Genomic DNA, 144,179 nt, shown 5'->3' on the forward strand with positions numbered 1-144,179 from the left:
AATGCAGCCGCATACCATGACAGAGCCTCCACCGTGTTCAGCAAGTACACTTTCTGTTGTACCTCACTCCTGATGACCTCTGTGCATATTGGTGACAATTTAAACCAGAGTTCACATTTAGATTCATATAACATATATGAATGTCATATAATGTTGTAGAACCACTGATTTCGATTCTTGTGTAGTTTGTCATACTTTAGCCTTCTCTCTGTTTCCCTTCCTTAAGAACGGCTTCTTGACAGCCTCACTTCCACTGAGACCGTTTTTGATAAGGCTTCAGTGAACAGTAGGATGGATAAAGTGAAGGGCCAGATGTATCTCACATGTCGTGTGTCAGGTTTTTCTACTCTTCATCGAATGTAGATATTTTTTAGTCCAGTGGCTTCTATTATCCTCCACTTGTTCCGTTCCTTCAGCTCTTTTATTAAGAAAACCGAGTACAACATGCTGACATGTGCTAAGTTTTCAGTTAATAGCTCTTTGGGAATCACCTTGTACTGACACATGACAAACAATCCACTAATGACACTTAACACGTAAAACCGAAAGCCTAACACACCATCACAGGCATGGTGGGAAATAATCACCATATTTAGAGCCTACATTAATCACACTACAGTGTCAAAGTGCGCCCACTAACAAGCATCTGTCGGTTTAGGAAGGTCTGCAGGTTCTCCTGTGCTGCAAAACACAGAAAGAGTTGTTATGTACATTAAATGATTGGTGGTTGACTTTGAACTTTTCCTTACAGGGTACGCAGCTAGCCCGCCTAGATTTATACTCATAAAAATGTTGAAAATCCATCCTCCAGGAGTTAATAGTGTTTTCAAAGAATTTATTTATCAATAATCTGTCTATTTATACTTTGCAATATTTATATTCTAAATATTGGTTATACATTTATATTTAAACTTTGACCTCTGTATATATTAAACAGAAATGTGTTTAAAGTGCTGATAACATTTTCCCAAAATGTGAACAAAGCCCAATAAATGTACTTCTGCAGGCTAAAAATACTAAGTCATGCTGGGGTTTAAACAGCAGTATTTCCATTCAGTGCTTAATCTGTGTCATCATATCAGCAGATTGTACTGTGAAACAGAAAATGAATGAGCTCCAAAAACCTCATACAAAATTGTATGAATGTCCATATAGTTCTCTCACTTCTCAGAAATCTGTGCAATTATGAAATTAAACTGACTGAATAAAGCTAATGCTACAACTGTTTACCAATTACCTAATGACCTCTCACGATAATGTTAATGCCAAATTGCTTTTACACTTGTGCACATTGAAATCAGTGCATCTTGCTCCAAAGAATGTTTACTTACTGTTTCCACCTATTATACAGTTCTGAAAATAATAGACCAGTCTCCTGGAACACAGCTGGATTCATCAACTGCTTTCTCTATGATATTGTGTGACTCAGCCAAAGCTGCTGCACAGACAGGTTGACTACAACTGGGTAACAGCTGGCACAGCCAGAAAATAAACATTTAGTTGCTTCATCCCTTTGGGACAGCAATGGCTGATTAAAGTGCTGCTGTGCTAAAATCACCTACAAAAAGAGAAACAGGATGACAGCAATTTGTGTTAACAAAAAGGCTAATTCACTTTCAACCAAAGTTATTTATTATTTATTATTACATGTGATTCATTTAAGTTGCATAATATTCTACAGTACATTTGTTATGTTCAACTTCTAACAGAAAATAAATGACATTCAAACTAAAATTCAACCTCATAACATCTTATTTAGGAGCAAGAAGGACACTTTAAGCTTGACAGATTCTGTTGTTCTCTGATACATATCGATATCAACTCATATGAATAAAATTAATGTCATCACTCAGCCCTGGGACACAGGGGTCTTTCTTTATTCAACATCCATTTGGACATTTCTGCCATGTTCATTTTGTGTCTCACGTTATTTTATTTTTTTTGTTTTTTAAAGGTAAACCTGTGACCATGGCGATTAAATAATTCTGCACCCTGTGAAAGAACTAAAATAATTGACTGCTACTCCAGCCACAATAAATATATTATTTAATATATCTACCAAGACGCTAAAGTTAACCCTCTCAGGCTCAAATTAAACTTTTTGTTGCTAATGCACAACCAAGTCCTGCAGTGGTACTTCTGAGTAAAAAAAAAAATCATAAAACATGTATGTGGGGTAATCAGGTTGTTAGTTTTTAATTGTTGCAAATCGGCAACGCCTGCCTGGAGAGGGTTAAAGTGTTTCTAATCCACCATAAAAAATGTCTAACCCTTCCTTCATCATACACATTATGTTTGCAGCAGGAACATACTCGTGTCCTTTAAAACCTTCGTAAAAAGTGAAATCCCATGTGAATGCCAGTCACACAATTCTAACCTTATCTTCTAAGCACATGAAAACCAGCTTACTTGGGGAACTGTATTCAGTGGGTTTGCAGTAAAAGAAACGTCTGTTTCTGGAAAGTCAAACCGTGTTCCCTGTGTGAGAGCTTCATGGTGTGTCAATGCTTTAATGTGTTTTAAGTTGATGAAAAAAGAGAAACTTCAGTCCAGACAAGAGGAAGCAGATTAAGTAAGAAAACTAAGTTCTTTATGAAAAGCAAAGATTAAATTTAAATGGGAACTGAGTCGATGCAGGCTTCTCTGTTCTTCTGTAATGGAAATTGATTGCTGTGTCTTTTAGGATGACTCTCACGCTGTACTAAACCACAAATTATCAGAATGAAAACATTATTTGGATTGACTGATAGATTTGCCTGGTGCACTCACCTGTAAAAGAGTCCATCCTTTATCCTCAAGCCTCAGACCATTCTTTCGGGTGCAGAAGAGGGCAATTGAATTAGCCCCACCCTCTACGGCCCACAGCGAGTGATATGGGACTGGATTCCATTACACAAACTCTATCTAACCCAGACTGCGGCCTATCTAAAACTCATATCCCTGACAACACTCCATACATCAGCCAGAGGCTAATACACTCTAATAGGCAGGCGGCTCACCCATAGAGATAGGATATGACCCGTCTCTCTTTCTCACTCGCACTGGCTACCATTTATTTTGTCTTTTGTCACAAACTTACCATCTTCACTTGCACTTCTTGCACAAATTGTCTCTCGTTTTTCTTACGTTTTAACTCCACGCTTTGTCTCCATTTATTCGGCTTGCTCGCTTCTTATCTCTGCTACTTCAGTTCACTCTCATTTGCTCCTTTTCACCCATTCCTCATTGCTGTCGGGCTATCATTCACTGCATTGCCATTTCCATTGTAGTGTGTAATTGTAAATTATAGCGGACGAGTGATTAGTGAATGTGAGGTGGAGGCTCATCACAAGGAGCTTCTCTTTCATCTGCATGCCCTCTTTGTTCCTCTCATATGCATTTACATCATTCAAACAATGTCCTTTTTGCCATTTTTGACCAGATCTAATTAGGGACTGGAATTACATATGATTATTATTATTATTATTTCTGACACCACATAAAGTCATTCTGTAGCACACAATTTTTTAAATTGTTAGCCAGAAAACATCTTTGGTTAGGTTTGAATTGACATCTTAACCTTTTGTTTTACATAAAATGTGCCTTATCAAAGGTTGAAATTGAACTGTATATTTTTGAAAGTTTAGCAAAGTGTAGCATTTGGATAAAATGACTAAAGTTAATCACTATAGTTAAATCAGCCACACAGTGTCTGAGTGGTCTCTAGCCCTATCTGACAACCACCAGTTATAAGTGTATTCCTCTAACTGGTTGTGAGTGGTCACTGGAGGTTGCCAGCAGTCACTAACATGTAATTGGTGACAAAGAACTGCAACTAAAATCTCCCTGTGATTGCTTTGGTTGTTAGTAGGTCAATATTTTGCATTGAACGCATCAGAACACGCCATCAAACACTCTCAAACTGCTCACCAAACAGTAGTGACCATCCATGCCAATTATGGGTGACTGCAACAATCTACTAGCCACCAAAGCATTTGCAAGGATTGTTTTTTGCACAAGACCGTTTTTTCAACCAGCTTCACCACACAGCTGGCCAGTTTCACCAACTTCATTTGACAGCAACCATTCGTCAGCTGTCAGGGACTACACATTATTTTTTCCTAGAGACTGCCAGGAGTTTTCCGACCTGCCTGTAGGTCTCTTTGTGACCGAGACCTTGACCGTTGAGATGTGTGACTAACAGGTAAATAGCACTAACTGTCTTTTCATAATCCCCCTTCATTTATGCTGGCCAAACAACCAGAAAAGAACATGTAAAGCCCATCTGCAGGGATGCTAACAAGCATATGGAGAGAAAAAAGAAGAGTGAAAATTGAGACAATGCATCATCCAGAGAAGTGGGTGCAGACACACACCTCAAAAATGAGTTTGCAATATATGAAAAGATGCCTGACCTCAGTGCAGAAGAAGACCCACTCACATGGTGGAGTTTAAATGAGAAAACTTTACCTCACTAAGTATTTGTGTGTCTTGAAGCTCAGCTTGAGAGCGTGCATTTAGTATGTCAAGGCTCATTTGCAGTCCAAGAAGGGTACTCCTCACAGAGTCGCACACTGTCACTCCCATCTCTAACGTCTGCATGTATAAAAACAGTTATTACATTCATTTGATTTTTTTGTTTGTTTTGTGTTTTGTTTCTTTTTCTTCTTTGTTACTTGAGAATGACCCAAACTGCACTATTATCAGACTGAACTTTTCATCACTTTCATTTAAACACAAATCCTTAACACATACGTAGCTGAACGTCAAGCTTCTCCCATTCCCAAGATATCTCTTATTCTTCTGTTTCTTCTTAATGTTACTGTACGTGACTTCTTCCTCTCTGTTTCTCTTTTTGCTACATCTCTAAGAACATCAAAGGAATGCGTACCAAGGCTAAGCTCAGCAGTGAAGTGGCTGACCTCGGATGCTCAGTAACAAATCAAACGGACGATGAGCAATTGATAGAAACTGTAGCGATGATGACGATGACAAAGAGGAAGATGAAGAGAGTGGTGGTGGTGGGGGGTGTACACATGTAAAGGCAACAAATAAGCACTCAGTATCTGCAAGTTCACCCGAGGAGTTGATTGTAAAGTGTGACAAACTGCAGTGAAGCCCTACCTACAGTCGTTTTTCGCATTTAACTTTCAATCAGCATTAAACTCTAAATTGTTCTGTTGATAACGGAAAAAAAATCGGTATAATAATCAATTCCAATGTTTGTTTTCTTTGTTTTCTTTGTTTGATTTTTGGGGGGTTTTGGTACTTAGATGGTAGACAGTACAGGTGTGTAGCAGTCAGACTGAAAAATAATGAAGAAAATATTAAATAAAAAACAAAAAGACATGCAGGAGTAAATACAGTCAGCTCCCAATGAGCCTGTGTTTGACAAAAAGCCTCTTTCTACTGAAAAGATTATCCACAAGTACTACATGATAAAACAGGAATTTGTGTTCAGTGTCTGGTAAAATGTATTACTGTGAGTTTTATACATGATTTCTGGTGTAAAAATAAATTATTGTATGTGTGCATATAGAGATGTTATGATGAAGGATACACACATTCATTTCAAAGAGTGTAGAGGCCCATCCATCAGCTTATATGTGTATGCGCCACCCCATGTGTGCAACCAGACAACATCTGTTCAGTTACAGGCGAACATGTTGAACTGGAACTACAGAGAGGCAGAATTTCAAATTTAACATTAACCCAATTTTCCTGTGGGAAAGTTGATCCTGATCGTCATTAGGCCAGGGGTGGGGTACAAACTGCACAGGTCATCAGCCCATCACCAGGCTAAGGCCTCCATGCCTGCAGCGAATTAAGAATCACCCATGCACCTAAGATACATGTCTTTGAACGTGGGACATCCTGGAGGTTTACCTGGAGAGAACTCATGCAGGCACCTACAGAACATGCAAATTCCATATAAAAAGGCCCCACCCAGCTGGTGGATTTAAAGACAGGACCCTCTCACTGGAAGCTAAGCCAAAACATGAAAACAAACATCTCCTGTTATTATCTCATATTATTAGTTTCATACATGCACTGGAACATGACCAAAAATCACCTTGATGGCAAACTATCACTCGTCAACCCCTGGGATCATCCTCAGTCAGGATAGCCCTTTTTATGGCTGGAAGTATAGTTCTGCTTCCTAATTTTATCAAAAATACAAACAGGTGGCACAGAGTACTTTTCTGCCTGGAATAAACATACAGTTACCCTCATTGATTGACTGAAGTGTCTCAGGCAAATTATTACTGTACCAAATAAATTACTTCAAAGGTTTCAGACCCTGCTTTACAGGTCAAGTCAAGGCAGAATAGAAAAACAGGAAAAGCTTATTCTTTTCTTGATAACCAGCTCAAGACCTTAGCTGAAAATGTCAATTGGCAGTCAGAAATATCTCTGGAGAGACAGCTGACCCTTGAGAAGTCAGAAGGAAAATATTCAGCCAGTTCAATCTTCAGGGTTCAGAAGTACAGACCAGATCTTTCAATGTCACATGTTAAACACCTGTGCTCGTCGAAGTATCTGCACGGATGAAGCCGACTGACTTGCTCGTCGCAAAAACAGACCGCTACATACTTTAAAACCATCACTCTCAATGGAAAATACACTTACCAGCCAATTTATTAGATACACCTTAGTGGTACCGGTTTAGCTCATAGTTCATCTCTAGTCACCTCAGGTATTTCATGTATACTAGATGCTTAAAGTCCACACACAAAGCTAACTTAATTATACACTCACCGTCCACTTTGTTACGACTTGCCAGTACTGGGTTGGACCTTCTCTCGTCCTCAGAAGTGCCTTAATTCTTTACAACATTGATTCAACAAGTTGCTTGAAACAGTCCTCAGAGATTTTGGTAAATATTGACGTGATAGTATCACACAGCTGCTGCAGGTTTTAACAGCTGGACAACTATGACATGCATCTCTTGTTCCACCACATTCCAAAGGAGGTTCAGTGGATTAAGATCTAGTGACTGTTGAGACCATTTGAGTGAATTCACTGTTGTGTTCAAGAGATCTTTGAAGCTTAGAAACATGATGTAATATGCTGATAAAAGCAGCCATCAGAGGATGGGTACACTGCGTTCATAAAGGGAAGACATAGTCAGCAACAATACTCGGGTAGGCTGTGGAATAGATCAATGCTTTTATGTTATTTAAGCCAAATTGTGATCTTACCGATGCTCAATGTTGCTTCTATTCAGTTTCTTCCATTGTCAAATTTTGATGAGTCTGAGCAAATTGTAGACTCAGTTTCCTGTTCTTATCTAACATAATTGGAACCTGGTTTGCTGCTGTAGCCCGTTTGCTTCAAGATTTGACTTGTCTTGCGGTCAGAGATACAACATACCATGGTTGTAACAAATGGTTATTTGATTTAGTGTTGGTTTCCTGTCAGCTTGAAGCAAACTGGCCAAAGCAGTTTATTCTTTCCCCGCTGACCTCTGGGATCAACGAGACATTTTGGATGTTTTTTTTTCTTTTTCGTATGGTCCTCTGTAATGTAGAGAAGGCTGTGTGGAAAATTCCCAGTAGATCAGCAGTTTTGGAAATACTCAGAACAGCACATCTGGCGCCAGGAATCTAGACATTCAGAACCGCTTAAATGAACTTTCTTCTTTCTTGACCAGCTCTACACACCTAAAGTCACTGAGTTGCAGTCATGTGATTGGCTGATTAAATATTTATAGCAACATAGCAGTTGATGCATTAATTGCTATATAATATCTCAACTGCTCATTAACAGTTGAACAGATATAGTTAATGGCGTAGCCTCCAAACGCAATCAAATAACACAAGTATTCTTTTTTAAAGATATTGAGTGACACTACAGCCAGGTATCATATTGTAAGCTATAAAAGCTGCACAATTTAGATGGTTTATAAATATATATGTGTTTCTGTAGACAACTGCAACAAAACGCCCAAAAAGATAGGCCCTGCCCACCACACAGTGGTTGTGCTTAATAAGAGAAAGATTTATGGTTTCCAGACAAAAGCTACTTTGTATTTGAGGAACATCATTTGAAAGTGGGCTATCTGCAGTTGTTTTCCTTCAGAAAATTTCTCTGTGTAGCAAAAAGGATTGTTGTCAAGAAGGTCACCTATCTTTAAGAGGAGCACCTGTGTTTTGTTTAATGCGTCGACATTTTCAGGTACTTTAGCATGTCGAAAACAGGTGAAAACAGCTTGTTTTTCCACTCAGTCCTATTCCTCCATGTGAATGTCTGCAGCTCTCAGACTCCGGACCTGCACATTTCTGATCTGAGCTGCCTGACCAATTTGCTTGATGTTTATTGTTCAGTGTTTCTTAATGTTCTTCTTTTATCTCTCTGCTATCCACTCACCCAAATCGCATTGGAAGACATTATACAACATTATAATTTAATGATCACTTTGAGAACAAGGGAGACGGGGGGGACTGAAAGTCTGCTCACTAATTTGTCCGTACAGTTTGTGTTGACAAAACATCAGCCTAATATCTGCAGGCAGCTGGCTAGCAAGCATTAGCTGTTTGGCAGGGAGAAATTGAACGAAGTAGAATCTACATACTGTGAAGTCAGCGTTGATGGCTTCAGATAAGTAGTGCAGTGCTGTGAGAAAGTATTTGCCCCCTTCCTGTTTTCTTATTTTTTCCCATTACCGGTATTTACTGGTTTCAGATCACCAAACAAATGTTTACTATTAGACAAAGATAACCCAAGTTAATATAAAATGCAGTTTTTAAATGATGATTTCATTTATTAAGGGAAGAAAAGCTACCCAAACCTACTTGTCCTAGTGTGAAAAGTTTACCCCTGAACCCAATAACTGGCTGTGCCACCCTCGGCAGCAAGAACTGCAATTAAAAACTGCTGGTAGATTTGGTTAGCTGTTCCCTTCAAACTACATTTTGTATTTACTCAGGCTAGCTCGGTCCAATATTAAAATTTGCTTGATGATCTGACAAATAAGTGTAACAAAATAATAAATCAGAAAGGAGCCAAATGATTTTTCACAGCACTGGATCTCAAAAGGAAACACAAACACAGATCCAGTGGGTGTATAGACTCTGAGTCACCCCAGTGCCATATGGTGGGTATGGAGGGTAACCTCCTCTCAGAGTTCAGCTTTCATCTATACTACTTACTGACTTAAATTAATATTTTTGCTGCAAGCTTTTAAAACTTGATGTTTGCAAAGTGAACATCTAGCTATAACTGAAGCACTTAAAGGAACAACTTCATATTCTGAAAGTTTACATGAACTATGGATCAGAAATATGACTAAATTCTTCTTCAATTCTTCATCCACCTTCAATGTGCTTGATCCCCAGTTTACTTTGCATTGAAGTGGAAAGTTTTTCCATCTCACCCTCTCCTTCCTTCCTCTTTTCTCCTCCCCCTGATGTCAGTGACTCTTCATCAGGGACCACATTAAAACTCAATCAATTACACACACACACACCTCCCAACAACTGTCTCTATGTCATCTCTGGGCTTAATGCCAGCATTTCTCCCCGAGTCTCTCTCTGTGCAGTGTTGTCCTCATCTCTCTCATTGTGATCCGGTGGCCTTGCTGGCCCTGGCATTCAATTTAGCTGTCATCCAGATGCATCCGTCTCTGCACAGACAGACACACACACACACAAATGGATTTCCTGTCATGACAGTTTGAGACCAATCAGACTGTAGTATGGGAGCGTGGCCAGATGAGGGCTAAAGGCCATCAAGGGACACCCCAGCACAATAGAGTACAGGCTTTAGACACACACACCCACACACATTTAAGGACAAACTTACAAGACGCACACCACTGTTACAGACACATCTGAGGTAAAATCACGTGTTGTATACATTTACAGTGACATATATTCTATAACTTGGATAACATCAGTTTTACTTTGCTCAGTTTTTGTCTGTATTTATGAAGAGCGCCTCCATTCTGTCATGTTTCCTGTCATTTCTTGTTTTATTTTGTAATCCCAGTTTTTTGTCTGCCCCCTTGCAAAATGCGCAGCTCTGTGACTTTATTGATGATTGTCAAGAGTGACAATGCCCAGATGAAAAATTTTAACATTACTAGAAAAGCATAGTGACAGAGAAGACTTCTTATGTGTTCGTGTGTGAGTGCAAAGTTGCCTTTAGGCGCCATCAGGGTGTCACACAATATGGCTCAGCCCACATCCCAGAGGAACTGCTCAGTTTCTAAGAGCAGAGCCAGCAGTGAGAGACAGAGGAGAAGTGACAGACATGCAAAGACTGATGGGGACAAAAGAGTGGCACAGAAAAAGAAGGAGGGACAGACACAAAAATGTGAAAGCCCTTGATGGAAACAGAGAAACAGCAGGGAGGTTAGGATACAGAGCTGGACAGGAGACAATGCAGCACTTAATGGAGGAGGATATCCTGCAAGAAGGAAGAGCATTTTAAATAAGCGAGTCAAGCAGATTTCTTCATCTTTGCCACAGAAAATGTTATTTTAATGTGGCCCAACATCAGCAGCAGAAAATTCAAGAGAATCATAGCAAAGACAGTGAACCTGTTATCTAGCAAATCACAAAGAAACTGCTTCGACTTTTGTGTCCATTTATTACTGATTCACTATTAGTGATTCAGTTTACAGTTGTATGTTTTTAGTAATGGTGTTGACGCATAAAAACCAGTCACTACTCAACCAGACCCAGACTGAAACTGCTTCTTCAGAACAAATCTTTACAAATTACATTATAAACCACTGGAAGAAAGGAGGAAAGAAAAGAAAATCAGATGGACTGAAGTTTTAAGAAGTGCAGTAAACCTGTATTACTGAAATTGTTTTTCAACAAATCAGTCTCACATCAGTTGCCAGCAAGTGAGCTGTCAGTTTAGATATCATTAATTGAGGATGCTTGCTGCTATTTACTTGTTTATGCTGCTTCACAGTTCACTGCCTCTGAATGCAGTGCATTAGAAAATAGTTCCAGTGATGCAACACTGTGCAATGGAGCGTTTTTACAGCAAACCTGAAAACAAACTGGTTACTGTAAAGTACAGAAATGGTTCTGACTTTCTATATTGTAGTATGCCAATAGTGTAGTAACTGTAGTATAACTTCACATGATAGCTGCATGATATTTAAATTGTGAGTATTCTTTTTCTTTCTTCTTTCAGCTGCTCACTTGAGTGGCCACCACAGAGGATCATCTGGCTTCATCTCATCTCTAGCATCCTCTTCTGTCACTCCAACCCTCTGCGTGTCCTCCTTCACTGTGGTCTTCTTCTTTTCCTGCTGCCCGGCAGCTCCATCTTCAACATCCTTTGTCCATTATAGCCATTATCCCTTCTCCATGCATGCCTTGCCACTCTGATTCTATCAAAATGTGTTCTACCTGAGCTGTCCCTCTGATATCTTCATTTCTAATCATGTCCATCCTGGTCACTCCTCTTAAAAATCTTAACACCTTCAACTCTGCCACCTCCAGCTCGGCCTCCTGTATTTTAATCAGGGCGTCCATCTCCAAACTGCACACCATAGCAATGCAGGGATATTTTAAATCTACAATTCATCCCAGGTTTTGACTTTTCTCAAACATGGACGGATCTGGAGCCGCACATTTCTTACACCTTAAAACAAGCTGTTGAGTAGATCTAAGAGTAAATGCAACTGCACACTGGTGTGAAAAAGTGTTTCCCCCTTCCCAGTTTCCCCTTTTTTATGTATGTTTGTCACACTTAAATGTTTCAGATCATTAAACAAATTTAAATATTAGACAAAGATAACACAAGTAAACATAAAATACAGTGTCTAAATGAAGATGTTAATTATTAGGGGGGAAAAAATCCAAACCTGCATGGCTCTGTGTGAAAAACCCTGGTTAGGCTATCTTCAGCAGCAACAACTGCAATCGAACATTTGCACTGAATGGCAATGCATCTTTGGCCCAATCTTTCCAAGATTGTTCTAATTCAGACACACTGGAAAGTTTGAGCAGTAACTGAATTTTTCAAGGTCATGCCAAAGCATCTCACCACATTCAGGTCAGGACTTTGACTCGGCCACTCCAAGGTCTTCATTTTGTTTTTTTAAGCCATTCAGAGGTGGACTTGCTGGTGTGTTTTGGATCACTGTCCTGCTGCAGAATCCAAGTGCGCTTCAGCTTGAGGTCACAAACAGATGGCCGGACATTCTCCTGCAGGATGTTTTGGTAGATGGCAGAATTCATGGTTCAACTTACCACAGCAACTCTTCCAGGTTCTGAGGCAGCAGAACAGCCCCAGACTGTAACACTACCACCACCAAATTTGTCTGTTGGTATGATGTTCTGTTACTGTTCTCTGTTACTTTTACACAAGATGCAATGGAGGGCAGACCCAGCCCTCAGGTTTTATTCCCTCTTCAAAAAACAACATTTCTCAGCTTCCCAAATGTTTCCATGGTTTTTCCCAGACTTATTTTCTTAATCTACTTTCCCTACCTTCCTCTTTCTCCCCTAATTAAAGTGTGCTATCTAGATGACATATGCTACTAAAATTAATATTTTCTCTCTGTATAAATAATTAATATGTATGCTTAATTTTTTATGTTTATGTATAGCTAAATGCATGTGTACTATGAATAAATAAGTGTGCATATTCGTTTCCAGTCATTGGACCTGCCCTGGGTGCAGGCCAGAGGCGCTGATTACTAGTTGACCATGGGGCTATTTTAAGGCCCAGTTTAATTTGTGGTGATTGATTGTGATAATTAATTTTCCGTAGGTAGATGATTGTGGTAATTAATTTGCTGCTGCTTGATGATTAAGGGTTGCTGGTATCCCGTTGTGACCAGTACTGTTTGGCCGATTAGCTCCTTCCCTGCCACATTCATTTACTGTTAGACTGCACCTCTGTTCACAGCTGTACCTCGGGCCCACAGTACTCCGGACCACGTGAGAAAGAAAAACTTTGAACCAACTGTAGTTGGACTTAAATACAAACTATAAAAGTAGTAAATTTAAACCTAAAGAAAGTTCGATCAAAAATCTTTCGTTTGCCTTCTTTGCTCTCGTTTTTTTTAGCTCTCGCTCCGCCCCAGCTCTTACTTTCAGCTTTTCTTCCTTTCAATCTGACAAACAATCTACACAATCGAGTTTGACCTGGCATCTATAAGTCAATGATTTTACTGATGTCAAATTTCACTGCTAAATCAATGCAGCTGTCCTCGACCCAAATCCCCTTTCGAGCTCGAGACTCCCTCTGAGGAATTACTGTTCAGCGAATGATATTCATTTCAATTTCTATTAAGTTTAATTTACATAATCCCAAAACACAGCAACAGTTGCCTCAGTGCACTTTATAATATTAGAAAGCAAACTCCAACAATCAGAACATTTCCTGTGAGTAAGCACTAGGTGATGGTGGAAAGGAGAAACTCGCTTTTGACAGGAAAGAAACCACCAGCAGAACTAGTTTAAGGGAGAGAGAAGAGAAAACGAAAGCGTAGGTAGACAGGACGGATACAAACTATACGAGAGAAGGCCAAATTTTATATCATGCAGCAGTAAGGTGTTTAAAGAGCTGAAGCCTGAAAAGCAGTGAGTGGAAAAGATGTACTCAGTGCTTCAATCCTCCAGCAGCCTGAGCCTAAAGGGATGCAACTAAGGGATGCTTTAGGATCACCTGATCCAGCCCTAAGTTTGAGCTTAAACAAAAGAGAAAGTTTTAAGTCTAATCTTAACCTCCTAAGGCCCGAACTCGTCCACATTTTTAATTTCTTTTTGATATTTGGGCTGATTGGGGCCTGATAAATGTAAAAACAAAGAATTACCAGATTTTTTTTATTTTTTTTACCTAATTTTAGTTTCTAAGAAAAATGAGAGCCACATATGAGGATATACATTTAAAATTTCGATAGAACAGTAGCAGGATAATGTCCTCATAAGTGCATATCAGGCCCTTGTAGAGCGAAATTGAATATTTTGGTCTAAATAACCCAAAATGTGATGTCCATATGTGGACGCCAGGTCCTAGGAGGTTAAAGGATACATGGGGTTAGTCTCTCAAATTCAAACTGGGAGATGACAGGAGAGGGCCTGATAGCTGAAGACTGCCTCCTATTCTGCTCCAGAAACCACAGGTTAGACTCCAGTCTGAGAGTGAAGAGCTCTGATAGGATGATATGAGACTACAGAGGTTTTAAGAGAAGACATGGCGTGATTATTCAAGATTTTGCAATTACGGACCTGGACTGCTCAGCCCATGTTTTGGAGTTTTTGCATTTTAGATAAGTTATGTTATCATTCATTTCATTTAGATTCATTCATAGTCTTCTTGTAGTGTAGTTTTGAACCTTTGTGTGTTTCCTTTGTATTTATGTCGTGTCAAGGATGTGCTGCAGTTTGTTGTTTATTACCTTGTATCTCCTGAGCATTTTGAGGCCATGATTATTGGTTTACTTTATCTTTCTTCGAGTTTGGTGTTTTGAGTTATGCGTTATTTTCATGTAGTAGTATTTCCTCAATTAATACTCTCTTAAGTTTGGTCTTTAGGTTTTCTCGCTTTAGTTTCCAGCCCTCATGTTTCTTGTGTCTTGTCTCTGTGTGGTATTTCCATTGTGTTACTTCAGATTTTGTTTTGTTCGTTTTTGTCGCTTGCATCAGTTTCCCTGTTGTTGCACCTGTAAGGCTGTAGTCACCTTCCCTGAACAGCTGTGTGTCTTTATACTTTCTGTTCAATGTTGCATTATACTATGTTTACCTACTGTTACCCATGTCTTCCCACCCTTTTCAGTTTATTCGGTTTGTCTCCCGGGTTTCCATTTAGGTTCCTCACTCCACACTACATGACATTTGTATGTGAGGAGAAGGATTTTCAAGTTAGTAATAACTCGCCTAACAATGACATTAAACACAATCAGACTAACATCCTGCTCTTTTGCAGCTGTTAAAATTCACCAAATTCAGATCGCCACTGGTTTATTCTAAAAACTACAGAATAACTGAAGCTAATCGAAACTGTAATACAAACTCACAGCTGCATGTGCACACATTTGTTGGAAGCTTGCAGACATGGATAAATAGTGCACACTGAAAGCCAAATTTGTCCTAATTTGTTTCCCATAAAGTCTTCAATATATTCTCTCAATACATTCTAATACCTATATTACAAAATGAACTCTTAGAGATCTGCAAAATGAGATGGTAGAAATATTGTTATTTCTACCCTCCATTTGCCTGCTATTCCCCGTAGTGTCAGGAGGATTGGTGAGGTGGAGTGCTACTCCATCCAACCAAATGAGACTTGCTGTTCAAATGAGAACAAATGGCTTTTCTAACAGCAATATTATTAAACACACAGCACTGGTGTTTCAAACGCATTAGTAGGACTGATATGAAGTTGTTCGGCTGACTGGCGGAAACAATGAACTCTGGCTAACACTATTAATCAGAATCATAAAGCTATTTTTCATCTGGTGTATCAAATAATGAGGTAGTGGGAACCAAGCAAGGTTTTCCATTAAAGCGTGAAAGCCACACAATACCGTCAATGTTCACACAGACACAAAACAAAATGGGAAACAAAACATGAAAATATCATTTTTGACACCTTTATGTAAGAAATTGGTGTAAATATGGCTGAAATGCAATGTAATGCAGAGCAGAATGACGAGAGTGCATATTTATGATGCGGTAAAGAAACTAAAGAGAGGTTTTGATTATTCATCGTTTTGGGCTGCAAGGAAAACATCTATTACAACAAATGAATCATTAGCAAGACAAACAATTTACTAGACTAACAAGCGTTGCAACAGTCCATGACAAAGAGTGCATTCACAAGCACTCACTCCTGTTTGCTCGGGGTTTGTATTGCTGTCTAACTAGCCCCAATCTGTGAAAGCTTTCATGGTGAAACAGTCCAGTGCATATTAAAATTAGACTTACGTGGTGTGTGTGCGCGCGTGCGCATGCGTGTGTGTTTCTACAAAGACAAGACACAGAGCATAAGACAGATACTGCATAAATCTGTGTAACAGTAAATATCTGCTATTTAAAATGATCAAATATTGTATAAGAACTCAATGAAAATCCATCTTTACTCAGAAATAACTGTAAACCTGTAAGAGCTACACAAAATAAATGAAATACTAATATCACATTGACTGTATTTTAATATCAAATGTTTATACAACTTATCTAGTGTGTTTACTTATTCTATTATATAAAGAGTTCATAAAGTATGGAGTTATCCCGTTTTAGACCTTTTCGAAGTTCTTTTCTACGTTGAGTAGTTATGGTCATTTTTGTTGTTCAGTTATTGCTTTAAGAGTAATGAGTACTGATGCCCATTATTGATTTCGTGGCACAGACTCATCATCGTCCATGAATTTTGAATGGGGTTGAGGTCGGATATTCCAGAGGATTAATGTTAGCCTGCTTTATCGATTCTAAGACCCGTTTTGATTTGTCTTTGGGATCATTGTCCTGTTTGAACATCCAATTGTTTCTAAGTTTTAGTGGTTTAGTTGTTGATTTGAGGTGATCTTGAAGACTTTGGAGGTAGTCAAGGCCCCAGAGCAAAATGCTAACTCAACCATGCTCGAAAGCTGTTAGTGTTCCCTTTAAAAGTCTTATCGTTACTCCTCCAAACATACCGTTTGTCATTGTCACCAACTAGCTCAATCTTTGTTTCGTCTGAGCATAAAGTTTTCATCAAAAGACATTTGGCTTGTCCATGTGGACAGCTACAAATTCAGTCGAGCTTGAAGGTGTCAATTTTGTAGCAGGGACTTCTTTCTTGGTTCGACGCCCTCTTAATGCATGGAGATGTGAAAGTCGCTTCACTTTGAACAATACAGTTGGTGCTCCAGCAACTTCCAGTTGATGGCAGGGTTGAGTCTGTGTGGTTCCTGTGTTGTTCTTGAACATTATAATCAATTTCCATTCATCTGAGGGTGAAAGTTTGGGGAGGAGACCCAAACTTTTGGGTGACACATCCAAATAACTTCTGTTTATGTACACTTGTTTGAACTGATGGACCTAAAATCTGCAGTTGTTTATAAATGGCTCCAAGAGACCTTCCCAACATGTGCATATCTTTAAACAATTCTTTGATACAATCCCAATAGTAGTGGGGAAATTTCACAACTGGACTTTTTGCACCAGTGGCACCTTATCACGGTCCCATGTTGGAATTCACTGAGAGTGACCCATTTCTTTCACAAATGTTTGTAGAAACAATCTGCATGCCTAGGTCCTCGATTTTATCCACCTGTTGCCATTGAAGCGACTGGAACATCTTAATTCAATGCTTTGGGTGGGTGAGTGAATACTTTTGGCAATATAGTGTAGCTGTACAATCCTTCCACCCTGGAAAAAAAAAACAGTTAAAATAAATAATTAAAAGCCCAAAATTGCCATGTCATTCATGAATGTATGTAAACGTCTCACCAGGACTGTACATTTCACAACAAATATCTCACTTAGAGCATTGGTGGCAAAGAAAGGAGGATTAAATGTTCAAATAGAGGCAGAGAGACAAGCAATCTCTCAAAACATCAAGCAAAGGTTCATCACTCACAGTCTGAGAAATGAACAGTTTTCAGTTTTCATATTTCATCTCCAGTTACCTCAGCTGTGTCATTTATACTATAAGGTTACAATTTGCTCCATTATTCAGTTGTTCTGTCTTCCTCCTACTGACGTTTGCAAATCACGAATGTTAATTTAGATACATTACATATGGGAAATAAATCAATGTTAAAATTTGTTCAGATTTTTCTTATTAGTATTAGTACAGTAATGCTCCTGAGAAGCAAACAGGTGAAGATGGATGGAAAGAGCAGAATTGGTGAACAAAAAATGCAACCTCTGCGGTCTTCTAGACACATTCTTCACAGAAGCAACTGATATTTATAGTTTGTGAATATGACAAATTATTTGGGTGCACCAGTGCGAGTGACTCCTGGGTTCTGACATTCTTGCTAGCAGCACTCAGTGTACAAAGCATCTAAGTAGCTGCATCCCATTTTAATCCACTAATAACATTAATTCCATTAACTTTTTGATGCACAGAAATAAAAGTGTGCTGTAAGGTTTGTGTATTTCTGTGAATCTGTGAGAAAACAGATTTTAACAGCAACACTGTACTCAGAGCGAATGTAACAGCGCATGCATTCATGTATTTATCTCAAATTATGTGGTGGTTCACATTTAGTTTGGTATGAAATTTCTTTGGTTTTTAGTTTAAGTTCCTGAATTTGTGATGTTTTAATTTTCTTTGGAAGTACACTTTACTGAGAACACATGAATTCATAAACAATGTAAACTGAGCTTAACAGCTTCAGTTCTGTGGCTGTTAAAAATTTGTTCATGTTTCATGACCAACCTGCAGAAAATATGCACAGACATAGCAGATACAAGTAGGGATGGGTATCGTTTAGGTTTTATCCGATACCAGTACCAAACCGGTACTTTTGAAACGGTGCCGGTGCTCAAATGGTGCTCAAACCGGTGCTTAAAGAATGGAGAACACAAAATTAGTCCAAAAACCTCTCATGTTCAGCTGTTTTTTGTAAAAAGATAACAATGTTAGCCTTTTCTGCAGCTATGGAGCATATATGGTATCACTCTTGGCTGGAAGCAGTGTTTAAACAATGGAAAAAACACAAACTTTGTCCAAAAACCTCTCATGTTTAACTGTTTTCCACTTTTTCTTTGGTCATTTTAGCCTTTTTGTCCAGGGTGAAGGGAGCATCTGCCATCAAACAAGAAGACAGCCACATGTAGCTATGATGGTGTTTGCTAGTTCACCTTACATGCATTAATGTAATAACGTGGTTAGCCTACTCAACGTAAATTACACACGAACAACATTAAGCTACTCACGCAGAGAAGAACGGCTGCTGCTGCATCATCATCCTCATCATTTCTGCTACACTGGCAGGGCTAGGGGCCAGGACTCTCCTCTTCGGGTTTGTGGGGGATGTTGCTAACTCCGGGTCCGATAACAGGCACCGCACCCGCAGTAGATGTGCTCGGTGTGAGGTCTCGCAGCAAGCTATCAAATACGACGCATTTCTCGGCTTTTAAAAAAACCGCTATGCGTCGCCAGGTGTTTCATCGGATTTGAGGTGTTACCTCCTTTGACAGTATCACAGTATCACCTTAAAGCACTTGTTGCAGGCTGCTGAGTTTGCATCTTTTGCTGTGAAGTACAGCCAGACTTTTGACTTCGCCTTGGGCATTTTTAATCTGTAGCTCTGCTCTAAAAGAACGTACGTACCTGGGCCCACCTACTATCCTCGGAAACGTAAAATGATTGGCTAGAATCTAAAGTGTGTCACAGCTCAGGAAAAAAAAGCACCGAAATGTGCGCTGCTTTTCGGTCTGGTTACTACCGTTTATGTCAGAACCGGTGCCATCATGGCACCGGATACCGGTACCCATCCCTAGATACAAGTAATATACAATGTATATATAAATATACAAGTAATAACCAAGTTATTTCAACAAAGTTTGTAAGAGTGATTCCATTTATAGATAAACTACAAAGCTTTTTTCCTAAACCCAAACCTGTCACGATGTAAATGTTTTTATTGCCCTTTTTCTGATAAGAAATTTAGAAATCTCAATAATTTTGAGAAACCCTAACAGGAGTCCATACAGGTGCCATTTCAACTGGTTACCATTGTCATGTCTCGTTAAGTTTTCCAGAGATAGATAAGGTTTGCAAATGATATCACTTTGAATATAACGTGTCTCACTTTTTTCATCATGAGTCAATATTTGCCATCTTTATAAAGTTTCTCTGAATAATTTTGCCCAAGTTGGGCCTGCATATAAAAATGACTCCGGATCCCGGATTAGCATTTCATATGAGTGAACTTTAAAATGTGCAAATGCCATTTGCCTTTGGTTCATAGCAGAGGTTTGACTGATTCAAGTGAAAAATGTCAAATTCCTCTGACTTGCATGTGTGAAATACCATTCTTGCAGTCTACATGAAAAACTCCAAATTAAATTAAATGTGTTGAAAAATTAAAATCAGCAGATACAGATGCATGAACACACTTGCATAGGCGGATGGAGAAGCCTCACACGCTTACACAAACCTCCCGTGACTTGATGAGGTTGTTGTGATTAATAGGGGCGAAAATCACTTGCAATCTAAGAGAACCATTTGACTCTCCTAACGCCTTCAACACACACACACACATCACATCACATGCCGAGTGCTCAGCCTTTGGTGCTTAATGGAGCCCTCATATGGGTTATTGATCGGGCGGACCACGGTGAGATTAATTTATTCTTCCAATCAAGCTTTAATTAATAGCAGGACACTGGTAAGACCCCCATTAAGACTCATGGTCATTACTCACAGCAGGAACATAGAGGAAACCAATAATCAAAAAATGCCTGATGTTCCCTTGTCCCACATTCAGGATTTCTTCTAGCGGAACCAAGAACACGAATATTTTGTAACAGAATTTTATGTAAAAGAAAAAAATCCACCAAAGCAGCTACTACACATGTGAGAGTTTTGAGCACACATAAGTTATATTCTCTGTGCACAAATCAGTCTTTTGCCAGTTTTGTGAAACCAAGTGCAAGTACCGATCCTCCTGTGATTACTAACATTTAATCCAATTACATGAGCATGACCTCACTAATAAAGAGCTTTAATTAACCATGTTCCAGTCTACTGCACTATATCAGCTTCATACAGATTTATTTACATTTTGGAAAGTTTCTGAAATCGGGGTTGTATTATACTGTTATACAAGTATATCAGGGAATAAATGCAAATAAATATTCTGTATTTACATTGATCTGTATTATGACTACCTATACAAACCTTCTGCAAATCTAAGGTTTGTGGAATTAAATATAAAAAAAAAAAATTAAAGTGGATACAGATATTTATTAAAACCATGTTAGTTTTTCTCTTCAGTCTGAATTCTGACTGTTTGTCACTGTTTGTAAAACAGAAGAGGAGGAGCAGAGTGGAGCACAAAGCACTGTAGAAGAAGAGAAGCAGTTCTCCACTGAGTGCTAATTAGCCTAGAGCGATCAACCTTTGTCCAACCAAAGATGGACAGATGGCAACAGATCCCAAAGGCTGAAAGCACTAGCGGTTCTTCTGCTAGTCCCAGCTGAACTACCAGCTAACCCAGGAAGACTGTCATAAAGATCAAAAATGAGAACCCAAATTCAGTAGGCATGAATCAGATTGAGTTCACAAAAAGTGAGCTGTTTATGGCTGAAAAAAGTAAAACGCAGTACGCTTACCAGGCAGAACATGATGTGAAAAAAGCACAGACAGAAGACACTATACATACAAAGAGAAGGCTAATCAGGAAGATAATGAAGATGAGAAAAGAGGAAGGAAATAAAAGAACCCACCCCAACACCTGTCATGTGTTTTTGCAGCTAAGATGGCGATGGTGGAAATACGCAAGGTGCAAAACAAGCCTTTAGATACGTCCATTTGTTATACTTCCTGTGCTTAATCTTAAACCTAAACCTTTATCGGACATCCAAACCAAGGGTATGCAGGCAGAGTGCAAAAAACAATTGGTGCGGTTTTATAGGCTGAAACTTGAAATATATTTTCTGGAAACATATGAGACTACCATTACCGTTAACATGACTTAAACTGGTAGGATGTAGGACCTCTTAACAGTCCTTTTTTGCTATGTATCCCTGGATGTACTGACAGTGCAATCCTTTTAAAACCTGTGGATTCTTTGGCAGGCTTTGCCGCTTCTGCCCCATTAGTCTGCTGTAAGATGTGATTATGAAAACAAATCTCATGATCAGGATTATTGCAAGTGGTTTTATATTAACAGGCTACAAAACAAGGTTCAGTTTGTAGCACAGTGTGTAACTCTGCATATAGTTGGACCAGAATGTGAATTTGTATTTGTGTGTATTCTGCAGCAGCTAATATGCATGTGAAATAATATTACTTACTTGTGTACATGGTTTATTTCGATCACGACTTATGACAACATTACACACACACAGATACAAAAATCGGCATGAAAATAACTAAATAAATGATACACGTGCAATTACATTTTTGAACAAACATGCAAGAACGGGAGGAAAACAGAACGGGAGTTGAGATGCAGATGGTTGCATGTGAAAGCTGGAAGATTTGCCAGACTGCATTCAACGCATCATCAATCTCTTGTAATGCTACCCATGCTCAGAATGATTATGCTAAAAGTGGATATTGGAACTGAAGTTGGTGCCATTAGCAGGCAGGAAGTAAATACTCAGACACAAGCTTCCTCTCACTGAGATGGGCATTTAGTCCTGAACATGCGTATGCTGAGGAAGCGAGGAAGAGAGCAGGGGGAACTTAACAATTAGCGTTCATAATGAGATCAGGGTTATCAGACGACTCGCTGGTCACGATGATGAAAAGAACACTAATTCAGTTTGTCTCTTCCTTTCTTCCGTTGGCCCTGGTTACTTGCTGAGGGATGGAGAGAAAGAGAGGGGAAGGGTGGGGAAATGTCCATATTATGAATAACTCCTATCTGACATGTGCTAAATTATCGCGGCAAAGTAATTTCATTGCTTGCATTAGTTACAATAACTGCAGGCTAAAAATGAGCACAAACCATGATGGCAATCTCATTCTCGCCTATCTGCAGATCTTGGACATGTTCTTTCCAGTTTTAGTCTTCTGCATCCTGTTTACACTCCTTTTCTTTCTTTAGATATAAATACCAAACAGGCTGGTCTGCTGCACCTCAGTTGGAGCTAAATGAGTGTAAACAGCCTGACTGGGCCCGAGACGGATGAGTGGCATCGCAAAGGGAGGAGGGGGAGAGATGGATAGAGACACAGACAGAGGAGGAGAAGACAGGAGAAGGGAAGTCCACACACACCTCTCTATAGAGTTGCTCGTGAAAACTTCTTCAGCCCTGCCATCTGCTAGCTAAAGAAAGCTGACACATAGGAGAGCACCGGCAGTAATCAGTAGCACCCATGCAAACACACACACACGTATAGGGATTTATTGTTTACTGTTATAATTTCTTCAAATCCTGAAGTAGAGAGGATATCAGCTGGGTGTTTCTTGTTTCAGAGAGTTTTGCCGCCATGCCCGGGACCTACAATCCCATTCTCATCGATGCCCCTCATCAATGAAGTCCAATCATTAAGACTGATTAGAAGACATCTCACTGTGAAAGGACCCCCGCACAAGCCATCTATCACCGACGCACACAGCCACTCACTCACACACACATGCATGGAGACAAGCACACACCAACACAAACATACACACACAGGGGCGTCATCCATCACCCCCCGTGGCTGGTCTATCTGAGGTCTCAGTGATTAGTTGTCCTGCCTGGCTGAATTATGATGTTAATAAGTCACCATTAGTTCCCCTGTCCTCACCCACTTCACACATGTAAGTAAGAGTGCACGCACACACACAACATGCCACTTTCATATTGTATGGAGAAGCAATAGAGTGAGTCTAAAAAAGAAAAATAAACGATTCCATGCTGTGTTTTCATCATCCTATCTGCACAAAGATCTTTTGAATACTAACTAAGCCTAATTTTAGCAACAGCATTTAAATAAATGACATCATTCTGTAGTAATATTTTATATCTGCACAGACCTTTTCCACAGAACACATTTTTGCCAAACCAGGGAAAACACAGGTGCTGCTGATAACGTTTGTCCTTTTTTTTACTATACTAATATATTTATATATATGATTTCTTATACAACCTGCATGCACAGAAGCTGCATGACATTAATAACACATATGGTTTTCCTTATATGACAATCAAATTTGCATATGTGCTTAGATCCATATGCAGAGGTTATCAGTATGCTAGCGATGCACCAATTGATCAGCAAGTGGCTGGAATCAGACTGGTAACCAGTCGATGAGCTTCAGATTAATCTGTTTCTGTGCTGATCTGTCACAGCCTACATTCATCTGGCCACAAATGTAACTATCCCAGGATGCAGGATCAATCAGAGTGATAGTTTAGCATTTTAGCAATATACCCTAGAAACGCAGAGGTCAATATAAATACAGAATATTGATTTGCGCAAGATATTCCTTCCCTGAAACCAAATGTAACATGCATTGGCATGTGACTGTGTATATAATAATATAATACAGCCTCAAATAAATTTCCACAATCAGTGCTGAAAGGAATCTGCAGGTTTTAGGGCAGCATGTGCTCCCATCCGTACAATGCATTTTTCAGGGACGACCTTGCATATATCAGCAAGATAATGCTCGACCACAAACTGCATCTAACAGTGTTAGCTTTGTAGCAGAAGAGTGAGGGTACTGAACTGTACTTTTTAATATGGGTTTATGTGATTTGAATATCATTTTTTCTGGTTTAATTTACATTTTACATGGCATCCCAAATTCTTTGGAATTGAGGTTATAATATACAATGCTAATGTTACAGCCACTAATCTCCAGTTTGGCATTCCCCATTTCCTTTCTTCAACATTCATTCTCTCAAACACAAATATAAAATATTCAGTTGAAACACCTGCTCAGCTCAGTCTTCATTATTTAAGGTGCTTAAAGAAATTCAACACATGAGCACAGTAACATCACCATTTAGTATTTTAGACATGCAATTACAGAGCCACGCACACATGTAAAACATTTTAGACAAAGTGAAACACACTGCAATGCATCAATAGGCGGGTTTTATATGTACAAAAAAATAGCTCTGTCCAGTAACCTTTTTACTAGATCTGTGAGAGCAACCTAGTGTATGTCTGGAAAAAATGTAAATGGTTTTTAACTGTCTGTTTTTTATAGAAGACATCAAGTAAATGATGGTGCCAATTAAAGTTCTTAAGGTTATTACACACCGAGGAAAAAAACAACATGAAATTCAACATTTTTTCGAATGTGAATTTGTCATGTAGTGTATTTACACACACACACGTTTTGTGAACGATTCATCCCCAAATAATGCACCGTGAAACTCATTCAGTTCTCAACAGAAGGCAGAAGCAGCTCCTGCAAACAGAGTTGGGACCCCATCTGAGGAGGCAGACCGCTGCCAAATGCAGTGATCTGATTGGTCAGATCTGTTTATTCGCATTTGAAAATCAGAAAAATTGAACATGATGTAAAGAAACAAATGCTGCAGATTTGTCAGTGTGAACGGCCACATTAAGAATAGGTGAGTCCAAAAAATATTTTTAAGGCACAAAACTTTTACACAGTTTCCAGAAAACTGGAATAATGTCCGACTTTTTTCATCGGAAAGAAAATTGCATATTCATAATTAACCTATGAGCTTTGTTACTTCTTCATTTGTTTCTTGTTTGTTATGTTTTTGCAAATTAATCTTTAAAAATAATTAAGGAAACAAATTCACATAATATGTCAAACACACATGCAAACATCATTTTTACAGACGATTAAGTAACTTTCTAGAATACACAGACGTCATTATAGCAACAAATAAAGGTCTGTGGTTCTAAAACTGCACAAAAATGCTTGGAGTTTGAACCAAATGCAAATACTGAAACCAAAAGAAAAAAATTAGGACAAAATGTTATGAAACAGAAAATCACAAGCACCAAGGTGTGCTGGTGAGTCAACACAAGTCTTTTTGTATGAACCACTCTCTCAACAAGAACACCGTGGAGCTGTGGTGCTAATATCGAACCACAAAAACTCATCACTAGCTAAAATAGAGCTCAAAGAGGAAAGCACTCAACAACACAGTAAGAACAGAGTTATGAGAAATAAGAAAAGCAGCAAATATTAATCTGACCAAACGTCCAAGGACAAATAAGGCAACTATCTAAAATCGCTACACACAAAACCCACAAAACATGATAAACAACTCAGTTTGCTGTCAAAACGACCAACAGGTTACTTTGATATTACTAACAGCTCAGTGCATAAAGGTGAATGAGGTGATCCATTGATAAAGATATAATGTCTGCAGCCACACACAGCCTATAGCCAAATAGAGTATAACACTTTTTCCTTCTCTTCTTGTGTCAACACAATACCTCATAATATTTCACATAACAGACTTTCACTCACAGCTACTAGGCTGGATCCATCCACACATATTTATGGCTTCGTTGAAGTCTCCCATCTTGGTTTCAGCTGCACTGGTCTGACTTTGAATCAATAGTTATCAAGATTATGGCGAGGATGTCCAAAACCTGTTTTGGCTTCATCCAGCGTTTGAATATCTTCTTACAGCTTGACAACATTATTGGTAACAGAACTAAGCTGTTCTCAGCTCTCTGCTAGCTCTCTTGATATGTTTATAGCACAGATATGAGACACATGTCATAACTATTCAAACAGTTGTTCTTTGTCTGGCCCACACTTGTGTTTCCTCTCAGATTCTCCAGTTATTTTCTTTTCCTAAGACAATTTAAAATGTTAAGTTTGTTCTTTTCAGCATTACCACCATGATTTTAGCGTGATGGTTCTTTTTCACTAACATTCACCTAAAAATATATTTTTGGTCTTTATGTACACTAGCAAAGAAGGAACTCAGGTTACACTCTTCCTCTCATTGCTAATTTTATGTATGTTTTAATATGCAAAATTAGCTTTGCTGCTATCAGTATTGCTTTTCCATTGATTTCAACCCCACAAAATACATTTCATGAACTATAACCGCAGGCATAACGATACAGGTTTCATTACACAAAGACTAACCTGCATGTATCTTGTAACCATGCATTCTTACCTATGGAAAATTGACACCATGCGCACGCTCAAGCAGACACGTGTGTCCAAATCAATGGGATTTTAGTCAGACATTATTCTTCTCAGTATGAACATACCGATATTGGAGAGGGAACGAGAAAAGCAGGAGTAGACAGATAAACCCATTAGGCCCTGTAAAATATGAATATATGGCTTATGACTTAGAACTGAGTCATTGATTAGGATAAGTCAATAGATATATGCATCATTGTTGTTTTATGAGGTGTCGTACTATTTTAATATAGCCCTAGAGAAAATCTATGGGTAAGGGTAAACTATTGGTCAGCAAATAAGGCTGCAGGGATCAATAAAATGTGCACCAGTGAAATGTTCAGAAGAATGTACATCATCAAAATAGATCAAGAGCTAATCCTCATATACCCCATTCAATTTGATTTAACTCATAATCACCTACCTGTAAGGTGTGAGCCCTCTTTGAGCTTTTCTGAGTCGTATACATATTCGGGAGCTGATCCTGTTTTATTTCTACTCCTAATACTTTCTGTTTCCTTTTAGGGAGCAATACAAAAGTAGTTGAGCTGCAGTACCTGTCACACGTAGTATGCTCTGACTATACCCCGTCTCTTTTTGTTCCAAGTCAGTGTTTCAAATTTGTCCTCTATTGCATAAAAGTAGTGCGTCATTCAAGCCTGTGTTTCTAATTATGTCAATATTCAAATCCTCAAAGCATCGAAACTTTTCTTTCAGGTTTTTGTTGACAAGTACAGAGGTCCTTTTCAGCAGATTGCTAGGATAACACACTATGATCCAATCGCCGTCAACAAACACTATTTGAATTAATTGCAACATATTGCTTTTTATGTGACGATTCAAATCAGCTCTTTTATTTCTGTTAATACCCAAGGGTCATGCCATAGCAAAGTAATGCCTGAGAAATATTACAGACAATATGTCCTCGTGGTGTTTGTAGGAAGCAAATTCCAGGCAGGGCTTTGGAGGCCATCTGCTCTTGTGTCTCAACATAATGGCTGGCTTATGAAAGCTACATCCCCAAATTTGGCTCCATGTATATGCAGCAGACAATGGGTCGCTTGCCATTTGAATCAGAACAAGTCCAGAAAGATCAGATCATTTCCAACATGCACAGTTATTGGAAATGTTCTGAAGAGGTTCTTCAAACAGCATACTGGTGAAATCTATCAGTCCATCTAATTCCTTAAATGCTTATCCAATTTAGGGTCACAGGGAGCGGTTGGAGCTCACACCAGCTGTCACAGAGCAAGAGATGGGGTACATACTGGAGAGATCGACAGCCTGTCACTAAGACTGGCTAATTTAGAATCACCAATTACCCTAGCATGCATGTCCTTGAACTGTGGGGGGAAGCCAGAGGGAACCCGCACGGGCAAAAGGATGACATGCAAACTCCGCACAGAAAGGCCCCAGCTGGTAGATTCAAACCCAGATCCTCTCACTGTGATGCCACATTGCTAACCACTACACCAATGTGCTGTGTTGATAACAATCTATTACCTAACAAAAATAGCAACCAGGATTTATCGTTCCACTCAAGACTCAGCAGCGCTGCGATATCTGCATATGTGCTTAGTTTCTCTCATCTGACATTACATAAGCCCCCCTTTTTCTTTTTTTCCCTGCCCCTGTGCCTCTCTCTTACACTTTCTCTCCTTCACGGGGAGGTTTCAACTCAACGTAGCGTGAATATGTTTGAATTTTAGCAAGGTACTGAAATCTCACCAAAGCTGTGAAGCCTGGGTGAAATGGGATTGTCATTTAAAAAAAGCTGGGATCACATTATTATGCTTTGATACAGCATTGGTAAGTTCAGCTGACATAGTCATGCACAGAGATACACAGAGAGAAAACACACGCACACAGAAGCAAATTTTCCTGTGTGCTGAAGTGTGAGAAGATAAGCATTATGCAGCTTCAGTTTCTCTCTGGTAACAGAATTAGCTGAGGTTAATGCCTGTACTGCCGTTTAGGAAGAAAATGGAGAGTGCTGTGCATGTGTAGAGGAGCTTGGCAGGGTTGACCATTTTCTCCTCTTCTGTAACTTCATTAAAGAAATATAAAAAGGCAGGCCATTAGGGCAAACGCATTCACCAGCCTCTTATTGAGAGATGCTTTTAGAACAATCTAATTCACCACAAATTGTATGGCTCTCCAACAACACACGCGCACACTTCTCTAATCTTCCAAATATGACTGTAGCTTTGTGAGCTCAGCGAGTGCTGTAGGAGGTGGAAATGGGTGGCACCGCTTTTCCACAGTGATGAAGTGGCATCTCAAACATGGCTGTCTGCCCGCCCTGCCTGTTTATTAAACAGTTGGGGGAGAGGCTGAGAAAGCAAGAGACCAACGGAGAGAGCAAAAGCAGACAAATTTGAACTTTACACCCATATTTCCTTTCTCCGCCTCCCCTTTAACAGCCTCCGTGTTCTAGCCTCTCTCTTCGCCGTGTGTGCTTCTCTCCGCCATATGAGTTATTAGAGATGAGAGGAGTCATACACTGTGTGTGGTTATTAGTATTGATCTGAGAGCCGTTCAGCAACCGTTTCCTGCTGATTTTCTTGGAGTTTGCCTTCCCTCCTATTCTTACTTTATATCAGTTAATAGTCTCATCCATCTTAGCTCACTACCTCTATAGTGACTTTTTAACATTTTGTCTGCTGTATCTGTTTGATTTACTGGTTACTGTGGTCTTAACGCTGGTTCACACGCGCACACGTACACAGCTAACGGACCATGGAAACAATAAATTTACACTAACTGTAAGTGCACAGCTGTGTATGTTATTGACCACACTTCATTTATGTAGTTTGTTGAACATGCAGTGATGCACGCTCACAAGCTCTGTCACACACACACACACACACACACATGCTCAGGAACACACATACATCGATTAATTAAACTATTACTGGTTACCACTGAGTCCTTGATTCTTCTCAATGGTGCGTGTAATACTGCCTGGTTTCATTTGCAGGACCTGCACATGTAAGAGGCATCCAAAGCAGTGTTGCCAACTTAGCGACTTTGTCGCTATATTTAGCGAGTTTTCAGACCCCCTTAGCGACTTTTCTCTTACTCAGTCAGTTCTTTTACTGTTATGCTGTTTTGTCGATCACAAGGTTTAAAACTACTAATAAACAAACACACACAAAGTAACTACCCCAGAGCGCCTATTTCGGGTCACTTTTGCTGGTCTAAGCCAAAGGAGCAGGGTTGGAATTGTGACATTAAAAAACAATAATTGCTAAAAGAAATTTAGTTTGTAGTTCTAAATAAATTCTAACTGCATTTAATACGTTTTTTGCTCACTTTACGTCTCTTCCACGATGTTATTTCTCTCTCCAACAACGTAGGTTACAAATACATTAGCATGTCCAATTATGCAAATTAGGCGATGACGTCATTTAGCGACTTCTAGCGACTTTTAGGACAGCCAATAGCGATTTTCCTTACTGAGGAGTTGGCAACACTGATCCAAAGCCACACTAGCGCAGCATATGTGTGCAATATGAAAATCAGTGGTGTGTTGCTTTATTATGAATATTATTGATGGTATTAAGATAAATGTTATTAACTCAGTTTTATATTTTTCATGGTGTTTGTTTCTTATAATATATGCAGATACACACAAAGACACAAACCTGAAACATGTCAAAATAACACACACTGAGCATAGATTAAAAGGACTACCGCTTATATGGCACTTTTTCACTCAATTTGAACACTCAAAGTACTTTCTTACATGCCTCATTCAACCATACAAGTGCTTTTTTCCTAAGCCTAAGCACTCATCGCCTTACGTTCTCATAGATCGAACCACCAACCTTCCAGTTAACAGACAACCCACTTTACCCCCTGAGACACAACCACCCAAACCAATGAACATCCAGCCTTTTTGAAACATAGGGTCACTGGATCGTTGGCTGGCTGACAGCTTATTGGGAAAAAGTCAAGTAAACCTCACCAAATTCTAACTCTACCCTCAGTCTTTAGCTATAACCTTAACTCCAGCCCCCAATCCACTAGATAATTAGCTTTAGCGTTTTTAGTGCTATTGGCATGTCCGTCCTCTGTGACCATGTCTATTAGTCTTGGTTAATAGAGCAGCCATCAGTAATGAAGACACTCTATATAGTTCCTAATGACTTGTTGGAGAGATGTAAACAAGGTCAAAGTAAAATCAAAACAGCTAATCACGATGAGAAGTTAATGAAAGACAACCAAGACCGTGTAAAACAGTAACTCAGCTCAGAGTAACAGCAATAAACGAAGGTATTTGTAGGCAGAAAAACGAAGGAGCAAAAGGTATTTTCTTGGGGGAAATCATTCTGCCGTGCACGGTTATTTACAGTTCAACCTGACCTGTCCTCTGCTGTCTGTGAATCTCTCCCAAGCTTTGTGCTACTTAGGAAGACCATGAGGACAGTTTTCTAAAAAGAACAACTTATAAATGGAGGCCATCTTCTGAGGGAGAAACAAGGGCAGTTGACACAGCCAAGCAGGGAACTGATTTTCTTTTCATGCAACATACAATACAAATAAAGCAAAAGGTTTCAAGTAGCCTATATATGGCACTAATTACATTTTTTAAAATTGTGCTCTCAGTGCTTACAGTTGCTTACGTAAAGCACAAAAACTCAAATCGTCAAAAAGATAATTTCATACTAATTGAAATAAATTATTGCTAAAAGAAAACATTTCTGTAACAAAAAGACCGATGTTGCTGACTACTGTGATACTAATTACATTTCAAACATATCTTTTTGAAAAGGCAGTGGGTGGTGTTTAACACTGTTACCTCACAGCAAGAAGGTTCTGCGTTCTGGTCACATGTATATAAAATCAAGCACCTTGGCATGCAGAGCGTTTCTGCAAACATTTGTGAAACAACGGGTCGCTCTCAGGAGTTCAGTGAATTCTAGTGAAGTACCGTGATAGGATGCCACCTGTGCACCTTGGTACTAAATATTCCACAATCAGCCTTTAGTGGTATTACAACAAAATGCACTAGTCTAGGTTTGGCAGTTGCTGGAAGGACAGCACTTGTTTGACTGCATTGTGCGAACTGTAAAGTTTACTAGAGGGGAGATTATGGTGTGGGATTTTTTCAAGAGTTGGGCTCGGACCTTGAGTTCCAGTGAAAGGAATTCTTAATGTTTACCATTAAGACATTTTGACAGTTTCATGCTCCCAGTTTTGTGGGAATAGTTTGGGGTTGCCCCCTTCCTGTTCTAAAAAGACTGTGAACCAGTGGACAAAGCAAGGTCCATAAAGGCATGGATGAGGACGTTAAGTGTGGAGGAACTTGACTGGTGCCCACAGAGTCAGAGACAGAACATATTTGGGATGAATTAAAGTGGAGACTGTTAGCCAGGCTTTCTCATGCAACATCAGTGTGTGACCTCACAAACGCACTTCTGATTAGAAATTGCCATAAACACACTCACTTGTGGAGCCTTCCCATATTAAACTCTGTGTACTAAGAATGGCACTCGAGTTCATATGTGTGTGAAGGCAAACAAACACATAGTTTTGGCAATATTATGTGTCATGTATTACACCAAATTTTGGAATTTGAATTCTAATTTCTATATGAGCCACATGCAAAAATGTCTGTAAAGTATATATATATATATACACACACACACACACATACACACACATATATATATCAGGATGAAATCTTTGAACCCATTATCAGACTAACCATTATCAGACTACCTACCCTGGTGTAGTGGGTGTGGGATGATACTGGTGCACAACAATGTAAGCAGACTCTCCAGGAGTTCAGTGATGCCCTGGATGGACCAGATTCGTGATCTCATCTGGAGTGTTCCTTTTTTTGACCAGTGTAGCAACAATGAAATCAGAATTTCAAAATAAAACAGGAAATTAAACAAGTAATCACAATTAACTGAATTCAGAAGGAGCAGCCAAAAAAAATAAAGCTCATGTAAACACGATCACTCACTCACACACACACACACACACACACACACACACACACACACACCCTTTGTAGTCAGATGGCCCATTAGCATGGATAGAAATATACAGAGGCACAAGTACCCAGTTATCAGGCTCTAACTGGCTTCTATATTTAGAAAATGGAAAACGAGAGCTGCAACAAGGAATTTAATATTTCTGTGACTTTTTTTCTGTATCTGTTTTAAAAAAAAAACTTTATGCTTCATGGTGGGAATGCTCCCGATGAATGGCACATCTGCATGAGAGATGTTTTTTTTACAAATGCAGAATATTAGGTTACATATCGTTCTCTCATTTGTACTTGTTCTCTTTCTCTCGAACTCGTCACCCCCTCTCCCGTCCTCTGTGTGAATGTGAATGATATTCAGTTGCGCATTAATCCACCCTGGATATTAATTACAGTCTCCATTAACATTTAATAAATACTTCCCAGGTGGGCTTGCTGCTGAGTGAGCTGAGAGTCTTATCAAATATTAGGCCTTTAATTGGCCTTTCACTCCAATGAATGGCTTTTTAATTAGCGTGCAGTTATCATTCCTCCACCAACCACAGGGCCAGGCTGATCAGCACACTCAGATGTGCCAGTTTTGCTGACTGAGGGCATCTTAATGACCTGAGGTAGGCCACCCATTGCATAATATACCATTTATGTGGCCGAGTGAGGAATAGTGCAGTGTGTGGGTTGCAGGCCACAGCCAGACACTAAGTGATTGTCTGGTTATAGGATAGAAATCTATGGGGACAGAAGGGGTATAGCTTCAGTTTTTCAGTAAGACAGAGGTATGTGAGGATGTGGGTGCAGCCAGTAGCACACATAGGAACCACATGTAGAGCCCTGTAATCCACTCATGGACTGCTTAAAACACACAAAGGCGTGCAGCACAGAGTAAATGTGCTCAATGAAACATCTTAAAATCTGTTTACATTGAATAATTGCAGCGAGTCTGTGCATCTATGTTTTTATGACCACAGCTTGTATGGAGAGTTTCAGTTTCTAGAATTTTTAAGCAGAAAAAGGGTGGAAGCAGGAAAACAAGGTGGGCAGAGATTCAGCAGTGAGGCAAGAAAATAGACAGTCTGTCTGACTTGCATGAATTCGCAATGTGGAATGAAACTTGAGTGAACATACGGAGAACAAAAACAGTGTAAAAGATGGATGCAGCTTCAGGATGTGCACGCCTCAATCCTGCATTCTGTTTAATGGCCACTGGGAGGGGGGGGGCTTGCTCTGTGACCTCAGTAAACACTTCGCTGATGACTTTATGGGCTCGATCACTAGCTTCAGGTCATATTGAATCGAACATTAAGTCAATTTTATAAATTATGAGTGTTCTACTCAGACAGAAGGATTATCCTTGAAATGCTCATTGGCTAATGAGTGGTGATTGATAAGTAATTAATTAGTGAGAGTCCGGTTTCACAGTCAGCTCCGCCTCATATCCAGTTTTAACCCCATAAAGACGACATTTGACAACCTCCTCTGTACCCTTAATGTTGAGTTTTGACGCCTCAGCATATATCAGAAGACAGGACTGGTTAGAAGAGGTTCTGGGTTTTTTCCAGGGGTAAGCTATATATGCAGAGATTACTCTCATTGTTACCTGATGCACAGTCAATCATTTTGACTGTCCATAGTTCTCAGCTGATAACTATGGACACACACACACATACATATACTGATACTGATAAGCACTCACTGACGCATCACCCTCCCTATCCAACGCTACCTCCAACGCTTACCTCCCCCATGATGTGGACATCGGGTCAGCTGGAGGCGCAGTCGAAGATTGCAGCGGTCCCAGATCAGATGTACACACTGGAACACTTTCCCATGTTGCTGTCTGTGTTTATTGTGTTATGGTGTGTTGATACCTGTGCATTCCTGTATTATCCTTCTGTGTTACACATTTCGATGTTTTTTTCCTCGCTACCTGGCCTGACCTGTCTCCCCAATGTGATGTTTGTATTGTATGTACGGTCGGCAAGGTCTGTCATCTCGGTTGTGGGCAAAAGACCTGCAACTGACAAATAAAGGCTATCTCATCATCTCTCTTCTCATTTTGTTCTCGAAGCAGGACTGAAATATGACAGAAATCGCTCAGTTTATGAAAGGAAAACTAGGGTTACGCCTATTACGCATTCAAGGGGAAAAGAGTTAGCGGATCAAGATGACTTGGTGAAAAATGTCTGTGATTTCATATCTTAATTTCACTAACAAGTAGGTGACGTCATGTTGGTATGTCCATCTTTTATACTAGGGGAGAATCATCACTTAATTTTCTCATTTTGAATTAAGTCATTCATATATTCATTAGCTTTCTTAACACTAGGTTGTAATGGGCGCCATTGGGAGTTGTGGTGCATATAACATAACAGCAACATTCGCTTACAGATCCTAGCAGAAGAGACATGTTTGGCATGTTGTTCCCATGTTGTGTTTCTTCCCCGGTGACATTTAACTGTCCTATGCAATTATGCCTAATGCAAGACCTCCAAATCCAAGACCAACTTTATTATTTACCTCAAGAGTTTATGCTTCTCCTATAATTTCTCATAAAGTATTTGAACTCATCACAAAATTCTAGCAAATAATTATTTGGTCAGTAAGTTGTCAGTTGTTGGTTTTTTTTTTTTACTTTACTCCTCAAGCAGGGAAGTAAACATAGAAGCATATTCCATCCATCCATCTTCTTCCGCTTTATCCGGGGCCGGGTCGCGGGGGCAGCAGCCTAAGCAGCCTAGAAGCACATTTGAGTAGTTATATGTCACAGCTCTTTTATGTTTTAATTCTTCATCCTGTTAAAGGTTCTGAAGTAGAGATGTTTTTGCAGTTGAATCAGTTAAGATACTTCCTCCCTCTGGGGATGCTGGGTGTGATGCAACACACAAGTATGAATCACTGGCATATCTGGTCTACCAAAAAATGATTATACACACACGCAGGCGCAAATACACATATTCACACCAATGTGGAGTGGAAACACAGCAGGAGAGAGTGACGGCTGTCACAAGCACTTAAAATCACAGAGACATAGACGCCACCTCACAGCTCTGGCTGCACAAACACACAAACACACGGGAAAATCACTCAAGTCATTAGTTTGTGTTCTGTTTCCTGGAGTTTAATTAGCCTACGTAGCTCAGGGTGATGTGGGGAAAAAAAACATAAGAGGGAAACATTATATGCAGTGTTGGGTTTTTACCCAGTCATTGATTTTGCTGTTTTCCCAACACTTACGCTGTTATTTGAAAGTGGTGACTTGAACAGAAATGAGCATATAGAAGCAGCATTGATGGTTGGAGGCTGACTGAAAAGAATGAAAGCCATCTGGCTCAGTCATATCATTTTCCTAATGAAAGCACACGCGTTGAATTTAATTCTGTCTCAATCAGCGCCAGTATTGATCAGATCAGTGAAGTTCCAAAGATTCTTTCAGTTGATGATGAGCACAGAGGATCATTTAAGCCTTCAAAACTATTGGTCTTCACTTGATGGAACAAGAGGAAAACAGTTCAATAATAAGCCCTTTGTACTGTTCGGATTTCCTTTTTCTTTTGCCTCCAAATGCTTTTTATCTGTGCTTCATTCACAAATAAAATGAATACTTCTTTCAGTGTTTTCACTGGAGCCTGAAAAACATCAATAGTTCAATAAATATGTATATGAAAATGGAGAAATGGAGGGGTGTGTGTGTGCCCGCTGTACACATAATGGTGTATGCCTGCAATAACTAGTGTGTAACTGCAAAAACAGAATCTTATTAGTTTTAGTTTTCTGTATTATATCATTAATCATAAAGAAACTAAACAGCATGCAGGCAAGTTTGGCTCAAGAAAAACACACACACAAATTTATGTTCACACTTTCAAAGCAATCAGCAGAAACAGCATCAAAGTTCAGAAATGTATCATAATTCTAATATCATCAGACTTTAAACATAAGTGTACAGACAGGTAGCAATTATTTTCCAAATATGGTGATTATGTAAAATCCTGGAACCTCATTCTCACACATTAACAACATGTAATACAGATTTATGTGGCGTAATTAGCAGTGAACTTACTAAGGAATCAAAGGGATGAGCCATGTGTTTTTCTTTTGCCTCAAATATCTCATTAAAAAGAGTGTATACTTGCCAGGTTACACAGCAAGCTTAAAATACTTCAGTGTTAAGTCCCAGCATTTAATGTTTACTCAGTGTTCCAGTCAATGATGGTTAAAAAAAGTCAGGCATCAAGTCTTCTCACAGTCTCTCCGATTCTTACACTGGTCACTGAGTTTAGGACAGACCAAACTCCAAAGCCAGCAGGATGTGGGTTTCTTTCTTGCCACTGATCTTTTGGGAGCTCCAGAAACCTGGCTCGCCCTCTTTTGCCAGAGGGACTTTGTGTCGTCTCATGGCCCAAAACAAAGAGTCTTAGGGATTGAGGAAAGCCTGAGCTTTATGGCTCAAATCACACAAAAGCTATGGTTAAATTATGAGCTGAGTGCATCACCCAGCTAAAAGCGTTTTGATACTTTAGAATGATAAGAGCTCCCTCTAGAGGTCAGCTCACACTGCAGTAGAGCCACAACAAAGCAAAATGTTCCCTCTCCTCTTTCACTTTGTGCCTTTGTCTTTAATATAATGAGGCAGATTACCTTATCCGCAGACTTCGCTTAATGAATCCTGCAAACAAGGTCTCGACAAGTCGCTGACTTCACTGAATTACAGCAAATATTAAACGCTGACATCAGCCGACACCTGCCTCTCTGGGTGACTTTAGCTGGATGATCTCATGCGATAAGAGCTTTTTCTTTCTTTCTTTTTTTCTTTTTCAGAGCAGTGACTATTTTTTGCTCCTTTGAACTCTTCAACTCTGTCCTCCTCCTTTATTTAAGCTCCCCTTTGACCTCCTTCAAAAACTCTTTCTCAGCCTCCTGCTACATCACACTCACAAACACACACACACACACACATTCAGAAACACATACACATCCATTTCCTCCAGGAGCTCCTTCGTGGCTTTAATGCTCTCTGAAAATGTGTCTGCTCTGTCTGTCAGACTCACTGTCTTCTCCCTTCGTTATACTTAAAGGAGGGAAAATGCCTTTGTGTTTGCTGTTTTTCAGTAACTCTAAGTAGGGGTGCTGAGGAGAACACACACACACACACGAACACACACTTACACACAGGTAAATTATTTACACTTCTATCAGCCTTAATGGATCTGTCAATTACATTACAGGCTCAATCTATAAGTCCTCTGCAAACGGTCTTCCTCCCATAATGAACAACAGCTTCATATATATTTGATCTGAGAGAATATATATGACATGATGAATGGTAATGGATGGTCATCCTGCTGTTATCCAGCATTAAACCCTTCTTCCCTCTAAAAGAAGGCATGATAACATCTCAGATAGAGTTACCTAACAGTCTGAGTTGAGCCTGTGATACTAAATCTAGTGTGTTTGTGCTGAAAACTGAAGCTTTCCACCTACAGTTTGTCTACCCAGCTGTAAACAGCAGCATTGCTTTGCCCTCTTTCACTTTCTATCTCTTGCATTGCGTGTTTGCTCTGTTTGGCTGCCCTGCTGCCATGGTCTTTCCTCCCTCACTCTGGTCTTTCATATATAATGCACGTTAAACAAACAGACATGTCAGAGCCACTCAAATATATGTCCATCCCTCCACCCTCTCTACCCCCTCCACCCCCATCCTGGGAGCGGGGGTGTGTATGTGTGTGTGTGTGTGTGTGTGTCAGTGGGAAGGGATGGGGGAACCACATATCAAAGGCCTCCCTGTGCAGAGGTCCATCTGTACTACAGTCGGCTGCAAAAAATATATAAACAGTGGATTATACAAGGGGAAGAAAAAAACAGTGAACCTACTTCATCACATCCAGTCATACTAGTGAATAGCAGTTTGGTGCAGAACCCTTAAAATTGCAGGCTCATATCTGAGTCATAACAAAAGAGTGCCATTTCTTTTATCAACAACTTTATCTGTGAAGGAGCTTTGTGTGCATGTTAGTGTCTAAACATAAAAGTCCCAGCTTGTGTACTGTCAGCAAGTGTACAAAGCAGTGTTTGATCCACACAAATGCAGACCCAACTCCGTCTTGTCCCTTGTGGCTCGGAGCGCTAAAGTCTGTCAGTAAGATTGATTTCCCTCATCACTTACTTTACATGTAAATTTAAATTTCTCTGTTAAGGCATGGAGAGGATAAGCTGCTGCGCTGGCTCCCTCTTCAATTGTATACATGCATAAATAAACACACACGCACGCATACACACACTCATCTACAAAAATCCCAATTTTCCAGGTGCAGAGGTCTGTAGAATAGAGCCAGAGCCACTCATACAGAAACTGCATTATTCTCCATCAGCAGTGTGGAGAGTTGGAGCTATTATACCATCCACCACTAGCATGCACATACAAGTGGAGTTTGCCACTTGACAGAGAGCGCGATGGGGCCTGAAAAGAACCAGGGTGTGAGCGGGATCGTGCTTGATCAGCGGCAAACTAAGTTCATTGTCATTTTCAAACAGAGTATGCTCCACTTGTGCTGCAGTAATGTGATGCAAAATGAATAACTGCACACTTTGCAGGCACATTGTACAGCATTTCAAGTTGAAAGCTCCCTGAGTGTCGGTGTATGTATTCTCTTAGATCAGCAGATCGCTGCCTTTTAGCTTTGCTACGCTGAAGCTCAAGATTGAATATAATTCAAATTTATAACATAATAAAGTCATTAGTAGTACATAAAGGAAGATGAATTTCTCTCTAATACAGAAGCCTCACCTGAGTGGTAAGAATAAATAAGGAATAAGTGATTTGCTCTAGTCTTTCCACCTACTGTAGGCGAAGCAAAAGCTGGTTTTATTCAGACAACCAATACACACAGTGACTCAGAGTGTATACTGTGTATGGATGAAATGGGCTCGAGAGGCTTTTCCACTCACACAAAGCAAATATCTGTCCAGGAATAAGATATTGATTTGTCATTTCCCAGAGCTGGAGCTTTGTAAATAGGCTGAGCAGATGTGTGACTGGTGATTCCCGATAATTGTTGTCCAATAACAGTCAGGTGCCTTTTGATACATTAAACTTGGATGTACTGTAATGTAGATCATCATTCATGATACCTGGCAAGTGCGCACATCCAATAAACACACACAGGCACACGTTCTATTTGGTATGCACGCAACGAGCCGACTCTGCTCAACCAAAAACAATCAAATATTTATTCCCATGTTTACAGCGTTCCATTTTCACAATATTACCAGTAACACATTTCTCCGTGTCGACGTGAGAGTTAGAGATTCTTGCTCTGAGGAGGCGCCCAGGTGGAGAAGCTATTTAGTTTACAGTTTAGCTGCAGTGAGTGTATTTTGTTTTTCTGGCCACAGAATTTGAGCTAATTTTAAAGAAACAAAATAAACTAAACATACATATTTTGTCCTCCCCTGCTGCTTTTCATTTTTGTACTAAAGAAATTATCATTAGACACTGCTGCATTATTTGTATCCACTTTAAGTTCTGTTGCTTTGTGTTGCATTGTGCATATGCAGTGGCTGTGTATATGGCACACACTGCATGTTTTTATAGCCATTATTCTTTATATCATAGAAAATCTAGAGCTTTTAAAGCAGTTTTTTTGTGCAAATTTTGCCTTATTCTCCTTAATAACCTGAGGTATTTCTTTTTTTATGCCTCCCATATAATTCTTTTAGTCACTTCTTTTTGTATTTATTGAAATGTCTCTGTTTCACAATAAAGTCTTATATACTTTTTTTTAATTAAGTATAATTTAAGATTATAGAACACTTCTGTCACTGCAGTGCAATGTGTAAGCATCTCCACCAGGTGACGCTAAATGCTCAGAGCTGGGGCGGTTTCCTGCAGTTAAATCATCCAACCACTGGATGGAAGCAAACAGAAATAAAATGCTAGTGAAAGGAATAACCGGAAATGATTTGACCGGATAAAATAAGGAAGGAAAAGCAGCGGGAGAAAAGAAGCGATGGTGAACTTGTGACGCGTCTCCTGTTTGTCGGCTAAAAGCTGCGTTTGTTCACCATTTGTGTTATTGGGGCTGTTGCATTAAATGGTAAGAGAAAAGCACAAATACGTTCCGCCTGTAGCCTGCTTGGGGCATGAAAGCGAGTCTGTAAAGCGCATCTGGAAGTGATCGACCACAGATGCCACACAAACCCAGGAAGTGCAGAGATTAAAGGGGTTTCGAATTGAAGTGCTGGATGTAGAACAAAGGCTTTGCGTCCTTCACGCACTGAAAGTAATAAACTCTGTAAGCACGTGGTCGTGTCACGTAGGCAAAGAAAAAAAGTTGATAAAGTGATTGTGCACATGCTGTGATTTCTGATCTGTGTACATCAGTATTTACGCTTATTTGAACAATGCTACAGTTACAGTTACTGGTCTATGCTTGAACGGAAAAAAAATATTAATGCCACTTAATTTTCTTCATGTCCGAAGCTACAGATAAGATAAGATAAGCACTATTCAACTCCCGTGTATCACAGTGTGAAATACTCACCACTCACTTCATTGGCAGTGGGTGGGATCCCCTCGTATCATTGATTCAACAAAGTGCTGAAACATTCCTCAGAGATTTTGGTCCATAATGACGTGATGGCGTCACACAGTTGCCGCGTATCCATGATGCATCTCTCCTATTCTGCCACGTCCCAAAGGGATCGTGTGATAGATAAAGATACCTTAGTCCACACGGGGAATTTGTTGCACGCAGAGTCCATGCAAAATCATGAGGCTCTAAATATTCTGCACACGTACAAAGGATAAATAGATACTATATACAGTAGAATAAAATAAAATAAATATACAATAAGATAAAAATAGAATACAAATACAAATACTATATACAACTGAGTAAAAATACAACGATGACAGAAAGGATTATTGCACTTAGTATTATTGCATATGTATGGATGTGTGTGCTTGATCAGTTAAAGTCTTTATTATGGAGATTGAGATCTGGTGACTGTGGCGGCCGTTTGAGTACTGTGAACTCATTGACATGATCAACTAACCAGTTTGAGATGAGTTGTATAGGTAGGCTCTCCACCACTACAAGGTGCCTAAATTCATAATTTATTGTCTTTTTGCCAAATTCTCAACCTACCATCCAAATGTCGCAGCAGAAATTGAGACTCATCAGATCAGGCAATGTTTTATAGTCTTCTATTAAATCATTTCAATGACCCGATGCAAATGGTGGTTGTAATGAGTGGTTATTTGAGCTACTATTGCCTTCCTCACAGCTATTTTAATATCTGAGAACTGCCACTCACTCGATACTTTCTCTGTTTCTGATCTTTCTCTGTAAATTCTAAAGATGGCTTGTTAGGGCCATGGCTGGGCATGACTTGCTCTCTTTCCAGCCGTAGATGCTGCCCTTTCTCTGCTGTCCTTTCTATTCAACAATTAGGCTTTGAGTACTTAAGATCAGGGATCAGGTGAACTCCAGTCCTGGAGAGCCTTTGTAGAGAGCTGAGTTGCATATGGCTTAACTGCTTATGCCTGCTCTGTGGAGCAGAGGGCATTTTTAACCATTTAACCTTTTTGACGTGCTCTTATGCATTAAATCTTTTGATGCTTATAGTGACTTGTCTGTCTTTTTTAGTATAGTTATTAATTTTTAAAAAAAAAAACTTTATTTCATCTATATTTTTGCCTCCTTGTCTCTTTTTTGCCCCAACCTAGATACTTTTCGTTACTTCCCTGCATCCCCTCGACTTTTAGAGGAATGTAACATGGATTTGTGTGAAAATCCCAAACTTTCTTCCCTGTTCTGAGGTTGAATTTGACTGTATCTACATACCTAAATACACTGAGTTTCTACCACATCATTGGCTAATTAAATATTTGAGTTAAGGATCAGTCACACCAGTATACCCAGTGAAGTGGCCGGTGAGTTTATTTTGTCAGAGGTTGTCATCAGAGATTGTGGTTTTCAACACGTTATAACATATTATGTTACATATTACATGTTAACCATGGCTCAGGGGGTTGGGAATCGCATCTGTAACCGGAAGGTCGCCGGTTCAATCCCCGGGCTCTCTGTCCTGGTCGTTGTGTCCTTGGGCAAGACACTTTACCCTACTTGCCTACTGGTGTTGGCCAGAGGGGCCGATGGCGCGATATGGCAGCCTCGCTTCTGTCAGTCTGCCCCAGGGCAGCTGTGGCTACAACTGTAGCTTGCCTCCACCAGTGTATGAATGTGAGAGTGAATGAATAGTGGTATTGTAAAGCGCTTTGGGTGCCTAGAAAAGCGCTATATAAATCCAATCCATTATTATTATTATTAAATTATGTTAAATGTTACAGTTTTATATACTAAAAAAAAGTAGCTGCAAAATTGAAACATTTATTCATTAGATATCTTAAACAGTCTTGAATATTTCCCATTGTACATTCTTCATCCACTGGATTATTGGCGAGACTTGAATGAGTCATTAAAATAAATGTGAGAATATCACATTTTTCCATAGCCACGTAAATTAAAAGGCAGCCAGGAATATGTTTAGCAGTGATTATGCAGGCATGTGCAGGACAATTAAGTGTTGCATTAGAGCCTGATAGATATATATCAAGTGAGCAATGTAATTGGCTAGTATTGGCTTAGAACAGATATATAAGCATTGATGCACATGTTATCGGTCATGCAGCAACTTGAAAACTCTTTGTTTTTGTTTTTAAAATAATGAGAAGGCAATGAATGCTTGTGGGAATGTAGACATGCTGTCATGGCCTATTTGACCAGCAGAGGGACCCTGACTCTGGTTCCAATACACTCCCTGCTGTCTGCAGCACATTTAGCAGAATAGCGTCACAGCTACAATTATTACCACTAGAAATGTTGGAGAATGGATGGATATTGGAGCTGTTTACTTTTTTGAAAGTTTAATTTAGTCAAAAGGTTTTTGGTTGAGTTCGTTGGACATGTCACATATACTTTTATTAAAAGAGGTCTTCATCAACTTGTTTTGCCAGGAGTTGATTTAAATCAGTCATGGCTGAGGAATCAGGAGAGGAAATCCAGCTACTCAGAAGTCAGAAGCCAAAGCTTATAGAAATCCTAAGTGCCGATCCTGACTTTGTACTCCAGCATGCAGATGCTCGCCGTCTGCTGCCTCTTCACGCCTACCAGCACGTGAAATCTTGCCGCACTCCTAGTGAAAAAGTGACAGAGCTTTTGGATCACGTCATACAGAGAGGTCCCGAAGCAGCAAAAGAACTACTGGAGCTTTTCAAGGATAACGCCTTGCAAGAAACCTTCCCAAGGCTTGACTTTATTAACAAACTGAAAGTCAACACACGGTCCTCGGGTAGGTTAAAATTTGCTCATTTTCAGCAATCTTTTATTCCAGTTAGATTTCTATTTCTGATCTATAAATAGAAATATTTTTTTTTCACTTCCAAGGAGGAAAAGAAACCTCAGAAAAAAGAAAACAAGCGCCTGAGATACCAGATGTCATTCCAAACAAAAGGATCTGCAACAATGGTGAGTGGCAATGCACTGAAATATATTCCACTGTCAAACTCTGTAAAACAGTCACATACTTTAACGGCCTCATCCCACAGGCTCTGGCATGGTGAGTGAGAAACAGCTGATGTCTGTGGCCCGTACCATCGGCAAATCTTGGAGGGCGATTGGCAGAGAAGCTCTGGAAATCTCATCTGTAAAACTGGAGCAAATCGAAGAGGACCATAATCTCCATGTGGAGCGAGTCTTTGCCATGCTGCGTCACTGGCGTAACTCACAGAGGGAAAAAGCCACACCCACTCAACTGCATTCACTTCTCAGTCAGGGAGAGTGGATGTTGCCACCTGAAAGCATCGACTTCCTGTTGAAGACTGACTGATTACTTGCTTGGAGTATAAAGGAAATGTTTTTACTGACAAGTCAGATCATAAATATCAGGGCTTAAACAAGAACAAGGTTTTATTGTTTACTACTCTGCATTTAGCACTACTGTACTTCATACTGTACATTTTTAAATGATGCTTTAACAATTATCGTAGGAAAGTCATAGAAGTTTTGCCTCATGAAATCTCTTACAAGAGTTGCTTTTATGTCTGTTTTCTGTTGTGGTATCTGTAGTATGATTTTTATTCACCTTTCATTTGAGAAGATAATGAAAAGCAAGCTGTACTTACTTCATTTGAACGGTATTTTCTTTTTATGTTGGGATTATTCATCTTAGGGATGAAGCTCAGCGGTCCACATGAAGCAGCAGAGAAAAGAACATTTTCAAAACTCTTTCATGGAAAACATCTGCAAAGGACAGAAGCAGGAGAACCTTAGTACCACTTGAAATAACTTTGTAATTGTATTATTCGTTCAACTGCCATAAAATAAACAATATTTTATTTTTTATTTTTTAACCAGTGTTTAAGAATTGAGCCACTGCAAATGGGGCACAGATGACTGGACAGAAAATGGTGTGAAATCGAGTTGAAGGCTGATAAACTGGTGTGTAAATGTTTGGGGGTTTTTTGGTATTTGAATTTAATCACCAGAGTAACCAGATCAGCAAGTTCAGCCACAGACGAAAGCATCACTGAATGTCCCAGAAACATAAGAGACTATATAAATCCTTTTTTTTTTTTTGCTTTTTTACCCCTCAGCCATAAAAGAATGATGGGGTAACGCTGTCACCCCACTGGTACGTGTTGATTACATCAGTTACATTTTTCTCAGTGCTGTTTTACCCATAGAACCAGATATTTTCTCATTTTGCACCAATCTCTGTAAACCCTGGTCGTGGTGGAAACTCCCAGTACAGCAGCAGCTTCTGAAATACTCTGACCGGCCCGTCTAGCTCCAACATCCATGTCATGCTCAAAGTCACTTAAATCATCTTTCGTCCTCCTGTTGTTCAATTTGAACTTTAACAGTTCACCTCGAACATGTCTTTGTCAGTGCGCCCCAGGGCAGCTGTGGCTACAATGTAGCTTGCTATCGCCAGTGTGTGAATGTGTGTGTGGATGGGTGAATGACTGAATGTAGTGTAAAGCGCTTTGGGGCCCTTTAGGGACTGAGTAAAAGCGCTATACAAATACAGGCCATTTACCATTTGTGCACAAATGCATTGAGTTGCTGCCTTTTGATTGGCTGACATTTGCATTGACGAACAGTTGAACGGGTGTACCTATTGAGGTGGCTGATGACCGTACATTCGTCCTTGACTAGCTGCAAACTTCTCCTAAACGTTAGCTGTTGCTGCTCATTAAAAAGGTAAATAAATAAAAATCACAGCTGGAAGAAGAAAAGAAGCCATAACTGGGAACAAAGCAATCCTAGGAGTTCTTTTCTGCAAAACTATGAAGGTTTTCTGTCTGTGCAATCTGGGAATCGCTTTGCTCCTGCATTGATGTTTCATAGAGTTTCTGTAGAGGCTGACTTGTGTCTTTTAAGATTCATTCACCTTCTCATGCATATCAGAGCAGATATACAGCCTCTATTGCATAACACTCCATAACTCATCACAGTAAAACGACTGCCTTTAACAATGTTCACCCACAAGCTAATCTGATGCTCTTTGTTGTGAACTGATGAGAATCATTTCATGAATCCACAAAAGTTTTATCCATTAAAGTGCTATACATGACTTATGACTTACTAAAGCATATTGACCTTCTAAAAACGAACTTTTGTGAGCCCATAAATCACAGTTGAGTGTATGTGTGTGCCCCATTGTCTTTTCTCAGCTCAGATAACATTAACTAGAAGTGTGGGACAAAGGTTGCCTCCCTCCCTCTCTTGCCACCTTACCTTTGCTTTGTAGCCATTTTCTGCAGTCTGGTTTCAGAGCAGCACAAACTCCGTCTCCATTCTCAGGTTAGTAGTATGAAGTTTGCACCATGTGTCTGTTTCTTATCACACCTTTTGAATTTAAAAGTATTCATGTTTTTTTAAACAGCACATAAGAGATAATGGAACAAGCTAGTCTCCGTGACCTGAATGAGCCTCTCATTGACCATGCTGAAGGCCAGTTCTTCTTAAATGAAGCCTTCAAAATTATTATGGAGGAAGTGCTCTCCAATGGCACAGATGTCAAACAGAAGGTATCTTGTGAAGCACAAAATAGTTTCCCTGTCTGCGGTAGCTAGCAAACTTCATAATCCACACTTTCCTCGTGCAGGTTTGTGAGTGGAAAGAGCCCGAGGAGCTGGCTCTGCTCCTGGATTTGGGGGTGAGAGAGACAGGAGAGCCACGGGACAAGCTCCTCCAGAGAGTAAGAGATGTTGCCAAGTACAGCGTTAAAACAGGTAAGTAGAAAAATGAGCTAAACAAACAGGCACTTGTCCGATCTTGAAGGGACTATTTCTTTTGTTAATTCCAGGTCACCCACATTTTTTTAATCAACAGTACGGTGGGGTGGACTATCATTCCTTGGCTGGAAGATTCCTCACTGAGGCTCTCAACACTAATCTGTAAGAAGGAACAAATAAGATAAATATTGAGGGGATGGAAGGTTAAGCCTGTAAGAATATTGAACAATAAAATGTGTTAGGCACTGATCAAAGGAGATCAGAGTTTCTGCTTTGGTAGCAAACTGTAGAAATACTCTAGAAATAGGAATAAGCAGAAAGAATAACCTCCAACAGTGAGGTTATTTTAGGTATTTTGCATATTTTTAGTGTATCAGTGTTTAATAAACCGAATTTATTAGAAAGCATGTGCAAAAATATAAAGTCAAAGTGTTTCAAAAGGATGTTTGGGTGCACTGTTTGAGTGGTGCTTCTTGGCACCAATACTGATGACATATTTCACAATGTTGTGGGTTTTTTATATATTGGTTCGTAAGCAAGGAAAGTTTCCTGACTCATAGAGCAGCGCTGCAGAGATTTACAAACTGAAAGATAAAATGAAGACGAGGCTAATCCAGCAAATAACATGATCAGACGTTTCCTGTGACAACTGCAGCTTCACCTATGAGGCAGCCCCAGTCTTTGTGCTGATGGAGAACGAGGTCCTCAGGGGCCTACGTCAGCTGGTTGGTTGGACAGAGGGTGATGGGATTTTCTGTCCGGGGGGCTCAACCTCCAACATGTATGCCATGAACCTCGCACGCTATCAACGCTTCCCAGAGGTCAAAAGCCAGGGGGTGTGGGCTCTCCCACGGCTAAGCATCTTTACATCTCCAGAGGTGAGGGCGACTGTTCACCTGTTTGTCAAGGTGTATTGTTGATGCAATGGAAGCTTCATCAGGTTTATTTCTAACTTCATGACACTGTTGAAACAGACATACTTGTGTTTTTTCAGAGCCATTACTCTGTAAAGAAAGGCGCTGCATTTCTGGGGATTGGTTTGGACAACGTCATCTTTGTGAAAGTGGACGACAGGTAATTGAACTTTTTTATTGTCATTGTACAGTTGCTTGCACAGAGAAAGTAGGTAGCAAGACCACAAAGGTGCAAAAGTAAAGATATATATATAAAAAGAAGAATATAAAGAATATAAAGAAGAATATAAAAACACTATATACACAATGTATTAGTTACATTATTCACTGTTGGGGGTGTATACATGGGCATCATAATAAGAACCCTGTAAAGCTGTTCTTTAGTCTGTATGTTTTGCACCTGATGGATCTGAACCACTTTCCAGAGGACAGGATGTTGAATTGGTGGTGGTTAGGACGAAGTTGGTCTTTATAATTGCCATGCCTCTAGAGAGACATCTAGAGGTGGCAATGGAGTCCAGGGAGGGGAGTGGACAGCCGATCACCTTCTCTGCAGTTCTGATGACCCTCTGGAGTCTCTTCAGTGTGCACCAGCACACTCTCAATTGTGGCTCGGTAGAAGGACACTAGTCTGCAGCCTGTTCCATCTCAGAACCCTCAAGAAATGGAGGCGCTGCTGGGTTTTCTTCACTAAGGCGGATGTGTTTGTAGTCCAAGAGTGTCTGGGGTGATGGTATTGAAAGCCGAGCGAAATCAATGAAGAGCATCCTCACTGAAGTCCCAGGATTCTCCAGGTGATGCAGAACAGAATGGAGGGCAGTGGAAATTATATCCTCGGTGGACCAAAGCTGGGTGGGAGGCAGTCCTTAATGAGCTATAGGACCAGCTTCTCTAAACACTTTGCAAACTCAGGTGTCAGTGCAATGGGTCTGTAATCATTGAGGCCACTGAGCATGGTGGACTTGGAGACTGGGACTTTTGTTTCAGATTTCAGGCAGTGAGGGACAGTGTAACAGGGAGAGGTTGAATAGTCTGGTGAACACAGGAGCCAGCTGGTCAGCGCAGACTTTGAGCACTCTCCCAGGTATTCTGTCAGGGCCAGAAGCTCTCCTCTGATTTACTGCTCTGAACAAACTGTGAACCTGGAGTTCTTGGGGGGTAAATGTGTGTGGGCTGTGATCAGAGGCTATGGGCAGGGCGGTGTGCATGGTAGGGGTGTCTACAGTTCTCTGGAAGTGGGCAAATAAGTTATTTAGTTCTTCTGCTAATGAGATGTCCATGTTATCTGCATTTGTCCCACTGCCTTTGTAATTGGTGAAGTGTTTCAGGCCCTCCCATACCTTTCTGGGGTCGTTATCTGAGAGCTGATCTGACAGTCTACTCGAATAGTCCAGTTTTGCTGCTCTGATGCCTTTTTTAAGGTCTGCTTTTGCTCTTCTGTACATATTCTGGTCCCCAGATTTGTATGCAGAGTTACATGCCTTTAACAATGCCTGAACCTTACTCGACATCCAGGGTTTTTGGTTGGGGTAGACGCGGAACTGCTTTTCCGTGGTGAGAGTGTCAATGCAATACATGATGTAACCCAGCACTGCAGCTGTGTGAGTCTCTAGGTCGTCATGTTCAAAGACACTCCACTCTGTGAGGGCAAAACAGTCCTGCAGCTGAGCCAGAGCTTCCTCAGAAATGGTGTTAATAGTTCTGATTGTGGGCTTTGTCCTTTTACTGAGTGGTGTGTATAAGGGGACAACAAGCAGAGAGAGGTGGTCGGACATGCTCAGGTGTGGGAGGGGAACAGATCTGTAGGCCTGGTTGATATTTGAGTAAACATGTGTGTTATTCCCTCTCATAGGGCATGTCACATGTTGAACAAATGCAGGCAGCACGGTTGTTAAGCACACTTTGTTGAAATCCCCTGCGATGATGTGTACTCCCTCTGGATATCTCCGTTGCTGTTCAGAGATCGAGTCGTGCAGGTGGGCCAGGGCTGAGCTCACATTAGCGTTTGGAGGTATGTAGACTGCTGTGATTAGCACTACAGGCAGTTCTCTAGGCAAGTAAAAGGGTCTGCACACGACAGACATCGTCTCTATGTCCGGGGAGCAGACTGTGGTGATTATCTTGGTGTTTGTGCACCAGTTGTTATGTGTGTAAATGCACAAACCTCCACCTCTGCTTTCACCTGCTGTAGCCTTTCCGTCGCTGCGGTGCATTGTGCGGCCCGCTAGTTGCATCGAGGCGTCGGGAATTCCCTCTTGTGGCCACGTCTCTGTGACGACCAAGGCACAACAGTCGCGGACGAGTGGCTGTGCGGGGAGAAGTAGGTTCAGTTCGTCTGTTTTGTTGACGATCGAGCGGGCGTTGGTCAGGAAGATGCTTGGAAGCGGTGGTTTAAAAGGCTGCTTCTTTAGCCTGACTCGCACGCCTGACCGGCAGCCCCGCTTTTTCTTGCGTCCTGTCCGCCGCCTGGGTTGCTTGGCAGAGCCGATAACAATCCACGGAGCGCCCGGTGTTCTCGCTATCTCCGGGGGGATGTTGTTGATCCTCTGATAATCACTGGTAACGGGGATCTGGCTGTTATAGCCGATGTTGCATAATTCCAGATGACTGTAGGTAAGTTTTGCTTTGCAGAAAGGAAAACGCCTAATTGGAGAGGCTGAAGCTGCTGCGTCCGTGTGCGCCGCCATCTTGGATGCTTTGGATGACTTGTTAGTTATCAGTTGCCTGCTGAAAGAAGTTATTGAGCATTAAAGAAATTGAATTTTCTTCTGTCCCTAATTTATACAATTGCAAAACGAATGCTCATAAAACTCAACTTGCAGATGTTATATGACCTTTTCTATAGACTCAATAATTATTCAAAATACAGTCCCGATAAAAAGTTTAAGAACACTAGAAAAATGGCCAAAAAAATCTTATTTTGCATGGTCGGATTTTAACAAGGTTCCAAGTAGAGCTTCAAAATGCAACAAGAAGAAATGGGAGTGAGACAAAGCAATTTCAAAATATTGAAAACAACGCTTAAAATGAAACAGGCCGTTTTCAGGCACAACAGAGTTGCCATTTTTCAAGTGATCTTAAACTTTTGATTGGGGCTGTAAATAATAGATTCATGTTCTGTATTGAAATAATTGTTACACCTTGATCTATTGTAACCTGGAGATGTACCAAGTAAAAATAATACCTTTCATCTAATTAAATGCTGTCTCTTGTGCTGCAGAGGCCGTCTGATTCCAGAGGATCTGGATGAAAAAATAGAGCTGTCCAAATCTCAGGTAGATTTGCTGATGTTTAGCTAGTTTTCATCAAATGTAACATGTAGCTTTTAATCATCATCTCCTGACTCTAATTGTATTTTTGTGTGTTTTCCATTAGGGTGCAGTGCCATTTCTTGTAAGCTGCATGTCAGGGACCACAGTGCAGGGTGTGTTTGACCCGCTGGATCACATAGCTGATATTTGTGATAAACACAAGCTGTGGATGCATGTAGATGTGAGTGCACTTGTGGAAGACTGATGTGTGTTGACGAGACTTGGTTTTGTGAACCTTGTGAGAATCTTTTATCTTTTTTTTTGTCAGGCTTGCTGGGGAGGGAGCGTGCTTTTTTCTAAGAAACACAGACATCTGATGAAAGGAGTTGACAGGTATTAAAATGTACATGAGCTTGTACATGAGTGGAGATACAGTGTAAGGCTGTGATGTTGATTAGAGTTTGTTTCTGTGTATAACAAGAGCAAATTCAGTAGCATGGAATCCCCACAAGATGCTGGTGGCTGGCCTGCAGTGTTCTGCTTTACTCCTGAAGGACACCACGGTTTGGCTTCACAATTTAAAGGCTGCAGAATTAATAATCATAAAGTTTGGGTTTGTACGTTTTTTGACAATCATTGACTTTGTTCCAGAATTTGTTGAAGCAGTGCCACAGTGCCAATGCCACATACCTCTTCCAGCAAGATAAGTTCTACGATGTGAACCTGGACATTGGGGATAAGTCTGTGCAGTGCAGCCGCAAGGTGGACTGTCTGAAGCTGTGGTTGATGTGGAAAGCTGTTGGCTCCATGGGCTTAGAAGAGCGTGTAGACAAGGCTTTTATTCATGCAAGGTAAATAAAGGATGTGGCACAGGGCGAGCTTCAAATAAAGTCGTAAAGTCAGATTTGTCTCATTCTAACAGAAGATCAGCCTTACACATCCAGTTAAGACCCCTTGAAACCAGTTGTCTTTCTCTTGGTTTTCACTAACTAATAAATTATGTCTAATATGTTAGAAATATGATTTTATTTTTTTTTTTAAATATGGTTACTTTTTGGGTTTTTTGCTAAATTTTTTCTCTTGCAGATATCTGGTGGAGCAGATGAAGAAAAGAGAGGGGTTCCAGCTTTTGAGCATGGTAATTTCATACATTTTTCATAAAGCATACCTGAGTTTTTTACCTGCAAAATGTCATTACCATGCTTGCATTTGTCTCTGCGGACAGCCAGAGTTTGTGAATGTCTGCTTCTGGTTCATACCACCAAGTTTGAGAGGGAAGCAAGGAACTGAAGATTACCAGGAGAAACTGGCAAAAGTAAGTTTGTCTGTTGCTGAATAAGAATAAGCCACCACATTTGAGATATTTTATTCCTTCCGTTGCACACATATTGACATGTACTTAGATGTGGCATCTTCATTTTTTGTAGTGTGCCCATTATCTGAAATGTACAGTTAATTCTGTGTATTGTTTTCTTGCTAAAAGGTAGCTCCTGTCATCAAGGAACGTATGATGAAGCAAGGCACAATGATGGTCGGCTACCAGCCTTTGGGAAACAAGGTCAACTTTTTCCGTGTGACTGTATTCTCTCCCCTACTGTCCCAACAAGACATGGACTTCTTCCTTGATGAAATTGAAAGACTTGGAAAGGACCTGTGACAAAGCCCATAAGTGAACACCTTGCCCTTCAGAAAATTTGATTGTGCGTTTAATGCTGGTCATTGTAATTTTACAAATAACAACAAAGTCAAATTGTGTTAATTTCAATATCTGATTTCCTAGATTCCAACAGCTGTTAAATAAATAAATAAATAAATAAAGGTTACTTGGTATTACAAACTTTATATCACCATGTTCTTTATTGTAAAGGAGTTTAAAAAAAATTTGGAGAATGCCTACCCTTTACATTTTATACCTAACTAATTACTGATTTTTTTTTTTTTTATTGATTCCAAGAAAAGTGATTGGGGGCTTTTGTTTTGTTTTTTGTTTTTACTCAGAAAAGCAGTTCAGGGTCACAATGTCTTTCTGTAAGTGTAATGTAAAACAAACAATAAAACAAATCGTCACCTCTGAGAACCTGCGTTTGGTCTTGTAATGGATTCATTATTCAATTATTTGGTTAGGTTTAAGCAAAAAAAATTACTTTCTTTGTGTAGAAATAGTATTCTCAGTCAAAATGTAATATTTATAAAGTCTGCCAGACACAAAGCCTTTAAACAAAACTTCTGCAGCACACCTTACAGTTATGGCCGCAAATCTGGGTCACTCCGCTTCGGTCACGTGTCTTGGCGTACGACCAATCAGGACTCTCCCCGGGGAGCACTTCCGGTGGTGTTTCCTGTCAGTGTTTGTAAACTGAGAAAAAATTGGAAGTGCGACAAGAAATATTAATCTTCAGCACTGTGAAAAGCGAAAGGTAAGCGGCCGAGTGTGCAGCACGTCGCTCGCGGCTCTGTACACGTTTTATTTCTGGTGCCCGTGTGTTTGGAGCAGTTGTAGCTCGCGAGGGCGGCGTTATTTTGAGGTCGGCGCGGAGCCTGCACGCCCTGCCTGTTGTTGTGCTGTCCGGGGCGGGGGGTGGGGTGGGCGCTCACTCACACAAGAGTTGTCCCAAAATCCAACTCCGGGCTGGCTAGCTGCTTTCTGCTTTCGGTTCATTCAGCGGGGACTCTCAGCGTGCGGCACACTTTCATACAGACCCCCGCGGAAATACACAAAGCTGTCTGTCCCGTGTCCCGTGACCCCAGCGGAAAAATAAACCTCTCTTACTTTCTCTCCCCCCCCCCAAAAAAAGCTGGGATACGTTGCTAGCTAACTGCTGCTAACTGTTTGATCTTTGTAAGATCGATCAGAGAATAAACCCACCAGCTTACAAATGAATCGCAAAACAAAGCGTTTTCCAATAATAGATGTGGTTGAATCAATTAAAATAAAAATCTCTGCCCGTATTATGGAGTTTTCTGTATGGGTGGGTTTGGGTCGTCGAAACAGCCCCCTTTACATTACCATAATAGATCATGCAGTAATCGTGCCATTTATTGTGCATGTTTGTATGCATTCATCATTTAAGTACTTCTAGCACCAGCTTTTGACCTGACTGGGAAGCTGCTGTATGCATTTTATTGTCTAATACATGAGTATTAAATGCAGGTAGAACAGACAAGAAAGGAGGGTAAGAGAGCAGGACAGCACACAGGGTTCAAGGCAGACTGGAACCTAAGCCACTGCATATACATATACCCCCCCAAACCCAATGAGCTATACCGACCTCCTAGTAGCTTGGTTTTTACAGTATTTATGGCCTTTACATGACAGAAGCAGCGTCATTCATATCCTTTGTAATCAGTAATGCATATACTATTATATATTGTACATATATTTATTAGTCTCAGATTTAGCCATTCTTGTATTTTGCTTGTTTTACGTTATTGTATTTTTGCACAACTCTGTTGCTTGTGAAGCTCGCACACAAGAATTTCACTCACATGTACTGTACCCGTGTACCTGCACATGTGATGTGACAATAAAAGTGATTTGATTTGATTTAATAGCCACATTTGTGTGTAGGGTTTTCAAGACTAATACTTATATTTTGTTATTTTAAAATTCATTTTAAAACATCAGCTGATATTAATTCTCACAAACACACAAAACATAATCAGATTTAAACATATTTTGATAAATGTAATTATTTAAAAATCCACACTGATTTAACGTGTTTGTAATGTGATTTCTAATTTTCTCTGTCATGTGCATGAAAAAGACTTTCAAACAAATTCCTGCTGAAAACCAAGCTTCATTTAGGATGTTTTTTTTATTACTGCAGCTGTATGAGGTAGATACAGGTGTGTGTTTCATTACACTTGGACTAAAGTGCATTGCAAACCATTTAAAAAGAAGCATCATTTCTATATTCAACTACTGGCTATTGTCATTGAAGGATTTGTTTGGTTAATGTATTATTTACACAGTTGCATTGTGCATAACGAGCTTTTTCCTCATCTCCATCATTTTTCTCATTTTACCTTTTATTGTTGTGTTTTCTGTCAGCCATGTACCGAGCAACTGGTGCTTTCCTGTCTGATAGACAGCACGTATTAAAGCTGCACATACATTTTTAGTCATATATGCATATGCCTTTATTTTCAGACTTTTGCCCCTGATGATTTTGGAGGGTGTAGTCTCATCTGTCACCCCTCATCCTGAGTGAAGCCCCTCTGTCCCCACAAACACACACGCATTCAAAGCACGGCGATGACACACCATTCCAGCAATTCTGTTCGAGACCATATGAAATGGGTCAGTGGAAGTCTCTTCATCTCAAGATCACGATCATGGTTTTATCGTATGCATGTATCCGTTACTCGCATTGTTCAGTCCCCCTCTCCTTCCTTCTGATGCCTCGCTGCGTGAGGAGTCCTGCAATCTCCTCTTTTTCAAAACGACATTTTGCTTGTATTGTCAGGCTGGGTTGCTGGGCTGCGAGGCAGTGCTGTCCAGCATGGCCCTAATGCAAGCCAACAACATCCCAGGCCAAAAGAAGATGATGTCACCCTTGGGTCAGGGGCAAAGGACCAGTCCTGAAAGCCACCAAACCCACTCGCAGCATAGCCAGAACCACCACAGCCACCAGGTGCACCATGGACAGCCACATCACAGCCACATGGGCCATCCATCAACTGGGAGCTGCCCACCCCTGGTGAGAGATGCGTCTTTATTTTGCATGGAGAAATAACTCACTTTAAGTCTGCTAATGTTATTTCACAGTTTTGCTTTTATAAGCCAATTTAAGTCGTTGGTTGACAAATGTACACAGGTTGCAAAGCAGCATTTAACAGAAGCCTGTTGTCACATTTTTTTCATCTTTCAAAAGCTCATCCGGAAAGATGGAGATTATCATACATCAAGGATAATTGAGGGAAAGGGCATGCAGGCAAACCAGAATATGCAGCCCAAGAAGAAACACAAAAAATCCGGTTTAGCCAACAAAGTAAAAGTGGAGGTAAAGAAAGGTTAAAATTATACTGAAATTAGAAAGTGAAAAGACCGTTGCTCTTAAGTTAATTTCATCTAATTGTCTTCACGTTTATAGCATTTAGTTCCATCAGTTGATATGGATGACGACAGCTCATTGAAAGTCCAGAAGAACTTCATCTGTGATCATTGCTATGGAGCTTTCCGGAGCAGCTACCACCTTAAGAGGCATATTCTTACACACACAGGTGAGAACTTACCCTCACCTCTTTACTTCAATTGGACTATTTTTTTATTTATTTTATGTTGAATTGTATGTCAACTAGGTAAGTCTTTGTGAGGATGTTTCCTCAAAGCCCATCTGCTCAGAATAAGCTTAAAAACACCCACCAACTTCCTTTATTTTTAGTATTTGCTCCTTAACCTGTTTTGATGCGTTTTCAGAGGTTGGTTGACAAGTTTGTAAAATGTGTCTTTTCCACGTTTCTTCTTCTCAGTTTGTATGTTGATCTGAGTTCTGCATTGGTCCTAATTTGTAACTCAATTATAAGACTCATACTAAAGTAATGTGCAAAAAATCTTGCCATCATTTTGTTTATAATTTGCTTCTGAGGAGCCACATTTTGTTATAATCTTTTACAATGGGCTATAGAAGGCGGAGCAGTAGTTCTCCAGTCTTTCCAAGTTTTTCTTTGGACATCGATGCTTTTTCACTCATTTTCAGTATAGTCCTCATAGTTGATTTTCAGAGAAGTGGGGTTTTTTCTTTTGTTAAGCCACATAACACTGAGTATGAATCATTAAAGCATGAAAAGGGCATCTAGCTCAAGAATAAACCCCTGTCATGTCTACACATAACAGACAGCTTAGGAAAGAACCAATTTAAATAGTGTCTTTAAAATCATGTCATTTGTTCCCATTTCTTCAGTTGAATTTATTAAAAAAGGCCGGTAATGACACAGCTTGACAAGCATAAAACAGTATTTAGACCAAACAGGTCTTTCCCAAAAAAGGCTATTTACTGGAAAAAATGAGGAAACTGAAAAAGTGGAAAACAAAAGATGGTAGTCCTAAAAATCTATCTGTAGCATACGAACAGTGTTTGAAAGTCATTTCATGAAGAAAATGGAAGACAAATGCAGCAAAGACCTGACACAGGACCCGACAGATGCATCTGAACCTTCTCTGAACTGTTTGCTGAACAAGAAGTGAAATTGGTGGAAGGCTGGGTGTCGAGATTAGATTCTTTAGGAGGGCGAATGGAGAGAAAATGCTGTGATATGTCAAATCAAACAAGAACTGCACTGAAAATCAGAGGCAACAGGACTTATGGAGTAAGTTAATCCATATTTGAAATTGTTGTTTCAAATTGTCATCAGAATGTACAGAGTAGGTCAAAAGAGAGGTCAGCAGAGTGTCTGAAGCTATCTTTAACACACAGTGGAGGCTCTGTCATGGTTTGGGGCTGCGTTTCAGTCACTGCTGTTGCAGATCTTCTTAAAATTGATGGAATTTTGAAAGCAGAGAAGTAACATCAGATTTTGATCCACCATACAGTACCATCTTAAAAGTATCTCATTGGTAGTGGCTTCAATAGTCCCAAACTGACAGCCAATGCAGTAAAAGCACAAAAAACGCACAATGCAACACTGTCAGTCTCGGATTGGCCTCGACATTACTGACTGATGTTGACAGAGAACGGAACAAAAAGCAGCCAACATCCAAAGAAGAGCTTTGTGTGTCCTTGAAGAATCCTGGATTCCTGAAGACTGCATAAAGAAATGACAAGAGTGCTTGTCTAAGACAGTTCAGTTGAAAAAAGCTGGTCATATCTAATATCAATTATTAAGCTCATTAGAATTGCCGAAAGTGTGTTTTTGCCTTTTATGTTTTTGTTTGCACCCCTTTTCTCATCAAAGAGGTGTCTCCAGACAATTTAGATTTAGATGTCTTTTGTGAAATGCGTGTGAAATCAGCGATGATTAAATTCATTTTCCCCGTGTGTGGGTTTTGTTTTGTTTTCCAGGGGAAAAGCCATTTGCGTGTGATGCTTGTGATATGCGGTTCATTCAGCGTTACCACCTGGACAGGCACAAGAGGGTGCACAGCGGAGAAAAGCCTTATCAGTGCGATCGCTGCCATCAGGTTATTCATACTTTTTTTTTTTCACTAATATACTTGACGTGTACTTGAACAGATCCTGCATTAAGAGATTTTCAGCTTGTCTCAATCACTCCAACAACAATGGATTGCAGATGTATTGGTGGACATGTTACTGCATGTGCCCGCTGTGTTGAAACAAAAACGAACACAGAAAAACAATTTAGAAATATTTTAGTTTTAAGCTGGAAAAATAAAAATTACCAAGGGAGGGGGCCTAAAGGAAGCAATCAAACAATGTTTAGGGTGCACAATCTGTAATGTGGGCAGTGCAAGTGAAAAACTAGCCATATGCTGCTAATTTATCTATCTTTGCTCCTCTTTATATTTAAAATCGGTTGTGCATGGAAATTAGAGCAGGGCGATATGACCAAAAATATTTATCACGATATACATTTGAAAATTTGCAATAACGATATAACTGACGATATAATTGACACGAGACAAAATACTTTACAACTCCACAACTTTATTCGTGCCAAAAAAAAAATCAATGTATTTTCACTTAAACAAGCAGCTGTTTTTTATGTACATTAAAGTTATATAAACTTTAACAGTGCAAATGCAAATTCCTCGCTGACAGTTTAACCAAAAGGCATTTCCAGTGGAAACTGGCCGACACATCCTCAGCATAACCATGTATAATATCCACAAAACTTAAAAAGAGGTTATACACACACAATACGGTAATATTATGTTGAAGCACAGTACGTATCACTCCGCGAGGCTCCTGCCTATTATTGCCGTAATGCCCATCAAGCTGTGCGGGTTCGTAGCTTAGCAAAGTCGTACTAAAACATTTGACAGATTTTCCAGCGTCGTGCACATAAAATCGTTTCCAGGTCAGTAAACACAACCAGAGTTCATACATAAGGCACACGGGATTATAAGGGGCTCTGTCGACTTTCAGAAAAATCAAAGGATTGATTTTAAGTGCGCCGTATTTTCCAAACAACACGGTAACAACGACGGCCCGCTAGCATGCTCTACCAAAAATAGTGCTTTGTTGTGTATCTGACGGGGGAAAGCCAAACCAGTTCCACCACTGAAGTTGCAGCATTTTTACAAACCAGTTCTGGTTCGTCCGTTTCATTCAACGATCCGCTTTCGCCCTCCTCATTCTCTGTCGCCGCCATGCTTTTTCCGCCATATGTGTATGAAAACAAAGGCCCTGCACATGCGCGTTTTACCCATATTCTATCGCGATATTTCATTTTCTTATCGTTGCCCAACATTATACCGGTATTACCGTGAACGGTATGATATGGCCCAGCCCTACTGGAATTTGAGATTTTCTACAGCACTTGGTATCAACCATACAGTGTAAGATTTTCAAGGCATTCGATTCTAAATTCTGATCAGAATCTCAGCCAGTTTCTGTGTGCAGATCTCTACTTGAACCACTTTAGCAACTGTTTTACAAGTGAAGTATTTACCAAGTGGAATTCTTATGGAGGTACACCAATAAATGAGCAACAGAAAAATGACAGACATCACCCAAATAAAACTGCTGGAAATGTACTACCCAACTACCCCACCCTAATTCAAATACTACTTTGGCTGAAGCCCACATGTTTGTTTGCATTGCTTCAGAACTTCTCACGGACAGACAGGCTTCTGAGACACCGACGGCTGTGTACAGTTGGGATGAGCAAAGAGGAAAGCCAGTACTCCCAGGACTCATCTACCCATCCGGCCTCATGGAGCCCCCTACATCCTTCGAGCAACCGTCTGACTGTCTGACCCTCAACTTCCACATAGAGACCCAACATCAGCTCAGTAACATCACACCTTGGAGTGGTGACCTGAAAATAGCCCAACTTTTCCACAGCCAACCTTTAGTTTGCTCTCACCAGCTCATAGTGGATTTTTATGGTTTTTTAACCTACTGTCACTTTAGAATCCAGGAAGAAGGCGATTGGGGAACGGACTCATTTGCAGTCACGGACATCGTATTGCGGCAATAAATGGAGATTACACAAAATTTGTGACTGCATGGACAGTCAGCACCTTCCGTGCTTTCAGCCTGCAGTCAACCCCAACTCTGCCTGTTAATTCAAACGAACGGTTCGCTAATGTAGACAGACAGAAAACCATGAAGCATTAAAACGTCCTATTTGTTTTGTGTTTCTTTTGTTACTAATTATGTACCGGCTGCAGCTTATAAGCAAAAGGTCACAGCAGGCTTTCTGTGTGCTGCCTCGAGGAAGTGATTAGTCAGTGAAATACTGTAGGTCGCTAACACATGTGAAGGTAAATTTAATGACCTTTTTGATGCCGCTGATCTAAATGTTAAAGATTGTTGGAGAGGAAAAAAACCATCAAATTAGTCAAACATTTTTACTTTATGTGCCGTATTCTTAAATTCTTAAATTAATCAAAATATTTTAATCTGCTGTTCATGCTGCTGTACATCTGGAAAAATAACTACACGTCCCTACTGGTAACCAAAACAAACACTAAAGCTGAATTGGATAGATGGTATCTGTACCATGGCAAACACATTTAGAGTTCTACCTTGTTTTAAAGGCATATGGCCCTAATTGTAAGACCTATACTGGCTGACAGCTGACAGATTTTCGAGGAGCTCCAGTTTTTTTGAAGCTGATGTTTACTGGATGTAGGGATGACCCGTGTGTGGCAAAGAATGAGGTTTTTCTTGACGTGCTTCTGTAAAATGACCTGCCGTATGAATCCATTGTGGTTACGCTCCCTTCCTAGAAACCGCTGTCTTGCCTTTTCCTGTTCAGTGATCAGAGATTGTTCTCACTTTAAGACTTTTATTCCCTTCATTGTATTTTGGTAAATCCTTAGGTTTACTCTTACTTAAATATCTATGAAATATTGTCAGAATCATGCTTGTAATATTTTTTAAATGCAGCTGGATCAACGCTCGAGGCTTTTCACACGAGTGCACTGGGGACCTTTTTCTTCAGCACTTGTGTGAATGGCCCAGGTCAACCAGGTCATAATACAAATTGGCTCTATACAGATTCTCACTGCTGAATTGTGTGTTTGCCTGACTGAGTGTGATCTAAATGCAGTTCCATGTCATTTAACACTGAGCATCTTCAGTGAAGATGACAAGTCGTACTTTGTTGTGGAACTTTGAGGGTCGTTTGTATGTTGATTACTGGCAATATGAAACTTCAGGCCTGTATATTGTGAAGTCACTGGACTGCAGATGTTAGTTCAGTTGTAGATGACTATTATTTAGACGAAAGGTTTTTTTAATAATAGACAGGTAGATCTGTTTCTGTCAGACTTTTAGATATGTGAGAAGAGTTTGGGCCCATTGCTGACTGTCTACTGTTTATGAAGTTAATATATATATATCTATAAATTGTTTTAGGGCTAGAAAATAGCATGTATGGGACCTAAACTCCAAAGGCAAATCAAAGTTTTGATGATGTTTTAACCTTTAGTCTGATCATTGTTATTCTTTATTATAGTTCAATAGGCCATGGTGACTCAGCACGAAGCTTGCTTTTAGGACAAAAGTTTGAAAATGTCACACTTGCCCTTTTAGTGCAGCAGCTGTGATTAGTTAGGATATTTTGTTTTCATTTGCATGTATTTGTTGGAGGATCTTTTGTTCATTTGTTTGGAAAATAATATTTTTTTGTTTATCTGTTTTTATTTTATCAGCCCCTATATTTTGTTATGCCAGGAGTGACATCGAGTCAGTTTCACACTGTAGTGAATGGAGTTTTGGGCCCAAAGTAAAAATAAAGTTGTTTCTTTTTAAACGGGTGGTATTGGTCATATATTTACAGCAAAGGTTCGTGGGCGATTTTCTAATAACAGTTTCGAAGGATAGTCTGTAAAGCCTGCTACGTTCATTTGTGTAAGTAATGCAGCAGTTATGTCAGCAGGTGGCAGCCATGACCATATGAGCGTTTCCTCCCAGCCTGTTCATGGAAATGGAAACAAACCTCAGCACAGTGCTCTGTGTGTTGTTTCAAAGAATGCTGCCTCCTTTACACCAAAAGCGTCGCTTCTTCTGACTTCAGTGTGAAGCTGGCGAACAACAAGAAACCCAGCTGTCAAACACACCGAATCTCAAACATACCAATTAATCAACAAGCAAACGTTTTCTTACACATAAGCATGTAAAACCTGTGTCATAATTTAGTGCGTCTTTACAGAACTCCCTAATGCAAAGACACTGATGGTACCTGCACTGTGTAAAAGTGTTTGGTTTTTGGGGTTTTTTAGTTTATGGGATGTATTTTAGTAAACGCTCAATGGAGGACGTGTTCAGTGAACCTTATCTGGTGAATATGTCATACAAACATATCTGTGTTTAACACATTTATCAGGCCATCTGTCAGAAAAAAACAGAAAACCTCGGTTAAATTATTTTACCAAATTTATAGAAAATTTCAAAGGACCATTTCTAAGCTAAAAATGTTGTTTTTATTTGGTAGGCGAATAACAAACTGAATTCATGTTTTTATACCCAAATTTTAGCCGGCACCCTGGACTTCTCTCAGAAGTCATAAATAAATCAAAGATGACATTTTTTGTAAAACAAAAAAATAGAAAATTCATGGATAACAATAATTATGTTTCAGCATTATTTAAGAGCTCGTTCATACCGGTGGATTAACCATCACAGAAATGTTTTTCTTTTAATGATTTCGGTAATTACCGATATTGTTGATTCAGTTTAGGGCAGCTGTGGCATAAACCTTATCTGGGGTTAAACTCTGTAAATCATCTGCTTGGAAATTCTGCTTCTTGTAAAAATAAGGTAAAATTTCCCATAAATACACTTCTGGTCAGAGCAGAGTTGGCAAATCAAATTTCAAAACCTGCAGTTTGCAGTGAAGAAATGTGAAATATACAACAGTCGTTCATAGAGATGATTTGTTTAACAGATTTCTTCCAAAGGACCCAATCAAATGGACGTAAACGCCTCTGTGGCTTTAGCCAGATTTAAGAGAATGGGAAAGAATTTCTTCCATCCTGCTGCCCTGTAATTCGAGCTGCATGGGTATTGCTACATCAGTTGTACCATAGGAAGTGCAGATCATACCCTTTAGCACCTTCTTTGCTATTGACCAGTTCTTTAATTACACAGCATTAGGATAGGCAGGATGAGATCAGCCTGAAGGCTGCTGGGAGTGTGCGCTTTCCCCCATGGGAGACATCCCCTCCCTCTGCAGACTGATTTACAGCACCCACAGGCCCCCGGCACTTAACAATGGACCTCCTTAAGTGAGGTAGATGGGGAGGAGATCAGAGAGGGGGAGATAACACTCCATCTTCATGCACAAAGTGCTGAAATCATCTAGGTTTGAAATCATCTCTGCACGACAGACTGATCATGGAGTCAGTCCAGAGGTAAAGTGTGGGAGTGCTGCCTCGTCCTCAGTCTGGCCTACTCTATCAGGGAGGAGAGCTCTCCTTAAGACTGATGGCCAGTTCTCTACATGCTCACCTCTCCCCTCAGAGGGATGCAGAAAAAAACATAGGCTTGACAAACTGAAATCTCCCAAACAACCGGTAAATCTCAGCTAACTGTGTATGCCGGGGCTCGTGTCATCACGTAGGTGGTTCAGAGGTTTAGGAAAACAAGTGCTCAGCAGCAGAAAGCCTCTGTCTCCTACAAATGTTTGGTTGCCCTCTGATCAAACACATCACAGGCTTGCTGCAAATGACTCAAACCCTCCTAACAATAGCTCCTGCTATCTCCTTCTCCCCGAGGTGTGGGAGAGCCTTTTCATCTCAGGCTTTGATTAATAAAGGAATCGCTGGTTGGTTGAAAGCAACGATCTGCCCCCTACGAACATCCATCATGCGTGTGACAGCCCACCTCTCTGCGTTAATTAGCACTGATATTTAAGCTGTCTGAGGCGTACCATGACCGTCAGCGTGCGGTGCTGCTGCTCATCATTAAAATTTCAATCCCTTTGCCCAGGTTACTCCCATTTTCTGTGACACCTCAGTGAACACGTCCTAAAACGTTCGCGCAGAAGCACGGGGCCATGGCAGAAATGTAAAGAACGACTAAAAAAGACCTTTAAATTACAATAATTCATGACTCTGTTGGTGCACCCTGCCTTTCTCATGCATTTGAGAGTAAAAACATCAATTTGACTTATCACACTCGCTCAGTTATTATTTGATATTACATGAAAGAGTCTGACATTAATCTAAAGTTCTTGTCAAACAACGAGCAAAGAAAGTGTGAATGCATTACTTATTAATGATTACCAAATATTGTAATATTCTCTAATACCAGGAGCTATTATTCAAGAATAAATTATTTATGCAGCCGATTCTTGGTTTATGTTATAACCAAAAGGCATCCTGCACCAAAATGAGAACTTCAGCGGGGGCAGAAATAAAGAATGGCTGAATTAAACGAACATTTTTAGTCAAAGGCAGCCATCTTATGGACAAAATGGCTTCCAAACGTACGCAAAGTTGGTGTAGCGGCGTCTATAGGGTGCCAGTGCATGACTCTCACCGTTAACAAAGTCTAGTAACTTGTGAAAGTTAAAAAGGGGTTGTCTGCCCACCTCAAAACGATCTCTCTAATGGGAACGTTCAGTCATGTCATGCTTCATATTGTCCCATATTTAGATGGCTGCCAACTCTTTTTTAATTAGTGCAACTCAACAAGATTAATTAGCCTCGGCACATCATTCCCAGTACTCAAAATACAACACAGAGGAGAAGAGGAGCGAAAGCTTTCACCCGTCTGACGGGTAACGAGGGAAAAGTTTGTATTCAGCCCATGTGTGCGATGATAGATCCGAATCATGAATATTCATACGTGAAAATGAACCCCGGGAACGGTCAGAAGTTGAGAGCTGAATTTTCTAAATTCCCTCATTGCAATATGCAATTAATTAAATAAGAGAAACTGGATGTGGGGTTAATGAAAACAGTTCGACTGCCTGGCAGTTATATGAGTTTCATTTACCAGCCTCGTCTTAGTGGTCCTGGTGTCTTACTGGGACACATGAAACGTGTTTTTAAGGCTTCTAATCAAAACTTGTGCCTGTCAAGTCAAAAATGTCCACTCTGACAAAAAAGGGTTAAGTCACAACTTTGTCTGAGTTCCTAATTGGCAGGCTCGTCCAGTACTGCCAGGACACATCAAATGAAAGATGAACGTGAGAGTGCAAAGCGTCCGCTGGTTTCAACAAGAATATAACAGGAATAAATGAATTATATCAATTCAAATATCCTACAGTATGTGCTGCTGATGTTGGTCATCTGCTACAGTGCTTTCAAAGAAAAAGTCAAATGTTGTTCTGTCAGGATATCTTTGTTTGCAAAAAGACTTCCAGTCGTGTGGAAGTCTAAAGGAAAACAACCCTTTTCCTTTAATATTGTTTATCTGAAAATGAGTGCGGCTGGTGTGGAGCGTAGACTGCTTAAAAAGTTTGTGTTTACGGTTTGCTGAGGGAAACTGTAGTGTTTTATTAGCAAATATGAGTGTCGTTGCATTATATAGATTTTATGGATGCATCTTGCTAAAGAAGCTTGCTAGCATTGGCTAATAGCATGACTAATAACTTGATATTTCAACAACAATGAAGATGTATTGAACTGGGGCGAAACGTGACTCATAGCAACTTATACATGATCTCATACATTGAGCAGCATATAGGGCGCCCTGTATGCTGCTCAATGCCAAGAAATGAAGAAATGCCTTTCAGTCTTTTTACAGTTGGGTTTTCCCCCTTTTTCCCTTTTTTTTTGCCAAATGCCTGCCTCGTTTCTCCAAAGGCAAAAAAACCTCCAATTTCATGATTTACCATCTCTCCTTCACTCCTTGCAGCAGGTCCAGCAGGTGGCCTGCCTAACATGAGAGGCCTTCAATCTTCTCACACCAGTGAGTCTGTGGTATGTAACTATTACATTATGTGAAAGCTTTTGGTTGCTAGTCATTGTTGACCGTGGAGAAAAACACTACTAGCTTTGTCTATCATGTCATCCTTCCCAGAGTAACAACAGCATCCTTTTCTTATTCCTCTCTAAGCAGTTAAAATGGTTTAGCTCTGCCGAGGAGCAGACGTGGCAGCAATATAGGTCATAACATGAAATGAAACAATGTAAAATGGCCAAATGCATTAACAAGAATCAGAAAGATAAATAAAAATGAATCTGAAAGTATCTGAAAATATGCTCTTTCTAACACCACTACGGTTATCACCTGGAATTCTTTTCTAAAACTTGCTCGAGACGTTTACAGATTTGATTGAAAGGTCTAAACAACTGCTTTGATTGCCATGAAAATTGGTACAAATGTCCATGTCTCCCTCACAATGACTAATGACAATTCTGGTGATCTTTTGACATCGTGAACAGTGGCAACTCAATCCACTGCTGTGCTTTGGTATAGCCTCAGACTTTGGGGGGGTGTAGTGTATATTATGTTGTCTCTCTCACTCAAGATCACTGTTTTCTTTGCTGTAAAAACATATTTCAGTTTCAGAGATCCTTGGCGATCACTGCCCTGAGGAAAGATATTGATAAGCCATTAACTTTATGTTCCAAAGACCAGAAACACATGGGAGATTCTGTAGTGTGAGGTTATCAAGATGCTAAGCTTCAACCGAACCGTTTCCATGAACTCCAAACTGTAGACTTGATAAAAGAAGCCTTTTACATATGTATATATTACAGAACAGACACAAATAACATGATCCTACAGAAAAGACCTTGTTGTTAACTCTATACAGGTATATTTGTCTCAACCCCTTCCAACACACACTCAAACAATCCATCACTCCTCTGAGTTCAGAGGGATCATGTCCCTTTAAAGATGTAAAGCCTGTTTTCTTTCACTGACATGGCACAATGTCAGAGGGCATGCTGTGTAACCCCAAGTTATCGAGTTCAACAGAAGGTCTTTTATGAAATTATGCAATCCCACTTGACAAGGCAAAACCAGGGCTTTCCTCAGTCTCTTTATTTTCCAACAATTTTCCACTTGAGCAGACATCCTCAAGTGTGAAGTGAGAGAGTAAAGAGAGGGATTTGATTTCCAAGGGAAACGGTGCATGAATTCACTAGAGGTTGATAGACGGAGCAGGGGCAGCCATGCTATTTACCCTTAAGAGATTTCCGTGGGTCAAGGCTGTTACAGGGCCACATTCTCAGTCTTCTTGATCTTGTCAGGATTGACTGTCAGGCTGATGAAGAGATAGGCTGCAGATAGATGACGGTGTTGCACGAACACTGGGGCTGCAGCGAGCAGATATAGTAGTCAGACTCCAAAGTGACTTTGGCAGTTTGCTGCTGGTGATCAGCTTAGCGATATAGTGATTTATTCCATCAGTTATGATCTTCTGACCCCTGAGTCACCTGAAAATTTGCTCATTATTTGATGTGAGAGATGTCTAATGAGAGTAGAAAGAAAACAGCTTAAACAAATGAGGTGAGAAATAAGTTTATTTATTCCATATTTGTTTTTTTATGCATATTCAGGCAGGAAAACATCAAATCAGAGGCAGGAAGATTAAACGAACAGTTTACCTGTTAGCAGCCCAGTTTGGGACATACCAGTTATAGAGATGGCTGCCTTTGTTTTTAATATAACACAACCAGAAGGCACTCGCCTTGCTCAAAGCACTATGTCTAAATAGAAATCCTGATCCAGTTACTCAAAAGAAACCCAAATAGTAGCAACTCGCAAAGTAGCATGCAGCTTTCTAACATTACAGCTAAGCTGAGGGGGACACCCATCAATGTTTACATCCTGTCATGGTGTCACAGCCTCTAACCACGAGTCGACGCACCCTTCTGTCAGCAGAGTCATGCGGTTGATGGGTGTATTTTGGTAGAAAAGTAAATGCTCACAGCAAGATGTTTTGTTTTTTTTGACTAACTAGATCTATATTTCTAGAAAGAGACACAGTCCATCCATCTCTTTTGTTGCGCTTATCTTTGGCCAGTTCATGAGGGCAGCAGCCTAAGCAGGGAAAGAGATGCAGTGGAATTCAGTTCCATTACATTCAATTCAATTTAATTATACTAATAAAGTATAAATCATAATAAAAGGGGCCTCAATGTGCATTATGTTGTAGGGTAAAGATGCTACAATAATACAGAGAAAACCCAAACAAACAGACAACCCTCCCATTCTGCTTTTAAATATCCAGGAACCACAAGTAAGCCAGGAGTCTGAGGGTGAATTGCTCTACTGGGGTTGATGTGGTATTATGAGGTCTTAAGATAAGATGGGGCCTGATTATTCAAGACCTTGTTTATGAGGAGAAGGATTGTAAATTTGATTCTGATTTAACAATGAAGAGACGCCATTATGGGAGAAATATGCTGTCTCTGTCTATTCCCTGCCAGGACTCTTGGATCACCGCTGCTGGGGGTTTTTTTTCAAATGTATTTTATTGGAATTTGAACACGGAGGTATTTAGTTCACGCATTCATATTCCAGAGAAAGCAGAGAAATCTACACCCAGAACCAGGCCGACTCACAACAAAACAGTACATGGCAAAGGTAAAATATGTAGTTTCATTTTGGAGTGAACTATCCCTTTAAGTATATTGCTTCATGATCTATGTAAATCATTTTCAATAGAAATTTAGTGGTCTTTTTTTTTAACCATACCACACATTTCTCTGTTCTTCCTTCTGTGCTCACAAGAAAGTCTCCTCTGCTCTTATGATGTAAGGACTATTATACTCCAGTGCCACCTCCCTTCAGGGATAAGATTTTACGATTGCAACCTGACACCGTTTCTGTGTCCTATAAGCGACAGAGCTGTAACTCACTTCAAAGGCAGGAGGCATCAAATCACAGTGCACCTATAAATTAACCTGTCAGGTCTTGGCCAATAAGAAGGCAGCATTAAATCTCAGCTGTCACGCTGGCGGCCAATGGAAAGACGATGGCAGTAAATCTGTCAGGGCCGCTCTGTTAACGGTGTTGTGGTGTGGTTGGGGAATCCACGGGGAAGGGAGGGGAGAAAGGGTAGATGACAGAGGGAGGAGGGAACAAGCTGGGGGTTTAGAGGTATGCCACAGAAAATGCTTTTTCTTTACATTCTTGAGCTCCTGCACACTCACACACTTACACTGTAGTACAAGAGAGTGGATTATCCAGAGGATCCTCTTTTTTCCATGCAAAACAAGACTAAACATGAACTGTAAGCCATGTTTAGTCTTTGACGGATGCGGTGGGAGCTGAATAACACCAGCAGAAACGCTCATAAACCGTTACGGCCAGCATGCCGGAGTCCGATGTTGACAAGTGCAAATGACTGATGTTCCTTCTTTAGCACAATTTTGCATCATTTTTGGACCAAAATGTAGTGCTGACTGTTTGATAGCCGCAGTAACCCAGTAACCTCTGACTGGTGTGACACAGCATCACCAGAAGCATGTCCTCCAGAGTGCACCCTGCCTGCAAGGGTCTGGAGGAGGCAGTTGAGCACATCCTCTTACCAGATGTGAGCCAGCTGTGCACCTTTACAGGATGGCGGAGTTGACCCAGCCGCTCAACAAACTTGAACAGCCGTGCTTGAGGATTTTGAGTTTTTGTTGTGCAGCAACAAAGAAACACAATGCGCTTGCTGGCTGGACGCAGCAGTCCTGCTGCATCCAGCCACTGGCAGCATTTTCGGAGAATTTTCACCATCACTCTTCTGAAGCATGCTTTCAGTAGAAGAGTAATGCACTGCTCTGGCACAAGAGAACTGTGGGAAAAACAACAGAGGGAAAACACATCAGGTGGAATATTTCCTCGATTAACAATGCCCTTGGTGGTGCACTTTCATTATCCTATCAAAGTTGAACATTTTCATGTAATAAATCTTACAGGTATCATAAAGTAACCGATCCTGCAAAGGCAATGCCATTCCATCCCCAAGAAAAAAAAGCTTTCCCTTAACAAACCTCACAATTTTTTCACCCAGTTGTAACAGCATCCAATAAAGCAGACACATTTGTGGTGACAGTTTTATTTTACATCAACAAAAAAAAAATTAAACATTAGCATCAGAATTTACCGTCATCTTATGTCATTACTATGAAAACTCTTTTTTTTTTCCTTGGGAAACATAAATAGTGGGCTGACTTATGGCTAAAGCAGGCAAGAGTGCAATGGTGGAGGTGTTGTTTTTGGCTGGCTTTCCTTGAAGTGGCTATGATTCTCTGTTCTATGGGAATCCATAAACAGACCCGGAGAGGGCAACTGCGGTCATAAACCACACCAGGCTGCCACAATGCTGCTGAGGCAAAGGGAGCAGGCCCGGGCCCATACCTCCTCTTCTCTGCATGCACGCATTCACACATGCAGCCGCACGTGCTTCGAGCAGCCTTCGATGACCTATTTCTAAATGCTGCCTTTGCAGCGATGCTATAGATTTTTGATGGTCTCTTGTTATTATTTTAAACACTGAAAATGAAGGCATGTGAAAAATGAGCCAGCGAGGGAGTGATTTCCTTTCATATTATTTTATTTCAAAACACTAAAGCAGCATCATTATGTTAGTAATTTTATATACTGGGTGGAAATGTGAAAGCAGTAGAGGTAAAATGGCCTTGTTAATTTTAATACAGTGGGTCATCCAACATCATTTGGTCTTGCCCTTTGCTCCGCTCAGACAGTATAATGGCACTTCCTTTAATACATTTACTGTACTGCATCCAACATGCTGTCATTGTTTTCCCCCGTGTTGTTTCTGGTTAGCAGGACAAGCCATTGGATGGGTGCTTGGGCCTATTGACTATGACATAAAGAGTCTGTAAGCTTACAGATGATGATAATTTATAGACTCTAATTCAGAAAGTCACTCACACACACACACACGCTGAGCGACTCTTTCACTGTATGCATTGATCAATTACAAGGCTCTGAGCCCACACGTCTCTGACAATTTTACTGCATGTTATGTACAGCATGTCAAGCCATGGCGTTTCAAACTGTTATACTCATTCCTATATAATTAATATAAATTACCTTGCTGGTTTTTATGATGGTGCAACTGTAATTAGTGGATGAAATCGCGTCACTGAGCTGCCGATGGTGCTGCAGGGCTATCTAGATGAAAAGTGAGGGTCTGGACGGGCACCTTGGGTGGGGATCTGGTTTAACCCTCTCTTTTCCGCATTGTGCCCTCACTGGGATTTCATCTAATTACATTTACTGCTGTCTACTTCAGCTAACCTCATCCTCTTTAACCTTCATCTCCCCACCCCCTCCTCCTCCTTCAGTGAAACCACACACAGAGACATCAGCTGTCCTCATTATACCACCAAACCGCTGCGATAACAGTAAACTGGTGCAATAATGGAGTCCATTTATAATGATTACCTTTCCTTTTCTTACTGCTTTTTATCCAGTAAAACGCTTAATAATCACAAGTAGCATCATCACGGTCTCCATTCAGTCGATCTGTGCAGCTATAAAGAGCCACAGATTCAAGGACTGAAACAAACTGGGGCAAAGTCAAGACACTGGGACCACAGTTCACACCCAATAACCGTTTTCATTGACTGCACTACTCTGTGTTTTGTAAAGACAACACACATGCATGCATCCAGGCAAAAACACATGCACACTGTTGTTTTTTTAACAACCGCTGTCACGAAGCCTAATACACACAGTATTTTTGATATGTTTCAGGTGTTTTTTCCTTTCGTTTTTTTGAGCTAAGGAAACATAAATATTTTATTTCTAACATTGAATTAATCCAAATATCACAATTGCTTCTCACACTCTCGGGTTATTTTCTCACGAGATTTTTTTTTCCACAGGAGGAGGTATAAAATTTTCCATGGGGCAAATCAGAGGTGGAACGCTAATTTACCTTCTGGATTCCAACATCACCACAAATGTGTGCGATCCTTTCAGCAAACTCCTCCAGGCCACAGACACCTCTACATCAAGAGCATTTGCTCTGTCAGTTTCTTACTTTGATGTCTGAGCAAAATTACTTAGATATCCAGAACAGAAACATTGGCAAACTTCTTACATATGACAGCTTGTGAAAAAGCCTACAAACAGTAGCTCGATGACCTGAGACCTGTCACAGCATGCAAAGGGCTTCAGGATAATTTATGTAATCTAAAGGATGAGGAGAGAAGAGACTCTAATAAGGCCTGCTACCAAACGTGGTTTGGATTAGACATGGATATAAGCACATGGTTTTCAGCACAGCCAACACAAATCTCTGCTCACAAAGAGTACTTTGAAAAGATCAGAATTGGAACATATGGGAATACCTCGCTGGAAGAATGCAGATATATCATTTTCTTGTAATATGCATCAGGTACCAATATGATCTAGTGCCTATACTCATACCCATTCCTCTCTGGGGGGTTTCCTTCATTTGCATTCAAATGAGCACAAGCTCAGCATATGAAGGTGGTGGGGGGGTACATACATGGGAGCACACAATTCACGGTGCACATAGCAGCTCTCAGTAGTAAAGAAATGAATCAAGGGTTTCTCCATAAAACTTCTCATGTCACAGTACCGAGTACTATGCAAGTTCCACCACAGACCTGCATGGATGAGTCTCCTCCCGTTCACAGTATTTTTGCACTTTGTTGCCAACGCCAGGAGATGGAGCCCTTGAGCTTCTGTTATGTATTTAGGTGTTGAAGAACAAAGAACACTTAAAATGTTCAACTCTGAAATGCAGAAGCTGTTAAAAGCAAGCTAAACTTGAAGGTGTGAATCTTTTTAAATAACAGAATTATGAATGTTAACAAACAGTTCGCGACTCTTAGTCTATGTGCAACAACAGAGTACTAACTAATATTAAAGCCACACCATACAAACAGGTAGTGTTTGGACACATCATGGCTTTTCCCATGCCAGTGTCACATATTTATTAACTGTATCTGCTGATGGAAGATCCCATACAGAACTTAATGACTACAATAATACTTTAATCACAACACCCACGTAAATGAAAGGGACAGAAACTGACTGGATTGTTTTTACAGTAATGTGGAGGAGGTGGAAGGATGCAGTCCTGAATGACACAACTGTTATTGTAAGGAGACACGTGGAATGTTGTCACAAGCTATGATGGTGTTTATTAACATCTTACATCTGTATACTGTTTTTATAAACAACCAGCTTCTTTGATGAAGACAAAAGAAAATAAAAACCATAACAGAAATAAAAACAGGACAAACATTACTGGAATGTACAGCACATCTTATCCCCACATTGAGCATGTTAAACAATGCACGCCTGTGCAAGAAAAAAACAGACAATGAAACTTTGTCAAGTAGTCCTGGGAGTGTGACTGAACCAGCTGTCAGTACTGTCACAGCGTTAACTGAAGGAGTGGAAATCAGAGGAAAAGGAATATGTAGATCAGTGCTGTGAAATCTTGGCTGTATAGTGGCTCGATGGTATTCTGGTGCAGCCATGACTCTTATCGCAGAAGGGACCACTTGATCTGTTCTTTGGCAGACTGAAGTACCTGTGGAAAAAAACACAAGCTTGACCAAAGAGATCACATTGACTAAAGTCCGACTTTACTGGCCCAGAAAAGAACGGCTACCCTTAGGAGAAACAGTACCAAATAAAAGTAAAAGAAAAACACAAGTGGCACGACCAAGGAAGATAAAGTAACCACAATTAAAATAAAGTTCAAATCCTGAGAGAAAAAAATGATGAGCAAGTGATATGAATGAAGGAAAATATGCAAGAGCTCATTAATCATCTTAATCCACTGAAGGAAAGCCGAATCATAACCATAAAGCATGGGGACTGGGCACAGCTATTAATCATGGCCAAAGGAGGGGTGGTAGTAGCCAGTCTCAGGCCTCTTAAATGACAGCATTAATCAAGAAGAGCTCACACACACAGACACTCATGTAAGAGCTAAAAGACAGGAACCACCGCTGGCTACCTACCACCTCACCACTGAACAAATGAGTAGTCATGTACCCTGACGTGCATATGACACAATGCAAAATGCGAGCATGGATGAGAATGAGTGCAATGACCTTGCATTTGCAGGTTTTGAAGAAATTAGTTTTAACAGTCAATAAACGAATGGAGCCTTAAAACTTTATGGGAGAGAGAAGATCAGAGTTCGAATGTTTTTCTCACCTGGGTGACTGTCTGCTCTGTCAAAGGCACATCATCACCCTACAAGAACAATTACATTACTTTAGCAGCAGAAACAACCGATGTCAAAATTGGCTGAACGTTTCAGAGGAGAGCAACTTACTCTAAGAGCCACACGATGCACAACCTGCTGTGGGTCGCTCTCTAAGATCACCCTGCAGGAAATGCACAGGAGACAAAGTGATGTAAAACTCTAAAAGATGACTGACAAGAATCAGAATTATCAGGTTAGTTTTACTCACCCTCCATCTACAATTTCATCCACAGCCAAGAAGAGTCCCTCCATATTCTCCAACAAAGCTCTCCTCTCAACATTTTTTCTGCAGTTAAAAATATACACGTTAATTTTAGTGAAAAAAAAATGTGCCTTAAAAAAGTTTGTATGTTTGTAAATAACTGCTGCAAAAACATACCTCAACATCTGACTGAGCGAATCAAAAAGGCAATTTAGAACAGCCATAAGCATGAGCTGTTGAAAACAAAAGAACACATTAGAATCGGTGCACTATATGAGCAGTTCTTAAATTACAACAGTGTACAAATAAAAGCCACTTTTTATTGAGGATAAAACACTTGATTCGTTACTACAGGTTCAACAGTTTTTTTTTTATTTATATTGGTTTACTTAGGACATATTTGCTAGAGTCGCATATATCGTGTGAGAAAAAACAGGGACACAAAATACAATTTTAATACATTTGAAAAGCAGCTTGTAGCCAAATCATGATAGCAAATTATATGCTTCTACAATTTGCTTTAAAATTCTATTCGGTGAGACAAATACAAAGTTACATATGGGGGGGGGGGTTATCCTGACACCAAGTTGGAGGGAGTGAAAAACTTAAAATTCAATAATTTACTATATAACAAAAGCTGAACTACAGGATGAAGATGGAAATTAAGGCTCAGCCTCACACGTGTGCTGTAGCCCTCAACTTTTCTACCCTGCAACGCGCACGAGTGAACGCAAATATCACGTCATCAGACGATCTTTACCCACCAGGTTACACACTGAAGTCTGTGTCAGAGTTATTAAACTTTTATATTTTTCATTAGTTTTAATTTTTTATTTAATTTTTATTTTCAATTCAATTTAAATAGATTCAAATCTATTTAATGTAGTTCTTTTGGTTTGTAAATCTTCAGGTTTGTTTATCAGTTTAATAACAAAAAATAAATACAATTAAAAGATTAAATAATAATAATAATAATAATAATAATAATTCAGGGGTAAGATTTATTATTTTGGGTAAGATTTAAAGAGTATTGTATTGTAATATTAACAAGTTGTTAACTTATTAATATTACAATATTAATAAGTTAACAAATAAAATGTGACTACCCTTAAGAGTAAAGCTGACTTTAAGTTTAATTTAGTTAGCTTTGTAAGCAAACACTATTTTTTCAGTTAGTTTCTGTGTTTTTCAAAAGCCCCCCTCCCTTTTTTTTTAAGTTAACTAAAACATTTTCTCCATGCGTAGTTTTAGAAATGTTTCAATAATGAGGAACCAAATGACTCTGTTTATTTCCAGTTGTCTGCCACGTGTGAGAAAGGGCAGCGTTTCCACTGGACTCACCTGCATTTTCTGGACTTTACTTGTGAAAACTTCTTATGTGGTTTAGTGCAATTATAATGTTCCAAGTGCAAAACAATAATAGTCAAAACTTGCTCATGTACCGTGATTCACACCATTACTCAGGCTATCACAGACTGGATGATGAGGCAGGATCCATATTCGGCATGTGCTGTCACTTTCCTCAGCACAACATAAGCAAGTTTCAACTCCTACTTAAAAAGGATTCATTACAAAACCTAAAATTAAACTTACCTCATTTTCATGTGAACTTCCAATCACGTAAAAGAAAAGGTCTATATTGCTCTTGTAGACGACAGTGAGGCCTTCAAGTAGTGCTATCTCACCTAAAGAGGCATAAAAAACAACCATGCTCGATATTAGGTATGCATTGAGGCAAAGTAACTGTTTTTAACAGTGTAAAGACGACTTACTGTCTGTTCTGTGCGTTTTGTTGAATATGTTCTTCTCAAATGCCTTCTGCTCCTTCACTGTCGGGTACGTGTCATCATAATACTGCAGAAATTAGAAATTAAGTCACATTTAGATATTAGTCTAAAAGTTACATCATTTTCACTAGTTTTCATTTTTATTATTAGATGATGGTAGAGGATGTCATTTTCTTGCAAACAATCAACCCAAAATGAGAAAACGAGACAATAGTGAGTCATACATGTTTTAAAGGTTTACACTTTTCTAAAGTAACTGGGAGCTGTTTAAGCACATAATTTTTAATCAGGAAAAAAATACAGCATTTGTTATGGACTGAATTTTGTGTTTAATGTAGCTATGTGAGAATTTACAGAATCAGGCAGTGTTTTTGTTTTTTCGGCGGGGGTTTTTTAGGTGGCAATTAAAAAGGTTATTAACTGCAAATTAACTTCAGAGCAAGAGTGTTTCCAGGATTTTTCTTCGAGTTCCTGTGGGCCCCTCCACACAAACTCAGAATATTTAATCAGAATTAAAATTAGTGCAGAAAATTGGCAAAAAAACCCAAACAAAACAAAACAAAACATTGGGTGACTTTCAGGCTAATGTGCACCCCTGTGTCCTGTAACATAATTATTATGGATAAAGTAGTGCTATGCAAGACTTTAATTATACCTTTGTGTTGGATAATCCTTTTGCAAAGTGAAAAAAGGTATTTAGACTTCTTATTAAGTAAAACTTATAATCATAATTAAGTAGATTATACTGCATGAACTGTATAATCAAAATATATTTATAAAACATAAAGTAAGCATACTCATTATGTTGAATAGCACTTTTCAGAATCATTAACAGTACTATATATGTACCACTTGATCATAATTATGGATCCATTGACATTCATATGTATCTCTTTAATGTTCCAGCAATTGATTTTAATTACCTATATATTGCAATCCCGCTTGATCTATAATAATGCAATTAACCTGCAAAACAATTACAAACTAAAGCTTAAAAAATAAAGGGTAGAAATTCTAATAATTGCATCGGAAATATATTAGATTAAGAGCAGTAGCATGATAGAGAAATGCTTAAATTAAGTACAAATACTTTAAACCCTAAACTAAAGTACTCAAGTAAATGTTACATTACTACTGCTTCTATACATGCTTCCACGGCATTGGCACTGCAAGATTAACAGTACTGTAGTCCAATATCACTGGTGGGGGAGCAATCATATGCTCTGGCTCCAGAAACCTGTTGTGTCAAACAGTGACTTCCAGTGTTTTTTAATGTTTAATATCATTGCTTACTTTGGTAAACAGCCTGTAGTCCAAATAGTACATTTGGACTACAGGTAAATTACCTTGTGACGACGATTTTCTTTCAGTCTCAAACTGACTTGATACCATTCACAAGAGTTTGACAGATTATAGGCCAATAATTAATTTACATGCGTTTAAATATCAGCAGTGATTTTTGTCCAGTATTCACCGTTTCGCAGAAGATCACTTTTTGGCATGTCACCGGCGTTAATAATAACGAAGTATCATGAAGGCACAGATGTCTGAAATTCATACCTTGGCGTAAAGCCGGTCTCCATCGTTGTCCAGAATGAGAACAGCTTTGACCGTGTATAAGGACGGTTCCTGTGAAGACAGCTCACGTTAGGCATTGTTTATCCTACCCAGGAACGAATTCGCCTTAATTCTTTAAAAATGTGGCAACTGGTATGTTAAATAATAACCATGAACTATCAAAAAGGCGACGGTGGACGTGCAAGTAAACTGAATAAATTGGGTGTCGACTGGCGTCACAAAATCAGTCTAAATGTTATTTAAAAGACTTCTTAATCACCAAATCGTGAAGGAGACATGACAGTTCCACATCATCAACAAACGCATATACGAGCTAACTTTAAAGATGCTAGCTCCTTAGCTAAAACGGCCAACCCGTTTACTGTAGTTAGCACTGAGATTATTCGCCTGACTCTACAAAACAAAACCGCGAGAAACATTTTGCTAGTAAATACTTATGTGAAGTACTAATGAGATAACTCTGGTGGCTTTTACATCGTCAGAAATGAATAAATGGGCTAACATTACCAGTATGGGAGAATCCATCTTCTTTCCTGTTAGCAAACCAGCTACCGGGCTAGCAGCATTAGGCTACGTAATACGTACAGTAAATGAGTCTCTTTCCTATTGGCTGACGCGGTGCCGTATGTTGTGCGTGCAGGGCAAAGCTCAGTTCACTGCAGAGCAAACAGCCTCAAAAGCGATGTGGTTAATAAAGAAGTGCTTTCAGACTCGCCTGTAGTTATAACACATTTGCCCTTTAAGTCGGAAAAGTCTGAACCGTTTAATGGCCCAAACGTAAAGCTAAACAATATATTAACTAACTTTATTACTGTAATTTCGGACTGTCTCCTGTTACTGTGTAAAACTATGACGATTACTAACCCCATTAGACTTACAATAGAACTTAAAAATTCATTTGTGGTTGAAACCGTAAATCCAAACATGTAAATGCCTTTAGTAGCTCGTATGAGCTTCTTAAAAAACACGTGTAAGTCAGGATGTTTATTTTAGAGTTCACATCCCTGCAGAGCTTACTGTAATTAAACCTAATGACTAAAGGTGGTTGCTGTTTTTGTAGGACTTAGTGGTAAATCTCTCGTTTTACAAGCCATTTTAGCTTGCTCGTACTCATCAACATCTTTTTTCAGTATCCTCCTACATTTAACCAACTCCAATTATCTTAGTTCCCACTTCTGGGAAGCATTTGGAAACACAGGCTGATGGGGATTTCCCTCTATCTAACTCCATAAATTACATCATTTTTTGGCCTTACTGTAGGATATTTTTGGGCTTCAAATATCACTGAAAAGCAAATAATGTCCAGCCATTATTTAACTGCAGAACGTGTATTGTGAGGAGATACCAACTATTCTTATGCGTGCTCACAAGAGGACTGTGGGAAACTATGAAATGTTGCAACACTGCAGTATGCTTGCACAAATTTAGCCACTACGATTTCAAAATTGCCTTGACCAGAGAGGAAACTGTATACTGCCTTGAACTAGCTCATACTAAAAGGTTAAATATCGCCTGATATTGTCATGCCATCTCATCCGCAAAGTTAAACTTATTTTTATTCTTTTGTGTTTGAAAAGCATCACAGTGGTGACGATGACTGGCAAAGCTGACTGATGTCTGAAAGTTGAATGATGAATCAACACATACAATGAATAAACAGAAACAAAATACCTACTGTATATAATGACTGTAAGTTTTCTGGATGGCATATGGTACTGATTCAGTTTACCTAAAAAAGAACTGGATTGATTATTACAAAAAGTAAGTGGTATTAAACATATACACCACTGCTCTGTCATGAAAACATCCTAAATAATACAGTCTGCACCGGAAAAGCATGATGTGAGGAAACTGATCGCTAATAATCTCTCTTCAGGAGCTTTTTTCGAGTTTCATCAAGTATTTACCTTATTTTTTTTAAAATTATCAGCAGTGTTTTTTTACTTAAAAGATTAAAACTAGAAAATAATAACATTGCATTATATAAAAGTGAAGTATTTTAATAGTATGGGCTGTTTCCCTCTCGCCACAACATGCCAGCAACCACAGCAGTTAGCAGTTCCCTTCCTATGAATCAAGTGCTCCTTTTATCGGTGTAAAACAGAGCTTCCGCCAACCAACATCCTCCTTTCCCTGCCCCCCCCCCAATATGTGTTCATTATCAACCAGACTTGACTTTCATTCTCAAGAGCACATTGGCCAAAAGAATACACAACCTGTTTCCAAAGGAATGTGATGCACTGCCTAAATAAAAAGAAAATTGCAACCAATTTAAACATTATAATGAATCGAATATTACACAGCAAAATCTCCAGTGTTAATTTAACACTGGAGAGTGTCTATATGGGTCCACACCTCTGAGTGTTAAATACAACACTGAGTGTTAAATTAACACTTTTGACAGTGTTATATGTTTAAAAGTAACCTAGTCAGTTTAGAAGATTAACAATGGCTAACACTGAGCGGTGCTGATTTTCTAACACTGGAATATTTCTAACATTTTGAGTTATTTTCCAGTGTTAGAAAATCAGCACCGCTCAGTGTTAGCCATTGTTAATCTTCAAAACTGACTAGGTTACTTTTAAACATATAACACTGTCAAAAGTGTTGATTTAACACTCAGAGGTGTGGACCCATATAGACACTCTCCAGTGTTAATTTAACACTGGAGATTTTGCTGTGTAGAAGTTAAAAATGAAAAATGCTCTTATGCTTATTTTTTAAAAACAGATGGAATATCTCACAACTCACACAGATTGGTAATAAGTAAGCAACATAGAAGATGCTCCCAGAGAGTCTGAGTGTTTAAGATGAAAACTGGAGATGGATCCAACGCTCTGTGGAGGCTCAGTAGGCATTTGCTTCAACAGTTTGAGAATTTCTTTTGTTTAAGAATTTGTATATCTCATCTTCTACCATGGTAGAGATCATATAAAAGAATCAGAAAACTCAGAGAAAGGCCAATATTAAAAATGACATTCTGCAGTGGATATCACTGGATGTGCTTGGGGAGACTTTTGAAAAAACATTTCCAGTAAAGTCAGCTTGTTGTGCATCCAAAAATGGAAGTTAACATACTACCATTCAAAAAAAATAAAAAAAAGAAAATCCAGAAACAGCGATGTGCACCATGTTCTTTCTGCTTGTTATCAGCACACAGTTCAAATAGATATATGCAGGTTTTGGAGAACCATATACTGCCAGTGCAGCTCCGTTTTTCAGGTACGTCTTGTTTATTTCAGCAAGACAATGCCAAATCACATTCAGCAACTATTACAAAAGCATGGCTCCGTAGTAAAAGAGTACAGTTGCTAAACTGGCCTGCTTGTCCATACATGGCACATAAAATACTTACTGTATTATTAAACAAAGAATAACACAAAGGAGGCTCCAAGCAATTGAGCAAATGGAATCATATATGAAGTAAGAATAGAAAAGCAATTCATCCCCTCCGTTCCCAAGAGCTTGAAGAATCTCTTGAAGAGACCCGGTGATGCAACACCAGTGTATACATGGCCCCGTCGAGATATTTTTGGAAAAGCGTTGCTTTGTATTCTTCAGCAGTAACATTTCTCGGGTTTAGTACTTGAAACTATGTCGTTTTTGTAACGTTTTCAGTCAAATATAGATGTGTACAAAAACTGCAACTCATTGCATTCGCTGTTAGTTCACACTGTACAGGGCATGTCAACTTTTTTTTGAGAAACACGCTTGCACAAAAATAAAAGGGGCTCTCAATAAATAATCAGGCAACGCAATACTGCTGTTGCAAAACATTATCTTTATCTGAACATCTTGAGATAAGCACAGGCACTATTGAGACATTCAGAAGAATGATGCTGCATGTTCAGGTTCCTCATTTTCTCTTTCTTATGTCTGGTAATGTGTGACCATCGTGACAAACAGAGCTACTGATGCTGTGTGAACGACAGACCATTGCGCTTCCAGTTAATTTCCAAAACGATTATTAATCTTTCAACTTTCATGCACATTTTTTCATTCTGTCTGCCACGTCGGTATCAGCGATACCTGTGAAACAACGTGCTATAACATGGATTGCATTTTCAGTCAGATACCGATCTGCATATTCCCACTAACGGCTGCGCACATTACCTGATACATGTCACCCCTTTTGTAATTTTTAGCTTTTTAGTTTTTTTTTTCCATAATCAATATAAAAAAAGAAAAAACTTAAACTGCCCTCTCTATTTTTTTCCCTTCCCAGAAGCTGACTCCAAAAATATTCCCCTTTTGATACCACAACCCATTGCACACATCCATTTTTTTTTTTTTTTTTTTTTTTGGTCATGAGGCGGTTTTTCCCACTCATGTTTGCTAAAGCTTTCTGAATACTACAACAAAACCAGAGATACCACAATTCCTTAATTTTTAATGAACATTTTAACGACCACGGAAAGAACAGCAGACAAATCATTTCAGATTAGCGTCAATACAAAACGTAACACACATGAAGCAAATCTAAGCCTGAGCGACTCAACTGTGGGCAGTTCCCAGCCAGCACCTCTAGCCTGTTTTTTAAGCACAGTTGTTTGGAGAACTGAGCTACACAATAAGTAAACTCTGACAGCCATGAAAGGTTCAGGCAAGCTGGAAAGCAGAGATGTCAAAGACTAATTGAAGCAAACAAACACAAACAGGGAATGTGGGCGTTGACCTGGGAACTGTGTCCAGATTCAAAACCACTGTGGTTGCAGTAATAACAGGGTGCTCTTTGGCATGCTGTGGCAGTGGTTGAGTCAGGGGCTGGGTGCTAGGAACTTGGGTTGGGAAGTCCCTTCTTTGATTCCTGGTAGACATTCACCTTTCTTGACTTAGTCAGCCACCTAGTTTTTCCATCTTAGAACAATGAGAAAACACTGTGATTTATGTCTCAGTGGGATGTGATATTATATTGGGCCATACAAAACCATCCACGTTCCCAAAGCTTGTGAATGTACAGCTGAATAAAATTTGTAACTGTAGCCCATCAGTGTATATTTAATGTTACATTAATTAACTCAAACGTAGTTATCATCACATTTACAACTTTTCTCTGGATGTTTGTGCAGATGTGTAAAATTTTCATTTTCATTTAAAATGTTTAGTACGATGATAGATAGACGTGCGTCTGTGTGTGTGTGTGTGTGTGTGTGTGTGTGTGTGTGTGTGTGTGTGTGTGTGTGTGTGCATGCGTGTCTGTGTGTGTTTTCCTGCTTTCTGTTTAACAGGTTAATTCAGCGACTACAGTTCGAGGAAAGAAATGACTGTGACATCGGTTTTCAGATTCACATTTCTGAGAAATTCTGCGAGCAGTTCTCCAAGCATGTGTTTACTTCTGCTTGCTTTAACAAATACTTGAATCCTATACAAAGTATTAACATATGCGTCTGACACAGAAGCTGAAATAACAGCTTCAAGTGATTTGGTGCCATCGATGAACGAATGAATCTAACCATTGTGTTGTACACAATGTACGCGGCAAGGGGTCTGCAACAGAGGAAGAAAGATGCCAAATATTTAATATGGCCCAGATTGGTTCCAAAATCATCATTATCACTGTGAGGCTGCCAGTGCTGTACCCACACTACAACACAATAAATATGAATTACTCTACAACACGATAAATATGCATCTCTATCATCGGGAATTGTGTGAAAAGTTTTGCACAATGGGGCAGTTTCTCTATAACACACAGCCTTTGTGAATTCACTGTTCACAGCGCTGCAGATCAGGGCAATGAGGGGATTTTTTGTTAAGGATTGTAATGGTCACTTGCTATGTAAGACACGCTCCCCTCCATTCTCCCCCGGCTCCTCTCTCTCCCTTGGCGGTTGCTCTGCCAGATAGAGGAACAATGTAGTCTTTCTTACCTGTTGGAGGGTGTGCATTCCATCTCTGCTAAACTAAGTCTCAATCCTGCCTTCAAGCCCACCCCTGCTTTAACAGGGCCCTCACTGCAATGCCGGCTCTGACTCCAGGTGCTCCACATCACACTCCTCATACCTTTCCTTTGGGAGGATTTGAAAGGACATTGTTCTTGTACGGTTTGGCCGGGACAGAGATAATCATACGGCTAGTTTTTCTCTCACATTTAGTTGTTTAATCGGATCCTTTTATGTGTATTGTCATTACACAATTAGAATCAGAATTGCTTACATTGTTTAGATATATATTTGTAAACATCTACCTACTTCACTGTGGACTGACAGAATGATTGCCGTGTTATGTGCCAGACTGTTGGTTTGTGGTTTGTCATGTGGGCAAAAGGGAAATTTGGAGGTTGGGGTGCAAGTGTGCTATTAAGGATACAAGAGTGCAAAAAATTGTGGTGTGGGTGCTTTACAGGAAGATTGCGTTTGTCTGCACTGAGCCATCCCATTTATGCCGGTGGCTGTATGTGTAGCTGAACAGAAAGAGAGACTCACAGTTGAATAAGAGATAGAGCAGGAGGCCTCATGTGTTTTACTTGTGATCTGTTAAAAGTGAGTAACACCGCGACAGCAGCACTCAGTACTTTTCTTGCCTGTAATTCCAGGATTGTTCTTCACATCTGATTTTTTTAAACTCATCACCAGCTGAAGACGCAGAGAATGTTGCTCAGGTAAGTTCATTCATATCTTCCTTTTGCTGATTTTTTAGACTTTGCTTTTTTAAAGCTTTTTCAAAGCGATGTTTGGAGGCTGTAATTTTCCTACTTATATTTTTTGCGATTTATAAAAAGCCTAACATAAAAAATGCTATGAGAGTTTTGAATTTATGGTGAAACTAACATTCATTGAAGCAATAAAGAATACATTTACAGTAAAATAAAGGTGTTTTTTTTTTTATTAGATTTTATGTTTTTGACATTTTAGATAATATTTTTGCTTTTCATTTAGTTCTTAATCTTGAATTTAAACTCCTTCTGTACATGAAGGAGCCTTAAGCAACTCACCACCAACAGAGGACTGGATAAAGCAGAATACGATACTTATAATTCCATGTTGCAGGACATTTACGCAATTGCAAACAGACTTACTCAGACTCTCCAAACATTTTTTTTTTTTTTGCATGTTAAATGCATGTGGTTTGATTTTGAAGGTCAGAAACATTATATTAGATGTTTCATTCAAATAAAAAATGGAAAATGAAGAAAAGTCCAGCAGATGAAGAAAGAAAACTATGAGATTATATCACATTTGGACTATCTAAGTAAAATTATTTAATGCAGGGAATTGCAGATCCCTCGAAGGCTATATCTAAAAGAAATAAACTGTGATCTGCGGTACCTCAGACACAGCCTAACTTTTTTCATTTTAAATTATTTAATTTTAATTAGTAGTATAATTTCCTGACCACTTTCTATAAGGATGTGAGGATGACAAATGGATCTCGTGTCATTCTTTAATTGATGAAAAAACTGCTGCTTGCTCAAAAATACTTATTTTTATTCATAAAAATGACCTTTCAACCGCATGGATGAAATAAGATGATGATCATAATTTTCGCCCACAAAAAAAGCCTTAAGTCATCAACCACAATGTCAAGGAATATTCCCACTATAATTTCAGTATTTGTGTTTTTAACAGGGTCAGCACAGATAAAGATTGTTATATAAAAAGTCTCAGTCAACAGATAGAGACTATAGTGGTCTGACAGAAGTGATGTCCCATTCAGAACCCTAACTGGCTTTTGAATGACTGAGCAAACAGCTATGAAACATAAAAAATGACCACAATGCTGTCTATCCTAATTAAAAGAGTTGAGAGAACCATTACTGGAAGCATGTTAGCCCTGCACCAACATTTCCAAAGCTGCCACCAGGCCCCCGTTACTCTTATAGAGCACGCTGTTTTCCCGCAGATTGTCTTATCAGCAGTAGGCATAGCTGCACCCTGAGACAGCTGATGGGAGGAGTCATCTCAACTGAACTGAACCTTTTATGTAGCCCAACAGAACCTTTACAACACCCCAACAGTCGTCTGTTTAGCATATAAACAGATGATAATGTGCTAAAGACTAATCAGGAATTTGTGTTTGAAGGAGTGGTGTGACTAAACGGTTCGCCTATACACACGAGTCAATGGAGTAAATGCGTTGTTGGTGATTTTTTCTGAATTTCCTTCTTTTTCAGTGTAATATTTTTTTCATGACATGCTCTTGTCTTTGTCTGCCAGGTTGAATTTTTGCAACACAAGCGTCTCCTGAATGTGTTCCACAGCCAACTATGTTCTCCCTCTGAGGAGAACCTGTGAGGTAGGTCTGCCTACAAGGCATGAAAACACAAACCTCAACATGTAAAATAGATACATCCATATAAATATTTTATTTTTTTTTAAATCCACATAACAAATCAGAAATTCTTCTTATTCTAAAAGGTAGCAGCCACATCAAGCAAGTTGTGTGGGGGAGTGCCCATGCCAACTAATTTCCCTGGAGTGAGATCTCATGGAGCTCCTCAAGACACAGAGATGGATGTGGCTTGGCAGGAGCTGATGGCCATCACAGAGCTGCAGGTAACTATAGCACCAAATACACTGGGAGCACTGCAAAAAACAATGCTAAATTTTACTTTACCCATTGCGGATGTAGATTTCATCATCACAACTCTTTATGTGACATTATCATGGAGTTTCGGGTTTAATTTTAATAAATCAGTCACTGAATAAATAAATAAATGAGAACAAAATGAGAACATGATATAACAGAAACTCTCACATTATTTTGCTTTGATTATCTTCTCTTATTAATTGGTTGTTTAAAGTGAAAAGAACCCGATGAGATATCTGAACTCAAGAAAAGACCAAAATAGCTGAAGGTTAAAGGTTCACTTATTTGTTAAGCTGCAGCTGATACAAGCTCAAGCTGTAACCTTTAACAGTATGGGCTATTAAGTGTCTACAAGCAGATAGCTACAAAGATGTCAGAGGAAGTCAAGCCCACAGCTGTGTTTAGGGATTTACAGTAGCTGTGAAAGGTAGAGCAATAAAAAAGAAAGTGAAAACTTTCTGCTAGAACGCCTCTTCTATTGAGTACAAAATTCCCGTATGACTCTGAAGAGGGTGCAAGCTTAGCTGTTGCAGGAGTGGTGGTGCAGCATTACACTATACAGTGTTTGAAAAAGGGCCTTTGCAGAGTCATCAGGAAGGAAGCATTACCTGCAACCTCATCACAATGTCTCAACTCAGTGTCTATAATGTACAGAGCAACATCTGGAAAAGCCAGAGTTGTTCTTAAAACAAGTGCTGTGGAAAGATGAATTCAAATTGAGCTCTTTGGCCACAGTCGCCAAAGGTATATTTGGAGAAAGTGCTGCTTCAATGAAAAAAATCCTCTGCCTGCTGTTTAGCTCCGAGGAAGGAAAATATATTTTGTTGAGGCTGTGTTGTAGTCAGTGGCATAGCAAGCAATATAAGGATCCCACTGCAACTCAGTGGGTTAAGAAAATAAATAATAACCCTCTCACTACAGGAACAAGTGTGCGTCTTTTCTCATTGTAACACACGGGCGTTATTCTGTGTCTAGTTGAAAGTAGGAGTAATGTGATTCATAGATGACAGAATATCTTTGTTTGAACAAATTTCATGTGACACTTGTTGAAAAACTAATATACATCCAGGTGAGATGGGCAACAATGGTCTATTTGAGTGATGGCAGGATAGGAGGATTGTGAAAGGGGGCATGCTGTGTATTGCTAGTGGCCGCCTGTACTGCACAATAGCCGTTCTGTTTCCAGGTGGAACCTGATCACATCTTTAAGAGCCCTTCATATTCTATGGGTGGTAGGTTGAAGTGGGGGCAAACTTTCTTGTATAGCAAACCAGATAAACTTTAAAAAAACAGACAATGATTGTCTCATGGGGTCTTATTTAAATTTAATTGGTTTTAGTCATTTCACTGTTGTGAGTGTGACATATCTTTGAACCTGTCAGTCATGAGTGGGTGTTTCTCTTACAGGAGTTCGAAGTCCCTACTGAAAACTCCTATGAGACAACACAGTACCAAACCATGGAGCCCATGGCTTCTGTGGGAGAGTATGGGATGGCTCAGCCCCACTCGGAGCCCCCTGCTGCTTGTGAGCTGAGAACCACTGAGGCTTACAATGGATTTTATTCCGAAGAGGTGCCTACCTGTCATCGTCTAGGCACCTCCACAGAAACAATGTATGGAAACTCTGAACCTCAGCTCAATCAGAGAATACTCCCGATCTCCTCTCACCCACAGCAATCTTTTGTGCCCCTTAGGGAGCAAACAAATATGTCAGGTGTCAATCAAGGGCACAGAAGAACCAATGCGTGTCTCACTCAGGGACTACGTGGGCACATGCAGTGGACTGTACATGGACAAAATGCACACACTCGCTCCGGTGATGACCTGGAGTCCGACTCTGGTCTGTCACTGGGTTCCAGTCCACCTTTGGCCTCTCCAGATAATCCTGTTGGTGGCGCACCAGGTTACCAAAGCGTAGACATAGGAATGGCATATAGTGATGGCGAACCAGACAGCATGACTGAGCACACAAGAAGATCCCACCTCCATTACTCAACGGATTATCAGAATCATACTCACTCATATTTACACTCAAGTGCACATCCATCTTATTTTTCAGCCCAACCCATTTTATCTCAGCCACAGCCGAGTACTCCAACTCCTCGATCAATGAAACACCAGGGTTCAGCTGCAGCCTTGAGTGACCTATACAATGATTCTGCAATGTCCAGCAGAGGAAGCTCACACCTTAACATGTACATAAAACCCCAAGGAAGCATCTCTACCCCTCCCCTGAGCAGAGATGAGCGGCGGGCCTTAGCTTTGAAGATCCCCTTCCCCATGGATAAGATTATCAATCTACCTGTCGATGACTTCAATGAGCTCCTGACACAGTATACTCTGACAGATGCTCAACTAGCACTGGTCAGGGACATTAGACGAAGGGGGAAGAACAAGGTCGCAGCTCAGAACTGCAGGAAGAGGAAGCTTGAAAGCATAATTCACCTTGAAAGAGAACTGAATCAGCTCCAGGCCCAAAGGGAACACCTGGCACAAGAAAGGCTCGAGTTCCAGCGCAGCTTGGCATTCGTTAAATGTCGTCTTACAGATCTTTACACCCAAGTATTTTCTCATTTACGAGATGAAGATGGACAACCATACTCGATAGATGAATATTCTTTACAGCAGACACCGGATGGTAAAATTTATCTGGTACCTCACACAATGCAGAAGAGAGAGCCATGCTGAAGAATTGGGTAGTTTCCTTACTCTGGAGAACATTCAACCCAAGTGTACCGACTTTGACCGAGTCATACAGGAAGTTGTCATAAGAATGAGGTTAAGCTTCACATAAATGTATTAATGGACACTGTTCATGTTCTTTTAATGAATGAATGAAACCAGAGATTTGTTTTTATACAAACACTTTATTAAAAAAGGTTAAAAAAATAAAATCTGCACAGCAGCCTTCTTAAAATATTTTGAGCACCAGCATGAATTTTCAGCCAACCTGTGGGGAGAAGAGAACCACATTAATTCAAATGTATTATTAAAAAAATAAATAAAAAAATAGATGCGTCTAGAAGTAGTAATGGTTAGTACCTGGCAAAAACCATTGTCACAGAAATGAGGCCAGGTTTTGGGGGTCCATGTCTCGTTACCCTACCTACCTACAAAATAGAAATACTATAAGTAAAACAATACCCCAAAAATACAAAATATTTGCTCATTTCATAGCATGCAATATGTTTGGGCCTCAATGCACAATTGGAGGCCAAATTAAGTCAAATAGTAGAATGGTCATAAAACTTGATTAAATATTACTGGGCTACATATCTCACTACCAGCTACATGACAAAATGCAAGATATACCATCAGTAGTTGAGAAGTCTGGTCTTACCTACAAACAGCACTTAAGCCTTTTGGTAGCTGCTGCCTGCTAGACTCAGGCCTCTGTTCTCACTCTCCCCTGCTTCAATGATCCTGGCGATGGTTTTGCTACTTCTCTCCCTCAGCTTGCTTCCATGGCTAGCCTCATAGACTTTGCATGTAAGCTAGCATTCTCCAGATGATCTTTGCAGAAATCAGGGCAGAGCTTGTACCAAAGTGATGGGCTCTTTCTGATGATGGCATTTGCGCACCATTTCTTTGCCCGCCCTTTAACCAGTATTGCATATGCACTGACCTGAGCCAGCATGTAGGAGACACTGATATTGACTTTCCCCGGCCACCTTGTGATGTATATGGCTGAACCCATTTTCACCTAATAGTAAACCCTCCCTTTCCCAAAACCACTGAAAAGGCTAACGAGACTGTTAAAAAAACTGAAAGGTGTTTATTTCAGCTTGATTTGATGCAGTTACAAATAAAAACCAGACTTAAAGATCTACACAAAACCTCATTGGAATGCTTGCTTTCCATTAACACAATTGACGAAAAAAGAAAAACATAAGACAAAATGTTTAAATGAAGGCCCTCCATGATTTATCTACTGTACATCTCTTCTTGCAGCAGCTGTAACCTGCCACAACTCATAGGCTGAGCAGATTTAGGAGGTAAACCTGCAGTTGCCCTGTCACTTCGCTTGCTCTCCTCTCCTTGCTCTCCTCTCCTAAGTACTCAGTCCTGTTGAACAATACGGAACAACATTGTTAACTGTGCACTGACTTTGTGACCTGACATCCAGAGTGAATTTGTTTAAAGGTTATCTGCACTCAATGATTCCCTGCTCACCACAAGCTGTTGTTTTACATTAAAAAGACTCTTAAGGCATGCTCTCAAGCTCTTACCACTTTGTCATTTTAAAATCGTCCTGGACGTCCACCATAGCCGCTGTTGTTTGAGCCTCCGTATCCACCTGGAAGCAAAAAACAAAGTCAAAACAAGAGGTCGGCATACATAAAAGCATCTACTTGTGAAGTCTGGGAACTCATACCAAAGTTCCTGCCGCCGCCGCCGCCACCACCAAAGTTGCCCTTCATGGGGCCAAAGTTAGAGGCTTGGGGGTCGTAGTGGCCCATGTTGTTGTAGTTATTGCCGCCACCACCGCCTCCACCACCACAATTGCCTGTGATTACAGAGTTTGTAGGATTGGTCAACCTCAAGCAAGTTACAATTCTAGTAAAAGGCAGTGTAATGGCATTATCTTACCATAACCATTGCTGTCATAACCGTTTCCTCCATATCCACCACCCTGGTTGTAGCCCTGATTGTAACCACGGTTACCTCCATTATAGCCACCAGGACCACCAGGTCCGCCTCCATAGCCTAAAAATATAAGACAGTCTTAAAATATACTGTGGAATTTAAGAAAAGCAAAGAAAATAGGAAGTCACGACAAAACCATGCTCACCACCATCACCCCCGTTGCAATTGTAAGGACCATCTCCATATCGCCCCCTGCCACCTAAATAAGATAATCATAAGGTTTGCCATCACACAGTATAACAATCACTCCACTATCAACAACTATCAATAAAATAAGCCGTACCTTGATTGAAGCCCCGGTCGTAATCGTAGGGCCTGCCACCAGTGTTGCGACCTCCTCTCATTCCCATACCCATTCCCGCACTCTGCATTTCCTGCTTTGTGAGGGCCTTCCTCACCTCACAGTTGTGAGAGTTGATAGTGTGGTATTTCTGGACTGTGGAAAGAATTTTTTGTAAACAAGCTAGCCAACAATCAAAAGTCTGACAAAACATGCAGCTGGGAAAAAAAGTCAACTTCTGCACTTACTGACAATCCGATCAACTGAATCGTGATCGTCAAACGTAACAAAGGCAAAGCCCCTCTTCTTCCCAGTGTTGCGGTCAGTCATGATATCAATGACCTCTATTTTGCCAAACTGCTGGAAATAATCCCTCAGGTGTGACTCCTCTGTGTCTTCTTTGATGCCTCCAACAAAGATCTTTTTCACAGTTATGTGGGCTCCTGGTCGGTTTGAGTCCTGGAATCGAAGACATTTGTTATTGTAACCACTATGCGCCTTTTGAATGCAAGAACAATTGCACCTCATCAAGTTGTTACACACCTCCCTGGAAACAGCTCGTTTCGGTTCTACCACTCTTCCATCGACCTTATGGGGACGGGCTGACATGGCAGCATCAACTTCCTGAACTGATGAATATGTTACAAAGCCAAAACCCCTGGATCTCTTGCTGTTGGGGTCCCTCATGACCTGAAAGAAAAATGCTTTTGGATTAGCTCATACATAGAGTAACCAACATGCTCTACATTCTTGCAAAATCATGACCACTGAAACATGACTACATCTTTAATGAAACCAGACTTACCACGCAGTCTGTAAGAGTCCCCCATTGCTCAAAATGAGCACGCAGGCTTTCGTCTGTCGTCTCGAAGCTCAAGCCTCCAATGAACAGCTTGCGGAGCTGCTCCGGCTCACGTGGGACCTATACAATAGACAAAGCAATGCAATAACATCTGATTAGCTTCTCCAATGTCGGCTTTAATGTAATACCACCATAACTTTAACGTGATAGTAGTATTAATTAATGCTGTTCACCGTCTACATACATCCTTCCCTGCTCCCCTTATTTAAATTCAGGGCGTGTGGAGGAGGGACACACCGCCGCCATTAACGTTAGCAAAGCCGCTGAAAGACCAGCGAATAGGGCAAATATTTTAAGTTCTTATTTGTCAGAGTAAGCCGTGATTTAAATGCGTGTTGCATTTAAGCGTGATTTTCCATCGTGTTGATGGAAATGTTGATTCAAAGGCCTAAATTTCCACTGCAGCTCACCCGCAGGAACAAAAGGCCACGAGGCCTGGCTGCTATAAAATGGCGGCGTTTCAATACAGCTACGACCCAAACCGGAGACTGTACTACGAATCAAAAGCATGCAGCAACTTCATATTTCCTACCTTCCCTAACATAAAACAATGCATGCAATAACAGAGCAGTAGTCCCGAGCCCAGTACTCACACTCTCTCTCGACATGTTGCAGATTTAGCCTTGAAGACGTGTTGTGTAACTTGCGAAGAGCCGAGATCTGCGTCAGACGAGCGTAGCCTGCTATTCAACAGTACAATAAATAGCAACGGTACCGCCCCTGTCGCACGGCAATTGGGCAACTATTCCCGCTGCAGTTTGTCGTCCGCAGTGATTCAATTTTGATTGGTCCATATAGAATCAATCATTACCAACATCCAATCACCTGGTGTGCAATGACGACAATGAAAAAATGGATTACGGTTGTTGTATGTGAAAAGGAAAATTTGAAGAAGGTATCGAGTCTGTCGTGTATAACGCCTTTAAGTCAGTAAGCATACAGTGGGCACACCTCGCTAAGTTATGTTCCTGGAAAACACAAGGAAGATGGTCAGTTTTTTTTAGATTAAACATCATACGAACCGTAAATGATTCCTTTTTTGATTTGTGGGCGGAAGCACAGCAGCCTTGTACAGCAATAGCCCTACCTCCCACATTAACATACACACCTTCTTATCAAAGAAAAATATTTTCTACACAGAGTGCACACGTATTAAGAGAAAAAAAATCCAAATTGTTACAGAATAAACTTAAAAACACGATAGAAGCACATTCAACCACTTTATATGAAGATCATCAGCTGACTGAGGGGCGGGTCAGTTATTGTGCGCTTTAACGCGCGCTTTTTTGCGCACAGCACCTTTGTGTGTATGTATGTGTGTGTGTGTGTGTTGTGCTAGCTGCTAAAGTAGCTGAAAGGTTGGCCTCGCCGCTCCTCCACAAAGACAGGGCTTGACGGGTACAGATCGACGGTTGGGACCTCCAGAAGAGTAAGACACTATTTTTGCAATATCGAGTTTCATGCCGCTGTAGATATGGGCGCATGGTTTGATAGCATAGTTGTTTAGCTCGATTTAGCGGTTGCTTGCAGGCTACCTGCTGTAGCAAGTTTTCATTTGCTTCGCTGCTAGCGCCATTCAGCTAGTAGCCGTCGTCCTTGCTATTTGTACGTTTTTGTAGTAACAGTGACCGACTTTTCACCGATTTAGCGAGTAGATTGCGATCTGGATATTTAGCTGCACTGTTTAGTTGGTCTTTTTAACGTTGCATGTTGCAATTAAACAAACGATGACGATATTAAGCCTCTCGTTGAAATATGATAACAATCTTGCTAGCTGTGGCTAATTAGCTAATGTTAAAGTGTTACCGATCTGTAATTTGTAGCTGCTTTGCGATTGGAGTGATGTGGCTGTGTAGCCATTATTCTTTTTAAAAATGGGTGCGTTTTTTTTAATTAACTAGAGCTAGTGGGAGAGCGATCAAAACTCAAATATCTTTAACGCGAGCTTTTCCGTTCTTTCTAAACAGGGAAGTGTCACCTGCAACCGCGTTGTGTTAAGCACCAAACTTTACCATGGGCAAAAAGTCTCGCGGAGAAGAGTCTTCATCCTCTGATGAGGAAGAATATGTTGTGGAAAAAGTGCTGGACAGGAGGGTGGTGAAAGGAAGGGTTGAGTTCTTCCTAAAGTGGAAGGGATACTCGGAGTAAGTAATTAAATAAATGTACTAACAACGGTCATAGCCTCCATAGTCAAAAATCTTTTGAATCTCTATTAAAATTAAATGTTGTAAACAGTTGGCCACATTTTGGAGTAGGTAGGTTATTGGAGATTGCTATTCTAACACTCGGGTCCAAGATGCACCCAGTGCACAACAGAGCAGCTCTCTTAGACACAGATGCTGTCATCTAAAGCACAGTAATGACCATGAAAGGAACATTAGATTATAGTGTTTTAAACATTGCAAGATATCAAAATTTTTAACATATCTTGCAGTTTCCAATCCAAACTGGTGCATTAAGGCTGCACTGATTTTTCTGCTCTGTGCTCTTTCTCAGCAAGCACAACACATGGGAACCAGAGAAAAATTTGGATTGCCCTGAGCTTATTTCAGAATTCATGAAGACCTACAAGAAAAGCAGTGGCGGGACCTCCACACCCAGCAGTGGGGCCAGCAAATCAAACACGGCCGCCTCTGGACGCTCCAAAGATTCCAGCAGCTCAAAGAAGAGGAGCTCGGATGATGACGAGGAAGGTGGAAGCAAGCCCAAGAAGAAAAAAGAGGTAAGAACTATTTTTGGCTGCAGAAGCAGGATGTCTAGAACTTGAAATGTGCTGCATTTGGCTTCCTTTTTCACTTGACATTAAGATAGCACAACACATTTATCTAAGGTGTGTGGAAACTGAGACTGTTTACATTTAAAGACAGCTGGTATAAATTCAAGAGTTTAATACAAAATCCAGATTTCTAAAGTAATTTTGTTCGGGGTCTTTCAGGATGACATTCTAGTCGCACGCGGCTTTGAGAGAGGACTTGAGCCGGAGAAGATCATTGGAGCAACAGACTCGTGTGGAGACCTCATGTTTCTTATGAAGTGGTAGGTTCTGAAAGTCTTGATTTAATTTTGCCTTTAGTTTTTGTGTGAAATCGATCAATAAATGCACCTAATGTTAGAAATCTTCTTACATGCACAACCATTCAGATGCAGGCAGTTCTTCTGCTGCATGCAGGCTGTACTGACATAATTCTTCTTACACTCTGATATTTCTATTTGTAAATTGCCTTTAGCAGCATTTATAGCTTAGCTGGCCTGTGGTAATGTAATTGCATATTATCTTGAGGGATAAGGCTAGTACATTGTTGTTCATCCTTGGTCAAGCCCTGTTTAAGGGTTAATGTCAGATAATAGTTTAATTTATCACAGAAAGCTGTACAGTTCAAATTTCTTTTTCTTTTAATTTCTTTTAAGTTATCATTTTAATAATCACTTGCAGCAGATGGAATTTAAATGCACTCCATGTAATTAATGTAATGTGTGAAATCTTATGCTACATTTTAACTAGTTGGACAAAATTTGCATGTTGCAAGTGTTTTGAAAATGGAGATATTATATCTTGGTTGTGCAAAGACACAAACCCAAGCGGTAATTTTAAACTTTCTCTTTCCAGGAAAGACTCTGATGAGGCTGATCTCGTGCTCGCAAAGGAGGCCAATCATAAGTGCCCACAGATTGTCATAGCCTTCTATGAGGAACGTCTCACCTGGCATGAAGACAGTGACAAGAAGGAGAAGGATGCAGTCAGTGCGTGAGTGTATCGCCTCAGGAGGAAACGGGACCTCTTCACTGCAGGGACAACCTTGAGTCAGACATTTTTCACATCCTAAACTCCCAACCTTCAATTTTTACCATGTCCAGCAATGACACACACAAATTTTGGACACTGTGTTATCTCCATCCAAGCCTCATTGGAGCACACGGGCCCAGACTACTAAAAAGGATCCATCATTCAGGAGGAGAAGCTGTAGTTGACATGGGTGATATGCTACTGGGGAGAGTTTATACTATTCTGTCTTTGTATTCTTTACTTTCTTCAAAAAAAAAAAAAAAAAAATTTTTTTTAACACATTGTTTTAGTGCTTACAGGATACGATTATGTTAGTGTTGAAAATCAGAGTTGGTAAAGGCTGTGTTAACCCAGAGTGTGTTCCATTGTGGGTTCACAACTTTTAATTTGCTATAAACGGTGTACCTCTTCTTTTTAAGAACCCAGCTGACACCACAAAGATGGAAACATTTTTTATTTTTTAAAGTCAGGAAGCAGCCGCGGCACTTTCCTGACTGCATAATCGCTTCCTTTTAAAAGGAAAAACTTCGATATCATAGGTTTCTCATTTGTCTTGCTGTAAAGCCTGCCAGGATGGATTTACTCAGTTTTTTCATAATGTAGTGGTGGGTTGTTTTTTGTCTTGTGTGTGGGGTTTTTTTTTTTTTTAATAACAAAGTTTTATTTTCAAGTTCAAATATACCAGTCTATACAAATATACATTACCACATCAACAGCTAACCCAAAGGACAGTAAAACCAATTATGCACATTTCTTTTTCCCTTTTAAATAAGCGTGTTTGTTTTTTGTTTTGGGTTTTTTTGTGTGTTCAAGTCTGACAATCTTCTATGTATCCAAGTGAAATGAAGCCAGGGTTCGTGCCTGTCATTAGGGTCTGCCACCTTGTGGCCAAAAGATGTAAACCTTGAATGTGTGACCAATCCCTATGACAACCCTGTGGTTTTAATAGTTGTTGTTAGTCATCTTTTGATTTTTATGTTAAATGGTTATTGACATTGCCATAATTTCAAACATTAAAGCAAGCTTTGAACTGAATTGGTCACATCCTGGGTTCTCTTGTGTTGACTCTATTTGTTCTTAGCTTAAGATTTCTTTTATTTTACTTACCTTTTTTTTTTTTTTTTTTTTTTCTTTCTTTTCTGGGACCTGAAAAGCACCTCCAAGCTTTTATACACTAGATGGATGTCAGCTTTGCAGTTTGATCTGTTGTGCTCCAGCGTGGACTCTTGGGACCAAATGTTTCGTGTCTACCGAATAAAATCTGTTTTATTTAATTTTAATTTTTTTTAATCAATGTTTTTAGCTTTAATTGGCATTGTGAATGAAGGCTGTGCACCTCTCCCCTTTTCATATGTACCATACACAAATTATGTCCCTTGATATTAACTTAGATGATCCTTCTGGTGTCGATTCCTTTAATGACAAGTATTCGGTTCCTGAATTTTTTTTTTTTTTTTTTTTTATTTTTTTTTTTTTTTGCCAGTGCAGAATTTTTAAAATGTAGACTATTTCTTGTGTGAATGAAATGTTGTGAGTATGTGTACAGTAGCACCCTTTAATAAACATTTTCAGTGTTAAAGTTGCTGTCGGTTTTATTTTAGACTGAATATTCCATTCACAAAGCATTTAAGTCAGAAAATAATACTAGAAATTTCTTGAACATAATTCGTAAGAACTGTTATGGAGGTAAACTGAAACTTAATATCAGGAAGTTTCCTACCTGAGGGAAAATCACCATCTTGGCCGGATAACATTTGATGGGTATCATTACATGGGCTTGTTTCTTTTCAAAGTGAAACGACTTTTTATCCGTTAAAGGTTTAAAGCGCAATGGCTGCTCTTCCCCAGCAGATGGTGCTGTTAATCAATAGCAATCCAAAAGTAAAGGTATTTTTATGCAAGTCATTCACAGTTCAAACTCTTAAAGTTGCTATTGACATGAACAAGTCATAAATAGGTGTTTATGGATATGTATGCAGCTTTTTGAGGTCCAGGGATTCACAGTGTGTTTACCATTTCTGCTGAAGCCATCCATATCTCCCCAACTCATAGAGCTGATTAAAACATCTGTTAAATTAAATTAAGATACTTTATCTATATCTAAAGTGGCTCACAACACATAAAACAAAAATCCAATTCAATTAGTCATTTTTGTTTTGGTGCTCATATTAATGTTCAAGAAAGACAGATGAAGGAATAGCACACAATAAAGGTTAGATAGAAACTTCAGTTATTATGGCTCATTCATGGTTGGTGCCTTAAACCCTTAGGCCACTGAAGCAATCCACTTCAATTTCATGATGCAGCCATAAAAACAAATATGCATCGCTGCAATATGTGGTTTTTTTTTCTTCTACTTGAAACTCAAAGAAAAACACAAGCAGGGAGTTGAAGCTATGCTAAAACCAGACTCTAAGCATGTGAGAACAAATTATAATTCCCTTTATCTGGCAACCATAACAAATTATGAAATAACTAAGTGCATTACAATACGAGTTGTTAATTTTTCTTTAAAAAAAAAAAGGTATATAATATAAGGTAAGAATAATGTTGCTCCTATACGGACCAGCTGCAAGATTAGTCATAAACCGCAGTGAAGGTGTAGTCTTGTTCTTCTCGCACCACCATCTTTTTCTTTCTTGCTGCCCTTTATAGCAACTCTTTTTTACATGCACACACACACACACACACACACACACACTGTGCTGCTTGGCTACGTCTAAAGTGATGGAATTTTCCTTGCAAAAAGGCTTTTACACTCCAAATGGAATGCAAAGGTCACTAGTAAATATCCAGCCCCTGGGACCATTAAGCTGGGCAAAGAGAGGGAGCAGCAGGCTGTTTTATGGAGCCTGGAGCTGTCTGCTCACAAACCCAGGCCAGTATGGGTTTGGTTGGGAAAGACACTGTGCATTAACAAGAGGCTCTGGTGACTATGTGTGGCAAATACAGCACAAAGTAAAGGCAGCGTAGAGGGTATTTGATCAGAAGGATGTAAGTGTAAAGCTCCATCAAAGCGTGAAATGCTTAAAAAGTGTTGGCTTTTCAGGACACAGATTTTTGACACTGCAAAGGAGTACAACTCGACATTTGTAATATATAAAATTGATAAAACCCTCAACGCTGTTTTTTGCCATGGGAATCATATTCTGGTGTAAATGTATTTATTTATTCGCAACAGCCTCTCTGCACTTCAAACATACTTCCCCCCGCTAGTAACTTCTAGTGCAAATGAGTTCCACAGGGTACTGTCCACAGCAGAGGTGGGCCGTCTTGCTGCACACTGCACAAAATGAGCGTCGGGGGAGCTACTGTGCAGCTGTGGTGAGGAAAGGGACTGCAGCAGTGGGGCCTCATCAGAGTTACAGCTTGCTCAGGGATGCCACAAACAAATAAACGTGCGCTCGTGGAGATAACGTGAGCACAAAAAGAGGAAAGATTCACCTTCTTCTGTCAGTCTCAGCAAAACTATGAAAAATTGTGGGAAAAAAACCCAAGACAAAGCGTCGTGAGTCACAAGTATCACACAGGCCGGTGTAATTTGATGTGGCCTTTACTTGTGCTGTGATCATGTAGACACAGCTGCGCCTCCTTGATCCAATCAGATAAAAATGTCTGCGGCGACGACTGCATCGGCGTCGTCTCGAAGCGCACTGATCTGTGTGAAGGTGATTGCGGCGTGATGCTCTAATTTGGGTGCCCATCACACTTAATGCGCAGTAAAGCACCACAGACAAAGCTTCTTCCTTCTAAATGCCCCCCACCCGTGTGCTGCTCCACAGCTCTCACCACCAACCTACTGCTGGCTGTGTTTCCCCTTCACCGCCACCACCACCCCTTCACATCCCCTCCCCAACACTCCTCCCTTCATCTCCTCTCCCCACCAGGGGGAAAGAGTTATAGCTGCCATAAAAGGCAGGTAATGCATTGTTAACTAATTCTGTCTGCTCAGAGCTGATATATCCTCTGCTCTAAATCTCTGTTCCTCCAATAAAATGCAAATGCTAATGCTTGCCCTCCATGAGCTGATATCATTTTTAACAGGCCAGAGGTAAATGCTGGAGAAGGGTGGGGTAAGCCAGAGGTAGTCGGTGACATGGCAGGGCTTTGAGCTTTCAGGGTACACGGCTTGTTATAAAGGAGACCTGCTCCGCATACCTCCGACCAGCAAGTATGCTGCACATGTGGCCACAGGTACCACTGTAAGACCGCAGCGGTGTGGCGCAGTGCATCGAGAGGCCACGTGCACGCGTCTAAGCAGCAGCAGCTAAGCTTCTAATAGTTTAAAGCTAGTGTTGCATCTTTGTTATTTAGAAGCTTATCAGTCAGTACTCACTCACCGTCAAATAGAAAGAGGAGCCAATTTGCCTGTGGATGTAATGCATCATATTTCCATGTTAATAGTAGTGTCATACTTCGTGTAACCTTGGGCTTCTAAATATTGATCCACTTCTAGATTTTCAATTATCCTGTGCCGTTTTTCTGCCATCTGGTAAGGACCAGTGATTTGTGTTCCTTCATATCTGGAGGCTTGTCCTGTAATTAGACCATAAATTAATTTGCAGAGAAGAGAGAGAGAAAGAGAGAGCACAAAAGATTGAAGGCATTAAGTGAGGCCTGGGTTGTTGGAGACAGAAAATCATAGGAAACCACAGCACAGTGTTTTATCCACTATAGGATAAGATTTTTTTCAGGGTTCAGGCATGTGTCACTTTTTTTTCTCAGCTTTTTAAAAACCATGCTGCTGCTAATGATTGCTTGTAAGTCACTCCTTCAGTAAGCTGCTAGAAATCATCCACTGACATAATTATGCCTAATTGCTCGCAGTGCAATAGCAAAATAATAAGGAAAAATTGAGTGCATTACTGTCAAAATGGATGTGAAACTTGTGAAATCTGCTGTGAACCCATCAGTGGATTGAAAATGACCCCCTGTGAAGGCAGGCAACAGTTACGTGCTTCGAACTGAGTTCTTATTTACAGCACAGCTTAAGTGGAGCTCCTAAAAAAAAAGAAAAAACTGTGCATTTTTACTGATTTTAAATTGGGAGTATAGGCTCTCCTGCAAGATTATCTCATTGTCCCCTGCTGCTAAATTACACATAGAGATTGTGGCTGTCGCTGCAGAGTGTTTGAGCAGTGCAACAGCAGCTCTCTTTGCCGTGCAGAAATTCACATTAGACAAGCCTAAGTTACTCGCTTGAAGCAATTAAGAGAAAAATTGCGTAACACAATGGGCTTCACTAGGGGTGGAAAGTGCTGAATCAGCAGGGTCTGAGTTTAAAACACTGTATGAAGACATAATCTTAAGCGGTTAAGGGTAATGTGACAGTAGGCTGTAGAATACTGCATTGCTGTACCTGCTCTACATGATACCTTGGGTGCTTTAAAGCAAGGCCACAGCTGCCGGCATGCTCTGATCATATCTTGCGGGGCTCCAGAGGCAAGGTCAGCCAACACAGAGCCCACCTGCTCCCCCATTCTCCATCACGGAGTCCCTCAGCCCTGGCCTCCCGGAGGGAACATGCCTGACTGCCGTGGTCGTACAGACAGCATGTGTCCCTGAATTTATGATGGCGACTTATTGGCGGCCTTTCACGTAAAAAGTCATCTTGAGTTTCCCAGTCTGGCTGTATGTGTGGTGAGCGTTAATCCATTAACATTCAGGGCAAACACGTACTGAGCTTGGCTTTCTGCCAGCTCAGAGCCCTGACAGTCTTTGACCCACCGCTGACCACAACATTCTCCCAGCCTTAGCCAGTCTTGACATAATACAGAGCCATAAACTATCTAATGTTACCATGTATATGAATGTGAAGCATTATATGCCTGAGGTAATAGAATGCAAGGCTTATAACCAAGTGAAAAGGGCCCAGCTGCAATAGGCTCATTTTCTTAGAGTAAGGAAAAAAATCACATTTGTCTACCGTAGAAGTTTACACATATTACAGTGAGCCAAATGATCATGAAGTTTCAGTCCTTTCTATTTCCATCAAGGATTAGAGTTCAGAGAGGCCATGAAATCCCCACAGTTTCCACAGTAGTATTTATTTCAGCAGGAGATGTGGAGGTTCATATTAACTGATCCACAAGGAACAGTTCTGGCAGAACTTAAAATGCTGCGAGGCTCAGCCGGGCCTTAGAATTGAGAGCTTTCAACAACACGGGCTGCTCTGCTGCTGGAGGTGGCTCCTGAACTGATTGTAATTTTAGTGGCTTATAAAGGCTTGATAAATACTTTATAAAGCCGCGTTCCATAACAAATCTAACATATAAAAGAAGGCATAGATGTTACTCCACACAGGATAAAGGGGCTCTTGACAGGTTCTTGAATAGGTTTTATAATTCAATATTACAACCACCATCCTTGTAAGGACCCTGTCATCTCCCAAGGCTCACAGAATATATAAGTTAAACACACATTCAAGTGCTCACGGTCCAGTCCATTACACTGATTAGCAGTAAACACATTTGTAATAAAACTAAGTGAAATAGAGGTGGACGGACTGCACACTGATTCATTGCAGAATCTTAGTGAAATATAATGTGTCCCGGATGTCGTACTTCTGAGGGCGCAGTGATACAGGGCTTTACTTGCGGGATCTGTAACGCGCACGGGACAATTTATCCTAACAGCTCATGTCTAAACATTGAGTCCTTCATCTCAACTGCTGGCCAGAAATAAACCCAGGCAGAGCAGCGTGACGGGGGTCCAGTCGATGTGAGAGATTCTAGAGTGCAGAGCAGACCAAACAGATGTCTCTCCACAGCATAGGCTGTTTGTCCTGTCTCCCTACTTTGTACTGTCTGTCCACCACTTTACCCCCCCCCCCCCCCCCCCCCCCCACCCCACACACACACACACACACACAAATTCATTGTGCTTGTGTTGCCTGGTTTGAAATCTGTTTGCCATACACTGAGCTACACATTACATAAGTGTTATTGGAAGGTTTAATGGTCTATTTTAGTGCAGATGGTTTTTCTTTCTTTCTTTCTTTCTTTCTTTCTTTCTTTCTTTCTTTCTTTCTTTCTTTCTTTCTTTCTTTCAACCAGGCAGCAATCATTAATGGAAGAAGAGCAGGAAAAAAGAAAGAAGAAAGAGTGGATCATGTGTTCCCACTTTTTGACCTCTCCACTGCAGCATGTGCACACCTGGTTCAGTTTAGATTGCTGTTTCTGTGGAATAGCTGCCGGCTAGTGGTTTCATCTGGGGAGCGGAGGTCTAAAAGTCTACAATATGCTTGCTCAGAAGTTATTTTGTGAAATGTTCAGTTGTCATGTCTGACACGACCTGAGGTGTAGGTGCAAAATCAAAGGTGTGTCAGTGCTAAGCCACGAAACCAGTGGTTAAGCGTCAAAGCTGAACTCTGAAAAGAATGGCTTCACCTTAGGTAATCTTCTTTTAAAAATGGTTTTGTTTGGATTTTAACAGGCCATGAAAAATAACTTTTGATAATATTTGTTAATAAGGCTGCATTACTTAAAAACAACATCTTTAACGGCATGTTTTAGCCCCAACTATGTGAAAATCTATGTCAGATGTGTTGCCTTGATTATGGGAAGGGCAAATCACGGCCACCTCAGACTCTGAGCAACTCATCTGTTTCCTATTGGAGGAAGTGATCCTGGCAGGAAGGTAGAGGCAGTAGATGAAGGCAGGCTGGGATAGAAAGACAGTAAAAAGAGAGCAAAGGGGTAGAGAAACAGGAAATGACAGTGTGACCCACAGGGCCCACTTACTACCTTGCCAGAACCCCCTGGCCACAGCCAGCCTACTGGGCCAGTGATTTCCATCACCTGCTGCTTTTGGTTCCTCCACATAAATCCAGGTGCTCCTAAATAAAGCTCTCTTTCTCCAGGAGCCACGGGGAGCCAGAGAGGAGGCTGAAGGCTGGAGGGGCTGTACCACTGAAACAATGAAGCCCTGCCTCCCTGTGAGAACATGGCATGGAAAATACTGCTCCAAATAAGGCCAGGCAGAGAGAAGTAGGGAGCTGGGAATTTTTTTTATCGGTCTCCTGCAAGTTAAAAGCTCCATTTCATTAAAGCTGTCTTCTAATTAAAAGAAGGGAGACCATTCAATACAAAGTTGCTACATTTTGTAATTTTTTATTTATTTATTTAAATACCTGCCCGATTATTAATATAAGCCTAGTCCAGTGGGAAGGAGAATCTCAGCACTTTCCAGCTCCTCACTGCCCCCTGGCAAGCTGAATGGACGCTGCAGCCACTGAACTGATAAACCTAGAAATCATTTCCGACTCCAGCCAGAGCTCTTTACAGTACCTTCAGCGCTCCCTGGTGATGGATTAATGCACTGTTGTTGTCATTTTATTGCCATTTTATTGCCCTGGTGCAATTTACCAGGCTTTATGCGCCTACGATGGCCGGAGAAGCAACGCGCAAGCGCAGGCGACCGACATTCCGAGACAAAAGGCCACCTCTCACCCGATATACGCGCATGCGCATTCTCCTCGCCATGGAACACACACACACACACACACACACACACACACACACACACACACACACACACACACACACACACACAATAAAAATAATAAATAAATAAAACACAGTTCATTTGTACCTCACATGTGTGCATCACTATGTGAATCATTTGCAGCTTCACATTCACTGCTGCTGTGTCCTACTCTCGCCAGCTGGGGGCAATGTCACTCAACAGCTTCAACGTGAAGTAACAGCACCCCTCCGTCAAACAATACAACGCATTAAAATATAATAAGAATAAATGTTTCTGCGATTCAGAGCGTCTCTGTGCTTTCCGTTGGTGCAGATTTAAGCGTCACTGCAAAAATGCAAACAAAGCCTCAGTTAAGCAGCTCAGTTTATATGAAGGAAATTTTGACGTTTCAAAACTCTGCAGTGATTTTTTAAGCCGTTAACATTTTCATCGGCCACCATTGTGAAACACAACAAAACACTTTTCACGTGTTATTCCCAGCTTTTTAAAGTAAACACGCTCGCCCACAGACGCACCGCACAGCAGCTGCTGATCGTAAGGTCCTTGTTCAAACATGTGGAGAGAGGCTTTGTGAAGTCTCCTGCCAAACTATTCAATTATCTCTCACGCCCTGGAAACCAGCCACAGCCAGGTCGCTTGGATGGGAGAGGCTCGTGATTTGCATTCTGTCTCGTCTGTTGTTATTATTGCTGGAATTACATTGTTGTTGTTCCACTTCTAGCAACGGTCTTAAATCAGCACTATATAGATTGTAATAGCTACAAATTGTTACATTTGTCACCTGGTTTGTTGTTATTGTCACCTATTGTTTGATACAACAAACGGATCGAGTGTAAATCAAAATTTTTAAGAGCTACTTTTAAAAAAAAACCCCAGAGTTGCACGTTGTTTCAGAGTAAACATTATTATGCGATCATGGCAGGTAGCGGCCACCAGAGGGAGCACTGATGCTGTCAAATTTAGGGGGGGCTACCTGACAAATAAGAGCATGAAACTGCAAGAAAAGTAAATGCATACTATTACTCCTTTAAATCACTGTCAGGTTTTATAAAAATATTTCAGACACTTCCATTTTCCCCCCTTCTGTGTCAATCTCTGCCGTGAAAATTTACTCATGTTGCATGTTTGGTGTAAGGTTGTGTCTATGCCTCTCACATTTACAGTGTGGAGCATAATCTACACAAGGACCTGTAACCTCAGAGTCTCGAACGCCTTGAGAGCTACTGATCCATCACCCTTAATGGAAGAGGATAAGTTTCAGCCAGTGAAAGAGAGATCAGACAAAGGCAGGACGATTTATGAGAGACGCAGAAGTGGAACTCCTGACTGTGGGCCTTGATCTGAGCTGGGGTGGCTAGGCTAGTTTAGGCTACGCCCTAGGCCAGGGTCACACACACACACACACACACACACACACACACACACACACACACACACACACACACACACACACACACACACATATTAGTAGAGATCAAGAGAGCTTTAGTCTCCATACCGCATCCCCAAATCCAAACCTTTCTCCTCGGCTTTTGAAGTTCTCTTGCCCCCTTCTTCTGGACTCACTTTTGCATGTCCATCTTTTCCAGTGAATGTCGAGCTCTGGGTGGTGAAATATGGAGTGGAGACCTGTTACATGTTAGCTTAGGAGATAGCCAGGGTATAAATTATGTGGGAGTCTCTAGTCAGCTTTATTTATGAGAGGCCTGTCAGGTGTTTAGGTGTTGGAGTGAGATGTGCGGCTTAAATCGTTTACTCCACTGTAAATCAGGTCACACAGGCCACATCTCTTTGGACAGTGTATGTTTACGTGTGTGCGCCTGTGTTTGAGTCCTTGTTTTTAGCCAGAAGACCAGGCTGCGTGAGGCCCGGTTGTGATAATGTCAAGGCATAGGTGTTAATGTGTCGTTGTGAACGTGAGAGTGTGCGCATGTGTTTTTAAGTCTGTTTTGTCTGGAGGCCATCGGGGCTATGGTACAGATGGTATGAAGCACTTGCTATTGTTCAAGTTATTAGGCTGTCAGACTAACAAAGATACCTTTTATAGATCCCCTCAATACACACACCTGCTGTTGCCATTTTTAAATTGTGAGCAAATATGAAACCTATTCAACACGTTTCATGCTTCTTTTGTGATGTCCCCTGTTTGCTTTTATCCCAGACATATCATGTAGAGGTGGATAGACCATGTGAATGTAGCCCATCTGAGGACATCAGGTATCACTCAGCAGGTAGTTAGACCTGTCACCGGATGATGTATACAGGCTCTCAGACAGAAGAACTGCAGCAAACAGGTTGTATAGACAGTGTATTCATTACCATTATTCCCCCAAAAGGCGATGCATAGGCAATGCAAAGCGAGAGATTTGTGTACCCCTCTGGTTGAGCTATTGTCTGTCTCCTGAATCAGTCTCGTCTCAGCCCAACAATGGCGTTTGGGCTTGGCTGAAGGGTTTTGTTCATTCTAAGTGGGAAGAGATTCGCTTCTTAAAGTGAGACCAAAGGCGAAGGGAGTGTAGAAAGTAGAGTGGAGGGGAGATGAACTGAGTTAAGGTTGAAAGGGGTTAAGAACATGAGACAGAGAACTCTGGAGAGAGATCGAGAGGATAAAAAGAAGGGGTGGAGAGGAGTAGAATGAAGGAGAGGAAGAGGGACAGAGGATGATGTGCTGGAGGCAGGTACATCTGCATTCTCTCCAAACACAGCATAGGCCTGTCTTAGGTGTCTCTATCCCAGCAGTGCTCACTGGCAGATTTATGGCATCCCCTTGTGTGTGTGTGTTGTGTGTGTGTGTGTTTGTGTGTAGGAGAAAGAGAGATAGGCTGTGTGAGCAGAGGCGAAGGGCGGCAAGCAAAATTTCAGCAATGTTGCATTCCATCGATATCGCAGTCCCGGTTTCTGCCGTATTTCATCCTTCCTCTCTCCCTTTATCCTTCCCTTCTTTCCCTCTCCCTCTCTGTTTCATCACCCTGGTCTCCACTCACTGCTCTTGGACCCTTCCATAGCTCTGCTGGGTCCCAGGCATTATAGCCTTCTCAGGGGGAAGGGTGTAAATCTGTCTCCCTGTCTCTGGAGATTTCCTGGGGCTCAGCAGACTCAACAAAGCCGAGCCAGTGTGGAGGACTAAATGTTACACAGACACACACACACATACGCACAAACGCTCACACTTCCATCTTTTCTCGTTGACATAAATGCATTCTGTATCCCCTTACCCTAACCTTAACCTAAATGTAATTCTATCCTAAATCCTATCACCTCAGACAACACTTTGAAGGTGTGTCGCACAGGCAGGACCAGCCTAAAATATCCACACAAAGGCCTCACTCCCACTATTTCAAACTCAGATTGGTCCTCACTGAGACATGCACATACACAAACGGGCAGAAAAAGTGATATTTGCTCGGACAGGCTTGGCCTTGTTTGGAGGCTCCCTTGATAACAAACAGGTATGGCTCTTTCTTGTCTAGCCGAGCGCCTGGGAAATCAATGTTTGTGTTTGTGTGCATCCACAGCAGACCCAACCCCCCCCCCCCCCCGAAAAAAAAAAAACCCTTTTGTTTGCAGGCGCTGTCCAGACGAGCTTGTTGTCTCTGCATTTTGTTTTTCTCCCACCCCCCCTTTAGTTCCCACTTCCCTCCCTGCTTTATTGCACTTGATTCTAAGCGCATCCATTCCTGAGATGGCTCAGATAGCAGCTGAAGCTAAATTGCCCATCATAAAGCATCTGCAATAGCAATGGAGCTCTCGGGGAGGGACCACTGCAAAGGGGGTACGAGGCGGTTAGGGCTCACTATGAAAATACAAGGTCCTCTTTTTAATCTTTAAATGTGGAATATGAACTCTGTTTCAACATCCACAAATCATAAGGCCCTTCCTTAAACATTAAACGATTCTGTTGCATGATCGATTTCCTGAGTGCCTCCTAAATCAGTTTTATGCATATAATTTTCAGGAACATTTGGCCATTTGAGTGTGTGGGTTTTGGAGAAAAGTGACTGAAAATCAAAAGGAAAATGATCTAATGGTATTTCGGGACGCCAAAATGCTTCTGCATGATACTACTAATTACTCATACAAGACAAGCTAGTTAGAGTGAGATGCAGTGATTTATGGGGGAGCCATATATTTGGCTGTGCTGTGTTCCTGTCAGATGGTTGACAGATAGATGACTGCTGAGCCGTAATTGGCCTTCCTGTTTGTATCTTTTCTCATGTAACAACAAAGGCACTTCCCGGCCTTGACTGTAGAGGGTGCACATGTGAAAGTGCAGCCCTGTGTCAGTGTGACAACAGCAGATTTTTTTTTTCACAGGAAGAAGAAACAAAAGAGACAGGAAGGATGAGGAAATTGCGTTTAGGTGGGGAAGACACAAGGTTATTGGAGTTCTTTTTCTCCCTTGCCTTCCCTGCAAGCAGTGTGTGTGTGCATGTGTATCCTTGATACACACAAGCAAGTCAGATCAGCTATGTTCCTGCAGGCCTTTGTATTGAGTCATATCTGAAGCAGAGCATCTGTGTGTGGCATTTGTAGTGAGAAATGTCTCACCACCGAGCCAAAACTAATCTCCAGAGATGCCAGATTGATATTAACAAAGACTTTTCTTTTTGCAATCAACACAGCCCCGTGGCCAAAAGATGAAGCGATAAACACGGAGAGTTGCACTGTAGGCATATCGAAGTGGGAAAATCCCTTTCTTTCGCATTATGCCTTGTATTCTATCACAGCTGTACTATTATTGCTTCGTGAATGACAAGAATTCCGTGGGACCACACGAGCAAGACGGGGCCAGCAGCCTGCCTGGCATGAGCTCCGGTGTGATCATCATCTATGGGCGGAGTGCCGCCCCTCACTCCTGCCTCCCAGCTAGCCCTGCCCTGTGACAGATGAGCCCAATGACAGCAGGACGCAACAACCTGCAATTGAACATTCCCCTGCGATCTGTCAATGTCCATGGTGGTGTTTCACTCTCAGGAAAGCACACACGCACTTTCACACACGCCCTGGCATTAAGTCATGCCGCAAGTATTAGAAGAATCAGCGCCAGAAACGCCTCCTGAACGGTTGTGAAATGTTTGAGATACCTGTTGCAGGTGTCTTTTGAGGTCTGGGCAGTGGCGTGCACGCCTTATTTTGCTGATCTACATCAGATTCTTTTGCTCTGTCTGAATTTTCCGATCTGTTTCTGCAGGACGGAACTGCCCGGGTTGCACATTATATCAGCTGGCCTTCGTTTAAAAAACAAATCTCAGTTGAACTGGTGTTGCAGTTTCCAAGTTTGACCACAAGGTGGCACGTTGCTTACAAAGAGCACTGTAGCTTCAAGCCTGATGGAGGGTTTATTTTCCGCTTTGGTGGCAGTGCCGTGGTGTATCACGGCAAAATGAAATAGGAAAAATGAAAATAGGACATAAATGTGTTTGCCGCATACAGAGCTTAATGAAGTCAGCCGTGCCAGTACATTAGGAACAAAGGCAGCAAAGAGAAAGGCACTGAAGGACAACTCACAAACAGGTCCAAAATAAAAAGGGAGATAAAGTATGAATGGTGAGTCTCCTCAATGAATAGTAGCTTAGTGCTTGTCAGAAGTGGAGATTTATTTTCCAAGCAACTGGCTTTTTATGGTCAAGCTCCTCCATACTGGCGAACAGCAGTGCGTTGTAATATGGCATGTAAAGAATGGTATTCAATAGAAGCAGTCATACATTTGTCATATTTAAGGGCATAGAATAATGACCATTGGCTGCTTTGTGCTTGAATCGCTCAAGTTGGCTTATTTTGTGTGTAAAATGGCGGATGAAGACAGATGGACTTTATACATGACAGTCTGAGTTATCATATTATGTATAACTTAAACCAATAGCCGGTAGCTTATCATTATCCTAAGCCTGGAGCAGTAGCTGGTTCTTTGCAGTGTTTCTGTGGAAATTATGAAACAATCCAGCTGTCCTCACTTGCTTGTTGCAAACTAATGATCACTTGGCTTCTCAGCCATAAAAGCACTGTGCAAAATTAATTGTTTCAATCAATCAATTGGTCAATTTCATAGCCATCAAGCTTTGCCCAAGATCATGTGCATTCTCTACCCTTCTCCTTCAGGATGGGCCTGGAGAATGCCAGATAATTTATGGCCTCTGCGTGTGCTGCATACATATATGAGTACTATACACACACACACCGACAAACGTACACGCTTGAGAGGCAAACACACAGAAACGGATGCACCCACGCACACATGCCACATGTGCACATAAACATACATGTTAGCACGTACATACACACATTCCAAGAGGATGACTCACAGCAGGGGGTGGATCGTGTGAGGAAGCACAGAGGATGAGCACAGAGGGAACTCTTCACTGTATGCTAAGTATGCTGCTGACACATACAGCTAAACATAGCACATGGAAGACAATCAGCAGTATGAGAGAACTCTCTTCAACGTATCATTGCATGTGGCTCACATGTGTGAAGCAGCAAGCTAACAAATATACTAAAGAAACACATCCCTCTGTCTTAAGGCAGACAGCTATGCATGCCACCTGATGTTTCTGCATACATGCATGAAGTTTGCACATGTATGCAGATGGCTGCATGTGTACAAAAACACGCTCATGCATGCATGCACATATATGCATGCACAGAGCCGAGTGCAGAGGCTTGTTGTTAGCGTGTTGTTCCTGTGCTGTGGCTTGTGGGCCTGTCTGCAGGGCTGATCGATGGTCTTTTACTGCTTCCCCAGGATTATCGGTCGAGTTCACCGGGAGGGGAAGGCAATTCATCAGAACACAGCGGAGAGAGAGAGAGAGAGAGAGGAGAGCAAAAGAGAGAGGGGACAAAAAGAAAGGGAGAGAGGGACAGAGGTAGAGGTGCGGAGGGGGTGTCAGTATGAAAATGGAAAGAAAGATAAGGGAAGACAGAGGTAAAGGTGTGAGGAAAAACATAAGGAGGGGGAAAGAGAGAAAGAGGCTGAGAGAATAAGGAGAGCACGATGAAGACAGGAGAAAGGGAGGAGATGCACAGATGTGATACTGCATCATCTGGAAATGTATGAAAAAGATAGAGCGGCAGACATAGATGAATATCACAACATAGAACGATGGAGTCGCGGGGCAACCTCAGATTGAACCCTCCTTTTACTGTATATTCAACATCAAGCAAATATTTGACAGCACACTGTCTGCAGCTATAAGAACCAGTCGCACAAGTAAAAATGTGAGAGCTGTTGTGCTTTTATTGGAGTCGGATGCTGTGTTTTGCCTCTCGATTTATTTATTTCACAGTGGAAGAAAAATGGTCATTTGAAACCGCAGTAGCTTTTCGTAGAGTTATTGTTCTTCTGGTTCTTGAAAGATTGTGGAAATAATAATAGACTATGTAATAGTCTTACATCACGTGTATCAAACCTTAAATTAAACAATCAACCTATAGCTGGCACGACATGATCGCTGCTGTCATTTAAGTTCACATTTAAAGCACTACTGGAATCACCCCGTGGAAGAAATATCACACAGATCAGCCCTGTGCAGAATCTTGTTTTGCTTGATTAACAAGGTTTCTAAGAGGGAATAATCTTGCCACACTGGATGACCTGCAGGAAAAAAATGTGTAGCCTTCTGATCCAGTTCACTTCCTCACAGAACTGCATTACTACTAATCACATTACTAACCGATAACAACAGTAGGGAGCATGTATATACGCATCAGTAACACTGCATAGAGAGTACCATTTATTCCTATATGAACCTCAACATGTGCTTGAGCCGCCTGCGTGCATGTGCTGTCTAAGACAGGTTTTTAATATTCTTCTCTTTGTGCCTGTCTAATGCCTCTTTCCCCTTTGGTTTAAGAGGTTCATGTTTGCAAGTGACGACCCATGCCAATTTTTCTCCTTCTCCTTGCGTCTCTATCTCATCTCTTCGCAGATAGACTGCCATTTCTCTCTCTTTCTCTCTCTCTCCCTCTCCCCATTGATGGATGGACAGATCATGTATATCCAATCTAGCAGTGCTCCTGATGCGGTTAGGGGCTGTGACAAGTCTCCGGGCGGGGGAACCGAGTAGAGCGGAGCAAAGGAACGGGGTGACGAAGAGGACACGACATCTGGAGAAAACGCAGAAGAAAAAGAATGCAGCAGAGAGGGGGACTGCATGAAGTGTCTGCATAGCGCTGTGAGTGTGCGTCTGTGTGCGTCTGTGTGCGCGCTTGTGTGCGGAAAGCAAACATACCCTGCCTTCTAGGCAACAGTGTAAGTCTCTCATTGACAGTACTAAAAAGGCTCATGTGCTTCATGGTACCCAAAGATAATGATGGACAAAAAATGAAACAGGCCGCTTGCTCCTGATAGCATTGGCATATTGCATCTATCCGATGGAATAGGCAGAGTGTTAGATCCTCTGCTCCATAGCTACTGTACGGACCACAAAGTGTTATGGATGGAGATTGATTGTGCTGGTGTCTGTTGACATTCACTCATGAGTTTCAAAGTGCAGTTGCAAACATTTGCCACTGGGGGGTAATGTTATCCTCACAGTATTCAAAGGAGCCACTCAGCTCTCCAGTGAAACCATGGCACTTATCTGAGGCAGAAGTGATTTCCTGGTTCATATTGGCAGCAGTGTTGATGAAAATGTATTACCACAGGTGGCAATATTGCAGCTTATGGTGATGTGCGCCTGGGCGGTGGTGGGTGGAGTGGTCATCTCCTCTGGTCCTCTGTTCAGTGTGCACTGTACTGTAACAGCATGCTAAATCTGAAAAGTTTCTTTAAAAAGAATTCCTCCACATTCAAACTTAGGTCAACATAAATAAGTGTAAGTCAAGTGAAGTTTTCCGGTTCAGTGTAAAATGGTTAAATGATGTCAGCAGATTTTTTCACACTGTTGAGCAATGTAAAACAACTGCCCCTAGGTATGAAAGGACACAACTCATCAAGGTGAGGAAGTGGTGCTCTGAGCTAACCTGTCTGACCTCTCAAAGGCAAAAAGGCCAGGGGTCAACTCACTTGACCTCCCCAAACCATATCAACCCCTTTGACTACATACTACACAGAGGACTCCTTTCCCGCATATCTTTACTCTCCCCACGCGGGTTGTGCACAGTCAAGGAGAGAAACACTTTCTCCTGTGACCCCAACACACCCACAGAATCAATAAACAAAAAAAAGTGGAAGCATGTCAGACTTTCACCTCCCTTCCCCTCCCTCGCCTCTCTCTGTGTCCCCCAGCCCCTGTAGCCCCATCACCTCAGAGCACACTAATAAGAAAAACCCACAATAAACAAATGCTGTATATTTCAGAGCAAGAAGAGTCAACGTCATTTGTATTCCAACTCCATTTCAAAGACACTGGGCAAAAACAGCAGTCATTTTCTAAAATGTGGAATCGCCACCCCACCCACCCCACCTCTTGATACTAATCAAATTTGGTCTCATCTTTTCATTTTCTCATCTCTCATCCCCATCTGTGTGGTGTAACTCCTCTCATTCTCATTCTCTCCCTCATCATCCCTCACTGTCACTCTGCAGCTCTGAGCCATTGACCTTCGACCCCTAGGCAGGTTCACCAGCGGGTCAGGAGCCAGGCGGGGGGAGACAGGGAAAGAGGAGGGGGCAGGAGGTCTGTTAGTGGGGGATGCCAGCTTCCTCCTTTGGCCATGGATACAGCCTTCACTGCTGCTGCCATAGCAACGGGACGAGACGGCAGAGAGAGCAGACTGCAGAGAGCCGCTGGGATGGAGCTCTCGCTTTTGTGATCTGGCTGTAACCTCCATGGGCACTTGCTCATGTTCACACACACACACATAGACACTCTCATATTTTTCTAGACATTATGACAAACTGGCACGCGTACACAATCCCATACGTGCCTGCAAAATTTAATCAAATTTCTTATTTGGACTGCCAGGCTGTGCTGCTGGAAAAGACTTTTTCAAGTTGGAAGATTGATGGGCTTTCTATGTTGGCTGCAATTAATTGCTGCATAATTAGACTTACAAGTTATTTATTGAAGCAATTTGGAGAATACAAGAGCCTGGGGATATATAAAAACCATTTGATCACGAGCCGCATAAACTTTAAAGATGTCCTCTTACAAGCATTATTTGGATAGAAATTAGCGATCGGATCTCCCCAAAAATGTTTCCCATGTTAATAAAAAGATAAATGGTAATAAATCTGGAGCGAAGTGAATGGCACGCCCGAAGTCTCAGCAGGTCAAATAAAGGTGAAAGGCGAGCGATGCAGATAATAAAAGTAGTGCGATGGAAGAAGAAAACAGCATTTTTCTGCACATTTTTGGTATAGGCAGTTGTGTCAAGCTGTGAACCAACATGCTAAGCTTGGAGAGCCTCGGGGGCTACAGGGCCTCGGTCCAGGTGGTGTCCCACTACAAACAGAGGTGTTAAGAATCTCTGTTGCTGCTTGCTATTAATTTTCCCTCGTTTGGCACGACTACTTTTTACACATCCACACCCTCTCTTCTTCTCATCTGCCTGTCGCTTATATTTGTACACTCGTCCGTCTTTAATGTCTGTATTTCACTCTGTTTATTTTCTATATTTTCATTCCGTTAAAGATGAATTTACTTTGCCTAACTTTTTCTCACAGCCTCCTCTCTCTCTCCGGTGTCTTGCTTCTCTCTGTCTTTCCTTGCTCAAACAAATATGATAAATGAGGCTATCGGTGTCTCTTTCAAGAATGAGCTGTGATCAGAGAGCCTTTGATGTTTGACAGCTTAAATGATGTATCTTGATGAATCGATATACAGTAATTTTCACTTCATGTGACACACTGTTTTGCTATTGAGCACATTCTTGTTCGGGGGCTGTGAGTGAATCTCATTTGCCTGTGAGTGTGCGTGTTTTTTCACCATTTTTCTTGACTTCCATTCCTGCGCCTTGCATGTTTGGTGACAATGTCAGCGTACTTAAGCCAGAAAGCTTATCTCAAGTGCTTCAAGAGGCTCTTATCAGTTTTCTTTGGAATAACTGGATGAATTACTTTCAGCGGCGCGCGCACACTCACTAACATACAAGCTGGCTGGGTACATACACACTCTCACTTGCTCAACAGCATACCTCTAGCTTTATGCAAATCATTGTAAGTGAATGTTGGCATTTTCTCACACGTATCTAAATGCATGTTAAGACATAGCATGAGAAAAAAAAATTATGAGATACGTCCATTTAAATCTTTCCCGTTTGACACATGACAAAAATGAAAAGCATTTGGATAATTGTATCAGCAATTTCCATGAATACTGTGTTACCTTTCACCTGCACAGAAGAGCGTACGGCGTTAATGGGAATACGTGTGTGGTTCAACTGTGGTCTGCTTTGTTAAATGCTGTTTGATCTGGCCCAGAGGCTTAATCCCAAACAAAATGTGAGTCATGGAAGTTATGTTTGTTCTGCTCGCTTATGTGTTATGCGCTGACTTCCCCAATAGGTGGGGCTATATACAAGAAACAGATGAGGTTGCTCTGGTCAGAGGCCCTCAAGCAGCAGGAAGAGCTAATCAAATTGCCAGTGTGTCTGTGTCAATTACAGGAGGTCAACTTCATAAGAGGAACAGGCCAAAATCATATTTGCACCTGTATTCTCCGAGCAGTTCCCGAACCAGAAGCAGAATAGAGACAGAGAGGCCAGACAAGCCTCTTAGTATGGCAGTCAGATGCTCTGGTTGGTAATGATATGGAAATGCTGGGTTTCATAAGCACACATTCTTATGAGATATTAGCCATTTTAAAATTCTTTAGATAAAGATTCTGTGCGGCTGCCTTGAGGGATGAGCTTTGCCATTTGTAGATCTTGGTGAGATGAATAGCGGAGTGAGGCTGATACTCTTACAGTGCCAAGCCACTATCTTATCACTTCCTTTTATCGGACTGATAAAGTAAATGACTTTGCTATAGGTGTGCAACTCTTCAAATTCATTATGAGCCTGCTCAGCCAGGCGACTATCGACATGGCTGGGACTGTGTGATGAATGTGCGACTGTGAAATGTGTGTGTAGGCCGCGGTAGTGACACACTCCAAAAAGAGAGACTGATAGGAGATAAAGATATTTCTAGGGGTGTGAAGTGGAATAGGCTGGAGATTCCTTGAGCCCCCTCAAATTGAATGAAAATGCAAATTTTAAAGACTTGTTGAGGTTAATATAATGCTCAGGGAAGCTGGGATGTTAAACCAGTCATTTACATGTTTTTAATCAAGGAACTTGGAGGGAAACATGCATAAATGAGCAACAGGATTTATTTGTGGAGCATCTCAGGAGGGAAAACATCACTTGCTTTTTAGTTAGAGGGAGAACAGTTGGGGGGGGGGGGGGGGGGGGGCAGATTGGTTCCAGGCTTTCTAATTCAGTACCAATACTTAGTAGCACCCATGAGGGTGTTTTGCAGGTACCAAGGGAGTGAGAGCTGTAGTCACAGTTTGGCACAAAAACGCACATGAAAACACTGACGTTGCCCCTCTTTGAAAGCGCACGCACTCACCTCAGTGTTGTTTTCAAAGGTAGTTAGATCAGCAAAACAGCTTAGTCAAAGAACAAGGTTTGGAGATGTCCCAGGAGAAGCATCCATCTCCATGGTGAGTGGCAGGTCTGTCAATGATCAGCAGGGCAGTAATGCACTGGTATTTGGAGCCCGGGAATGTGTAAGTGTGTGCATCTTCACCATGCAGACATTTGGCTCTTTAAACTGAGGGATGCTGTTATGGAGGATGTTGTTAAGTATAGCTGAATGGGACTGTGTTGCACCCCAATTAGAGCTCTGTCTCCTGTATTAACATTATGTGGAGCCTGATTGCACTTGCCTTCCCTGCCTCTCCACTTTCCCTGCTCTGCAACTTGTAGAGAAGGTATCTCTGTCTCTGTCTCCACTCTGCTGATAATGGTCCATAATCCCTGCTGAGCCGACCTGGCGGTATTGCCGAATTTACAGTAATAATGAGGACTAATAGAAGCAATATCCATCCATTTGACCACTAAATCAGAAATGTAGCTGAAGCAGGTGATTAATGTTGTGTCCCCCCCCCCAATTTTCTGAAGCATAGATGATGGAATAAGTCTCTCAGATCCAGATTAAGCTCCAGTATGAGCTTGAAATTCATGTCCACGTGGAATCCTTTTTGAAATACAGTCTTGAATCTTTCAGTTTGCCTCACATTTTTTGCATTTTGCTGACTCCTGCCATCACTAAGAGTAAAAAAAAAAGCAATAATGATTATAAAAACTGAATATTTGACAATTTATTTTTGCTTGGATTGTAGCAATCTCAGAGGTGGCAGGGATTCAGTGCTTTATTAACACAAAACCTTAGGTTCAACGTGTCTTTGTGCATTTGGTAAAGTACAGTAAACGTGTGATTTTTTTTGGAATACTTCAATATTCACAAAACTATAAGCAGAAAAAATGATTAATTAAATACTTTTTAGGCATTTATATTTATACTAATACCCAGAGTAAAACTAGACATTTAAAACAGTAGACAAATGCTTGGTATTATTTTGATATTTAGTCAGTCATGAATTTTAATCTTCAAGTTTAGTGATAAAATATACAGTAACTTTGTTCAACTTCATAAAGCCTATGGAAGAAGGCCTCTTCAACAGAGCGCTTTGCTGTTGGTGCTGAAACATTTAGTTGAGTAGAAAATTCTGAAGTCAGGCCTTTTCTTATCTTCTTCTTCTTCTTCTTCTCTTTCAGGCTCTACTTTAGTTATTATCACAATGGATCATCTATCTTCATCTAAGCCTATCCTCTCCATCCTCTTCTGTCACAACAACCCTCTGGATGTCCTTTTTCATTACATCCATGAAGCTACTCGGTGGTCCTGCCTGGCAGCTCCAGCTTTCTCCTATCCTTTGTCCACTATATCCACTATTATATTCAAACCATCTCAGCTTTGCTTCGGTAACCCATTTCTATTTTTGCCAGGTCTGCTCTGCCATCTCCAAGTCCACTTTGTGTCCTGTTTCCCATCTCCGTCTCACCACCATCTTGTGACACAGATCTTTTCTTGCAATGAAGCATCTTTTACAAGGAAGAATTTATAATTATAGATGAGTGAAGGAATGAACCCCTGCTAAGCTCTTGGCACTCATTATTACATCTTACTGCCCAAAATGAGGGTCAACAAGTCCTAATTCACATGAAAACTGCATTCCATAATGGCTGCATGGTACACTTTTGTAAACCTCTGCAGGAAAGTCTCTCTTGCTGATTATTTTCTTGGCTAGCACTCAGACAGCAGAAGCGCCGTGCCTGCAGCAGAATGTGCCCTGCAGTGTAGAAATCCCAGCCAGCCTTCTGCATTAGTGGTGCCCCTCTGCCCTGTGGCTCCACTAAGGGTTAGGGAGGAGACAAACATGGCCATGGGTTTCGCACGGCTGTCTGCAGGCCGCAGCCACATGGTCGCACTGTAGACGCTGATACTTCCCAATGAGTGAGTGAATAGGAGACATTAGTGTAGAGGCAGACACATAAGTGGCACCAAGATGAAATCAATTAGACTGAGAGGAAGGTCGTTAGGCTCCTATATGGCTAGTGGTCCAAGTGCGATGCTTGAATGCTGTGTTGTGTCAACTGTCAGTGTGCCAGTGTGTGCATTTGTCTTTACTGTGGCTCTAAGAGCAAATGCACATGTAAACCCCAATGATATACAGTCACTCAGCACATCCTGAAGTGAGTGTAAACTTGGCAGGGTCAAACCTGCTGTAATACCTTGTCGTGTTTGAGTCCCCGGCACTGTGACGGTGGTGGTGAGTAATCACGCCGTGTCTGTGCATGCGTTGCCATTGATTTTGTCTCGGCTCCTAGCTCCCCCAATTACCTCCTACTCCAGGCTGCCAGTCCCTTTGCTGTCAGGGGGGAGGCTGGAGACTGGGGCCTCAGCGAGCTGTTTGTTTACACTGCTAATTGCTCCTGTTGTTTCCTTTCATTAGCCCAGGCTGAGCTATTGGGCTGCCTCACACAACCAAGTGCTCTTAGCCTTCTGGTCCCCATGTCTATAGTAAATATTGGTGATGTATACAGCGCCTCCTAACATATGGCTGTAAACTGGAAATGATAGGCTCTCCTGGTGCAGTAGAGTGTTTGAAACAAAACCCCCATGGAGCACTGTGCTGCTCCACTTGTGTCTGACTTACAGCGTGGTCTAACTGGAGAGCAGAGTTGTCTTTATTGATGTAAAAAGAGGCAGGGAAATCCTGCTTCACCATACTCTGGATGACCCTTAAAGAAATTCCACAGAGTATACCTGCAGGAAATTATGGGACACATTTGGTGTACATGCATTTATAATCACACTGTATGCGTGTTTGCATATGTGCTTGTGGGTCTGGTATAATGATGTGTCTTCCTATTTGCTTGGCCTCTGTGAATTATGAATCAAAGGGTTGCACGCAGGAGTCAGTCCCTGTGTCTGCAGTGCCCCCTCTCTACATCAACCCGCCCTTCTATCTGCACGCATTCACCCCCCGAGTGCACACACACACACACACAGACATGCACACACAAGCAGACACACACACAAACAACCGTGCAGAAGCCCACAGCATCTTAGCACACACAGCCATGGCTCCTTAATGACTGCCATCCCTCTCTGTGCCACATTATTAATTAGCTCAATGATCCTTGCCGATGGGACCTGCACCGCAGATTAGAGCCCTCAGCATCCGCACCCCTGGCTGCTGCTGCTGCCTGTCCAGGAAAGGTGAAGTAGGGCTGGGGTGGGTTGGGAAATCTGTGCATACATGTATGCTTCAAGGTAAAGCATGTGTTTCACAGTAAATCTAAAATTCTTTTGTTTGTCCCTTTGTAATATTTGCACATCTGTGTACACAGGAAGGATCAGGAAAAATAATAGGAATTGTGAGAGAGCGGGGATTAATCATGTGACCATGGAGCAGGAAGAAGGGTGGGTGCCACCTGGCCCAGCTCTGTGTGCAGCATGTTCAGCTCCCCAGTGCACCACAACTCCCAGCACCACCATACTCAGCAGCATCACAAGATTCATGGACTGGCGTAGGTTCCCAGTACCAGTGATCTTGGCTATATACTGACTTGCTCTATGTAATCTATCTAAAAACAGTAGACTCCATTGCAGTCCTTATTCTTCTTGCCATGTGTAATTGCAGAGGAGTTTTTCCTCTGTGTGTTCCCAAAAATCCAACTGTTCATCAAGGGCTTAGTCACTGTGGCATGCAAATGTGTATTAATATTTTTGTCAGGACAGAAAAAAAGGAAAGAGGTGAGAGAGGAGGGGGGAAAAGAGATACAGCCTCTCCAGATGCTTCACAATTGCACAGAGCAAATGAACATAAATGTCACTGTCAAGCTGAAATGAAGAAAAAATGTGTCACGGCGGCAAACTGTGCTGGAGTTGGAGGACAGCAGGACATGTTTTGCATATGAAGAGGTGAATGCCCAAGGAGAGACAAGGAGGCTCTGCACCTGTAACAAATGACTGCCCACAATTACCCCCCGCCACCACACCCCAAAAGCCCATCCCCTTCAAAAAAAAAAAAAAAAAAAATGGAGGGAGCAAAGAGTAGATATGATCTTCTGTATGTCAGACTTTTACAGAGTAAGAATAAGAATACTTTTGGATTTGGGGATGGTCCAAACTCACTTATTACCCAACTCATTTAAACAGCAGGTTCTTTGGGTCCACACTCTTCACCAGTGGAGCAGAATCACCTCTTCCTCTACCTTGCATGTTTCTTACACTACTGCTTTACCTCTGGCCACAGCTTCTACCTTAGCGACTGTGCACAGTGCTGGTTACGAGGCAGTAAAGTCAACGAGCAGTTTGGGCATACATGAGAATAGATATGCAGGGCATGTAGTCGCTCCAAGGTGACAGTGAGGTGTGTTGTGATTATTGACTGTGTGACCTCACACTGACCCTGGCTGTGAGCGAGTAAAGGGCAGGGAGTTAGTGTGTGCCGCACCGCCTGTCATGCCTGTCAATACGCTGATGAATGGAGCTGGCGGTTATTAAAGCAGAATTAGAACGGGGAGGGGGGAGTGGGATAAATGATGGCGCAAATGGTTGTGCAGTGGAGACTGTGGAGCCGGATGGCACAGCATCAGTGTCATCAGTCTTTATTACCCTCCAGGGAACAGAGGGGGAGAGAGACAGGGAGCGGTCAGCGCCACGCACCCCCAGCCTCCACAACACCTAGGCAGCACTTGCACATCACTGTGCTCACCAAACATCACTAGTCTTTAGCCTTATAACTGGATAAATACCTGCATGCTGACTCCAGGCCTGAACAGACTTAGTTAACCTTCATTCTTTCCAACAAGAACACATTTTACACACCTAATGAATATTTATATACATAGGCCCACATATGTACATACATGCGTACACAAATAGTGCTTCTGTTTCACTTTACCCATCACTGGCTCTCTCCAGGCTTCTTTGCTTTCTCCTGTTTTCGCTCCTCCATTTTCACTCTCACCAAGGGAGTGGAGGACCCCCACCACAATCAATCATGGTGAAGTCACAGAGCACAGCAGCACACTCAGGGCACTGTGCAGATAAGCTGGTTAAAGAGAAGAGAAGAGAAGAGAAGAGAAGAGAAGAGAAGAGAAGAGAATGTGGAAACACTGGAGCACCTGGAGGAAGCCTTGGAAGGAGGGGAGGTTGCACACTGGGTTCACTGCACAGTCAAAGAGTGGGCACGCTCTACACCAGGGCAAGATGGGAATGGATGGGTGAGCCAGTGCCATTGGTGAAGCCCCTGTGAGGCCCAGCCCCTCGTCAGAGAGCTGTGCCTGCATACAGATGTGAACTCCCATTGATATTCTCCCCCCGTGCTGCTGCTCCTGCTTCGCTCTGCTTCTTTTTTCCTAATTAGAGGTTTATTTATTGATACCCCAGTTAATGTCTCTCCTAATTTTGTGATAGTTTTGTCTCCATTACCCAGGAGATTCATTTGCCGCAGTGTTCAGAGCAGTGCCTTCCCTAGTTGTGGGCACCTCCAAGCTAACCTTTCTCCAAAATCTGGGCCGTGCCCCATGTCATCCTTTGGGCGACTACCTCCTACATTAGTGCAGCACATGGGAGGCAGCAAATCTGTGGCCTGAGGTTGTGTGGAAATTGTAAATACAAGGAGCTTAAGTCATTAGATGGCTGCCTCCTATGTAGTAACTTCAAATTAAATGGGAGTAAAGATATTTGAATGTGTAGTTTGAATTCTGCTTTGCCTTTTAGCACTAAAAGGTTTCTGTGGTTTTTGACTGCATGTGCATGAGTTTGCATGCCCCTGTGTGTCTTTGGTAAGCTTTAAAAGCTCAGAAGTACAAATTTTAGTCAAGCCATTGCCCATTTTCTTGCAGAATGCATGATGAGAACATAATAATACTGACAGCAGACTGAAGCTTTGCATGTCAGCTTCATTGTTTTGTTCAAGCTTTTCAGAGTACCCCAGCAATGCTCGCTGAAGCAAATATTGACAAATGAGGTCCAGTGTGAGCGGTAGATGACAGTGATGCTTTTCCAAACACGCTGGATGTAATGCATTTAAGTACATCCAACATTTTATCAAATGGGCTTATTGTATTACTTACCCAGAGTCAGACAAACTCATCTGTAATAATCCCATCTCTTTGGCTTCTGTAGAAAAATAGCTGTTGTGGTGCCGATAACTCCCTAGCATATTAAGAGGGGAGCTACACTGAGAGCAGCTTCATCCCTGTAGTGAGGAAATGGTCCTTCCAGCAACTTCAAGGTTGGATGGTCGGTCATTAATTTGCTTTACATAGCCTTACATGTTATGCATAAATTATGAGTTCATTATTTTCTCTTGAATAGTGATTCCTAGAGTGTAGGCTACCTTGTTGTTTTGCTGTTTTTGTTTCGTATGATGTGTGGATGAAACACAGATCTCTGCTTGATTTTGTGCATTTTACAGCTTGTTTTGGGAAGCAATAAAAGTCCTACAGTTTGGGGATAAACAGATTTTTCTTATGTGATGTTTACTCCTTTGGGTTTGGAGAATGACTCAGCTTGCTTAAGTTGCTGTGTGAGGCCCTAAAGTTCTAACTGAAATTTGACCTGCATTATCTGGCAAATCAATCATTGGCTGAAAGTGGCAGTCCTTTGAGTCTGCATTCTGAGGTGTTTATGTCCCACAAGGTTTAGTTTGAGGTAAACCTAACTATGGCTTGAGAAAAAGCTCCTTTGTTATCACTTGCCAGTGTCATGTTGTCTGAATAGTTTCTTTTTCTTCCTTTTATGTATTTTTATTCATAGCTATGATCCCGTACTACACTGTCAAAGAGCAGAAAATAAGGAGTGGAAGTCAAATGTCTCTTTTATTGTGGAAATAAGTTCCCAGTAAGCTGAATCCTCAGCTTTTCAGCCATCTTTATTTACACAAACACAGTGAGGCTGTAGACAGAGCTGCACACTGTGCCAGAAAGACACAAGACCTCTTTGTACTATTTATCTCAACTTCTTTCAATTCTGGAAAATTCCAGAAGAAGATGCCATTATCAGACTACACCATAACATCAATATTTCCCAGTGTCCTTAACTTGCACACACTTCTCAAACCATGAAAACACAGTCATACACATAATTCAATTATAAAACACACTGAAATAAATATAAATAAAGCAAGTGAGATCACAATACTTGTTTGTTTTCAGATTTGATTTATTCTCGACTTGTCTGCTTTCATGGAGTCTTGAAGCTTAACTGCATATGAATGTATCTGAAAGGCATAGTTTATATGAATAAAGTTTTGGAAAGCTGCCTTTAATATTTAAAAGATAAGCTGTGAAAAAGAAATCTACATAACTATTCCTTCCATAAAATTCACATTCCTGGTTTGAAGGGTTACATTTGTATTTTCTAATGCTGGCTACAACCCTTGCTTGTAAAAAAGCTGTCTAAAAATTTAAACCACCAACTACACCTCACCAAGCATGTCAATATGAGCTGATGGTATCATCCCTCTCAGTTTGAACCCACCCTGTGTCTCTGTACGCTGCTACTCCAAGCCCAGGTGCTGCTACACTGACTAGCTCATGGATCACAATCAGCCCCCTCGTTCAACCTAGGAACATCCCTGTCAGTCTCTTCTGTCTCCCCAGGGCTCAGTCTGATCCCATTTTAGTCATAACACTGGCTACAGCTGCCTCTGGCGCCGCACTGGAATTGGATGGTCTGATGACTAGTGCGAATGGTCGATAAATGTCCGTGCAAAGTGCACACAAGACAATGAAACGTACAACCCTGGATGTAATTTTGTGGCAGGGGCATATGGTTGGTTTTCCAAATTTGCCAGTAGATTAGGAAAAGATGCTAACAAGATACAAAAACACTTCACCAGGTCTCTTTATCATAATGGTCTAATGCCCTTCAAATAGGGAGGATGAGCTTTTTGTGCACCAGGCATCGACACCAATGGGTTAACTAATGATGGCATTAGAGTGTGTGTTGGTGTGTGAATGACTGTGCCGATGTGCACATGTGGCTTTGTGCATTAGTGTCTGCGTGCTGTCATTTGTGTGTATATCTGTGCATGTGCCTTTCACAGGTGATCAGTCAAGGCTATCCACTCAGCCTTTCTCTTGCAGCCCCCTCATTACAGCCCACTATCTCCTCTAAACACCTGCAGCCCCACAGCCCACCTTCAGCTCCCGGGCCCACACGTTGCCTCTTTTTTGTCCCAGTGCAGAAAGAGCCTGCCCATCACATCAATCTACTGCACTGTTTATATTTATGTACAAGAGAGAGGCTAAAAAAGGCCCCTCTTACTGTGGGCTTTATTGACTAAGCATTAAGCGGACATTATCAGGCGATAGCCTCGTTATTTATGAGGCGGTGATAAAGGCTGCAGGACTGAGTTATGTGAGAACCAGGAGCAGGATGAAAGCTGCTCATACAGAAGCACAGATACCCGACACTTGCCTCTCTCAGTCTGGGTAGAGAGGCACTGCAAATGCGCCAAACAGAGCTGAAACTCTCAGGGATTTATGGGTGGTAAATTTATGCTCTCCATAGGTCAAACGAGGGGCTGTTTATCTGAGTTTCATTGTCACTGTCCTCGTGGCACTGCGCCGCAGGTACTGAAATTTTCATATTTGCTTTAGGCATGTAGCCAAACAAGAAATGGGAGGGAAAGGGAGGGCAGGGGGGGACCTCTAGGTGCAATATTCCACTGACCTTCTGAACTTAGCTTTAATTTTTCACCTTTGAGATGTTGTCATAAATTATGCATGACAGAACATACTCCTCGGTGACTGTGCATGCCAAACGTGTGTGTATTTTAGTGTTGCATGCGGTAACCTTGCACAGGAGGTCTGTGGCTGTCTTTGGAGTTCTGTGCAAAGGTTGTAGATCTGTTGTTGACATTTTGTGGCTAAATACCGTTCCACTTTTATTTTTGTGTTAAGAAGTGCATTTGTGGTACAAAACCAGTCTAAAGTGACTTTGTATCCTGCCACATTTGTATCTCCTCCTGCTCACAACTGAGGTACACGTCCTCTCTCTCCTGGCTTACATAAATCTCTACCATGCAATGACACCAAAAAATTTTGACATACATATTATTGTCACCTCTGTATACTGTACATAGCACCATCTTACCCAGCCAAAGCCATCTTTTTCCTCAATAAACCAGGTCAACAAACAAAAAGCAATTACGTTGGGCAGCTGCCGCCTGGGAGTGGGTAATTACAGTGCGGTGTGGACAGCTTCATTCTAAACAGGTACTAAAAGCATCATTAATCATCCTCCCTCTGACGCCTCACACTGGTCATGTGACACAGGCTGCCGAAGAGTTGGGGAGGGGGATCCGCCTTAGGGGGGAAGGAGCAAGATCCGATTGGCTCCTTCCAGAAGTCCTTTTAGAGGTCAGCCAGTCAGCAGAGATGACCTGCCAATGACCTTGTATCACTTGACCCCTGAGGGCCCAAGGGTCACTCTCTCGTATCAGTTGGAGAGCAGGCAGCAGAGGGGCAGAATGGAAGACGAATGACACAGAGAGGGAAGAGGAAGAGAAGAATGGTGTGAGGGCAGAGGGAAGGCACACAGAAGGTTTGTGCAGAGAAGCACTGGGAGGGGTGAAGATGAAAAATAAAACAGTGGGCGTGAGGTTTGATTGAGCACCTGGTCTTTCCCTTTTGCATAAAATGTCTGATGAAAAAATGTGTTTTTACAGCACCAAGGCCAGCCCTGATGGCCGCTGCAAACCTACACCCCTTTCCTTTCACTCTCTCTTTTTTAGTTCCCTTTCTTCTCCCTTTCCTTGTCCATTGTCAAGCTGTCCTCAGGTTAGCCGAAAACATCATCCAAATCTAATTAGTGAGATGCAAAAACATCTGTATGTTTGTCTCCCTAATGCTCATTAGTCATTAGCATAAGGAACAAAACGACAAGAGACTGCAATATGCGGACACAAATTTGCAAGTCAATTTAATAATGCACATTTTGTTGCCTCCACACGTAGCCTATCATGTTTTCTTTCTTTCTTCTTTTTTTTGGGGGGGGTGGGGAGATGCTTGAAAATCAATCCCGTCCCCTGTGAAATACAGCCAAGATGGCGTCTGGCAGAGTAAAAGTTCATGAACTGTTCCCTCGCCGAGCACAAACTGCCACGGATGGCTGATTGACAGATGAAACACAAAGACACATCTGAAAGACGGAGCGCCAGCGTCCTCAAACTGGTACCCATCCCCTTCTCCTCTGTCTTCTCTCCACCTCACCCCTTCAGCCCCACCCCTTCAGCCAAGCTCCTCTTCTCCTCTCTCTCCATATGTCTATGAATCTGTCACTATGGCAACCTCACCCCAAGGGCAGAAGAGGAGGGTGTGGTGGGGGGTTACTTTCGCTCAGACAAATAAGCATGGCAGGGCTCATTTATGATGGTTTGTTTAGGGATTATAATACACTGATGAGAGGTCAAAATGTGTCTTCTCGCATGCACAAGTAAAAGTGTATGCTTGTGTGTGTGTGTGTTTGAGCTAATTGTGTGCAGCATATTGACGAGCATATGCGGTAAAGCTGCACTGTAAATATTTTGGAATGGATGAAAAGGGCACAAAATATTTATTTAAGTGCAAAATAATACTGTCATTTTCATGAGCGATCTCGAGAACTTACGTTTAGTGATCTTTTGAAATAAATATAAAATGCTACTTTTCTATAGAAGGCAAACAAAAGAGAGCACGGGTAGCATACTGCCACAGGACCAGCACCTTTAAATCAATGCATTATATCGGTGGCATCATTAGCAGAACTGGTCCCATGTTGTAGCTGATGTCTTAGATGCAATATCAGCAATATCTGCGGCGACTTACTACATTGTTTCCCCCCTTTTTCCCTCCATTTTATGCTTGTCTGCAACTTTTCAAAGGGCAATCCAAACTAGTGAGCAGACAGAGCTGCACTGGAGAGGTCATGTACAATCAGATATGTAGCTTGATTTTCCTGATGATGTCACACAGGGGTACTAAGTATACCGGCCAGGATGCTGCCCTGCACTGCTTCGACACACAGCAGCGCATGTCTCGGGAAATTGGGGGGACTTTCCTATGCAAGCCACTTGTAACCTTGACACAGTTTCACCTCTGCGTGTACCCTCCTTCTCACTCTTTTTGCCCCTCTCCACCCATCCTCATGATACCTTACAGTGACTCAAAGGCCACCCCTCCCCCCACTTCAAGAGCACATTTCCCATTGCAGCCAGAAGTGCTGAGTGCTGCTGTTTGCTTTGTACACAGAAATTCGCTGAGGCTGTAAGCTGTCCCCAAACATCTGCTCCCTGGAGTGGAGCACGAGAGGAGAGGCAAGGACTGGACTGGTGTGCATGTTGTTCAGCGCCGCTCTGTCAGAATGTATGGATTTGTATGTGCGCGTGTGTAAGCATGCGAGTGAACAATTATTCAAATAGGTGCTTTGTATCTTTTTTGAGCGCATTATTAGCAGCACCTAGGAAACCAAACACATATTTGTGTAATTGTACACAGAACATCCAAACATGCATTGGCACGCGCTCGTGCACAAACAGGTGCGCTTCATTTCTACTTTTCTTGATGTACAAATTGTTTGGTAGTCAAATATGTGAATAACGCCGATCAAAAAGACTAATAGTGCATGAAAGTCTTTGCAAATAAAGAAAAACAGTAAAATCAGACAAGCAGAAAAAAAAACTAAAGGGGGGAGAGCATTCAAATGGCCTATAATTAAAACAACAACCAAGCTATCTGTTCTGTAAGTGCTTCACATAAAGTTAGAAAAAGCTTAACGTGATCAATTGATTTTATTCCCTCGAGCTTGGTGAAAATATTACATGCATATTATGCATTAAGTTAATTTCAGGTTAACTTAGCATTAATTAGTGCAAGCTCAGAAAGAACCCACTTATATATGTTCATTTTAAAAAAGTAGTGTAAGGTATTCTGTAAGGCACACATTGCTCACGCCTCAGTGTTCCTCGGGAGGATTGTAACAGCTGCCCACATCAGCCAGCGTACAATAGAGAGGAGAAGAAACGAGAGACTGCCAATAGCCTCATTCATTATACACTAATACATCAGTGGATTTGCTTTAATCTCAGCTGTGTGTTTTCTGTTCAGAAATACTTTAACAAAACAAGTGGAACTATTCATTAAACAAATGATTATACTTATTTTAAATATGAATAGCTTTCTTGCTGAATTAATGAGAAGAATAAAACTGATTTTAGATTGATTTTCATCATGAGAAATAACCACTGTATATAAAGAGGAAAAAAATGAAGGTGAGGAAAGCTTGCTCCAAGATGATGATGATGATGCTGGTGCTACCTGTGGCAGCAATATATCTGGATTTGAGTAATTTTGGCTTTAACTTTCTTCCCACTTGCCACGTGTTTACGTGTGTCTAAGCACAGCACAGCTGTCAGTCTTCCGAACCAACCGTACATCTTCAGGAAGGAATTACAGGAGAGTACAAATTCATCAGAGCAGTCACGCTCAAATGCTTTCGAACTAAATGTCAGGTCTGAGCAAACAATGCAGTTCTGCTTTCATCAATTGAGACGCAAACACTGAAGCTGCCACACAATGAAATGAAGGTGATGGTTCAAACAAAATAAATCAGCTCTTTTTTCTACATTTACCTCTTCTTTCTAATTTACATTAGGTTTTTCCCTCTTTTCTTTTCCCTTTCCTTATTACTGAGCCCGCTGTGTGTTTTAGGTGTATCTATTATGCAGAAGAACATGTGATTAAGTAAATTTGGATTTAAAAAAAAAAGTCAGAGTGCACACGTGCTGCAAGGGTCTGCTGTGCACATTACAACCTGCTACATGGAGCCCTGTCACTACATGATAAGATGATAAGAGTTCCTAAAAAGGTCAACATAAACAACACATTGCTGTAATAACAGTGGACATTTTTATAGTTGCTGGCTTTAAACTGACATGATTCCAACATCGCTGTGCCCATCATTATCCCTGTGACCTTCACGTGCGCGCACTTTGCATTAACGAGACAAACACATTTGATGGTTTTGTTAAACATTCCAATTTGTGCTATTTTGTTTAGAGAAAGGCAGCCTTAATGGTGTGTGTTTTGTTTAAATGCAAATTCTAGATAAATTGGGCTCAACATATTTTGGCCCTGCTTACATGTAAAATCATTCATATCAATTCCAAGAAAAGAAAAGAAAAAGAAAACTTTTAAATGTTTGTAAAGTTGGCCCCTCTTCTTTAACTTTAAACTTCTTTTCTTTTCTGGCTTTCACTAATGAGATGCACATTAAAAACATATTGTTTGGGGGTTGGAGAAAATAGGTGTGTGTAGGGTTTTTTTTTTTTTGTAATTCTTCAAGCAAATATGCATAAAATATATAAACTGCAAACTTCTAATGAATAGTTGTTCCAAATATTGTTTATGCTGGCTCTGACATGGAATCATATTAACTGTTGAGCATGCTCAAGTAACTCTAATATTTCAACTTTGCTATTAAAAATAGGTCTGTAGTTTATATCCAAAAACTTATTGGGTGAAAAGACTCTTTCATCCGGTTTATAAACTGAGCCAGTAGCATATTTTTTTGGCTTATTAAAATAAGAGACGGGGCAAAAATTAGGTTACCTCTAGGTGTAGGAGAAAAAAATCCATTATCTGGCCTGGTATGGAATTATAATATGAACAATTATCATATGGCCTACTCGCCCTTCTATTCAGCTCGATGAAATATTGTTGTGTGGACACACACACCCCACACCAGAACAAAAGCATTTGGAGTTGCTTGTTGAAAAAAAGAAGAAGAGAAAACGAAAGAAAGGAAGAGAAAAGCTCAGACTTCGAGGTCACCCAAATTAATGGTGCATCTTGCTCTCTCAGAGCCGCTGACCGGGTCATCGTTGTTCCGAGGCAAGGCAAAGGTCAGGAGGTGAGAGGTGAACTCTGGTGTAACTGCATATATTAGCTTGGCCTTGCAGCCTCCATGTCTACTCTTGTGCCCTACAAAGGCGCAATTGTATTACTTTAAATGAGTATTACCAGTAGCATTTTACTTACATGATACAAATACAAATTCAAACGGGAACGCTTGTCAGAGGTTTGAAACCGACCCAATTTTTTCTTCCTCCTCCTCCTCCTCCTCCTCTTCTTCTTCATCTCTTTTTTTTTTTATCCTAGCACTTTATTTCTAATCTCCAACACTCAAGTTTAATTCCTTTGTTATGATTAATATCCGTTTTGGATCCAGTAACCTTCATATCCAGTGCAAACACGCTAATTGAAAGCTAAACAAAAATATTCCCTTACACAAAATTAATGTGCCTGATGGCCCATATCTTGATATTAAAGTAGACATTAACATGATAGAAACGCAGTGTGATACCGGAAACATAACAGTGTTTAAGGGCCGTGTTTACCATCATTTACTTTATATGAGATGAGATGTGAATCTGGAAGGAATATTTAGCTGCTCGAACTGCTGGGGCCACACAGTTTATTGGTTGATCTGCAAAACAGCACAGGCACCGTTTTATTGTCTCTTCTCCCGCATGAGTCTTTCAGCTAAATTATCATTTTCTGATGCATATATAGAAGCAATAAAAGACGCAACAGCTCCCGATCGCGACGTTTCTACATTCCATTAACATGCAGTTACACATGCATGCAAATGCTCCCATATTTGTGCCTCAAATGGATGGATCACCACGGATCAATACTCCAATACGAGCCCGTCAATAAATCTCTCCATCAATCATGGCATTTTAATCGTTCCGTGGATAAAGGAAACAGTGGGAGTGGATAAAACACACGACACGAAGGCAGGATTCAAAGCGAAGTTAAATTAGCTTGACAAATATTTGGTAACATAACGCGTGGGCTCTGCCTACAACAGGTGTATCTCCTCCTGTCCTCAAATGTGAGCCGTCAGAAGCAAACAGCTTAAACAGAAACAATTCCACATAATTGTGGACTTTAATTTGTCTGAGACGGCAGCTGTGGGATAATGTGAATAAATGCTGTAAAAATATCAAAATAAATAATAATCATCAATAAATAGAAATAATACATTTTAAATAGAAACTGGGAAGCACGAGTTAAAAATGTGTTCAGGTTTGCCGAATAAATTGTCCAAAAAACGTAAAAAACAAAAACAAACAAAAAAAAAGAAACACAAAAAACACAAAAAGAAAATACGCAAATGGACTTCCACAGTTTCTATGGGCAATTAATATGAGTTTGTATCTTCGTTTACATTGTGTAGATAGGAGCGCAATGGGATGAGTTGAATTTTAATATTCAAATCAGAGCACCAGTCTGAAGCCGGAGAGAATGACAAATCGTCTGGGCCCGTTCTTGCATGAAGAAACTTGCCTTTGCGCTTCTTGCGTTAAGCATCCATCGTTGTAAGCAAATAAAGGTGAAGCCTGATTGAAAACGATGCAAACGCCAATCAAAACATTTGCAGACTTGCCGTGTAACGCACGATGCAGTTCAGGAGTTCAGGGGCAGGTGTTTGTTTGTTTGTTTTGATTTTTTTTTTTTGGCTAGGTCGGTCCGTGGAAGGGGCAGGTGTCCAAAGTGTCGGCGTGTGAGTGCGGAGCCGCGGGCCTTGGGTCGGAGAGTAGCCCGTCTCTCTGTAATTTCTTCTCCTTCATGCGTCTGTTCTGAAACCAAACTTTCACCTGGGTCTCGCTAAGCTGCAGGGCGCCGGCGACCTCCACCCGCCTGGCCCGCGTCAGGTACTTGTTGAAGTGGAACTCCTTCTCCAGCTCGGTCAGCTGCTTGGTGCTGTAACTGATCCTCGGGGCTCCGTTCATCGTGGGATGGCCGTCCGCGCAGATGCTGCGATTTCCAGCCTCCACCACACCGAGGCCCGAGTCAACAATACTGAACCCACAGGTCATGCGCGTCCTGACTGGGGAGAGAGAGAGGACATGAAAACCTTCTTTAGCAAGATCAATGAGGCTACTAACAAAAGAAGCACAAAACCTTTCTGAATTAAATTATCCACGCCCATATCCTCGATTTAAGCTGAACCCCAAAGCTGAAAACGTGAAAGGTTCAGTTTGTTCGGCTATACGTGAAGTCATAACTTTCTGTTTCCAAAAAAAATAAATTCAGTGTTTACTGAATAAATGATACGCAGTCCAATCTCAGTGATAATGGAGAATAAATAAATAATCGTTATTATATTTTTTTACTTAAAGAGTAGTTCAGTATTGAAGCATTCACCGGGGATAAAATGATATAAAACTCATTTACAGGAATTGGCTCTGTTCCAGTCTAATGATTTAAAGTGTCCCCTGTATAATAAAGATGTTTCATCAGAGGTATCAGCTTTACCAAAAAGCCTATAGGCAGGGTGCAAAATCCTGAGCTGCTGTAAAGCAGAGAGGCTTGAAACGTTGTGCTATCTACATGGGACATAACAACAGAAAGACCTGTGCAGCACATTGCAGTCCACAAGCTCACAGCTTGGAAATCAGAGTTAAAGTGAAACTTCTGAGTGTGAGTTTGGATGTTTTGCAGTATTACTGGGCAGTATTATATTTTAAAAGTGTGTTCATCAAAACATTCAGCGAGTTCATTAAAAACCGTATAGAAAATAATATATGCCGTATATTCTGATATAAAGCAGTCAGATGTTTGGCGATTCAACACAACTTTGTAGCATTTACAGTCCATTAACTGTATTCATCGGAATCATTAATTATTTGCCTTCGGGTCTTTCTGTGTCAATGACAGTTTAACAGTTTACAAATCCTTTCGAACGCTGCATTAATGACAAATGTCTCCATTTTTGTCCTCTGAGGTTTCTGGGTTACACATTAAAGTATCATCTGTGCTACTTATGTGCAATGAATGACAGGAAGTGCAGCTATATCTGGATTTTTCATTGCTGACATTGTGGGTAGTCGTCAGTGTGTCTTTGCCTCTGAGAAAATGGGCTGCTGCTTCTGCATAATGGAGTCAGTGTGCCAGGTGTAGAGCAATGCCTCCCACCACAATTCATAGAGAGGAAGGTTAACAGGCCTCCAGCCACTTGGAAAAGCATAGCAGATGGAAAGGTCAGTTATAGGATAAATGTCAACATCTGTGTTTTAAGAAAATGAATGTGAAGGTGACCAAGCCTGAGAATTTGAGGCCAGTGAATATGAAGAACCAATGCAGAGAAACTGTACGTAATTAAGAACTTGAGCTTTGTGGAGTGCAAATCACATGCGCATTCTGATTAATGGCTCCAAAGATAATAGAATTGATGCCGGCCAGAAGGCATAAAAGAATCAAACTAAATATTTGAGGAATGACTTGCATGCTTAAAAATAGCCAGCCAGCAAAGGGAATGGAAGGGCCTTCCAAGCCAAGGAGAGGGAAGAAGAAAAGGGATAGATCAATACACATTGCCTCAGTCATCTGGGCATCCAGCCCACAGTAATTCAGGTGCTGTCAAAGCATAATTGAAGAATGACGCACTGGGAGTATATACACTGAGCCAGGAGATCAGGTTACAGCAGGTCTATGGAGGCCTTTCAACATGGAAGAATACGCAATACTTTTTTTTTTTTTTTTTTGGGGGGGGGGGGGGGGGGTGCAAAACCAATACAACCTCCAGAGGAAAGCATACTTTCACTAATGACTCTTTTACAAGTTACACAGTAGTCCTAATGAGTTACTCCTACAGATGATCTCCTTCAGAGAGATACAGAAAGAGGTTACAGAGATACAAACAATACTGGCAGGAAATGTCTTTTTGCGTGGGTGGGTGTGAGCAAATGGTTTTCCCAAGCACATGGATTTGGATCATGTGAGTGTGTCTCTAATGTGTTTGATGGATAAAATGACTTTGAGATCAATCAGCAGTGTGCCTGCCACCTTCTACCTTCCTCGCTTTGGCAATATATCCGGTCTAAAGAACATGAACTGTAGGTTTTTCTATTTGTTTGTTGGTTTGTTTGTTTCTTACACCATTTCATTTTTTATAATAAATCAGCTGTGTTTATGCCACATTTCTGTTTCTGTCACAGCGGCATCTTTAAAAGAATCTGCAAATGCAGATCAGTAGCTAAGCCACTAATGTAACCAAGGATTTTTTATTGTATTTTTTTAAAAAATGTAGTTGTTATTTCATTAGTTTGAGCTTGACCCATTGCCACATAGTTTTTTTATTCTGTGACCGGTCGGTGGACTAATCTGAATATTGAGCAAACAGTTGGGTTCCACAGATTTTATGTTTGTTGAGTCACAAAATGATCAAAATTAAAATCAAATGTGATGTCTCTCCTTTTTTGAGAGCATACAAAGGTAGCAGAAAGATTATGACATTATTTTATGTTCAGATTGTTTGTTGCGTCCCTTAAAAGACAAGCTGGGCCCTTCTAACACAAATAGTTTTTTTTGTTTGTTTCAGATTTGGTCACTGGATATTTGGGTCAGCAGCATTCTTACTGCAGACACAGACTATTAAAAAGAAAAAAAAAAAACAATACTGGACCACCGCTGTTGTAAATCTTCCTCCATGTAAAATTTATGAAACCCAGCCCAAGTACAGTGGCCAGTCAATCAAGTGACATTATTGATCAAATGAAGGATCTACATAAGATACTATAACTCACATAAAATTGAGGATTGATGGGCATTTTTCACATTAGTATGCTCCTGATATATATTTTTTTAAAGTCAGGGATATGTATTCTTCTGTGGGCTCTCTGCCCAGAACTCATCAGTCAGTGAAATGATGATCTGTGACAGCAATTATGTTAAAAAGGTGGACACATGTAAAGGTGCTGCAAACTGAAATCAATACACAAGGGCTTTCATTACAAACAGACAACTAATCAATACTCAGGGAGCACTTCAGCTTACAGGAGTAAGTTTTACTCAACTTCCTGTGAGCCTCGACAGGCAGTGGTCTGTTGCATTATTCAAAGTCTGCTGGTTAGTAAGGGCAAGGGTAAATAATTGATTGTTTTCTGGGTTGAATATACACTGAGGCTAAACAGGCTTCTCACTGTACTTCACCTTCTCCCTCTGTGCACAGTCTAAATCCGGCTTGCAACAGTAGGTGGAGCAAAAAAATGTTAAATAACCTAACAGACATATTAACATGAAACCGTTAAGAAAATTGCACCCGACTCCTCATGAGCATATTCAAATGTGGCGTCGAGTAGGAACAGCTATAGCTGCCTTTGAAGCGTTTTGATTTGCTTTTTAAGGTGGGAGCATTTATCTTTGAAATTCATCTTTTGTTTGTTGGTGACGGAGGAAATCGTTCACTGTGACGCATCACACACGTCAGCTCCCCCCCCCCCCCCTCCTTTTTTTTTCTTTTCCTGCTCGAATAGAAAACTTCGATCAAACTTTCTCAACTATAAAGGGAAGTTATTTAAAAGCTAAAAACCGAACAAAATAAATTTACAAATTATCCCAAATTAAATTCGCGGTCATTTCATCCCTCCCTCTCTCGCTCAGTGTCCCTGAACACACACATAAAAAACTTACCCGCCCGGGGCTGACTCCTCTTTACTCTCATCCACTCAAAAGTTTTACTCCTTTCATCCGTATCAGCTCCTTTACAGTCCGGGCTCGTGGAGCTTCCCACGGCGACGTGAATCTCGGGGATATTGTGAGGGTAAATTTGAATTTCCTCCGTAAGTGACCCAAAGCGCTGTGGCTTCTCTTTATTTGACGCGCAGTATCCACGTCCTGGAGAGCCCTGCCCCTGCACCCTGCACCGCCAGGGGACACGGGACGAGTGGGGGCAGGCCAGTGTCGAGAATCCCTCCAGAGCCTCAAACCCTGGAGGAGGAGGGCTGTCCGAAGAGGTGCACAAAGTCAGACGCGGAGAATAAAATCCCGAGGCAACTTCCACCTCCACTTTCCCCTCCTCATCACGACCACCGAGTTCAGGATGAGACCTGCTGCCCAGGTCCTGGTTTATAACCTCTTTTGCTCGGCAGCAGCCCGTTAACAGAGGGCTATTCTCCCCTTCGGCCGTTAACTCTTGATAGGAAGTCATTATCACCTTTCCCCTGCATAATCATTGGACGGGCTTGCACTTCATGCCCGGCCTCTCATGCATGGTCAGGCGGCTGGACGACCGTGGGGACATTCCTCAGAGGAGAAACAGCAGCCCCTGATTGATGGAGATGACGTGCCCTCCCCTTCTCGGCCAATAGCTGGACATCTCTGTCATCAGGCTGGACAAAACTGATTAAGCCGAGCAAGCAAGTTGCGAGACTCGCTTAAGGTCAACATTTTTAATGGTGTCCGAGCACAACAAGCAGGCCCACAGAACAAAACTACAAACATCCTTAGAAAGCAGCAGGAAAGTCAATCATCATCACACTGAGGACCTCTGTGGGCCTCTCACCTTCAGACAGGTAGGACACGACGCCAAAAAACACAGTTTTTGTCCATTTGGACAAAGTCATATTCTTCCTCACTGGTTATTTTTCAAGATAACAATAAAAAAAACTTTTTGTCCAAAGTCGAATTAGCATAATATAAGTCTACACTGATGTAGTTAATGGATTATGTAAATTTTTCAAGGCTTCTTGAAAAACCCAGGGCCCTCTTTAGCAAAGGGCTTAGGTCATGTGAAAGACACACTTGACGGGTTCAGAGGTCGTGACAGCTGGTATTTAGAAGTTCAGTGGCAGCAGATTTGTAATTAGTCTCGAACAAATACAAAAAATGGCTCCGCGTGAAGATCAAGAAGCTGTAAGTGGGAGAGAGGACGTGTCCAGCTCAAGTTTGACGTGCTCCTCAGCTGGGTTAGCAGCTGCTTTTACGACTGTACTTCTCTCGTGTTTAACCGGAAATGAACTGCTGTGGGACAATTTTCGCGCATGTGTAAACAGGGTTACATGGCTGAAAGTTGAAAGAGTGACAGAAAATATATTTAGATATTAAGAAGCTGCTGGGTCTGCACCGCCCTAAAAGACATTTGGTGCAAAAGCAGATCTACAGGCGCACAGCTACAGCAGCTCACAGATCAAGGAGCTCCACAGTGCAGCTGTTTGGGGTTTTTTTGTTTTCATTTATATATTTATTTATGTATTTATTTCTGGTGACCTACTTTCAAATTCACGCATCACTGTGACGCTCAGCTTGGCCGCATACATTTAAAACCACGGGAATTAATAGAGCTGATAATGCCCTGATGCGCCAGTGCCAACTTCTAATATTCATTTGAAAACCACATTTATTTTCGCTTTCACTTTGATCCCACTTCACAGCTTCTATATATCCAATGTTTTGCGAGGGTATAAAAAAAAGAATGACAAACATTAAATAGCTAGCTTGTTATTTTTAAGTTTCAACGATCATGTGTTTGGCACTTTTATTTATTATCTCTGTAAAAAAAAATGCTGTGATCCTGCAAATAAGTTGAAGACATGTAAAGTTATTTAATAATTGTAACTTATTTGCACCTGTATTTTTGTTTCCCACGGACTCTTAGTTTAATTAGTTAAAAAAAAACCAACCTATTAATTAGTAAATTAAATTTTTATATATGCATTTTATTACTACTTAAATATAGTAACTTCACGGTTATATTACCTTTTTATTATTATCGTCGCTAGTGGTAGTAGTAGCAGCATAACTGTTATTAACATTATTAATATTAGTATTATGTGCTATCTAACAGGTAACATTTAATTAAAACCCTAACCTATAAAATATCTGCCTCCGTTCTTATCGCGTTATTTTAACTATATTTCCTATGTCTTTTAAGTCTGCAGTAATTACAAAATAATTCAGCGTAATGAACAACTTCTAACTGCATTCTTACAACACAGAAATATGGTCCCAGCTGTGGGAGTTAATGGGATTCTACAGGCAGCGATGTGCTGAATGACTGAGTGCAATATATCCCTTCTCTCCATGCATTTGCATGGTGCACTGATCCATCTTCATGTCAGCTCGGAGGTTACTCAGGGTTCACGCGCTAGCTTGTTTCTCTCCTCCACACTCTAAATAAATCTCTGCAGCTTTCTGTTTACCGCCTGAATATAAATTTGTTTGCAGTCGATCGAAGACCTGTGCGGAGGTATTAGAAATTGTATTTCTGTAATGGCTTTCAGCAGAGGGAGGCGGGGGACGGGAAAGGGTTGCAGAGAGGGGAAAAGAAGAGGAAGAGGGAAAAAAAAACAGGTGCGGGCAATCTCGGTTTTTACATTTGCAAATGATTTTTTTCCTTCCCTTTTTTTGCTGCAACCACAGACTATTGCAGCCTTTGGATGCATTCAAATTGCATTCAAAATCAAGTAACCTTTTTTTTTTAATCTCATAGAACAACAACAACAACAACCCATGTTTTATTCCTAGAAGTGCCATATGCTTGATTAGCATATATGAGGTGTTGTTCCACATCACTGCCCCGTGGAACAGAAGTTGCATGATTTTGTTTAGCTCAGACTCCTTCCTCTGGACAGCTTGTGTCCCCTTAACCACAAATTTTGCACAAGATTTAGAAAGAGTATAATCTCTCTGTTTAAATGAAATGGATCCTGCAAATACAATTCTGAATTTGAATCCCCCTCAAACCAAACTCTGCAGTCTTACACACATACCAGGAATGGGAATATTCTGCCCATAAACACCTGAAATACCCTCTTAAAACTGAGTGCAGACATTTTCTTCCTTTCCATCATTATCCCCGTAGTCTCTATTGTTTTGACTGGAGGTGAGGTAAACATGGCAACACTTAGGTGGCTGTGTCAGGAGCCAGGAGGAGGTGGGGGGGAGAATATTGACTGATGTTAATTTGTTTTGCGTCCATGTTCTGACGTGTGTCAATAGGCAGTCAAGGCCCTGGGATCAGTGCGGCCGTGCTCGGATTACCTCCTTGGTTTTGAAGTGAACTCTCATCCTGCTGCTGCTGACATAATGCTGCAACCGCAGTTGACACCAGACCCTTGTGTAGCCCTGCAACACTGTCAAGTCTCATTATGTGTCAGCTCTTGACCCTCACAAGGCTGAGAATTAACCAGCGCTGACAGACGACTGCCACCACCAGCCAGATGGGTCACTGCTGTTAATGCAGTTCCAAGACGGGAAGATGACAGCTATCTATGCCATGTTTATGGTGGGAAGGCTCATCAGACATCATGATAGAGCTGTAATATGGCAGAGGGACAAAGAGAAATAATTCAAGGTACAGAGAAAGGACTGAAGAAGAAGCACACACAGAAAGCGTGGCACACTGACCAGTTGAAAGATGGCTATCTGAGTGATTGATGGAGCCTGTCGGCTTTTCCCCCCAAATATTGACATTTTTGAAAAATCCTTAGGTCAGAAGTAAGGTTTATCTTAGCGTATACCCAGACCACACACACAATCCAGGGAATACCAGCTGAAAACAAAATAACCCATCCGCTCAGTGTGAAATTCTAATAATTGTTCTTGCTTCATTGTTGAATAGCAGAAATCTGTCTCGGCACATGAGCCATAATCATAAATCCAGTGCAACTACTGTGCAAATGGCCAGGGACATTACAGATAACTGCATTCTGCACAGGCTCAACAGTGTGACAATGAAGCAATACCTTACTAATACCAGGACTTTTCAACTATAGCCTGTAGTATGTGCTGCAGCGCTTCACAGCTTCAGTGAGCCAGGAGGCTTCGAGTCGGCAGAATCCCAAACATCATGACAACAAGCCATCAGTCATCTTCCCCCCAAGCTGCTGTGCACACTTGTGTGTTTCCGGAGTTCTTACTGTGGGAAATGAGCAGGGTTAAACATGAAACAGGAGGAAATGTTCATCATTGCAGCACACTCTGTAATATTCTCCCTCATACAGCATTGTTTTAGCTGCAGGGAAAGAGGAGTTGCTTTTATTTATTTATTTATTTTTTACTTAAACATCCCCTGCTTGTTCACAGCACAAATCAGTAGTCTACTGTGCATGCTAAGCATGCTTAATAGCAAAATGTTGATAGAACAGCGATGCCATATTAATAAAACACTAATCCTCTGTTTAAGTTAAAGATAGATTATTCTTTTAGTCTTAAGTAGGAAAATGTCAGCAATGGAAAAAACGTAAAGCTTTGAAAGAATGCTGGGTTTTTAGAATATTCATATATTCGTTATATGTCTTTTGTGTCTTATTAAGTAGTTTTAAAGTAGTGAAAACAATTTGTGTCGCCATGTCTGCCAGTCTGTCAGCTTATTCGTGCATTTAAGAAGATTTAGGTATTCAGACCTAAATCATATTTTCGTGGCTCCAGTTTTGGATTTTCATGGATCATGTTAAACAAATTTCCTTAACAGTAACCATGAAATATGTGAAAAGTTTAATTTAAAGTTCTGTTATGAAAATTACATCAGCAACATTATTACACTGCAAAATTAACACTGCAGTGAAAATGAATGTCTGTCTTTTTGAAGTATTGAATGTTTCATTAAAGTTACTTTCTGATGGTTTCATTGTCCCACAGTGCTGACGTAAAAATAATACGTTTGCAAAACTAAACAAGCTACATGTCTACTCAATTTTCCTTATCACAGTTCAGGAAATAGCCATTAAATTGGAACACCTGAAAGCCACTTTATTAGGTATTCCAAGTGAAACCCTGTTGAAATAATACAAGATAAATGAAGCTGAAAAAACCTTTGGCTCAAACTGTTTTAGAAACCTGCTGTTTGTGCTGCTGTTAATAATATTTTACTGTTTCTATCCAGGTACTTCAGCTGAACAACCTAAAAATGAACTTTACCTTAACTTGTGTATGTCCGTATTAGGCATTATGTAATTGGGATATAGTAGCATAAAATCACACTGTGGACACCACCTACAGATGTAGCTTATAGGATATCTGAGAATCCGAGCCGAGTCTCTCCAATCTGAAACTCCTTTCTGTGTGTGTCAAAGGTCTAAAACATTGCGTCAGTTTGCAAACTGTGTGTGCAGGCTGATAGGTAACACTATAAAGTATTAAGGAAAATCAATTATGTTTATTTTCTTGTGCTGTTACAGATGGTCTCCTGTCTCCAGGGGAGACTAGACACAAAGCAGTGGGATTTGAAGCTTACATACAGTTCATATTTCCAGCAGCCTGATATCACTATTCTGATAACACTGCAAATCCTTTTATGCTGTGAATATTAAAATGCGTTTTTATGTGTGAACAAAAAAAAAAAGTCAATTGATTAGACCCTGATGAAGTCATTGGGTATTGAATAAGTCTTGGATGATCAATAATGGTCAACATGTGACATTTAGCAGGGTGACTGTTGTGATTACAAGTTCATTCAGTTAGGCAGATCTCGTCTGGGGCTGCAGTAGGTGACTCCCTCACTGCGCTGAGTGCAGCTCACCACAGCAGAGACAGTTTCATCACCAACTTACCTTTTTATTGTCACCGATCATCCTTAACTGGGAAGCATTTAAAATGCCATTGATCTTGATAATGCTGTGCCATAATATGACAGTAACAGTTGTATGAGATTCAGGAAGTCAAATTTCCAAGATTGATGAGTCGTAGCAGTTGAGTTATAATCCATCTACCTGAGTGATGCTCAGGCACTGTTCCACAAGAAGGAGCAGACAAATAAATAAAACCCATAAAGGTGACACAGGAAATTGATACTTAACAATCATCTTGAGCAACAAGCACCTGGAGAGACTGGTGGGCAGCACTTACTACTGTGGAGGGAGAAAGCTAAGAAGGTTAGCGGGTCATAAAAAGAACAAAACCTCCTAAAGGCCAATCATAAAAGTTCCGCGTTATACACCAGAACTGAGCAAAGTTGTGTTTGTGACATTCACAAGTTTTTATTTTACTGATTTACTTTAAAAATTAAAAGGAAGATTTCCCAGTTTGGTCATAAACCCTACCATTATGCTTATACAAATTTTTTTATAAAAGTAGATATTAGAGTCTGACCATAAGGGTGTGAGAAAACTAGGAGAACATGCAATGCGTGCCAGAAATTTTAAAGATTTTATTTAATGAAGCAGTAATTCACAGAAACCAGTCTGTAGAACATATCCCCGCCAAAGCGGAAATGACTTCTAGGCCTCTGTTGGCTTTTCTCCTGCATGTAGTAGCAGCAGTTTTTACCTCTCTGCTTTTTTCACCAAAACTTTTCCAATAACGTCTTTGTTGCTGAGTGGCATTTTCTTACACTTAACTGTTATTCTTGAGTCTTTTATATGTTGTTAAATATGTGTCAGTTATAACGCACTTCCACATTATCTACACCGAAATCTACGAAAGACATAAATGACAAAAAGAAGCCTTTTGATGATATTTCAATAGTACAGCCATCCATCTGAACTCATTTATGTAAGGAACAAAAGCAAATTCACACAAATTCCAAAGGTGTTGTTTGTTGTCCAATGAAAAGTGTTTTAACATGAATTTTATTTCTGCAGGATGCACATCGATGCATACATGCTTTTGCACAAACTTGGTTTCATGTTTATAGTGTAAAGTTTTATGTCAGAATAAACAGCATCAAGAACAGTACTTTGGCACATGTATTCATGTTGTTTAAGAGACACACATGCTTGTGTTGTTGTTTTGTTTTCTTTTTTTATTCTTTATTCCTTGCTCGAGCTCGCCTTATGATCTGAACTCATCGGTGATTGAATAAGGCCATAAATTCAGTACATATTGAGGGTATATGCCTACTTAGAAACTGTGCCTACAGAAATATTTTCCTAAGATACTGTGTGATAATTTCAAAAGGGGATTTGAACATTTTTGTTTAATGACTTTTAAATGTAAATAATGTCCATTGTTACTACCCCTGGAGATGTTTTTTTAATCGCTATATAATGAGGAGGTTACCTTTCTTTGTGTTCTCTGATAAAGCATTGTTTGCCAAAGCAAAAACCTCATAAATAAATCAGTGCTAAATAAATGGAGGTCATTGCACTGAAAAGACATCGTGCTTTTCGGTGGACACCAAACCCAGCTTATGAAATTTTAAAGCAGGTTAGTCATTGGCATTAATTACTGATGTAAATAACCGCATGCATGGATCGTGGCCAAGGATGGGAAAACAAATTAGCAAATGAAGAATAAACTGAGGAGAAAACCTCCTAAATGGAGCTTAGAGGATTTTTAGTTACTCTCAGGCTTTAGGAATCTCTGATTTAGGCTGCAGGCCAATCAGAAAATAAACTGT

At 40.8% G+C, this 144,179-nt stretch overlaps 7 protein-coding genes across 13 annotated transcripts; 4 read left to right on the forward strand and 3 right to left on the reverse strand.

Moving 5' to 3' along the window:
* Positions 1-40,639: 40,639 nt before the first annotated feature.
* zgc:174906 (uncharacterized protein LOC571548 homolog) lies at positions 40,640-45,101 on the forward strand. Its single transcript, XM_040047361.1, has 4 exons — positions 40,640-40,782; positions 43,707-44,041; positions 44,137-44,217; positions 44,298-45,101. The coding sequence occupies exons 2-4, from the start codon at positions 43,726-43,728 to the stop codon at positions 44,576-44,578; spliced, it is 678 nt and encodes a 225-aa protein (XP_039903295.1). The 5' UTR covers positions 40,640-40,782; positions 43,707-43,725; the 3' UTR covers positions 44,579-45,101.
* Positions 45,102-45,756: 655 nt separating this feature from the next.
* csad (cysteine sulfinic acid decarboxylase) lies at positions 45,757-53,233 on the forward strand. Of its 2 annotated transcripts, XM_040047359.1 has the most exons (13): positions 45,757-46,784; positions 46,862-46,988; positions 47,063-47,153; positions 47,647-47,869; positions 47,986-48,065; positions 51,126-51,180; positions 51,281-51,397; positions 51,485-51,549; positions 51,638-51,719; positions 51,808-52,007; positions 52,243-52,294; positions 52,382-52,471; positions 52,640-53,233. In XM_040047359.1, the coding sequence occupies exons 1-13, from the start codon at positions 46,653-46,655 to the stop codon at positions 52,811-52,813; spliced, it is 1,488 nt and encodes a 495-aa protein (XP_039903293.1). In that variant the 5' UTR covers positions 45,757-46,652; the 3' UTR covers positions 52,814-53,233. The 2 variants fall into 2 exon arrangements, with proteins under 2 accessions (XP_039903293.1, XP_039903292.1); XM_040047358.1 differs by lacking the exons at positions 45,757-46,784; positions 46,862-46,988; positions 47,063-47,153; positions 47,647-47,869; positions 47,986-48,065 and adding an exon at positions 49,361-49,686.
* A 19,834-nt stretch (positions 53,234-73,067) lies between these two features.
* On the reverse strand, positions 73,068-78,611 carry copz1 (COPI coat complex subunit zeta 1). Its single transcript, XM_040047371.1, has 9 exons — positions 78,481-78,611; positions 77,956-78,024; positions 76,381-76,462; positions 76,202-76,293; positions 74,786-74,841; positions 74,615-74,692; positions 74,476-74,527; positions 74,355-74,393; positions 73,068-73,719 (listed from the first exon to the last, which is right to left on the reverse strand). The coding sequence occupies exons 1-9, from the start codon at positions 78,496-78,498 to the stop codon at positions 73,672-73,674; spliced, it is 534 nt and encodes a 177-aa protein (XP_039903305.1). The 5' UTR covers positions 78,499-78,611; the 3' UTR covers positions 73,068-73,671.
* A 4,721-nt stretch (positions 78,612-83,332) lies between these two features.
* On the forward strand, positions 83,333-89,540 carry nfe2 (nuclear factor, erythroid 2). Of its 3 annotated transcripts, XM_040047362.1 has the most exons (5): positions 83,333-83,951; positions 84,509-84,574; positions 86,130-86,208; positions 86,331-86,468; positions 87,910-89,540. In XM_040047362.1, the coding sequence occupies exons 3-5, from the start codon at positions 86,161-86,163 to the stop codon at positions 89,188-89,190; spliced, it is 1,467 nt and encodes a 488-aa protein (XP_039903296.1). In that variant the 5' UTR covers positions 83,333-83,951; positions 84,509-84,574; positions 86,130-86,160; the 3' UTR covers positions 89,191-89,540. The 3 variants fall into 3 exon arrangements, with proteins under 3 accessions (XP_039903296.1, XP_039903297.1, XP_039903298.1); XM_040047363.1 differs by lacking the exons at positions 83,333-83,951; positions 84,509-84,574 and adding an exon at positions 84,794-86,040; XM_040047364.1 differs by lacking the exons at positions 83,333-83,951; positions 84,509-84,574 and having other exon boundaries at positions 84,795-86,208; positions 86,335-86,468.
* hnrnpa1b (heterogeneous nuclear ribonucleoprotein A1b) lies at positions 89,350-93,012 on the reverse strand. 4 transcript variants are annotated; one of them, XM_040047366.1, is made up of 12 exons: positions 92,885-93,012; positions 92,235-92,351; positions 91,973-92,119; positions 91,678-91,888; positions 91,433-91,585; positions 91,295-91,348; positions 91,093-91,209; positions 90,878-91,009; positions 90,732-90,799; positions 89,843-90,567; positions 89,545-89,612; positions 89,350-89,452 (listed from the first exon to the last, which is right to left on the reverse strand). In XM_040047366.1, the coding sequence occupies exons 1-9, from the start codon at positions 92,897-92,899 to the stop codon at positions 90,744-90,746; spliced, it is 1,002 nt and encodes a 333-aa protein (XP_039903300.1). In that variant the 5' UTR covers positions 92,900-93,012; the 3' UTR covers positions 89,350-89,452; positions 89,545-89,612; positions 89,843-90,567; positions 90,732-90,743. The 4 variants fall into 4 exon arrangements, with proteins under 4 accessions (XP_039903300.1, XP_039903302.1, XP_039903301.1 ...); XM_040047368.1 differs by lacking the exon at positions 89,843-90,567 and having other exon boundaries at positions 89,545-89,608; XM_040047367.1 differs by lacking the exon at positions 89,843-90,567.
* Positions 93,013-93,539: 527 nt separating this feature from the next.
* On the forward strand, positions 93,540-97,125 carry cbx5 (chromobox homolog 5 (HP1 alpha homolog, Drosophila)). The gene is made up of 5 exons (XM_040047370.1): positions 93,540-93,720; positions 94,259-94,435; positions 94,788-95,013; positions 95,227-95,327; positions 95,899-97,125. The coding sequence occupies exons 2-5, from the start codon at positions 94,305-94,307 to the stop codon at positions 96,038-96,040; spliced, it is 600 nt and encodes a 199-aa protein (XP_039903304.1). The 5' UTR covers positions 93,540-93,720; positions 94,259-94,304; the 3' UTR covers positions 96,041-97,125.
* Positions 97,126-131,782: 34,657 nt separating this feature from the next.
* Positions 131,783-137,058, reverse strand: hoxc1a (homeobox C1a). The gene is made up of 2 exons (XM_040047696.1): positions 136,535-137,058; positions 131,783-132,950 (listed from the first exon to the last, which is right to left on the reverse strand). The coding sequence occupies exons 1-2, from the start codon at positions 137,049-137,051 to the stop codon at positions 132,580-132,582; spliced, it is 888 nt and encodes a 295-aa protein (XP_039903630.1). The 5' UTR covers positions 137,052-137,058; the 3' UTR covers positions 131,783-132,579.
* Between the last annotated feature and the right edge of the window lie 7,121 nt (positions 137,059-144,179).

Source organism: Simochromis diagramma, unplaced genomic scaffold, assembly GCF_900408965.1.
Source record: "Simochromis diagramma unplaced genomic scaffold, fSimDia1.1 OVJJ01000387.1, whole genome shotgun sequence".
NCBI classification, from domain to species: Eukaryota; Metazoa; Chordata; class Actinopteri; order Cichliformes; family Cichlidae; genus Simochromis; species Simochromis diagramma.

Bases quoted from the DNA above. Each gene is read 5' to 3' on its own strand.
- copz1 (XM_040047371.1), bottom strand. The intron at 76,463-77,955 runs GTATGAATTTCA...TAATTTCTGCAG, and splicing joins GAGACCGGCTTTACGCCAAG to TATTATGATGACACGTACCC. The intron at 74,693-74,785 runs GTATGTTTTTGC...TTTTAACTGCAG, and splicing joins TCGCTCAGTCAGATGTTGAG to AAAAAATGTTGAGAGGAGAG.
- nfe2 (XM_040047362.1), top strand. From the start codon at position 86,161: ATGTGTTCCACAGCCAACTATGTTCTCCCTCTGAGGAGAACCTGTGAG. The intron at 86,209-86,330 runs GTAGGTCTGCCT...TTATTCTAAAAG, and splicing joins CTCTGAGGAGAACCTGTGAG to GTAGCAGCCACATCAAGCAA. The intron at 86,469-87,909 runs GTAACTATAGCA...TTTCTCTTACAG, and splicing joins TGGCCATCACAGAGCTGCAG to GAGTTCGAAGTCCCTACTGA.
- hoxc1a (XM_040047696.1), bottom strand. From the start codon at position 137,051: ATGACTTCCTATCAAGAGTTAACGGCCGAAGGGGAGAATAGCCCTCTG. The intron at 132,951-136,534 runs GTAAGTTTTTTA...CTCTCTCCCCAG, and splicing joins GAGGAGTCAGCCCCGGGCGG to TCAGGACGCGCATGACCTGT.
- hnrnpa1b (XM_040047368.1), bottom strand. The intron at 91,349-91,432 runs GTACGGCTTATT...TATCTTATTTAG, and splicing joins CGACCGGGGCTTCAATCAAG to GTGGCAGGGGGCGATATGGA. The intron at 91,210-91,294 runs GTGAGCATGGTT...TTATATTTTTAG, and splicing joins TTGCAACGGGGGTGATGGTG to GCTATGGAGGCGGACCTGGT.
- cbx5 (XM_040047370.1), top strand. From the start codon at position 94,305: ATGGGCAAAAAGTCTCGCGGAGAAGAGTCTTCATCCTCTGATGAGGAA. The intron at 94,436-94,787 runs GTAAGTAATTAA...GCTCTTTCTCAG, and splicing joins AAGTGGAAGGGATACTCGGA to CAAGCACAACACATGGGAAC. The intron at 95,014-95,226 runs GTAAGAACTATT...GGGGTCTTTCAG, and splicing joins AGCCCAAGAAGAAAAAAGAG to GATGACATTCTAGTCGCACG.
- csad (XM_040047359.1), top strand. From the start codon at position 46,653: ATGGAACAAGCTAGTCTCCGTGACCTGAATGAGCCTCTCATTGACCAT. The intron at 46,785-46,861 runs GTATCTTGTGAA...TTCCTCGTGCAG, and splicing joins GCACAGATGTCAAACAGAAG to GTTTGTGAGTGGAAAGAGCC. The intron at 47,870-47,985 runs GTGAGGGCGACT...GTGTTTTTTCAG, and splicing joins GCATCTTTACATCTCCAGAG to AGCCATTACTCTGTAAAGAA.
- zgc:174906 (XM_040047361.1), top strand. From the start codon at position 43,726: ATGGCTGAGGAATCAGGAGAGGAAATCCAGCTACTCAGAAGTCAGAAG. The intron at 44,042-44,136 runs GTAGGTTAAAAT...TTCACTTCCAAG, and splicing joins AGTCAACACACGGTCCTCGG to GAGGAAAAGAAACCTCAGAA. The intron at 44,218-44,297 runs GTGAGTGGCAAT...CTCATCCCACAG, and splicing joins CAAAAGGATCTGCAACAATG to GCTCTGGCATGGTGAGTGAG.